General features: G+C 42.0%; 3 protein-coding genes across 7 annotated transcripts; all 3 read left to right on the plus strand.

Moving 5' to 3' along the window:
* The first annotated feature begins 5,388 nt into the window (after window positions 1–5,388).
* On the plus strand, window positions 5,389–76,258 carry clip2 (CAP-GLY domain containing linker protein 2). 3 transcript variants are annotated; one of them, XM_067257118.1, is made up of 18 exons: window positions 5,389–5,833; window positions 6,966–7,186; window positions 12,042–12,574; window positions 44,469–44,593; window positions 46,858–47,071; window positions 53,592–53,789; window positions 67,514–67,617; window positions 67,759–67,819; window positions 68,172–68,276; window positions 70,362–70,745; window positions 70,870–71,451; window positions 71,536–71,593; window positions 71,670–71,753; window positions 72,330–72,486; window positions 73,364–73,523; window positions 73,789–73,977; window positions 74,274–74,336; window positions 74,746–76,258. In XM_067257118.1, exons 2-18 carry the CDS (start codon window positions 7,072–7,074, stop codon window positions 74,755–74,757), a joined length of 3,144 nt encoding a protein of 1,047 aa, XP_067113219.1. In that variant the 5' UTR covers window positions 5,389–5,833; window positions 6,966–7,071; the 3' UTR covers window positions 74,758–76,258. The 3 variants fall into 3 exon arrangements, with proteins under 3 accessions (XP_067113219.1, XP_067113220.1, XP_067113221.1); XM_067257119.1 differs by lacking the exon at window positions 68,172–68,276 and adding an exon at window positions 69,509–69,559; XM_067257120.1 differs by lacking the exon at window positions 68,172–68,276.
* An 829-nt stretch (window positions 76,259–77,087) lies between these two features.
* gtf2ird1 (GTF2I repeat domain containing 1) lies at window positions 77,088–98,540 on the plus strand. Of its 2 annotated transcripts, none has more exons than XM_067257361.1 (27): window positions 77,088–77,325; window positions 82,227–82,356; window positions 82,643–82,784; window positions 83,585–83,761; window positions 84,170–84,353; window positions 84,640–84,959; window positions 85,178–85,273; window positions 89,059–89,142; window positions 89,421–89,604; window positions 90,416–90,441; window positions 90,603–90,729; window positions 91,194–91,237; window positions 91,462–91,542; window positions 92,237–92,338; window positions 93,815–93,868; window positions 93,990–94,067; window positions 94,267–94,450; window positions 94,554–94,615; window positions 94,839–94,901; window positions 95,089–95,356; window positions 95,506–95,534; window positions 95,647–95,694; window positions 95,814–95,891; window positions 96,022–96,214; window positions 96,407–96,444; window positions 96,530–96,639; window positions 97,458–98,540. In XM_067257361.1, the coding sequence occupies exons 2-27, from the start codon at window positions 82,231–82,233 to the stop codon at window positions 97,524–97,526; spliced, it is 2,967 nt and encodes a 988-aa protein (XP_067113462.1). In that variant the 5' UTR covers window positions 77,088–77,325; window positions 82,227–82,230; the 3' UTR covers window positions 97,527–98,540. The 2 variants fall into 2 exon arrangements, with proteins under 2 accessions (XP_067113462.1, XP_067113463.1); XM_067257362.1 differs by having other exon boundaries at window positions 77,088–77,184.
* A 311-nt stretch (window positions 98,541–98,851) lies between these two features.
* On the plus strand, window positions 98,852–111,208 carry dtx2 (deltex 2, E3 ubiquitin ligase). Of its 2 annotated transcripts, XM_067257673.1 has the most exons (9): window positions 98,852–99,681; window positions 100,548–101,133; window positions 105,057–105,115; window positions 106,077–106,250; window positions 107,497–107,564; window positions 107,957–108,121; window positions 108,271–108,432; window positions 108,610–108,699; window positions 109,677–111,208. In XM_067257673.1, exons 1-9 carry the CDS (start codon window positions 99,369–99,371, stop codon window positions 109,938–109,940), a joined length of 1,881 nt encoding a protein of 626 aa, XP_067113774.1. In that variant the 5' UTR covers window positions 98,852–99,368; the 3' UTR covers window positions 109,941–111,208. The 2 variants fall into 2 exon arrangements, with proteins under 2 accessions (XP_067113774.1, XP_067113776.1); XM_067257675.1 differs by lacking the exon at window positions 106,077–106,250.
* Window positions 111,209–144,179: the final 32,971 nt, after the last annotated feature.

Raw genomic sequence — 144,179 nt, forward strand, 5'->3', positions numbered from 1 at the left:
AAGGTGTCTAGCAATGTCTTCACTGTGTTTACCTTTCAGTGGTCTTAGCCATACACAGAGTTGGATACTCTGAGTACTATAACGGAACCCTAAATGGACTCTTAATTGCTCCTTTAGGGCCTCCTGTGGAGGGGGGTTTGAGGGTGGAGGGGTATCTGTAAGGTTGGATATTTAAGCATCTGTTGCAAGATGCAATATTAAGGCTAAGAGTGACACTTTCTCTCCAGAAATTGAAGATAAAATAAAGCGATACCTCAGTTATTACATTATTGGGTCAGTTATTACATATTCAAAGTTTTTTTTAAATGCAAGGCCAATAACTTAATACGTTTTTTACGTTATTGGCAAAAAGTTATTACATTATTGGCTCAGGAACTTTATTAAATCTTTGGCAATTTATTACGTTATTGGTTTTATTACATTTAAATTATTACGTTATTGGCCGTTATTACATTATCGGTGGCTACAGACCCGCATCATTCTGACACACAGGGCCACTATGAAGATTAAAGTATGAACAATTGCCTCAATCTATTATTGTCTGTCCACATTCTATTGTCTGGTGTAATGATAGCTGAGTGCTTCAGAGGGAGTCCTGTGTATTGATATATTAGGAATACACAGGACACCTGCTGAAGCGCTCAGTAACCATTGCATTGCACCATAGAATGTTGAAGAAATTGTTTTAACCCTTGTGTTATCTTCGGGTCATTCTGACCCATCAGTCATTGTGACCCACCGTCGTATTGCGACAAATTTACCTCATACAAAAACAAAGTGAAGCATTTTCTTTTAACTGTCGGGCTGTCTCAGACCCCCCACATTGGAATGGTTAATAGAAAATTATTTTTCTTTGTTTTTGTATTGGGTAAAATTGGGTAAACACAACGATGGTTCGTTATGAACCTTTGGGTCATGTGACCCGAAGGCAGCACGAGGGTTAAATTACATGTGTTATTTGCCTGAATTGTGATGCAGTTCACAAATCCCCCAAATATTTCCCTTCTTTCAATAACAAGTAGGCACCTGGGGTAAATCAAAGCTGAACACTTAACTTAAAATTCAAATTTCTCAGCTATGAGGTTGATTTAGTGTGAACATGGATCTCTAAAAGTTTAGTAGCTGAACCATTGAATGTTACACCCAACACTGCTTACAGTAGTCAGACTACTTTTGTTTGGTTACTAACTTACTATAACGCTTTACTTATTTAATTGAATGAATCCGTTACTAGTTCCTTGTTCAAACAAGTAACGTGTTACTTAATTTAGTCTTTTGGTCGCGAGTCATCAGCATGTATAGCCTGGGTGCCAGCCGAACTTAGCCCGCCCACTAAAATATTTGGTCGGGAAGTTGGGTCTGGGGTCGCTCGGTTGGGGAAAAACTATGTCCGAACAAGAGCTGTTCGGACCAATCAAATTGTCAGGGCGGGCTTTATACGACGAAGGACAGATGATCAACAATAACGTAATCAACCACATCACCAAAGGGCGCTTGGGTTGAATTCGTTTTCAACAAAAAACATACTACGTTGCTCTAATTGGTTGTCGGTCTATCCAATTGAGCGAAGAGGCATTTTTTGTCCGGGTTCGGTTGAAACACGCCCCATACTCACAGCCCAACGGAGCGGTATCAGACATATTCTGACTAGAATTATGAGTATGACAACGTCAGGCTACAGCATGTAGCTAAAAGTCTAGGAAAGTTGAGGCTACTTTTCGCTAGGTACCTACGAACAGATATATATAAAGGCTTTATATCCAATCCATAGACGAAAACGTCTTTATCTGCTAGACATGTAGGTTCCCCTTTTGATGAGCAGTCTCACGAGCCCAATTTACCCGGCGTCATGGAGCCGACCAACTAAATAATTATTTAAGACTTACAGTAGGCCTACATAATGTCACATGAAATTATTTATTTGAACTCAAGCTTGTGTGATGTGTCATTGTATCGTTGCAGTGGTTTAGGTTTAGGATTATATTACATTAAGTAAAATAGTCAGATTCAGTAGTGAAGTGAACACCATTTTGCTACCATATAGCTTACCTAGCTATAGCTTATCGTTTTGCTCCTAGATTCAAACCTAGCCCTGGCAAATTGTAGAGCTAGCTAACTACTAGACTTCTATGGAGGATTATAGGAGCCAAAACTAAATAAATAAATACTTGGATAAATAAATAATTATATAACACAAAGCTTAAATAAATGACTAATTATATAATGAAATGCCTAATTGACATACAAAATATATAAATTACAAATTAAATGAGACACAAAATATATAAATGTTACATGTATTTGTGTGTATATATATATATATATATATATATTTACGTTCATTTCAAGGGGGGGGGGGGGGGGGGGGGCTATCCGTCCACTGCAAACACGTATCATATTCTCATGTAGGTTAGTGCATGACATGTGCACTAGCAGATACTATTTTAAAAGAAATTCCTGCATTAAAATAATGTATCATGACAGTTTGTATGATTTGGTCATTTAATATCACACTAGCATTTAATTATCACAGCAAACAATTACACTGCACTAAACTGTAAGTCTAAATGTAAAGTGAAAATAACAAAACCAGTCAGTATGATGACTTGAGCGAATATCATTCACGTCTTACTAAAACAGCGGCCACGCGAAAGGGAATGAGGAAACTGTTTCCTCTACTAAAAAATACAATGCGGGTCACGTGAAAAAAGGATCCAAAGACTCGTGGAAAGACCGATTCGGGAAATGAACGAATCGTTCGTTTCCTCTAGCTACCAGTACAGAGCCTATGCAGGTCACGTGAAAAATGATCCAAAGACTCGTAGAAAGACCGAGTCGGGAAATGAACGAATCGTTCGTTTCCTCTAGCTACCACTACAGAGCCTACGCAGGTCACGTGAAAAATGATCCAAAGACTCGTACCCGAAGACCGAGTCGGGAAATGAACAAATCATTTCTGTTTACTTGGACGAGCCTATGCAACAGTCCCGATGCGCGGCCACGAGAAAATGAACGAATCACTCTTTGAGAGGACTCGTTACTCCCGAGTCCTTGTAAGGATTCGTTCAAAATGAACGAATCGTTCACAAACGACACATCACTACTCTGCAGCTGCTAGGGGTGTGCGATACTGCAAAATGTGGTATTGATCCGATACCAAGGAGTAAATACAGGGCCATGCGCCCCTGCCAATACCAATATTTCTGAAAAGCAGTTTATCTACTGTCGTGTCGAGGGCGCAATGCCTCATAATTTATGAAGTGAATGCAACATCAATATGAAAATTAGAATTAAAATTTAACATTTGAATTTTCATGATCATTTAATGATTTTTGCTTTAATTACTTCTTCATGATTATGATCATAATAAAACACAGGACAAAGAGTTTTGTCAAAAATACTGTTAGTGTGTGCCGCTGAGTCGTGTTACGTACACGCCGGCAACAACTCACAGCCTAGCAGGGGAGGGGCAAAGTGAGCTTGAGCGAAGTTAGACGGTGTTTGCACAACCACTATGATGTAAAGGGAATTGTGTACTGAATGAAAACAACAGAAATTTAAACTTGAGTATCGATCTTACGCCAGTATCAATCAATAGGCTACTGATACCAACGTTGGTATCGATACTATCGGTCTTGAGAACGATTCGCCTACCCCTATGCTGTACCATCTCGCCGAGGATCGTGAACACATTTTCATTGATGTCTGTGTCAGTCAGGGCCGATATCATTTCTATAATTTCAGCAAAGCTCTCAATATGATGCAAAAAAAAAACGTGAATTGGCAGTTGCCTCCATCTCTTCAGCTACCGACAAAATTTCGACCACTGTAGCATGCAATATTTCATTCATTGAATCCGCACTAGGTGCTGCCATCTTGAATGAGTCAAAAGCAGTCGACTCAAAAGCAGTCGACTCAAGTTGAACCACCAATCAGAGGCTTTAAACCGCCCCCTGACTTGGTGACGCAGACGACGGATTTATTTTGCTGCAGAAAGTTACACCGTGGATAAATGTAAGGATAAATAAATAAATGGAAGTATAAATAAATAAATGTGAACACATTAAAACGTTAATATATATATACATACACACAAATACATGTAACATTTATATATTTAGTGTCTCATTTAATTTGTAATTTATATATTTTGTATGTCAATAAGGCATTTCATTATATAATTAGTCATTTATTTAAGCTTTGTGTTTGTGTTATATAATTATTTATCCAAGTATTTATTTATTTAGTTTTGGCCCCTATAATCCTCCATAGACTTCTGCCTGGCATTTTACAACATTATTTATTGATTAAAGAGTTTCTTGATTCAAGAACTTCATACATATATTGCTTTTCATTATGGTGGATTATTACCTTGATCCGTCTTGCTGTATAATGAGGATTGATCATGTTATATGCGAGTGACACTGAATATTAATGTAGCCGGTGTGTATCGGTGAAACTCACTCAGGTAGGCCTATGTAACAGGCCACCCGCGTCAACGAATTGCTAGCTTTCGTTGGCGTAGTTGGTAGTGGTGGCGCTTGGGAAGCCAGAGGTGGTAAGTACGAACCCAATGCGGGACGATTTGCCCGATACCTCTGATGGAGCTTGTAAGACCACGTCTGTTACATAAAGGTCAATATGTGCTTTTGTTGAGGTCAACCCATTAAATGTGCCTTCTGGGCATAATAGTGACCATGGTGAATTGTCTTAGAAATAAAAGACTTTTCTTAATGTAACGCAAAAGTTAATTAACGCCTTACTCTCTACAGCAAGTAACTAAGTAACTTAACTAGTTACTGTACAAGGAATGTAACTAGTTACTTTAAAAAGTAACGTTACCCAACACTGCATGTAGCCTAGCCTGTCCGTTTTTTCTTTTAATGCTGTATATGTTCATTTTTACTGCATTTAAACAGATTCACAATCATCTAAACCTATGCCTGCCGTGATATCATTTTAACCCTCGTGCTGCCTTCGGGTCACATAAACCCAAAGGTTCATAACGAACCATCGTTGTGTTTACCCAATTTTACCCAATACAAAAACAAATAAAAATAATTTTCTTTTAACCATTCCAATGTGGGTGGTCTGAGACAGCCCGACAGTTAAAAGAAAATGCTTCACTTTGTTTTTGTATGAGGTAAATTTGTCGCAATACGACGGTGGGTCACAATGACTGATGGGTCAGAATGACCCGAAGATATCACAAGGGTTAAAGTAGTTGTGTTCCATAACGCTAATTCATTTCTTTCCAGTCATTACGCAGATGACACGTCCACTTCCTTGCTCTTTGTTCGGTTGAGCCAGTGTAGGGGGAGGCTGCCACCGGCAGGGAGAAGAAAAGAGGACTGAATATCTTTGCGCCTCAAGTGAATTACTCGAAATCCTACTCACAGAGTTCAATACACCACATGTGTGTACTAGTGAACGTTGTACGTGACTCTAAAACGAATATCTCGATAGTGTGTTGCTGATGCTGGGTCGCATCCAAAAATCCCGGATTTTGGACCTTTTGGTCGGACGGGGACGTGGCAGTACATTGTAGGCTACTAAGGCAGCGAAAAGTGGCAAATATCTTGGTTTCCTAAAGCCACGTTCTCCATAGGCTATGACCTGGTGTCTCAATCGCTGATACTGCGGCTAGCATCTACCACACTCTTCCTTTCAGCCCCTTGCTCAGCATCCATAATTTGCATCCTTGTGTGGCGGTACAGGGAGTGGCAACCTTCTAATATATCAAACAAGCTCTGGACCCTTCTCTTGCAGGGAAATTTAAAGTTGGCCGTCAATAGGATAGGCTACCGCTTACGCTTTTGTTGCACAAAGAAAGGTATGTGCTTCTTTCTTGCATTTTATCCTTCATAACAGATGTGCTGGACAGAAATCGAAAGGTAGACCACGCCGCAGTACAACAATGGAACAAATTCGGGTTGCATGTTCGGTTGCGCATATTGTTTCTCATAAAGCTCCTCCGAATAAAAACATTAGGTGTTTAATCAAAAGATTATTCGGGCTTAACATGCTACATTAAACATTTGATCTGAAAGCCAAGACATGAGAACGAATTGAATTGTGTAATTCAATAGGCTACCGTATATCCCACCCTTTTAAGGAAGCTATTAGGACGTCAAATTGTTGCAATGTAGCTTTCGTCATGTCAAAATAGATGTCAATGTGTCAAATTAGATGCCTGTTATAATTCTATGGACTAGTGCTAGTACCAGTGTAAAAAATATATACACCGAGGATTTCTCAAAATGGCCATTTAATGTCTATGCAGCCTTGGGTACAAGAAGGATGCTGATACTGATATGCATTCTTCTTATTGTACCGGCATAACTGCAACATGTGCTGTACAGTCCATGCCGACGGCTGTCTGGTTGGCCTACATTATAGCTAAGTATAGTGACTGTTGATAATTAGGTATATCCTAGTTCAATTAATTCATCCATGGCATATATTACAGCATGTGTCAGGATGAGGTAAGATCTATATTTGTGTTCATGTGTTTGGAAATGTACTATTTTATATTTGTTCCAAACATGTTGATATGATTTTGAAATTCATAATTATACATGCAGTTCTTAAATAATACATTAAGTGCAAGAAACACACAATAAGGTTGTAGATGTTAGTTTGGTCCTCAGAACTACTACCCCGGAGGGGTGTGCAATCTTTGCAATACAGTGTGATTTAAACAGATGTTTACATTTACATTGAAACTTAACAGACGTTTGATTGATCATGTGTACTCAAATGCACTACAGTACATTTTTTAAGTGAAATTACTCTTATTTGAGGGTCAGCTTACATTACTAGCATGAAGTTTGAGTGAAATCATATATCCCAGCACAAAATGGTCTCCACTGAGTTTTGAACATACCAGCAACCTTGATAAAACAGTCAACAAAAGCTTGTCACTAATACTATGACTAATTCCCTTTCCTCTCCACTCCTGAAAGCTAAAATGGAGAGAGACGGTCGCCATCTCCACATCTAGTGCCTCACCATCCAGCCTTTGACAGCTGAGGACGTTCTCAGCTCCTTTCACATCACCTAGTGTACACCATGAACATGCTGAAGTCGAGTGGACTTAAAATCCCTGGCAGAGGGCCTAAACACTCCAGCCCAGTGGGTCGAACTTCGTCTGGGTCGACCTCCAGCACCGTTGGCCCCAAAGACAGTAAGTCTCATTACTTTCCTAGACCCCTTAAGAAAGGGAGATAGATCTCCTGGCGTAAATGATCTAATCTCATCAATGTATATATATATTTTTTAAATCTTTAGTTCATGTGTTGGATGAAACTAAGTAGGTTGAAAGCAGGGTTGGACTGGCTGTCAGGAGAGTCGGGAGATTTCCCGAACGGCCGGTCAAACGGCTGCGGCATAATGCAAAAAAAGAGATTATAATAATAGACGGCCGTGGGCCGGTCTGCGTTTCAAAGTCCTGGGCCGTTTTTCAGTCCCAGTCCAAACCTGGTTGAAAGCATATGGATCTAAAGTTAGCCAAGTTTGACTACCTTACTACCAGTTATGCAACATGTAGGTTATGTGCCTTGACAAATTGTTCAGTAAATGCAGGAGACATGGGGAATACATAAACAAAGTGAGATTAGGACACACACACAGAAACATACATGCATGGAAAGTTACATTGTCTTAAATATATTTATTTCAAAACATGTGGCACCATGGACCCCAAGGCCTCAGTTACAGTCAAATTACAGCCAGACTATCAGCTGCACCAAGCTGATATGAGCTTCCTGTGGAGACAAGGCATAGTTTGGGTGCTGAGCCAGGCTAGCCCTTTTGAGGCAGTTTGAACGGGAGAGTGGCGTCAGAGGCAGCTGAATCCCTGTCATGGTTCAAGTTGACTGTGGAATGCTGTGAAGGGAGGGAAAAGAACAACAGGAAGTTAAGTCGTGGGTTAGTGTGAGTCAGGCAGGCACCACAGTAATGCCGTTAGCTGTGCATATGGCTACTATTTAGGAGGGCTTCACTCTAGAGGACTATTATGTTGTTCTGCTGGAGAACTACATTGTATATACTTGCAATTATGCATGTTGAATTCAGTTTTATAGTGGGGGACATATTGTGGAATCCACCTTTCCAAATCTCTATCCCTTCTTAGTGTCAGTGTAAGATCTTAGATTGTAAAATCTTAGGCAGATGTCAAAAATATGTGTTCCTAGTTCACTACCTTTTCTTAAAGATGCTGTAAACCAAACTCCATGATTTTCTTCTCGGTACATTATATACGTGTAAAATGATTTGCTGAAAGCATGTGCAAAGCTCTAAAACTTTGTCGCACTGAAATGTGGAGTTAGACCGTTGAACAGTTTCTCACCCAATTTCAGCTCAGGTTTTGTATAGGCGGGGCAAAACCCAACCTATCTACGTCACAGCCACCTATCTACGTCAGATCACAGACGGTTTATATAACCTGCATTCTGTTACTCAGCTGGTACGATGCAAAGACAAAGTAATTAACACATAAAACACTCAGAGACTGCAGGTAGGTCTGTTCTGATATCTTCTACAATTGATTTAGCTAGTTGTTGCTGTTGTTGCTAAATACAATAGATTCGAAGGTGCAGAGCTTCAGCTCCTTCAGGCGACACGCCCCCCCCCAGTATCAGGCAGAGAAGACTGCTGATTTTCTCACGATTTCAAAGCCTAATTTAACATACTTGTCTGTGTTTTTTTTTCATTCGAATTTGGATGAGTAGTTAACAACACATTCTTCTGTGGTGTGATGAACTTAAAACTAATTTTCAGTTCTGCTTTACAGCATCTTTAAGAGCTGTGCTGTAACTAGCATTAAACCATGAATATATGTAAGAAATGCAATATTATTTAAATAGCAATATCCATGTGAACATGTTGGATATTTGCACAAACATTAAAGCCCAGCCTATGTATGGAAGACCCATGCAAGAGTGCTGATCCCTTTAATTGTTTGTCAGCAGTTTGCACATCAGTTTTCATCAACTTGCTACACAAAGAATCAGGTTAGAGTTTGGGTCATTGACTATGTAGCTGTCAACTCAGTAGCTTTACTTTAACTTTACTAGATAACTAACAGTTACAGTCTGATTCTATCCATGGATTGTTAAGTAGAATGTATCTTGAAGGCGTTTGTTTTTGATTGATCTCTGTCAACTTGACATAATCAGGAAATTCCATTGATTTGATAATTAGCTATAGGCTAAGGTGTTTTTTTTGTTCTACTATTCATATTGTGATTTCCATGAGGCATTATATAAGTTACTCTGTTATATTCTGCATGCCAATTAACAAAGGAAAGGGATGATTAATCTCACCCCCCAAAAAAAAAATCATGGTTCCTTGGTCTTCTGAAATTCTTGCATTTTGTTTTAGCCCCTTCTCTCACATGGACTCATCTGAGGTCATATCCTCACAGAATTTCAAAACAAAGCATTGTTACTGAGAGAAGTGTGTTTAGGTGGGAGTCCCTCCTTAAGGCTCAGTCTTCCAGTCCCTCTGCTGCTGTTGCCACTGTCACGGAAATTCCAAGTGACAGGTCCATGGCAGTGTTAGCTGGCTGTGCAGAACCTCAAAACAATTTCTCTTGAATCTGCTAGTTCATTAGTTCCATGAGAAATCCTCTCCTTCAAAAAAGATTGAGACAAAGAGCAAGCCAGTAGATACATGTATTTTGTAATAGAGATTGTCTTTCTCTTCAAGGATAGAAAAGAACCTTTCCAAGAGAGGTTGGAAAGCAACAAAAAGAAGAACAGAGGGAGAAGAATACTGAAGGCAAGTGAGAGAGATAGACAGAAAAAGAGAAGGGGAGGGAGAGTGGTATGTGTGTGTGAGAGAGAGTCATTGTGTGTGACTGGTGAATAGTGGAATTCAGATGGTTCTGGGAGGTGGCCAGGCACAATAGTGAAGTGAGGCTTGTGTTCTCTCTCTCTTCCTCCTGCCCCTGCTCATTTTCCCCTCAATCCTCCGTTGCCCTGGCAACCCCGGGACTTGGGCTAGCACTGCGCCATTCTTTTGGTGTACGCGCGGCCTGACTGGCCAGGGAGGTTTCACTGGCTCAAAGCCATGGTGTCACAGGTTCACAATAGTAATTCTCATTCACAGTGCCACCGCACACATGCTTGCATGACCTCACACTTTATGTGACATTATGCCTGCTACCATGTACCTGCACTTGACTGCACGCACGCACGCACACATCCTGTTACCTCCAATTATGTATGTTAGATGTTTACCTCACACAGAACTTCTTACACAGAAACAGTTTTTGACAAGATACACATGTTCTGGCTATCTTCAGTATGACAATAGTTAATTATTCATGAGACAGATGCGCAAAGCTTTGTTTAGTAGATATCCGACTCATTAAAGAACACACTTTCACAATTTCTCTAAATCTCTTCGTGATTTTGGATTATGACATTTTAACAACTCCAAAGACCGTCAGTTTCAGTATATTTTCTAAAGCGGATAGAGATATTCTGGACTCTTCAACTATGGACTTTTTCTATAGCCTTTACAAACCCACATTAGTCATGGCCTGTGGTAATGTTTGTGTTGGGGTTAGAAAGGGGTTTCCTCCAGGATTCAGGACTGGTGGCCAACACTCAATGAAAGTTTATCTAATGTAATTGCAGCATTCACTGCTTACAGCAGTGTACAGTATTTTACGGAAAATAAGCCGCGTCGTGTATAAGCCACACCCCCCCAGAATGAGGACTTTGAGTTTGTAAATCGGAGTATAAACCGCACTGTAATATAAACTGCACTTTCACTTTCATTACAAATCATTCCTCTTTCAAGTAATAAGCCCCTGTTCAAGTGTTGAGAATTAAATTAGCTGCACGGTCTGTAGAGATCTTGAGACAAATCCACTTTTTTGTTATAAAACCGGACTATAAGCCGCTTCGAAATATAAGCTGCACAAGAAAACTGTAAAAGGAGTACAAGCTGCGGCTTATTTTCCGTAAATTACGGTATGTTTTTACAATATACCTGCTCAAGCCCTGATGCCATTTTAAAGTGTAAGCGTGTATAGGCATTTTTTCTGTCTCTGTGAAATGTTCAGATCCATACACAGCTCAAACAGACATGTTGCCTATTAACTGGATAACCTGGCAAAGGAAGTGCATGTTCCCTTTGTGCTGCATGTCACATATCCTTTGGAGTAAATACCCAGTGTGTCTTGCAAGCCTAAAGAAAACAATATTTTGTTCTGTGTTGTATCCATTTATATTGGTAGCCACGTCTATCAGTCTCACATCACAACATATGGTGGCCTTGGAGACCCCTCCCCAACTAGAGGGGTCAGGGGGACCATCTTGGCACAGACAGTACACACACACACACACACACACTGAAAACGGTGGAAAACATGCACGCACACACACATGCACACACAGTGTAACAGGCCACATTGTTTTGAGCACATGCTCATTTTGATGTTGCAGGGGAATACAGCTCATCTAAGGCAGTCTGTATCTGAGGGGGTTAATCACCAGCGTATCATCTCTGTGACCCACTTTCAATAGGAACTAGAGTAATGCCTAACCTCGCATAAACTCCACTGTTGTGCTGGATGCAGCACAAGCAGATTCTTTCTCGGTGTTTTGTGACTCTGTGAAATGGGATGAATAGACAGAGTGATTATAGAAGACTGACTATGAGAGTGACCGCAGCAGGTTGGGCATAAACATGATATTTATAAATGTTCTGAGGATTCATGTGTTTGAAAATGTGACGTTTGTTCATTGACAAAGATTTGTCTCAATGCTAGTGCTAGTTTTTTATGTTGTATGAATTATTTGACTGAAACGTGGACCTGAAGTAACCTGACATATTGATCCATAAAATTTTGAAAACAGAATTTCAAAATGAGCACTTTGCTTGCATACTTAATATATTCACTTTGGTTACAATAACCTTCTGCACTGCAAGTCGTTATAATCAGTGAATAGATAAGATAGATACAATAAATAATGTTAATTCAGCTTGTACAATACAGCTTTGTAAATGTCCCTTTATCTTGTCAGATTCAACACACAAGCCGACCACGCCAACTCCTAGCAGCAACGCCTCTGACAAGTCCAGCTCCAAGACATCGGAAGTAGGAGACGACGTCCTGGGAGACTATGTGGTGGGCGAACGTGTATGGGTCAACGGGGTCAAACCGGGAGTCATTGCCTACTTGGGAGAAACCCAGTTCGCCCCAGGACAATGGGCGGGCGTGGTCCTGAATGACCTTGTGGGCAAAAATGACGGTTCAGTGGGCGGTGTGCGCTACTTCGAGTGCCAGGCCCTTCAGGGCATCTTCACGCGCCCCTCTAAGCTTGCCCGGCAACCAGATGGGAGCGACACTCTTTCTACCGATTTGCTGACAGCTCAGAACCTGACACTCCATGGGGGGAGTGCTGCTCCTAGTGGCCAGCGAGTGGTGATACCCCTTCGGGAGGGCATCCTCAACAGCTCGGTGAAGACGGGAAATGAGTCGGGTTCCAATATGTCTGACAGTGGCTCTGTTAAGAAAGGAGGGGATAAGGATCTACGATTGGGAGACCGCGTTCTGGTGAGTTCCATGCCCACATGCTTAACTGTTAGTTAACAGTCAGGTTCAGACACAGTGGTGGGGGTTCCAAGTCTGAATCTCACATCAGCATTACAAGTGTAATTGATTTTAATTGTTTTACTGAAAAACACTAGAACTGACTGATATTTTACTAAATGTTTGCTGAGGCGTCTGGATATATTTTCTGTTTTCTTCTCATACTAGGATAAAAACTAAAAATACAATGGGCCGCTGTCAGTTCTTTATGGGCCGGCCCGACCCAAAAAAACAAACAAAAAAACAACATACATTTACATTTAGCAGACGCTCTTATCCAGAGCGACTTACAGTAAGTACAGGGACATTCTCCCCGAGGCAAGTAGGGTGAAGTGCCTTGCCCAAGGACACAACGTCATTTGGCAAGGCCGGGAATCGAACTGGCAACCTTCAGATTACTAGCCCGCTTCCCTCACCGCTCAGCCACCTGACGCCCCTGACATACATTATATCGGCGAGTTGGCCCAAAAGTGCGTCGGCCCACCGGGCAATTGCCCTGTATGCCAGATGGCCAGTCCAGCCCTGCTTCTCATGGGACTGGTGCAATTCGATAAGATGGAAAAATGTCAGAGCAAGATTGGGTTGATCCTGACACCTTCCCATTAGTGGTGCATCTTTAGAGGTTGAATGTGAATGTGAATGAGAGTTTACATGTGTGTCCGCATCAAATCTTCTCTGTTGCAGAATTACACAACAGTAAATATCCTCACTAGCCTTCACGCACATCCTTGGCTATAGTAATGTGTCACCTTGGTGCTGAATTTCGCAAGCAGTGAAATTACTGCCAAAGATATCAGTGCCTAATGCTCTGGGCTGCGTTTCCCGAAAGCGTCGTAAGCATAAGTTGTTCGTAGAATCCATCTTACGACGAATCTTAGTTTTACAGGCCGTTCCCAAAGACATCGTAGCTAAAGTGTCTCTTGAAAATTCGTAGCTCTTGAAAGCGCATAGATTAGCCTACTCCTTACGAGCATGTTTGGGAAACGCACGTAAGAAATATCGTTTTTTGCTCGATCGTTGCTACGATCCATCGTTATCGGGAAACGCAGCCCTGGTGAAGCCCTTGTACGGTGTTCATTTTAGGACATCCTCAGATCTCAGACTCAAGTGTCAGACTCAAACGAAAAGGCGTCAAGTCTCATACCAAAAGTGGTCACTCAGGCGAAACGGCTTCAGTCTCAGAAAAACCTCTGTCATTCTCAGACAAAACGCTCTCAAACCAAACGCCATCATTCTCAGACAAAACGCTCTCAAACTAAACCGCGTCATTCTCAGACAAAACGCTCTCAAACCAAACGCCATCATTCTCAGACAAAACGCTCTCAAACTAAACCGCGTCATTCTCAGACAAAACGCTCTCAAACTAAACAGCGTCATTCTCAGACAAAACGCTCTCAAACTAAACAGCGTCATTCTCAGACAAAACGCTCTCAAACTAAACAGCGTCATTCTCAGACATAACGCTCTCAAACCAAACGACATAATTCTCAGACAAAACGCTCTCAAACTAAACGGCGTCATTCTCAGACAAAACGCTCTCAAACCAAACAACATCATTCTCAGACATAATGCCCTCAAGCTAAACTTTGTCAAAGAATTTTTTGTCAAAGCTAGCTAGATGAGGGAGCTGTTGACTAGCTTTCTGAATTAGCTAAAGTACAGTAGCAATCAAAGAACTTAATAACAGAGCCCATAGGTTTATTTGTAGTATCCATGGCAACCAGAGGACTACACATGGGTTTACCAGAGAATGTCTAATATAGATATATTAAACAGGCTCTGGGTTTACTTTACACGAGTGAACTAGCTTGCAGAAATATGTCTATGCCAGAGTTTAATTGATATTGATTGTACTGGCAGAACAGTTGTTCAGATCTTCGCGTCACGTGTTGATGACGTTTATGATTCTTTAGCAAAGTTTGTTTGTAGTATCCATGGCAACCAGAGGACTACACATGGGTTTACTTTACACGAGTGAACTAGCTTGCAGAAAACAACTATTTCGTATTATATCAAAAGTAAGTTTTGCTGTACCAGTTAACAGAAACAATACCATGGTATTCACTTTAAAAGCTGCTACTTTAGCTAATTCAGAAAGCTAGTCAACAGCTCCCTCATCTAGCTAGCTTTGACAAAAAAAAATCTGACAAAGTTTAGTTTGAGGGCGTTTTGTCTGAGAATGATGTCGTTTGGTTTGAGTGTTTTGTCTGAGAATGACGCCGTTTAGTTTGAGAGCGTTTTGTCTGAGAATGATGGCGTTGGTTCAACAATCAGCGACATGATGGCGACAATTAAGTCACATTTTCAGCACGAGGGTCACGACACGTGTATATACATAGACCTACCACTCAGCGACACAAAGAACAATGTAGCTAGCAGGAGAGAGAGAGAGATGCGCATTTTCGAGTTGGAAATACAATCACTATTTTGAGTATTTGTCAGCTAAAGATGGAAATATCAAGGTCCGTTGTACACACAACGTCAAATTTGAAGAAACATTTGGGGTCGCAGCACTGCACAGTCAAACTTATAGAGCCGGTTGTCAATAGGTGTGTTCGACTTCATGCAGCCGGCTGCCTTGAAGTTGAGAATGCCATTGGCTGCTTCAAGTCAGCCGTGCTGCAGGCGGCTGAAGTCGAACGCACTTATTTTTATGTTGAGGCGGCGGGGGTGTTGTCGGCAGCTGCTGAATGTAACTAATAAAGTAACTTGTAATCTAACTTAGTTACTTTTAAAATCAAGTAACTTGTAAAGTAACTAAGTTACTTTTAAAATCAAGTAATCTGTAACGTAACTAAGTTACTTTTTCAAAGTTACTGTGGCAACACTGCTCATTTCATAGGACTATGTATCCCTTACCCCTCAGTTTCGAGACACAAGGGCTAGGGGTAAACTAAGGGCTAGGGGTAAGGGGTAGGGGTAAGACAGTATTGGGATTCGGCCTTTAGTCTATCGCACAAACTAGCTTTCTTTTTTTACCTGGCTTTTTCAGTACCTCCTGGCATCTTTTTCCCCTCCATTTTCCATTTGAGAAAGAGAGCATGTGCCACAAAGAACTTACACTGTAAAAAAAAAAAAAAAGATTAAATTACAGTACTTTTTCAGTAAATTATACGTGTTTTTTATCTGTATTTCTGAATGACAGGAAATACCGATAGAAAGACAATGGCAAAATGTAAATGTATATATTTACATTAAAATTACAGTAAAATATTGTTACTTACAAATACACTAACATTTCTGTTTTTTTTACAAATATTAAAACACAGTTTCACTTTATCAAAACTAACTATTTTAACAGTTATTTTGCAGATATTTACTTTCATCCCACAGACAAATAACTTCTTTATAACTTCTTTGGTTTAGACATAGGAACCTTGAATTGTGAACTGAGCTCGGGTAGTTGACGTCATGCAATCCCAGCATGCACCAGTCAATTGCAAAGACTACAAAAGCCTGCAAAAGCCTTTTTGGCGCTATCTCGTTGTTTATGACCAATGCACTTTTAGTAAAGCTCTCTCTTGGAAGTCGCTTTGGATAAAAGCGTCTGCTAAATGAATGCATTTAAAGACTCCAGAGTAGGACTAAGGACAGTTGATTAGATAGTTGTGTAGCGGCAACACTCCTGTTACCCAGAATGCCCCGCTGCAAGCTGAAAAGCTACAGAGTTAAAGGTTTAAGCTTAGTTATATAAGCATTGTTTAGAGTTTTGTTGTTGTGTTCGTTCTGTTTTGATATATGTAATGTGATGGTCTGTAGTTTGGATAAATTAAGTGTTCACCCTGAGTGTGAATGTTGTCCAGTTAGATGGCGATCTAACCTGTCTCATAAGACAAATGTCTGGAGAGCAATATTCCTCTCCAATTCGTACAGCTATCCGGCACTACAGTTGTAAATATCTGGATACTGATTACAGCATTTGGATGCTGTATGCTGTGCACACAACTAGTTTTGAATGAAAATGTTAAATCGTGATATCTTGTTTTGGCTTTATTGAATATGCTGTATTTTTACATTGAGGTTTAATTAATAAAAGTAGTATTTACCGGTAAAGAACAGCCTGTAATGTAATATCACAGATATGTCTTGTAAATTTTGTACTGGAAAGTGTCATAACATGGGTTTATAATGTGAACGTACACAACGTACATATGTTTGTACAATTACAAATCGTTTCTCCCCCGCAAATCTGGTTTATTCAAGATAATAGTACACATTTAAAATTAGAAATGCTGTTTTTAAGTTCAATTAATAAAAGTCATATTTACCGACAAAGAACAGCCTGTAATGTAATATCACAGATATATCTTGTAAATTTGGTACAGGAAAATTAAAATGATTTTACGGTTAATTAATGTTAATAATTATTTTATTTTTTTTACAGTTTTTTACAGTAATTTAATGGGTTTCATCTGGCGTCCCAGCTGCCAGATTGTTCCTGTTTTTTTTACAGTGTAGTTCATTTATACTCTTTGTACAACTGAAAACGGCACTTTTTAAGTCTGATCATGCGCTTATTTGAAATTTAAACCTAGTGTAGCCTATTAGCTTATCAGCAGGGTCGTCTCCAAGGGGCATTCCATTTGGGGACGCCCCCCCAAATGGAATGCTGTGCCCCCTCAAAAAATAATTTTGTCAAAGTATAAATAAGAAATAATGGCATTGGCTATAAATGAAATATCAAGATTGCTACACTTTCCTGCAGAATATGCAGGTGTGCTCTTATTTTGACTCTCATATATGCTTTGTAAATGCGTGCCCCCCTTGTGAAAACAAATGAGCCCCCATTTAATTTGTTCTGGAGCCGAGTCTGCTTATCAGTAACACTGTAGCCTAACTTAACAAACTTACATATCGGTGTGTGAAAAAACAAAGAGAAAGCAGGCGATCTGCCGGCCCAATTTATGAGCGGGCAGAGCTCATAAATTCTCCCGATGGCCACTCCGGTCCTGCCCACATATGAACTCAATTTCATTGTCCTTTGCCTTGCAGGGTTTAGAGTAAAATATTTTCTTACATGCTTGTTTAGCTGGGTGATGTCATCATTTTGAACCCCTCAGGATTGCATCCATGATGACATAATATGCAGTGCTTCCCTTATCATTGTTTTGGAGGGGCAGCCTGCCCCGCCAAAACTACCTCCTGCCCCCCTGAAAGAATGACAAAATACTAGTTCACAGTGCCCGTAATGCAGTCGGTGATTAAGAGGTCAGTGAAACAAAGTACAGATTCCTTGAACTATATATAGTGCATAGTGCCTGTGACAAAATTGGTGACACACACACACAGATTCCTGGAATTATAGATGTGATGCAGCTGGTGATGACAGTTCTTCTCAGTGGTTTTGGTACATATATTTCTCAGATTACAATTTAAATTCTGTCATTACATTCACAATGGTTGAGCCAGTTGTCATAATTGTAGGCCCTAATTCACCCTACAGTGCTTGTACATTTGCAATGTGCTGGCAGTTTTGACCTCAGTAAACACTAGGGATGGGGATTGATACCCGGTTTTGTAAGGACCCGGTTCCAAATTTCTCAAAACCCGAAGATCAATAAGGTCCGAGCTTATCGATACCGCTATCAAGACAAGGTAGGCTAATATAATGTAACTTAAGTCTCGAGAGATAAGTCATATCATTTAAATCACTGGTGCACAAATGTAACGGGGGTGTAAGACGTGGTCTTGCTCCGCCAGGGCCGTCGTTCGCTGCCATTGGGAGTCGAACCTGCCACCTCTGGACTGCCAAGCGCAACCACTACCAACTATGCCAAAGAAAAGCTAACTGTTGACGCGGGTGGCCTCTTACATACCTGAGGAGTGAGTTTCACCGATTACACAAACATACATACATCTAATAAAATTACTAAATTCAATTGAATGGCCTGCCAACCGCCTTTAAGAAGAATTTAATTGGCTCACGCCCTACTTCGCTTAACTTCTCATTTTGTTGCTAGCTACGATTGGCTGAACGTACTAAGCGGTCAAAGGCTTGGCTACGTTTTAATAAAACCAGGGGCGGTGCGTCCCATTGGGCAAGTCGGGCAGTTGCCCAGGGCCTCGGCCACCAGGGGGGCCTCGTCGTATTTACAATTTTTCATTATTTTTTTATAATTAAAATAAATCACTTGTCATTACAAACGAATGACAATTCAAATTACCCATGCAAACACAATTCTTTAATTCTATTCTTTATAGCTACATTTGATTTTAAATCCATCATGGAACATATGATTCAGGTCATGACGTTTCTGTCAGGAGAATTTGTTGTGTGGTGGAGTGTGTATGATCACGGAAACATGAAACTTTTTCAAAGTGGCAGTGAAGAAAAAAATAAGAAAATGGAGAAGTTAAAGAAGAAATTACCTAAACGACACTACTCACACTGCTGGGCCAAGTTTAGCTATTGCTAGCAGCAGCTAAACAGCCACTTCGACACCAACTACCGTATTTTACGGAAAATAAGCCTCGGCTTGTACTCCAATTTTACAGTTTTGTGCTTGTGCGGCTTATTAGCCTGGGTGCCAGGCGAATTTAGCCCCGCCCACAAAAACATCTGGTCGGGAAGTTGGGTCTGGGGTCGCTCGGTTGGGGAAAAACAGGGCGGGCTTTATACGATGATGGACAGATGATCAACAGTAACGTAATCAACCACGTCACCAAAGAGCGCTTGGGTTGAATTCGTTTTCAACAAACAACATACTACGTTGCTCTGACTGGTTGTATGTCTATCCAATTGAGCGAAGAGGCATTTTTTTTCTGGGTTCGGTTGAAACACGCCCCATACTCACAGGCCAACGGAGCGGTATCAGACATTCTGACTAGAATTATGAGTATGACAGCGTCAGGCTAAGGTCCAGCTACAAACATCGGACAAGTAAGTAAACTAACGCTATATCATGTTGTTGCTTTACTGTAGCTATATGGTTCCTAGCTTACTACCCTTAGAATGTGGCTGTAACATTAGCTCTGCAGCTAAAAGCTGAGTTACTGTCGCTAATGTAAAGGTAGATAGCATCAAAGTATGTGTGTGAATACACATGCTGTAACGTGAGTGTTGTACACTTTGTTATTTGGATAATCGTTCGTGTTATGGCGTGCGCGATATCCGCCTTTCCCCTAATTGAAATGATTATGAGTGTTCACCTCTGCAAACCAGGGTGATCAGATGAGAACGGGCAAATTCGAGCCATCTTACAGCAACGGGGCTACGAGCCATTGCAATACATCCATTGTAAACATTAGCGCATGGTGCCGCCTCTCTCCTCCTCATTAGCATTTAAAATTACACACACAGAAACAGCTCGTTCGGAGGAAAGCTCATTGTGGGACTGCTCGTAGTGGCTGTAATTCTGCACCAAGGCTACATTTCGGGAAAGAGTCTTCAGATACAATATTAAGGGGCCACTAAGGCCTGTATACAAGCATCCAAACACAGCATGTCATGTGACCTTTAAACACAAGACTGCATCTTAAATGAATGACTGAGTTGATGCTTGAATAAGATCGCATTTAACCCGGAGGGGATCGGCTAAGTAAACTTACCTGCCTACTGTCTAATGAAGTTTTCATTAGATTTGAGAGTTATAATACACGTGAATCAGAATTGAGTTTAATCGTGCTTTCACACCTATTAGTCCGTTTGCTTGGTCCGAATCAGTAAATTAGTTGCTACTTTGTTTACATTTACATTTAGTCATTTAGCAGACGCTCTTATCCAGAGCGACTTACAGTAAGTACAGGGACATTCCCCCCGAGGCAAGTAGGGTGAAGTGCCTTGCCCAAGGACACAACGTCAGTTTGCATGACCGGGAATCGAACTGGCAACCTTCGGATTACTAGCCCGATTCCCTCACCACTCAGCCACCTGACTCCACTTTGTTGCATGGGGAAAATTACTTCCTTGTCACTAACAACAATGGAGCAACAGCAGCGTATTGCGATTGCAATACTATCTTTAATTGTTATGATTTGGCGTAGCACGCCACGGTTTTTGGGTTGCTCAGGATTATATCCAGGTTATCAAACCATGGGAAAAAAAAAAAATTTCGTCCGACTTTTCCATAGAACATCACGCACTTTTAGTTAGTTTTTAAACTTTCAACCAACATGTGCAATGATGACGCTTTATTTCAGTATATCACTAAATAATTGAAATACCTCGCTACTCTTATGTGTCTCCAATAGGGATGGGAAGATTCACCGGTTAGCATCGATGCATCGGCATAAAAGCTCACGATGCGATGGCCCTGATCAAAAAAGTGTGCACCGGATACAATGTGGGATGAATCGTGATGCGTTTCTAACATTTTTGCATCGGTATAATCCGATGTATTTATATAGAATCGTGTGTAGGCGAACACCATTTAGTATTTTGAAATGTGACCAATGATTTGTGACCAATAATTTTAAATTTAGATGGATTCCTCCTCTCGTGCTCTCATCTCCACTGCTGTCAGTGGCCGATTCTCGTCAAGTCTCTCGGCCAAGGTTCGGGCGAGTGTTATCATGGCGAATTACACGTTCCTACGAATTGCAATAAATCCAAGGTTTGGCAACACTTCGGATTTTACAAGAAAGATGGGCAATTTGACAAGACCCATGCAATTGGCAAGATATGTCGTGCTGCTATAAAGTACACAGGGAGCACGGCTAATTTAGGTAGTCACCTGAAGAGGCTACATGGTATTTGTGTGGAGACGTCTGCCTCCCCCTCGGATTCAACTATGGCTACAGTCAGTGGCTAGCTCCACCGGTACCCCTGGCAAGAATAGGAAGCTATTCTCCGAGAAACAAATCCCTGTTGTGTACAACAAAGACGAGAGATAGCTGAGTCATTGAGAAAAACCTTAAAGTAGGACGTATGAGTTCAATTTAGTGTGTGGTGTTATGACTGTTTACAGCAGCTTGTGACTGCCAGTAATAGTTGACCCTTTTTTACATTCAGAGAACACAACAGGAAAGAAGGACTGGTTTAAGGCAAGGTCTAGGCCTGATGTTATTTTATCTTTTGTCAGAGACTGTTTAATATGTGAAGTAAACCTTTCACTTGTTCAGTTAATTGATGATTTGCTGTCTGACAAATAAATCATTATGTACCATATTAAATTGCATAGCATCATATTCTTTTGCATCGCATGTCATTGAATCGCATCGTACTGCATCGCAATAGGGGTGAATCGTATCGCATTAGTAGTTGCTTTTATGTATCTTTAATGTATCGGATCATTGGCAGTGCATCGATGTGTATCACATCGTCCTCAGTGATGGAGATGCACATCCCTCGTCTCCAAGTATCTCTGCAATATCATCAGCCCATATTTGCCGAAGAGCCTTCACTTCATCATTCCCCCACGTTTTCCCTCAACTAATTTAGCTGCTAATGAGTGGCACGGCTGTCTCCGACAAGTGTCAATTCCTTTTCAAAATGCACTAAATTTTGGTTTGCTTCCTGGAATAGGTCAATATTAAGTCAGATTACGTTCAGACCTAAAGCGAACCGAACCATGGTTCACTTGGAACCGGACCGAGTCTCGTCTTTTTAGGAGGACCATGGTTCGGTTGTTTGGTCCGCACCAGAGTTCAAATGAGTGTTCTCACTTCTCCAAACAAACCAGACTTTCAGAGAAAATGAACCATGGTCCGATTGAAACGGACCAAACATGTCAGGTGTGAAAGCACCCTAAGTGGTCCCAAACAATGAATTTACTTTGGTGGGCAGGTGCAAACAGTGAACATTTAAACATAATGAGCAAAGAAAATGTAGAGAATGTACAACAAAATAAACAACTGGCAGAGCTATACAATGTAATATAACATTTAAATACAATATAATATAAAATAAAGATACAATATATATAAAATAAAAAATAGAATATATAATACAAATAATACTGAATATGAATATCTTAAAGTGACAAAGTGTATAAGGTAAGTGACAGTGTCAGTTTGGGGCCTTGTTAAAAAGGCTAGCAGCGGAAGGAAAGAAACTGTTCTTGTGGCGTGAGGTTTTGGTCCTGATGGACTGCAGGCTTCTGCCGGAGGGGAGTGGTTGAAACAGATGACCTTAACTAAATCCCCAGGAACATTAGGAACGCCGGGTTATTAAAGTAACAAGCTTATAAGTGTTGGCTGAACCTGAACTTAAATTTATCAATCCTAACTTCCCCATACACTCAAACTGTGAGGTTTCTCAGTTTTCCTCATGGACCTGTAGCACAATGCCTTGACCACGACTTCCCCTGTGTCCTGATCTTTATTAGAAACTCAAGAGAGACAGAAATATAAATGATAATACATAAAAACGGACAGTTTGCGTTTAAAATGAAGAAAAACAAGCTTCTATACTGCACTAAAAATGTCGCTAACTAGCTTAACCGCTAGCCGGCTGGTGTTATGTCCCTAATGGTTTCCAGACTAACTGGTTTGCGTATGTGACGGGTCTGTAAGAGCCGTAGCCACGCTCCGTCTGACAAAGTAGTTCGCCACTCACGGGATTTGAATGCTCGGCCTCCAACTTGCCAAGCGCAACCACTACCAACTACGCCAAAGAAAAGCTAGCTCTTCTTTGACGCGGGTGGCCTCTTACATACCTGAGGAGCGAGTTTCACGGTTCTCACTCCGTTATTGTGTTTACCTAACAGCGACAGTTGTTGCCTGCCTCTTTCACCAGATTCGTCACACAATCACAAACATATTACTGGCGATTTTCAAATTGTTTTCCAGATCTCCTGCAGAGAAAATGTTTGTCCAAGTAAGCACCACATCACAGCCACCTACAACAACAAACAAATTCTGAAAACAATATAAATCATACAAGTTCGGGTCGAGCTGGTTTCGATCTCGAGGCAAAATTATAATGGATAACACACAAGTCCACAGCTCTACGCAGTGAGCTATGGAAGTTCTACAATTTTTCTCTTCCAGTTACGTATTTAGAAACTACGTCAGCATCCAGGTAACATTTTGTCTTGAGCTGATCTGAACCAACTGGTTACCTTGGCGTTTAGGAAATCACCGATGATAGTTATCACGTTTCTTTCCTCGCATCTACGGCCAAATTGACTACTACTTTATCACAGCCACCTACTAAGCTACACATTGTGACTGATAAATGTTTGTTTTTTTTACAGTAACGATAACTCGTAGTCAAATATTGTATAAATACACAATTGCAACCACAGAGTCACAGAAAAGTGGTAATACACGACCCAGTTTGAATGCATGGTCTTAATGATTTACAGTCATCGTCTCTCCTTTTGTGTAGCCTATATGGTATGGGATATATCCATATATCCCTCTGATGGTATGGGATATATCCCTATATCCCTCTGAATTTGCTAAAGGCTTGTAATACAGTGTTACTTGAGTTTAGCTCCGAATTAACCAAGCATTGTGTCTTCAATCAAATCATTCCATCCAAACTGATGTAGAGTTCTGAAATCAAACTCACACACAGCAAAGTAGCTATTGATATTCTTTAACCCTTGTGCTGCCTGTTCACAACGAACCATCGTTGTGTTGCGACAACTTTACCCAATACAAAAACAAATAATTTTCTTTTAACCTTTGCAATGTGGGGGGTCTGAGACAGCCCAACGGTTAAAAGAAAATGCTTCACTTTGTTTTTGTATGCTCAAAAGTTGTCGCAATACGACGGTGGGTCACAATGACTGATGGGTCAGAATGACCCGAAGATAACACAAGGGTTAATGAGCTTATTCATCTTTAGTGATATGAGTTTCTCTCTGGGTTTAACCAAGTACGCCCCATGTGGACAAAATAAAACACTAGCACATTACAACATGAAACATCACATGTGTAGCCTTAAACACTACAAGCCACTTCCAAAAATGCAGTAATATTGAATCAGTACAATTGCAAGAAAGGCAAAAAAGAAAGTTTATCTGTATAAGCCTTAATCGCTTCACAGTGATTGCTAACATCAAAGCAACATTTTGTTTGGGTTGATCTGAAACAATTATAGGCCTATATAATTTCCTCGCTATGTTTAGCCTGTGTTCTGCACCTCTCTTTCACTGACCGTCTCTGGAGGAGGGGATCCCTCACTGAATTGCTTCTCCCAAGGTTTCTTCAAGTTTTTCTAGGAGTTTTTCCTTGTCTTCCTTGATGGTTAAGTTTACATTTACATTTAGTCATTTAGCAGACGCTCTTATCCAGAGCAACTTACAGTAAGTACAGGGACATTCCCCCAGGTTGGTTGAGGGGCAGTTCTATGGGCATATGAGAAGCCCTCTGTGACATTGCTTGTAAAAAGGGCTATACAAATCTGATTTGATCAACCCATACAAGATGTTTTTATAGAGTAGATGCTGGACAAAAGTAGTTGTGGTTCAAAGTTGGTCTCCCAACACACACCCAATGGAACCACAAACTGCATGTTGTGCACTGGATTTGAGGAGAAGCATGGAAGTAGATTATTATCACATTACATTTGTAAATATACTGAGTTTTGAAGATGCTTAGCCAGTCTTCATGACCATCATTATTTCCTCCTGGACTTTGGCATGCATTGCCACATGCTCTGCACTTTCAGCTTTAATTTCAGGGTATTTACATCCAAATCAGGTGAACGGTGTAGGAATTACAACACATTTTATATGTGGCCCCCCCCTTTTTAAGGGACCAAAAATAATTGGACAAACTAACATAATCATAAATCCAATTGTCACTTTTAATACTTGGTTGCAAATCCTTTGCAATCAATGAAGTCTGTTCCTGAAGTCTGGAACCCATAGACATCACCAGACGCTGGGTTTCGTCCCTGGTGATGCTCTGCCAGGCCTCTACTGCAACTGTCTTCAGTTCCTGCTTGTTCTTGGGGCATTTTCCCTTCAGTTTTGTCTTTAGCAAGGTGAAATGCATGCTCAATTGGATTTAGGTCAGGTGATTGACTTGGCCATTGCAGAACATTCCACTTCTTTGCCTTAAAAAACTCTTTGGTTGCTTTCGCAGTATGCTTCGGGTCATTGTCCATCTGCACTGTGAAGCGCCGTCCTATGAGGTCTGAAGCATTTGGCTGAATCTGAGCAGATAATATTGCCCGAAACACTTCAGAATTCATCCTACTGATTTTGTCAGCAGTCACATCATCGATAAATACAAGGGAACCAGTTCCATTGGCAGCCATACATGCCCACGCCATAACACTACCTCCAACATGCTTCACTGATGAGGTGGTATGCTTTGGATCATGAGCAGTTCCTTCCCTTCTCCATACTCTTCTCTTCCCATCATTCTGGTACAAGTTGATCTTGGTCTCATCTGTCCATAGGATGTTGTTCCAGAACTGTACAGGCTCTTTTAGATGTTTTTTGGCAAACTCTAATCTAGTCTTCCTGTTTTTGAGACTCACCAATGGTTTACATCTTGTGGTGAACCCTCTGTATTTACTCTGGTGAAGTCTTCTCTTAATTGTTGACTTTGACACAGATACGCCTACCTCCTGGAGAGTGTTCTTGATCTGGCCAACTGTTGTGAAGGGGTTTTTCTTCACCAGGGAAAGAATTCTTCTGTCATCCACCACAGTTGTTTTCCGTGGTCTTCCGGGTCTTTTGGTGTTGCTGAGCTCACCAGTGCGTTCTTTCTTTTTAACCCCAAATTTACCGCATACAAAAACAAAGTGAAGCATTTTCTTTTAACCGTTGGGCTGTCTCAGACCCCCCACATTGCAAAGGTGAAAAGAAAAAAAAATATTTTTGTTTTTGTATTGGGTAAAATTGGGTAAACACAACGATGGTTCGTTATGAACCTTTGGGTCATGTGACCCGAAGGCAGCACAAGGGTTAAGAATGTACCAAACAGTTGATTTGGCCACACCTAATGTTTTTGCTATCTCTCTGATAGGTTTGTTTTGATTTTTCAGCTTAACGATGGCTTGCTTCACTGATGGTGACAGCTCTTTGGACTTCATATTGAGAGTTGACAGCAACAGATTCCAAACACAAATACCATACTTGAAATGAACTCTAGACCTTTTATCTGCTCCTTGTCAATGAAATAACGAACTCCCTTTATGAGGGAATAACATACACCTGGCCATGGAACAGCTGAGCAGCCAATTGTCCAATTACTTTTGGTCCCTTAAAAAGGGGGGGGCCACATATAAAATGTATTGTAATTCCTACACCGTTCACCTGATTTGGATGTAAATACCCTTAAATTAAAGCTGAAAGTCTGCACTTAAAGCACATCTTGATTGTTTCATTTCAAATCCATTGTGGTGGTATACAGAGCCAAAATGAGAAATTGTGTCAATGTCCAAATACTTATGGACCTAACTGTACCTTGCAGACTAATGCCCCACAGGACCTTAAGTCCTGCTGACATGGATGGTTTATTTGATCACAAGTCCTTATAAGTTAAGTTATAGTGTATGTACATTCTCACCACAAGTGTCCAGTGATGTTTGTCACAAACTGGTCCTATTAAAACATCGTAGGCCATTGGGTCGATCTGAAAACATACACAAAATGAACATACACAGAATTTGAAAGTAGTTGCATTCTTTAATCCCCTGAATGATCCTTGCCACATCGCTGTCATCACAAATAAGTCGACAAGAAAGAACTTTCTTACAGTTCTTTCTTGCAACTTTAAAATGATGGCATGGATGAATGCATTCATAACCTTAAGTGACAATGGTGTGGAGTTACATATTGGTCTTTTAAAATGTATTTAAGCATGTATATGAAAGTACTTAATGAATGCATTTACCTCACTCTCTGCCTGTCTTCCAGGGGCCAGATTCTGCAGGTCTCTGGAAAACAATTTATAGGGTCCTATCTTGCACCACAGCACCCCTTGCTGTTTTCCAGACCATATTTCTGTTATTACTGAGAATGAGAAGACAGTTACAGTGTTTCCCCTAGGTTTACAGCTATACATATATGCACGCACGCACGCACGCACACATACATACATATTTTTAAATTCTATTTAAAAAAAAGAAAATAATTTAAGAATGTAATTATTAACTTGACTTTCCAGGGGGGGGGCGGGGGGTGCCGTTGGGGGGGCGGGGCGCCCCCCCTTATATAATGGTAGGGGAAACACTGAGTTATTTACCAACGACTAATTTGTAATTGAATTCAGCATCAATTTCCAAAAGGTCACCCAAGTCCTGACTCAAATGACAGAGTTCTGCATGTATGCAGATGGATTTCAGTATGTTGTTGCTCAAAGTCATTTGCAATGAAACTTATACTTACGTTCCTCTGGGGTGAGTGAATTTGAAGGTTGAGGAGACTGGAGACTTGTGGACAAGGTACACGATTGTGGACTCAGTGGTAGAATGGGGGATTGGGGAACCCTGGGACACTTCAAGGGGCTGGGCTGCAGTGCTGGAGGAGGCGTGGAGGCAGCAATCCATTTTGCTGGTATTCTGGGCTGGGGTTCCACATATTTTTTGAGGTGGTCGATGTTTATTTTCTCGAATACTTTTCCTTCTGTTTGAAGGTCAGCAATTTCCCCATCAATGTGAACAATTGTGTATGGACCCAATAAATCAGGTTCCAATTCCCCCCCTTTCGTTGTTCCTGGCAAATGTTTTTCCTTAACACCAGGTCCCCAACCACAAAGCAATCATCCTGGCCCAATGAATGCTTTCTCTTCCGCACCCTCTCTTGTCCTGCCAATATATTGGCCTCCACTTTGGGGTAGACATTTGTAAGATTGGTAGTCAATGATATCTCCTGGTTTCCAGCCAGTGCATTGACTTCCTCGTCAGTTATCTGTCAAATTGGTGGAGATAATTGAACACCAGTACAGATTATAGCAGATACCATTATTGCCAAAGTAGTTCTATACTGCAGGAAAATGCCTTTATACCTGCCACTTGTCTGGGTAACGGGCCTCCCTTCCATACATGAGGTAATATGGTATTTTGTTGTTTGTTTCTTGGTGCGACCAAATACGGTGGCCTTTAAATGTTCCTCCCAGTCGCTTGGGTGACCCTGCACAATTTTTTTCAAAGCTCTGATATTGTAAAATGAATACAATTATTCACCATAATTACACACAAAGTTATATCATATATAGAAATATGTAAAAAAAATATGCTCACCCTTGAATGGTGCCATTGAGCCTTTCCACCAATTCCATCTTGCAGTGGATATGAACATGAATGTGATACATTTTATGCCCCAGTGATGTGATGTACAAGAATACAGTGATATCAAATGTCTCAGAACTTGACTTACTTTGTTAACAAATTCTTTGCCCTGGTCAGTAAGAATACGTTTGGCTGCACCATATTTATAAAAGAAGTCCATAATGCACTCTGAAACTTCTTCAGCCCTCTTGGTTTTCGGTTGATATACCTCCATCCATTTTGTAAAATAGTCCACCATGACACACATGTACATGTGTCCTTTGTTGGAGCATTTTAACTTGCCAACGAGGTCCATTCCAACCAGTTCAAATGTCTCAGAAACCTTTAATGCAAACCAAAGAGTAACATTAATAAGACTTCCATGTTAAACGAAATGTTAAATGTAATAAGGTCAGATTCACCTCTATAGGTTTCTAGTGTGTCTTTTCCTTTATAGAGACCCTCTGACAGTCATCACACTGTGCAATCTAACAAAGTAAAAACAATTGTGACATATGAAGCCTTAATATTTTCATAAGATTTACAGATATTTTATGTATTAATAATAATGCACTCACCCATTTAGTGATGTCTGCTTTCACCCAGGCCAGTAATAACGTTGCAGGATAGCATGCATGCTTTTCTCTACTCCACAGTGAGCCCCAATGGCACTGGCATGAAACTCAACAAATGTCGTTGGCTTCCTGTGTAGTTAACCCTTGTGCTGCCTTCGGATCACATGACCCAAAGGTTCATAACGAACCATCGTTGTGTTTACCCAATTCAAAAACAAATATATATATTCTTATTTTAACCTTCGCAATGTGGGGGGGTCTGAGACAGCCCAACGTCTCAGACCCCCAAAGAAAAGAAAATGCTTCACTTTGTTTTTGTATGCGGTAAAGTTGTCGCAAGACAACGGTGGGTCACAATGACTGATGGGTCAGAATGACCCGAAGATAACACAAGGGTTAAAACCACTTTTGCCAGGTGATGCCTTTGTTCATCCCGCGTCCTTTGGCACTGGTAATATAACTCCCCGTCTAGGGATTACATTGCATAAATATTGAAATGTCGACGTTTTATAATTCAGTAACACAATTGAAACAATGCTGTTGTCTGATTTGCCTTACTTACTTATGAGTTGGTAACTCTCTGCCCTTCGTTTAATAACATACCGCTGCGATTTAGTGGTGTTAGAAGGGTATGTCTGTCTCTCCTTGAAATCCAAAATGTATTTGACTTGCAGAGCATCCATCACTGCTTGTTTGCTAGGATACAGAGCATCACCTGCCATTGTCCTTATATAGGCCTAAAGTTGTTCTCCTGACAGATGTTGGTGACTTGATTGATTTATGAGAAGCCTTTGTTTAGCAAATTCAGAAGGATATATTACTATATCCCATACCATATAGGCTAAACAAAAGGAGAGACAATGACTGTAAATCATTAAGACCATACATTCAAACTGGGTCGTGTATTACCACTTTTCTGTGACTCGGTGGTTGCAATTGTGTATTTAGACAATATTTGCAGTTACTAGGGCTGCAACAACGAATCGATAAAAATAGATTATTAAAAGAGTTAAAAATGTGTTAATTGACCGAGGTGAAGTTAGTTTCATATTTGACATATCTCACATTCGGAAGACACTACTTTGCAGCGTCGCGTTAAGGACCAGGTGAAAATTACCCATACAAGTTTGAAAAATGATGACTTTTATAATATTTTTATGAATAGAAAACCTCAAACGGACACCAGAGTATTCTAACAATGTCTGGTATACTTCCACAGTCTTTACCTTTTCAATGAAGTTTCAAATAAAATGATAGAAAATCACTAATCTTTGAAAATAGCTTAATGATCGCAAATCTTAACTTTTTCAAAATGGTGTCAAAAAATCTCAAATATACACCAGATTATTCTAATAATGTCTGGCCTACTTCCACACCCTTTACATTTTCAATTAAGTTTCGAACAAAATGATAAGAACTCTGAAAAATGCATGAAATCCTCGCTAATTTGAACAACTTTTTCATAATTGTACTGAAAATCTCACATCAACACCAGGTTATTCTAATAAAGTCTTTGGCTTACTTCCACAACCTTTCAATTTTCATTTTTTTTTTTACAAAACTCAAATAAATTGCTCATCTCTGAAAATAGCATTAAATCCACGCTAATCTTAATAGCCTTTTCAAAATTGTGTGCTTGTTTGTGCATATTCTGAAGATTTTTGCACTGTGAATTTGCACTGTCAGTTCTGTTTTTGAATAAAGGGTTGGAAATGAATGCTTTTTAGTTTTTTTATCCGATTCATCGATTAATCGAAAAAAGAATCGACAGATTAATCGATTACTAAAATAATCGTTAGTTGCAGCCCTACTCGTTACTGTTAAAAAACATTTATCAGTCACAATGTGTAGCTTAGTAGGTAGTTGTGATGAAGTAGTAATCAATTTGTCCGTAGATGCGAGGAAATTAACGTGATAACTATCATCAGTGATTTCCTAAACGCCAAGGTAACCAGTTGGTTCAGATCAGCGCAAGACAAAATGTTACCTGGATGCTGACTTTAGGACTGAACGATTAATTGCATTTGCGATTAATATCGCGATGGGACAGAACGCGATTTTGTAATTGCAAAGGCTGCGATTTTACTTTGGTCACGTGACACGCGACAGTAACGCAGTTTGCAGACCAAGGATCAACTTTGCACGCTACACTGTACCTTGACCTGTACGATCATGGCCTCAGGCTCGTCAGAACCTGAGACTACAGTCACTTTGCCAATTGTGCCTTTAAAAAAAAGATGCTGCGCAGTGTCAAGTATTGTGCAAAACCTGCCTGGCTAACGTTGCTACCTCACGGGGCAACACCACCAACCTAATTCGGCCCTAAAAAAACACCACAAACCATGTACTATGCATAGCTAAAATTCTGAACACCAGTGTGTCAAATAAGCCAAATAACACCCGACAAGATCACTGATCGAAATGTTTCAAAGCCTAACTCAATGTGGCCTACTACAAAATTACTCAAGCAGTAAGCGTTCATCACAAAATATATGATACCCCTCGGTGATACACATACAGTAGGATCACTATGGCTGACGGCGCCATACTGTTTCTGTTAGGCTACTGACTGGATCAGAAATGTTCAGACAGTGTCTCTTTTTCTTTTAACCTTTTAAGGAGTGAGTTATTTTTCCAAAACGGAAGCTAGCTAGTTTTAGTTAGCTTCCGTTACCTAGCAACCTAGCATAATACTCGTAGCAATGCTACTACCTGCTAGTGTTACTTGTTAGCCTCCTAATTGTAAATTTTGAAGCCATACTATAGCGTTTGTCATATAGTTTTTGTCTATCGGAAAATAGTCGGTTGGAATGTTCAGAATCACATATGTGTGACGCTACTCCTTAACTTAAAGGGGTGATTGACTGGGTTTTATGGGTATTTCACACTGTTCCTTAAGGTCTCCGAATAGGGTATGTAACATTGGTTGGGTTGAAAATGGCCCGGGTGCTGTTCTATGCCCCCTGATAGATCCTCTGAAATGTTCCCGGGAAAAAACACTAGCTTTTCTCCTTTCATGGTTTTTTGGTTGGTTTTCAACGAGTGAAGCTGGGGAGCAATAACGCAACACGGCCAACAGCACTCACTGAAACACCGAAGGTGGAGACTTGAAATAAAAACGCGCAAATAAATCTATTGTGTCTACACAACACTGTTTTCAACAGATTGACTAGATATCATTTGAAATGATAACGTTAGTTGTTTTCCACTTCTGTTGTCGAAGCAAACTGGATTGACTTAGGTGGGTAGAACGTTACAGCTTATAGCAACCAAACTACTGTATATCGTGATTCAACTCAGCTTCAGTTAGCTAGCTCTAGACATCTTGCTGAAAACTAACCTGACAAAGATCTGGAAAAACATGCATCGTGAATTGTAGATTTACATAACAACACAGGTTATTTATTTGAATGACACAGTCAGGAACATGAAACAACGTTAGCCCATTGCCAATAAACTAGGCTAAATCATCACAGATTCTACCTATGCTCTTGCGTTAGCAAGCTAAACTAGTTTACATGCCTACAGTCTAGGTTTTTTCGCTATTTACTGTTCTTGCATTCCTTGCAAATCAGCGTTAATTAAAAGCAGATGAGCTAGAGTCTAGCTAACATTGACTAGACGGGCATGGCTGATGTTTGTCTATACCGTAGCGTAGAAGATCCCTGTGCAGTTCGACCCTCGACACATTTGCGCGAATCATTTCACCAAGGACGGTTTTGAAAACCTGGGACAATGTAGCTAAAACAGGATTTGCTATGAAGCTGATGCCGAAAAGAGGTGCGTTCCGACCTTACGTTCATCACAACCGCAAGCTGTAGTATGATTTTGTCGGTAACAGTTATTAGCAATGCTAACGTATCCTGTATCTAGCACCTGCCTTTCTCCAGTTCTTTCAAATAGATAATCTAGACAGGAGTTAGCAATAGGCCAGACTGCTATTTGTTTTCTGGCTATTCTTTCGGAAGCTTCCCTTCTAATGCCGACTACAGCTAGTCTAACTAGAGTCATTTGCTAAGCAAAGTATTTTGATGTGTTTAGAAACGTATTTAGTATTCTACCTATGCTAGATACAGGAGACGTTAGCATTGCTAATAACTGTTACCGACAAAATCATACTGTAGCCTACTTACAGCTTGCGGTTGCGATGAGTCACGGTCGGAACAGCACATCTTTTCAGGTTCAGCTTCATAGCAAATCCTGCTTGAAATTGTCCAAGGTTGTCAAAACCGTCTTGGGTGAAATGTTCAGAGCAAATGTAGCATTCCCGGCTGAACAGATGCGATTCACTCTCAATAACTGATGTTAAAGAAGAATGTATTTTCAAAAAAAAACACCTTCCAAAACACCGTAAGAGCTGAATAAAGCAAACAAAGAATAAACATTAGACATGTGACTGCAAATTGTATACAAATGTCCATAAATGTATAAACTGCAAATGTATATATAAATGGCTACACTGTGGTATGAATGTGACAGTAACAATTAATCACACGCTCTATATAACATATCACTGATTTACCATCTGCATATATGGTGCATTTTAGCATTTAAGAGCGTCTACTAAATGACTAAATGTAAATATATGCTAGCGACCCACTAACAGCTTAGAGGAGATCGATACAATAAACACAGTCTCTCAAAGATTAGAAAACAATAAAATAATTGTTATACTTCAAAACGTTATTCTTTGTAATTGCTTAGAAGTAGCCTACACACAGCAGCGCGCAGCTAAACTAGCATCGGAGATCTACTCTACCTCGGACTGGGCAAGAACACCAGTGAGTGGGCTGGTCTGGATGTAAATTTTGGGGCGTGACAAAGATACAGACCAGAGCCAAAAAAGGCGGTCCCCGGACTGACGTCAGTCCGGTGGCTTTGTTGAAAAGCTAGCGTTTTACAGCCAAATTTTGTCATTTGGAGATTTGCATAGGAAAGAGGTGTCAATGGACTTTGAGGTTCACTGTATGTTCATTTTACCCACCGAACTGTCGTTATTCAACTATAACAAGGTAAAATCGGTTTTGTAATCAATCACCCCTTTAAGATTTAACCTTTAGATGCGTGAGTTCTAAATATTTCCGAGTTATTTTTACGACCTTTACAAGTGAAACGGAAGGTTTCACTTGGACCTTCTGTATCCAGATATTTACAACTCTATCAACTTTCATTCGTCCTACTCAGGAGAGTCTTTGAAAGCCTACAAAAGCCTGGAGGGATATAAATGGACACAATCAGATGGATTAGTGATGAATATTCAGCTTTGAAGTCTACCGGCTACAAATTGCTATGTGTAGCTAACGTTAATGCAGTCAGTTTTATAACTTGTATAGCTAGCTAGCGTTAGGAACGTTCGTCAACGGTTAGCTACTAACGTTGGCTAACGTATATTATATCAGTGCACTTTTCATCACAAAAATGCCATTACATATTTATTACAGATAAGTCATTCCAAGAGACTGAATGATCCTCAGTTGAAGCCATGGGTAGTTGTCAGGAAATATGGGGTTCTTCTCTCTGGATCTTAGGAATCCTATAAAATGCTCTCCCTTTATCTTTTCCCCGATGGTTCAGGCATCCCGGCGCACAGCAGCTATCCACCATGTTGAATCAACTTTTATTGAAATAGGCAGCAAATTGAACTATGTATAATATGTATGTAAGTATAAATGTATGTACACTCTGGTGCTCCACTTGGCTCTGACCGGTGCATGCTGGGATTGCGTGACGTCAACTCCCGGAGCTCTATTAGCCATAGATATCAGCCGATTTTTTAAGAGACCATCGAGTGCTCCCACTCCCACAGATGCCTGCAAAAGGCCTCAAGTACAGAGTAAGATCAATTCAAGTTTTTAAACGTTGTTTTGGTTCGCACAACATTGCATTAAGACAGGGACAAACGCCAGCCTACTATTAATAATGTGCTTTCAAATACGATGATGCAGGTACAAGCCAACCTTCCCGGTTCCATCTAAATAGGCCCAATGAGACGTAATAATAAAGAATAAAATTCATAGTTTACCCACCTCTAATTTTACCACTTCACCATTGATTGTGTCGGATTAAAGAAACTTTAAACTTGAATATCTGGCTCCGTCGTTGTTCTAGCTCGGCAAAGCGAGCTAAATAAATTAAGCCTATACCTATGTTACTATTATAATGATGATAAGTATTACTATTACTAGCTTACAGTTATTGTTAATGCCATCGTTGTGGTGTTAACTGACATGAAGTTATAACAATATAACGACCATAACAATATTGTTGTTATCAGACATGATTTATTCATCTTCGTCTTTGCTCCAAAAAAACATGTCCATCCATCCATCATCTGCCGCTTTTCCGGGGGTCGGGTCGCGGGGGCAGCAACCTAAGCAGGGAGGCCCAGACTTCCCTCTCCCCGGCCACTTCCACCAACTCTTCCTGGGGGACCCCGAGTCGTTCCCAGGCCAGCCGAGAGACATAATCCCTCCAGCGTGTCCTGGGTCTTCCCCGGGGCCTCTTCCCAGTGGGACGTGCCCAAAAACACCTCACCAGGGAGGCGTCCAGGAGTAGGGATGGGTATCGAGAACCGCTTCTTGTTTAGAACCGGTTCCCAGTGAATCGATTCCTTGGAATCGTTAGCAAAATCCCTTAACGATTCTGTTAACGATTCTCTGTGCCGTTAAACAATTCAAATGCTAAGTTTAATAATGGATTAAAAATCGATACGCTCAGTTTAATAATGGGACACGCGAACGTCTGTCTTAATAAACTATAAAAGTTCGCGCATAGACAGACTGCAGCAAACATAGCAACTAGGAAGAAGCGTTCTAAAGTTTGGTTGTATTTCACACGACAAAATGACCACAACGCCACTTGTAACGCGTGTAAAAAGTCTATTTCGTCGAAGGGAGGAAATACTACAAATATGAAGAAGCATTTGAACACACAGCATGGAATGAAGTTACTGGAACGTCATGTGTTCGATGCATGCAGCAGCGCAGCTAACGTTCGCGCTTCATCTCTAACTATCTAAGCTAGAGCTAAACTGCTCAAAAGTGATCACAACCACTTGTTACTGTGTGAAGCAATTTGCCTTTATTGTGTGTAGTCGATCTAGTTATCTTCTGTCCTGTCGTTTGAAGCATACATTAAAGCTCCGGCATTTGTCTCCCATTAGTATTGATCTTATTGATCATTTCACGTTATCGGGGCAGCGCACATTCGCGTGTCGCATTATTAAACTGAGCATATCGATTTTTAATCCATTATTAAACTTAGCATTTTAATTGTTTAACCTTTCAATAGTCCTGTTAAATGTGCCTGAAAACGCCTAAACAACATACCCAAAGTACATTGAAAGCTGTTGTTGAACCATTTGGAGTACATGCATGTAAATGGTCTCTTTTGAAAGGTGACACTGAAGTTATTTCCCCTGTTGTTAGGACCCCTGTAAGTCCTACTGGTGTTGAGTAATAGAAGCTTGAACACAAGGAAACTGAAAGTTTTTATCTCCGACTAGATTTAGTTTTGAAAACAGAGGCCTGAAGAGGCCTAGAGGTGGTAGGTATTAGCTCATTTCAGAGCCAGTCAAAGCCAGTTTGAGAAATTTGTTTAGAATGAGTGTGTGTGAGGGGGGGTGCAGGACGCACAGAACTATGGCTGTAGAGGGGAACATCGATATGAGAATCGATAAGGAATCGAATCGATAAGCAGGAATTGATAAGGAGTCGGAATCGTTAAAATCTTATCAATACGCATCCCTATCCAGGAGGCATCCTTATCAGAAGCCCGAGCCACCTCAACTGGTCCCTCTCGACGCGGAGGAGCAGCGGTTCTACTCTGAGCCCCTCCCGGATGACCGAGCTTCTCACCCTATCTCTAAGGGAGAGCCCGGACACACTGCGGTGAAGATTTTGGCCGCTTGTATTCGCGATCTCGTTCTTTCGGTCACTACCCACAGTTCGTGACCATAGGTGAGGGTAGGAACGTAGATCGACTGGTAAATAGAGAGCTTCGCCTTTCGACTCAGCTTCTTCTTCACCACGACGGACCGATGCAGAGCCCGCATCACTGCGGACGCCGCACCAATCCGCCTGTCGATCTCACGCTCCATTCTTCCTTCACTAGTGAACAAGACCCCGAGATACTTGAACTCCGCTTGGGTCAAAATCTCCTCCCCGACCCGGAGATTGTACTCCACCCTTTTCCGGTCGATAACCATGGCCTCAGATTTGGAGGTGCTGATTCCCATCCCAGCCGCTTCGCATTCGGTTGCAAAAAAACATGTCAACAATCTATAATGACACCGTAACATGCCACAATATTATAACTAATTATATTACGCTATAATTGCGTTTGTCATGCCATGAGCATAATAACGTTCATTACCAAATGGTTAAATCTGCTTTAAAATAACGGAAATAAACTTTTCAAACAACCGTAATGTATGTGTGCAACCATTTGTAAAACTTGCTACAATAAAGGCAGGCAACTGTAGATTATCAAGCCCTTTCTCCTTGTTCTCATTCAGCTCAGGTAAATCAGCGATTTGCTAATGTTCCCTTTTGTGCTCGTCCCCTGTTCGTATCAGGAGTCAGGTAGCTGAGCGGTTAGAGAATCGGGCTTGTAATCAGAAGGTAGCTGGTTCGATTCCCGGCCATGCAAAAATGACGTTGTGCCCTTGGGCAAGGCACTTCACCCTACTTGCCTTGGGGGAATGTCCCTGTACTTACTGTAAGTCGCTCTGGATAAGAGCGTCTGCTAAATTACTAAATTGTATTTTATTTAATCCGCAAGCACGTTTCCAGGCAACTTTTCTTGACGTAAGCAAATAAATGGGGTGCTAGTTTACCCATTTCGGATTGGTTTCAAACTTATTAACAAATTGTTCTATGAAAAAGCTAGTAGTATGAGCCAGGTTTGAGAATCGAACAAAAATTATTTGGGGAGATAGTTTTAGATATGTTGACTGGAGTTAATAGACTAAAAACGACCAGACGAGTCGGGTAGCAAATCGGAAATGCAATACCACCTACATCCACCGGGGCCGTTGCCTCAAGCCGAGGGGCGAGGGTCTGGGTCATGCACAGGCATAACTGTTTTAGGGAGACCATGCTGGGCCGCTCACCCTAGAAGCTTCCAAGATGGCGGTGGTCTTCTTGACCATCCGTCACCCTCAGAACCTGCTCAGTGCCTCGCTGTCTGTCTGATCACACCAGCATAGCCATAGCTGACCTCGTTTCAGACTCACAAATGTAGGCCATATCAGCTTTTCCAGTCATGCACGATGACACTTTTGGCAGTGAAATGTTGTCGCCTCTGTGCCTCTACACATCCACCCCACTCCCATTTGCAACACCGGGATTCCTGTCTGATTGTACCCTTTAATGGGACTTCCTTTCCCGTCACTTCTGGAGGTATGCTCAACAACAACAATAAAATTGCCCAAAAGGACAATATTGCCTTTGGAACTACTGTAGTGTTTTTCAGAGGACAACCCTGAAATGGAAGGAGTTTAGAAGGAAGGATTTTAAAGGGGTCATTGACTGCAAAACCGAATTTACCTTGTCAAAGTTGAATAACAACAGTTCAGTGGGTAAAATGGACATACAGTGAACCTGCGTGCTGCTCTGTGTATTTCCACGGAATGACAAAGAAGAAAGTTTTTCAAGGATATAGAAAATGCACTATGGTCGTAAATGCAGTGTTCCAGGCTATACAGGGAATGCTGACACTTCAGTCTTCCCAAGGAACCAAACACTCGACGGGCTGTGATGTTTGTCTATGAAGATCCTATGAAAACCTTGGACAATGTAAAGCAGGATTTGCTATGAAGCTGGGGGGTGTTCCATCAACGTCGCTAACGCAAGTCACGCTAACACGAATAAGTCTCACTTGGGTAAACGTCAACTTAGACTTAAGCCTCAAGCCGTTCCACTAACGTTCCGTTCCACTAACAGGCAACGCTAATTCAAGCTAGACCTCAATAAGCTTAGACTGTGCAGCCCAGATCAGGCGATCGTCGAAAAAAGGAGTTATGTCGCAAAAAGTATAGCGTAAAGCAGCAGAGGTGTGTTGTTTCAGCAGCGTAAATTGATTGTTTGAGTTTTTTTGTTCCCCAAAAGGGCAATGTTGCGGCAATTAACATGGCAAGGGAGACAACTAGCCTATGGTCGATATTCTCAACAGGAGATTGAGAATAATAGTCCAAAAAAGAACGTGGCAGCAATTGAAAATTGTAGGATAACATTCAAAACACTGAAGAAGGCCATCGTTAATTGCACTTGATTTGGGCTAATAATGTTTTTGTCTTCACATCTTGAACAAAATAAAAAATTACTTCAAAATAACTTTGCCACACACATTTATTAACTGATAGGCTAAATGCTGAGCTTTAAGATAAAAGGGAAAGATAACCATGACTTAAATGGGGATTCACTGAAATGACTAGTATTGCACAGATCCAGCACTGACTTTTTAGATCAGAAGGTGACCCAAACTGCACACTTTGTTTGGCAGAACAGTCATTTAAAATTGCTCAGCATGACTATCATTATTATATTACGAGTATTTCCAATTAACATAGTCTGCCTCCACAGATCCAGAGGGGGCTTGGACAGTGACAGACTGTGGCTGTACCAAGTGTTGTCACAGCCTCACTTTGGGAAAGCATGCCCTACTGGGAACATTAGGGGAGACTGTTGGGCACAGAATCTAATTGTCTTCTTTGTAAAGGGCAACATTTGGGACACTGTCATGTAGGGGCAGCATAAAGGGCACTTCATAACAGCACCTTTTTCCATTGGAAGTAAGGGCATGGGAACAGTCCAATTTAGGCCATTGTAAGGGCACCTTATAGGGTACTGCATCACATTTTCTATACTATAAAGGAACTCGTTTTACAATTATAGAGGGCACACTGTCATTTATTGCATGGGGCATCCTGTGCACTCAAGCATATTTCACAATGTGATTGGCAGACAGTAGGGCACTTGGTCTAATTTTTGCCACTCTGGGCATTTTAGAAATTTTAGGGAGTCAGGTGGCTGAGCGGTGAGGGAATTGGGCTAGTAATCCGAAGGTTGTCAGTTCGATTCCCGGCCGTGCCAACTGACGTTGTGTCCTTGGGCAAGGCACTTCACCCTACTTGCCTCGGGGGAATGTCCCTGTACTTACTGTAAGTCGCTCTGGATAAGAGCGTCTGCTAAATGACTAAATGTAATGTAAATGTAGAAACACTTTCAACCATGGGGGCACCAGGCAGTCACCCCCTGAGTCTTCCAATGGGCCTGGATACACCCATGGGGACAGTATATTGCACCTATAATATTGGGGAAGCCAGAGGAGAGGTAATATACAGGCTTGTGAACATATAGGCTACTTTAAACAATGAAAATACTTTATACAATTGAATAAAAAGTCCTCCTTGATTCTTTGTGTTTCAAGATTACCTGAAAAACTGATGATAATATTCAGGTACTGCTTTGGAGCAAGGTATACCCTTCATATTTCCTGGCATAGTTGCCCGTTCAAGAATGTCCCACATGCAAAGACATAGACAGATGCAGACAGACTGAACAGTGTCAAGGCTTGGCTACAGTGGGTTTGCTTCCTTGTGTGTGATTCCAGCAGACTACATAGTCTAGGCCTACCTACATAGACTGCAGTCTACTACCCTCCTTTTTACTATTATAGTCTACTCTCCTTTCTATTACTTTTTACAAAGGATGGTAGGCTGCTCTCATGTGTTCATTGCCATCCTTAAGAGTTGCTAAAGTGTTATTTCATATATATATATTTATGTATTTTTTTATTTAAGAATGACAATTACATTTATCTAGATAAACTATGCTGGGCCTGCTGAACCTATACTTCTTCCTCATATACTGGTCAGGGAAACATTACTTCTGTCTCTGAATACCCTTGGGGCTGGTGGGATAAACGCTCTTTGTATAATCTGAGCACCTTCATCCACCACAGGGTTGTCAAAGAACGGATACGCCATAATTGATTGTAACTTGTCTAGACGCTCTGCTTAGTTTCTAAGTCCTTATTTTATGTCAATTAACCAATGGCTTTTGAAAACAAAAGTGACATTATTTCTTAACTTGTTTATTTAAATTAATATATTTTTGGGAGATGAAGTAAACATGTAGCTAAATCATTAATGTCTGCACTTCAAAAAGTCTGACTTTACGTTTCCGAACACGGACTAAAGTGGTTTGCGCGCAGGAATTTACTCGACGGAACTGTCTTTTGAGATTCTGTTTCCGCCTGTTTGAAATTATTTGCAACACATTTTAGTTTAGTTTGACTTTTAGCCTGACACGGATCAGGCTAGTTCCGAAGTATAAGTTACCTTGGTTACGTAGCTAGAACTAAAATAAGCCACCTTAATGGAACGGAACTCTCGCTAAAGTAAGTGAGACTTGGCGAGATAAGTCTAGCTTTTCCTTAATCGACGTTGATGGAACACCCCCCTGTTCCGGTTCCGACCTCATGTTCATCACAACCGCAAGCTGTTGTATGATGTTGTCGCTAACAGTTATTAGCCATGCTAACGTATCCTGCCTGCATCTAGCATGCATAGGTAGAATGTGTGATAATTTAGTTGATTGGCAATGGGGCTAACGTTATTTCATGTTCCTGACTGTTTCATTCAAATAAATTACCTGTGTTGTCATGTAAATCTACAAGTCACGATGCATGTTTGTCCAGATCTATTTTTCAGCAAGATAGCTAGAGCTAACTGAATCACGATAGTGTGGTTGCTAAGCTGTAGCCTAACATTACCCACCTAAATCAATCCTGTTTGCTTCGACAACAGAAGTGGAAACAACTAACGTTATCATTGGGTGTGCTTTGCCTTCGGCAAGGGCACAACCTTTGTTCTCTCACATATATATTATTATTTCTTTTTTTCTTTTTGCCCCCCTAAAACTCAGTCAATATTTGGCCTACATAGACAACGTAGGTGTCAAAAGTTTCGTCTTGGTAGCGATTGAGTTGCTTCTATTGGAATTTACGTTCCGTTGCATGGTTTAGGCTTAAGTTAAGTTTTTTTGGCGAAAAGTGAAGCTAACGGTGGCTAATTTGCTAGCCACAGTCACTGACGTTACTAACGTCACTGCGTCACTAACGTCACGAAAACACGCGTGACTACCTTTGGCAGAACATTCGTTTCGCATCTGTTAACTTGGGGGATAGCTAGGCTAACTATAGCTTTACTGCAAGGCAGCTGCAGAAACGCCACAAGAAAAGAGGCCAGGGTGATAACTATTTACTCATTTTACTTTGTGATATGACACACAATTGTGATGTGTAATGTACAGTATAAGCTGATATTATTAAGGAAGTACATCTACTTTCGGAAACAGTAGTCTACTATTTCACTGAAGTATTAGCATCATGACATTAGCCTGTGTTGCCCGGGCAACACATACTACAGTGGTCTATGATGTAGCGTTATCTGTTTTCAATCGTTAAAATAAACATTCCTCACATATACATTTTCGTTGTAGGATTTATTCTGACATTAGTAAACGATTTGTTGGTGAAATTACCATTACCTGTGGTTTCAAACCAGTGTAGCTCACTGCAATGCTGTAGCTTACGCGAGACACTACAAAAACATCTACACTACACAGCTGTTTAGGAAGTCAAACGGCGACAGAACATGTTCGGCACTCCCCTTACTTAAATCAAAAGTCTATCTAACTACTAACCTGAACTTCATTGCCACAGCCTAAACGTTGTCAATCTGTTCATGAAAATAATTGATTTCAACTTAAACCATACAACGGAACGTTAAATCCAATTCAACCAACGCAATCGCTACCAAGACGAACACAGCAGTAGTCTAGTACCATCTGCTAACTGAAAATATGCCCCCCAAAACGTAAATAAGCTTGACATTTATTTAGTGGAAAATCGCTCATTCATAAAAAGCTCACTGGTAGCGATCATTGTCAGTAACAACGCAAAATGCGATATAGCCCTGTGTGGAGAAGCTGCCCCGGTAAATTGTACAATTTACGATTTTCCACTAAATAAATGTCAAGCTCTGGATAAGAGCGTCTGCTAAATGACTAAAATGACTACATTTACGTTTTGGGGGGCATATTTTCAGTTAGCAGATGGTACTGTTTGAATCGCGATTCCATCTTCTACTACCGGGTAACGTCGTAGAATAATCTTCAAAGGGGGTTCTTTATTAATGAATGAATGCAATGAGTAGGCTAAATGCCTGAAAATATCATGAGAAGGGAAAAACTTAAAATGACGTTTAAGTCATAGAGATTAGGTCAATTTTTACACCGGTCTGCCAAACTTATTCGTTTTGATTCAACGATGAGGCTGCCTCTTGCAGGGGAAATGAGAAGGCATCTATTTCATTCTACACTTCACTCGTATTTTCAGTTGTAAATGAGCAGCAAAAAAAAATGCTTTTAAATCTATGTAATCTTTATAAATAATAAGTATGCATTTTTATATAAAATATACAGAAATATCAGTTGTAAAAATGTCATTCAAAAACGGACCCCTGTGCAACCGACACAAGCAAGCACACCCTACAATTTCCCCAGAAATTGTACCCTCTCTAGTTTCAAATGATATCTAGTCAATCTGTTGAAAACAGTGTTGTGTAGACACAATAGATTTATTTGTACGTTTTTATTTCAAGTCTCCACCATCGATGTTTCAGTGAGTGCTGTTGGCCGTGTTGCGTCTTTGCTTTGCAGCTTCACCTGTTGTAAACCAACCAATCAGCGTGCAGCTCATCTATATATTCATGAGCAAGAGAGAAAACCTCTCGCTTTATTCCAGGGCTATTTCACAGGGTGCATTAGGGCGCATAGAACAGCACTTGGGCCATTTTCAGCCCAACCAGCTACATACCCTATTCGGAGACCTTAAGGAGCAGTGTGAAATACCCTATAAAGCCATGCAAAAATGGCGTTGTTTCCTTGGGCAAGGCACTTCACCCTACTTGTCTAGGGGGAATGTCGCTGTACTTACTCTAAGTCGCTCTGGATAAAAGCGTCTACTAAATGACTAAATGTAAATGTACTATACTATGTATAATTGTATAGATATTTTCATACAATACTGTAACTTTTGACATGATTGTTGACATAATTACTGCTATTCTGTAGTTGTTAATTATGCTCTTTTGTCTTGTCAGGTGGGGGGCACTAAGACGGGGGTGGTGCGCTATGTGGGGGAGACTGACTTTGCCAAGGGCGAGTGGTGCGGTGTGGAGCTGGACGAACCGCTGGGGAAGAATGATGGAGCAGTAGCTGGAACCAGGTACACACACCATCTGTCATTCTGCTTGTCTGGCTGGCTGTCTTACTCTCACCCTCTTATCTTTTTGTCCCCCCCACACACCAGGCACACAGCTTTCTCTTTCTCTCTTTTTGCAATTTTTTGTTTTGTCTCAGAAATTGATCATGTGTGGTTTTGTGTCAGTCCAAATAGGATCATTATATCAGGGCAGCTTTTCCACAGCCAGTGGAATGTTTATTTTAGATCAAAATCACCCCTTCACTCTTTGATAAGCCAGACCCACTGTTTTACGCATTCAGTAGAATCTTTTTTCAACATAGATGGAAAACAAATGGCTTGGTGGACCGCACATACCTTTGTCCACCTCACTAAAAACCAGAGTAGAGATATAGTCCACGTCTACATTTCTTCATAAAACAATAGTGGCCCTTCGCACTAACCAGAATGCAACCTCCACTGTGCTCAAAACAATCATATTTTATTTATCAAAGTATGACTTGAGAGATTCGTTTTTGCATGGAAAATACTCAAGATGCAACTGCAAACCACTCAGCCAGTAGCTTTCACTTTCTCGACGTGGATGTTTGACAGCAATATAGCAAGGAACATATCCTTGACACAAATCACATGTGCCTCACATGACAGTTTAATGAATAGCATATTACATATTAACACTGCATGTAAACATGTTTCTGCTTGCATTGGTTTCCTGAGAGGCTTTTACAAAGCATTCAGTAGGAAGTGCTAAGTGATCTGACTTATGAGGTCTGTGTGAAATGCCTAATGGGCAAGCAACATCAATTTTGATACGGTTTTGTAACCAAGATGCTAGGCATCTCTAGGATTTGTTTGTTCGGCTAGGACATATGAAATACTCATGTAGCAGAGAGTTAAAGGCGTGGAAAAAATTTAAGTGTTTGACCAGTCCAAGTAGCTGTATCTTAATGAGCACATATCACTTTGTCACTTTGTAGGGAGTCAAATGGCTGAGTGGTTAGGGAAGCAGGCCAGTAATCAGAAGGTTGCTAGTTCGATTCCCGGCTATGCCAACCAAATGACGTTGTGTCCTTGGGCAAGGCACTTCACTCTACTTGCCTCGGGGAGAATGTCCCTGTACTTACTGTAAGTCGCTCTGAATAAGAGCGTCTGCTAAATGACTAAATATGTCCCCTCCTCACCTTACCTTGAACTCAGATGCCAAGAGGATTTCATCAAAAATCAATAATCATGAACATTAAAGGTCCCATGACATGAAAACGTCACTTTAGGAGGTTATTTAACATTAATATGAGTTCCCCTAGCCTGCCTTTGGTCCCCCAGTGGCTAGACATTTTTGATAGGTGTAAACCAAGCCCTGGGTATTTGTATTGTGATGTCACAATAGGGAAGGTTACCTGCCCTTTCTCTGCTTTGCCCGCACAGAGAATTTGGCCCACCAATGAAAAAATGAGCTACGACCGTGCGAGCGCGACATTGGTTTTTCTTCGAGACATCATGGCTTGCAAACGACCGAAGCATGGCAGGTAGCCCCACCTCTCTTTTCCTCATAGCATTTAAAGCTACAGACACAGAAACGGCACGTCCTGAGGAAAGCTCATTGTCGGACTGCTCGTCCATCCATCCATCTGCCGCTTTTCCGGGGGTCGGGTCACGGGGGCAGCAACCTAAGCAGGGTGGCCCAGACTTTCCTCTCCCCGGCCACTTCCACCAGCTCTTCCTGGGGGACCCGAGGCGTTCCCAGGCCAGCCGAGAGACATAGTCCCTCCAGCGTGTCCTGGGTCTTCCCCGGGGCCTCTTCCCAGTGGGACGTGCCCAGAACACCTCACCAGGGAGGCGTCCAGGAGGCATCCTTATCAGATGCCCGAGCCACCTCAACTGGCCCCTCTCGACGCAGAGGAGCAGCGGTTCTACTCTGAGCCCCTCCCGGATGACCGAGCTTCTCACCCTATCTCTAAGGGAGAGCCCGGACACCCTGCGGAGAAAAACTCATTTCGGCCGCTTGTATTCGCGATCCGCAGATTGCTCGTAGTGGCTGTAATTCTGCACCAAGGCTGAACTTCGGGAAAGAGACTTCAGATACAGTATTAGGGGACCACTGAGGCCTATATAAAAGCATCCAAAAACAGCATGTCATGGGATCTTTTAGTCCTTGTTGAAGTCTGTGATGAATATTTACCCCCTCCCAGTCCTTGAACTTTAAGAAAAAAGAAAAGGAGACAAGGACAAGGAGCCGTTCTAGCCTTGACATGACATCCTCAAACCTCTCTCAATCTCCACTCCACCAGGTATTTCCAGTGCCCGCTGAAGTTTGGTCTTTTCGCACCCATCCACAAGGTTATCCGTATAGGCTTTCCCTCCACCAGCCCGGCCAAGGCCAAGAAGAGTAAGCGCATGGCCATGGGCGTGTCCTCGCTGGCCCATAGCCCCAGCTCCTCCTCTATCAGCTCCGTCAGCTCTGTGGCCTCCTCTGTGGGTGGCCGACCCAGCCGCACTGGACTGGTGAGACACACACAAACGCACATACAAACTTTTACAGAAACAGACACATCTGTCACACTTTATATCCAGGTGCTTGTAATAAGCCTTAATACATTTTATATATGTGTTACACATATTAATATATAATAAGCATCTTATCAGGGTCTTATTACCTACTAATGATTATCTCATCTTACAATATCACTAACCCTAGCCCTAACCCTTACTAATATTATTAACACTTCTCCAGGGTTTTTCCTGCATAGAGAAAATGTGGGTGCGCGCCTACCCATTTTCCTGAGCTCCTATGACAAATCCCGAGTGCCTAAGGAAAAAAAAAGAAAAACCTGTGTTCATCACGCGTGCAATGCATGTCAGCGAATGTTCTCAATAGTATGTTTCAAGCTGAGCCATAGAAAAAGAGAGTTGCGACACTTCCATAGACTCCCATTGTTATCGAGGAATGCGGAAGTAAAGCGTGTCACATGCGACCTGTAGTTCCAAACATTGCATTTTCCACCGTTCAACCCCATTCATTTTCAGTGTCTCCGAAGCAAGTTAGCTGGTAAATTGATGAAAATCCTTAATTTTTTCATATTTTTACCACCACATATCAATTGTTATTAGTAGTATTTCATATAGCTAGCTTTAGATAAAGTTTATCGTAAGATTATAGCTTGTTTGATTCGAAACGCAGTTAGAGCTAGACGGTCTAGCTAGTATCTAACATAAGCAACACTTTTACTGAAGCTAGCTAGAGAGCACGTGTATCATAACCAGATGTCAGTTGGCTTATAGTCTGTCAAATTAGTTCTAATTATTGGTGTTCGTTGGCATACAAAGTAAGTCTTCTCTATATAGCTCTTATTAGCCTAGTTAGTAGAGCTAGCAACAATGAATTGCAAATTAAGTGGTCCGAAGCAAGTTAGCTGGTAAATTCACGAAAATCCTGAATTTTTTCATATTTCGACCACCACATATCAATTGTTATTAGTAGTATTTTATATAGCCAGCTTTAGTTAAAGTTTATCGTAAGCTTGTTAGATTCTAAATGCAGTTGGAGCTAGACTGTAGGTCTACGTAAGCAACACTTTTACTCTAGCTAGCTGTACATGTATCATAGCCAGAAGATCACCGGATCACTACAAACAAAAGGAGTGGAAGAACACATGACCTATTGTACAATAAAAAATTGTATTGAATGTAGTTGGTTGCCTTGTTTATTCTGTTCTATTTACCAAACTCCTTTCTTGTCTTAAATTGATCAAGTACTACAAATATAAGTGTTGTTAATGTAGTAGGCTAAATTGTAAGTGGGCTGATGAATAAAAAAACTTTAACAAGACCCATTTACTTCAACCGTCTAAGGTTAAACGTTAAGTGGAACAATATAGTCCTCATTAGGCTACTGTTTGGTATGTACAGTATGGTACAGTACCGTTTGTACAGTATGGTAGCTAGCATAGCCATTTCTAGCTCTGCTTCACAATATTGCGTTATGTATAAGTTCATGTAATACATACATGTTAATAAAGTATCAGACATACATGATACAACACACCAGTAACAAATTGACATTATGTGTTAATATACCGAAAATGTCCGTGAATCGAGATGGTGCTGCTGTCTGTCCCGCCGAAAACCATTCAAACAGGGGGGTATTCGTCGTAGCTCGCTAAGCGGTTTAGCGAGCTAATTTTCAGGCTAAGATAAAAAACGCCCCTCTTTTTGGTTCGTGGAAGCAACTTTCGATAAATCACCATAGTAACATCAATTAGCACTAACCTGCTCCAGAGCAGGCTAACGTAAGTGTAGCTGGATAAGCTTGCCACACCCCCAGAAAATAACATGGCAGCTCCCTTTTTGAGAGACCCAGTTGACCAAGTAGCTATAATTTAGTTCGATTAGCTTTCCATACCAATAGAGTTCTTCGCGATTGCCAAGATCCTTTATTTCACACGGATGAGTTCTTGTTTGAGCGATATCGATTCAGCCGACATGGACTCATTTATTTGCAAGACCTTCTCGGGCCGTACATTGCAAATATCACACGCCGCAGCAAGCTTTATGCTTTATTATGAGTTTATGCTGCTGTATGTGAATATGTAACGCTATGTTTTACGAAATGTCTTGTCTTATCTGTTGTGCCTGTGCTTTTTATATGTTTCACTGTGGGAGAGTGGGAAACGTCATATCGATTCCTTTTTATGTCTTGACGTGAAGAATTGACAATAAAGCTACTTGAAACTTTAACTGTGCTTCAGACTGCATAGCCTTGAGTTTTTTTTGCGCCAGGTAGGCTATAGGCTACATTTTTATACAGTATAGGCGATGCAGAAAACATTGGCAAAGCCGCAGCATGCGTTGCTGTAAGAAAAGTGTACTTGGCGCTTAACCAGCTGATGAATCAATTCATCATATTCCCTGGCCATGTCCCAGTCAATGACATCAAAGAGGGATTTACACATATGCCTACATGCATATACACATATATAGTACATGATATAAGCGCAGTAGCTTACATATATCCTCATAATTGTCTATGAATTCGTATCAATTAGATACTCTTTGGCCTTGTTTTTATTTAGCCTACTTATTCTGAAAGAGTTGAGATCATTATTTTCGCTAGCAAGATCTCATTCGATTATTAATTTCCATTAAGCCTATACCAGCAGGCACAATTAAAGAAATGTGATCTGATTGATTGGGGTAATGAGGCACTTAAGATGAGCCTATACATTTCCCCAAAACCTTCGCATTTAGCTTATCGGCAATTGTTTCCCAAGCTGCTTGTTTTGCTCTGGCAGCGGTGGCGGTGTTTGACTTAGCCATGATTATATGCTTATTGTCTAGAGACTCATTATAATAGTTTGCTCGGATGGCGAGAATAGCCGATCACCGCTCTCTCTTTTGTCTTTTCCGCCATCATACCGTTAGAAAATCACGGTTTTGGTGATCGACCTTTCCTGCCTTTGGAAGTAGGACGTGCACGTGCAATTTCCCTGATAAGTTTAGCCTGATTGAAATTAACCACATGATTTGAATCAGAATCAGAAAGGGATTTATTCGCCATGAAAGTTTTTTTGGATGCGGATCAGCCGTTGACGAACCGATATTTGCTGTTCTCACTCATCTCGCTAATGTTAACGGGCTAAAGGGACAATTGATTAACTTAGCTTCAACCCTTAGGACTAACGGGGCCCAGGTTGACAGCAGTGGGGGTTTTGTTTAGCTACAGGGAGCTACCGGAACCACGTGACAAAAAAGCTCTAGCTTTTTTCCTGTGTTTCACTGGCAGTGAGTGTTCACAATGTTGTATTTCACTCCATTCTACACCAAAACGTCAGGGAGGACTGCCTTTTGTAGATACGAGTCTGCTGAAGATAGCCAGAATATCAGATTTCTTTAACCAAGCCTGTTTCATTCATCATTTGCCTGAGAAAGCGACTTCCGTTGGCCAGCTTCATTGAAAACCATTCAAACCGGTTGACAGCAGTGGGCTTTTTTGGAACTACAGCGAGCTACATGAACCACGTGATCACGTGTCGGCGAGATCAAAGCGTGTCGCAACTCTCTTTTTCTATGGCTCTGGTTTCAAGTAGGCTACAGCCGAACCCTCATCCTGTTTTGGTCAATAGTAATCGAGTTGATAAGCGTGTCTTCTTGTCTGATCAATACGCAACTGTGAGGTGCGCGAATGGAAAGAGCGGCCAGTAAACTGTTGTTCTGTTGCGAGGGCCAGCAAATGCAAATACAAATGCAAATGAAATTTCCACTCAAAATGCTGACAAAAGAGGCAGCCTCATCGTTGAATCAAAACGAATAAATTTGGCAGACCGGTGTAAAAATTTACCTCATCTCTATGACTTAAACGTCATTTTAAGTTTTTCCCTTCTCATGATATTTTCAGTCATTTAGCCTACTCATTGCATTCATTCATTAATAAAGAACCCCCTTTGAAGATTATTCTACGACGTTACCCGGCAGTAGAAGATGGAATCGCGATTCAAACAGTACCATCTGCTAACTGAAAATATGCCCCACAAAACGTAAATAAGCTTGACATTTATTTAGTGGAAAATCGCTCATTCATAAAAAGCTCACTGGTAGCGATCATTGTCAGTAACAACGCAAAATGCGATATAGCCCTGTGTGAAGAAGCTGCCCCGGTAAATTGTACTACTACAGTACAGTACTAGACTACTGCTGTGTTCGTCTTGGTAGCGATTGCGTTGGTTGAATTAGATTTAACGTTCCGTTGTACGGTTTAGGCTGAAATTAATTATTTTCATGAACAGATTGACAACGTTTAGGCTGTGGCAATGAAGTTCAGGTTAGTAGTTAGATAGACTTGATTTAAGTAAGGGGAGTGCCGAACATGTTCTGTCGCCGTTTGACTTCCTAACGGTGCTTGTCCACTGCAGCGACGCGATGCGAGCGACGCGATGTTTTCCATTCATTTTCAATGGAGCCAGGCGAATCGCTTGCGTGGTGCATTGTGGGTAGCGACGCGATTCAAGCGATTCGAGTTGAGATTTTCTCAACTTGATGCAAATGAGGAGCGATTTTCGCTAGCGATGGCCAATCGGATTGTTTTCCTGTTCCTTGTAACGTAGCAACCATGGTAAACATTTCTAGCTCTCAGTTTCAGAATGGAGGAGAAAATAATTGCTTGTGTAGCTGCTTACCCAGTCCTGTACGATACATAGCTGTATTCGTACAGAGATGTTAATTAAAAAACGATGCATGGCGCAAGGTTGCCGAAATTGTTGGTGCTTGTACTTTCAAATTCAGTCTAGTGACATTACGTAACTTCGTTCTGTAGTAACTAGCTAGCTAGCTAGCCCGGCTGGAACTCACTATCGTATCGACAGATTACAGTAGCAGAGACTGAGGAATATAGTAAAACGTTTTTTTACACATGTCAACGTGTATGTCTATTAAGCAGTTTTGTATTTTGTATACAAGTTGTATTTTGATCGATGTTGCAACTACGTAACCCCAAGTCTGCACACTTGGCCATGAGAACTACAACAGTGATTTTAGAGAACTACATTCTACATACATCTGTTTGAAACGCCCTTGAGCGTGGTGAACTGTGGGAAGGCGAGCGATGGCAAGCGATTCGCGTCGCTGCAGTGGACACGCACTGTAAACAGCTGTGAAGCTGTAAGCTACAGCGTTGCAGTGAGCTACACTGGTTTGAAACCACAGGTAATGGTAATTTCACCAACAAATCGTTTACTAATGTCAGAATAAATCCTACAATGAAAATGTATATGTGAGGAATGTTTATTTTAACGATTGAAAACAGATACATCATAGATAGACCACTGTAGTATGTGTTGCCTGGGCAACACAGGCTAATGTCATTATGCTAATACTTCAGTGAAATAGTAGACTACTGTTTCCGAAAGTAGATGTACTTCCTTAATAATATCAGCTTATATTGTACATTACACATCACATTTGTGTGTCATATCACAAAGTAAAATGAGTAAATAGTTATCACCCTGGCCTCTTTGCTTGTGGCGTTTCTGCAGCTGCCTTGCAGTAAGGCTATAGTTAGCCTAGCTATCCCCCAAGTTAACAGATGCGAAACAAATGTTCTGCCAAAGGTAGTCACGCGTGTTTTCGTGACGTTAGTGACGTAGTGACGTTAGTAACGTCAGTGACTGTGGCTAGCAAATTAGCCATCGTTAGCTTCACTTTTCGCCACAAAAACTTAACTTGAGCCTAAACCATGCAACGGAACGTAAATTCCAATAGAAGCAACTCAATCGCTACCAAGACGAAACTTTTGATACCTACGTTGTCTATGTAGGCCAAATATTGACTGAGTTTTAGGGGGGCAAAAAAATTATTAAAAAAATAAATAAATAATATATATGTGAGAGAACAAAGGTTGTTCCCTTGCCGAAGGCAAAGCACACCCGATAAATACATTGGTTAGAAAATATATATAAAGTTATATGTGTATATGTTATAAAGTTAATTAGCATCTTATAACAGACTGATTACCTGTTAATTAATGCTTATTAGCCTGTTAACTAAGTGTCACCAACAAATCCATTCACACACAGTGAAAAAGACTGACAGATCTTATTGTCATAGCCTACAATATTATACTGTACACATCATCTTATTGACACAAAGATGTGTATACATCATTTTTGTCAAGCTTATTCTATTTATGTCAGCTATTTTATTCTATTTAGCATGCATGTTCTCTGTTTCCAATTCTGCAAGAGATATTGACTCAACTGGAGTAGTATAGAAGAACAATATTCTGCGTAGAATTTTAGATACACAAACCTTGACAGTCATGCTGAGGATAGGAAAGATGAAAATCTCTTCTATTTAATCACTCAAATTCCCTCTCTCCTCCATTCCTTTCCTCATCCTCACCCTCATTCATCCACTCTTCCTCCCAACCCTACTCTGTCTTCACGGTCTCTTACCCCCCCTCATCCTCCTTTTAACTTCTCCCCTTTGTCCTCTGGCCTCTTTCCTTCCTCCACCTCTCCTTTTCCCCCTGTAGTTGACAGAGACGTCGTCGCGCTACGCCCGTAAGATCTCTGGAACCACAGCGCTGCAGGAGGCCCTGAAGGAGAAGCAGCAACACATCGAGCAGCTGCTGGCCGAGAGAGACTTGGAGAGGGCCGAGGTGGCCAAGGCCACCAGCCACATCTGTGAGGTGGAGAAGGAGCTCGGCGCTCTCAAGGCCCAGCACCTGCAGGTACTCAAGAAAGCGAAGGGGAACGGACACACGGAGACGCAGGGAGTCAGGAATTTAGTGCAGAAGGAACGTTCCTCTGGATGTTGAAAGAGTGAAATTACCCTGAGGGTTGAACACTTAGAGGTGGACGACAAGGAAAAGAGGATACATCTGTCAATTTGTGTTAAATCCCGGTCCAACGATATAGAAGTCTGCAAGTACTTTTGTTGGAATGGAATTTGAGACTTTGTGAGTTTGTGCAAGGTTTGGTATTAGTGTTTGTTTGTGCAAGGGTTTTGGAGCATGCTCATAAGGCTCTAGCTTTGTAAACACACACACTTGGATCTACTGGTTACCCAATTTATTTATTCCTGCTTTAAAAAAAATTGACTTATTTCCCACGCTCTATCCCAGTAGTTTTTTTTATTAAATGTAAACCGTAGGTGTGTCACAACAAGTGTTGTTGAACAAAACTCTTTAAAAAGGATAATCAGTCTGCTGATAGTTTCAAGGAACAGCATTGAAAACTCTGCTTTGGGTTGGTTCAGGCAGGAGGACTCAGTAGTGTTGTTACTTGATACTTTATTCCACACGATACAATACATTATTGTAATATGATTTGGCATATGGTTGTGCTCGCAGCGGTTCCCTGCCCAACTTAGACACCGTCTCCTGAGACACGTCTCGACATCCGGGCAGAGAGCAGCAAACGCATTCCCCAACACAAACCACATGCCAGATGAGACAAATGTACTAGACTGCTGCGTGTATGTGGAGCCCATAAAGGTGCTAGGAAATGTGACTGATATGAGTGTTGTGTTGCCATACTTCCCCTAATAGGTGTGCTCAGCAGACGCGTACCAAGCTGTATCTGTGTGTGTGTGAGTGGCGCGAGTGAGTGAGAGTTGCTATGCTAACTGAAGTAAATATGGCTCAGAGCAGACAGTGCCCCTAAGCTTTATCTAGCCATGTTTATCCTACACAAGCGTAGCTCAGAGCAGACAGTGCTCCTAAGCTTTATCTGTTGTGAACGAGCATCGTGTTGCACATGTTTGACCTAATAAAGTGTAGCTCAGAGCAGACAGTGCTCCGAAGCTTTATCTAGTCATGCATAACCTACGCGAGTGTAGCTCAGAGCAGACAGTGCTCCTAAGCTTTATCTAGCCATGGTTACCTAGTGTGACTCAGAGCAGACAGTGCTCCTAAACCTTATCTATCATGAATGAGTGACCGTGAGCTGCATAGAGCTGTGTCCCCGTGCCACCGCACCGCATGGAGGTGCAGTCCTGTATGTGAATAAGTGTCTGCAGCCATGCATAATCTAGATGAGTGTAGCTCGGCGCAGACAGTGCCCCTAAGCTTTATTTATTGGTATGGTACGTGGGACGTGTTTACCACGGAGGCACTGCCTCTACTTTCACGGAGGCACTGCCTCTACTTTCACGGAGGCACTGGCTCTACTTTCACTGAGGCACTGCCTCTACTTTCACTGAGGCCCTGGATTCCAAACTGAGGCACCACCTCTACTTCATTGAGGCACTGCCTCTGCTTCCCAACTGAGGCCCTCGATTCCTAACTGAGGCACTGCCTCGACATCCCAACTGAGGCGTTGCCTCGACAGCCCAACTGAGGCGTTACGCCGATTCACAACTGAGGCGTTACGCCGATTCCCAACTGAGGAGTTACGCCGATTCCCAACTGAGGTGTTTCCTCGACATCCCAACTGAGGCAATGCCTCGACATGCCAACTGAGGCACGGCCTCGACATGCCAACTGAGGCACGGCCTCGACATCCTATGTTGACGGTGACTGAGTCACCTACGATCCACGACGACCTGACGAAACATTAGACCACTTAAGACGCCAACGTTGTTTAGGGTCCGGACCACAGCGCCGGCCAGGATTCCAAGCCTCCTGGTGAACCGTTATGTAATCATGCTTCCCCGGCATCGGTGACGAAGAGGGGCTCGCTCATTGCGGTCGATGAATGGCATGTAGCGGAGGTAGTGCACCATGTAAAAGAGGGGACAGAAAGCGGAATTAATCTGCCATGTAACAAGAGTACCACACCAGCTTTCACACTATTACTATGATTAAGTACCCCTGTGTACATGCGTATGTGGCTATGGTTAAGTCGCCAGGGTGAGATTTGGCAAGGAATGTGCTGACCGACACGTGACGTCAGCTATGTTGTTACTAACCCTAACCCAAAACACTTGCCCGTGATGCACGTCCAGCTTGTACACGTCTCACTACCTGATATCAAATTCCACAGATCAATAATAATCAACCAGGATCTACCCTGGTTGATTATATTCACTGTGCCTCATTATCACAAGACACAATGATCCTCTTCCTGCACCATATTTACCCCACGACAGAGAGCTACAATGATAGGAAACACGTTCACATTCAAGTCTTTATTGTCAATGCACAACCACCACAAGGCCAGCCTATGCCCTGGATTCCCTAGGGCAAGACCACTCAAAGCTACCTGCATAACGTATCAGTACTCTGATAGCTAGATTTAGAATACTTAATACACACTACAGTATACAAACCTCTAATACGCATATTACCTATACTACCTAATACCTATACTACCCTAGACAATGGGGTACAATTAGTGGGATACAGTTCTAACAGTGCTGTGACTTTGCAATTGCCCGCAGAAATTGAGTCCAAGGAGCCACGACTCAATAACACTCATTGCGTCAACCCCCCAACACTATGTACGAAGCCAGGGGCTAGAGTTGCCCCACGCTATTAGAGAAATGACTAACCGTTCCAACGCCCGCGAGCACGCCCCAGACGCAAATCGAGCACGACAAATGATGAAACGCCGGTGCGAGGACGGAAAATCGATCACTAAAATTGTCCGGCAGGTGAAGCACAAATGCAACCCGCACCCGTCCGCCTGACACACAGGACTTGGACAAAATGCGAAATGCGAGCCCGCTACGAAACCAAAGCCAAAGAGCAAGAAAACATTTGCGACTGCCTAGCGACACGTCGGCCTCCTGAGAGCACATAGCCGTTAGCACACACGAGTGACGCTGAGCAGACATTTTGACCCAGCCATAATCCTTTATATATAGCCTACACATTTCATTCAGCAGACGCTTTTACCCAAGCGACTTCCAAGAGAGAGCTTAAGTGCATGGTCAATAACCATCACCAACGAGACCGCCCCAAAACAAATGAAGCATACACCGCGAAAGCAAATAGTGCCAATGGGAAGAACCAGAAGAGCACGCCGTTAACAAGGTGCAATAGAACAACATGAACCTCAAAGTGCAAGAGTGTACCTGTAGAAAGCAAGAAACAATAACAAGTCACACGCATCCATTGAGGTAGATCACAAAACATCGTTCGGGATGCCAGCGCGGGGGTTTAGAGAGACGACCACGGCAAAGGCGTTGAAAGGACGTTTAACATTCACGTTATAAAGACCTCGGATGATGCGAGCAGCACCGACTGCAAAAGTGACTTAATTTACAATCAGGAACGTGCATTCACGTATGCTTACCCCTCAGCGAAATACATACACAGACGACAGCAGTGTATGTGTATTTATTTGTTTATTTCAAGACAGGGGACAGTGCACAATAAAACATTAATCTTGTACAACAAGAGAATATGCATTGTGCCAGGTTCTAGCAGATTACTATTTTCCACCTGTAGTCCCTGGGCAGGTTGATGGAATGGTACATAGAACAATTTGTATAGAAAAATCAAATTATTAATCAATCAATTATTAAGTCGAATAACAGAACAAGGCCAATAATGATAAAGAGACAATGTATAAAATAGATAAATAAAAACATGGAAGCAGATTCAACAAGACAGGTCAAGCTGCCCCCAACACACACACACACACAAACACTTCTTGTCTTGACAGTAGCCAATACTTTGCAAGATGTGAGAAGGCATGGCGAGTTCTACATGAAATAATGTCTGTTGGCAGAGTATTCCATTGAGTCATGGCAGTGCAAGAAAATGATGACTTCCCAAATGCAGTTTTGCGTTGGGGTATACTACATTCACCCCTTGTAACATATCTTGTTGTTCTTGATGACTTCTCAGAGCAGAGTACAACATATTCTTTCAAGGGGGGAGCTGCAGCATTGTGAATATTTAAGTAAGCAGACATGTGAGTGCTTTATCAGATTCTCAAAGTTTAAAATTTAATATTTATTGAGTATATGACAATGATGATAGCGCCGTGGCTTTTTATCATGGATTTTGAGGGCACTTTTGTATAATGATTCAAGTGGTTTTAGAACTGTTTTGTTTGACTGGGACCAGCTTGTAATACAATATAAAAAATGTGGTATAATCATAGCATTCAGATACATACTGGAAGCCTCAACTGTTAGTGAATTCCTTATGTATCTGAAGTTAGCCAAGTAAAATTTCAGTGTGTTTTTCAGTTTTTTAACATGGTATTTAAAGCTAAGAGTTCGGTCAAGGGTAACGCCCAAGTACTTGAATTTATCCACATTGTTGAGTGTTTGTCCATTTACTGAGACGTCGGGGCATTCTTTCAGTGTGAGCCTGTTGGTGAAAAACATGGTTACAGTTTTTTCTAAGTTTAGGGTAAGGCAAGAGTTGTATAGCCAGAAAGCAACCTTTTGCATTGCCTTTGTTAATGTCTTGGCAACCTCTATAGTGCTCTTACCATGAGTGTATATGACAGTGTCGTCTGCATACATTATTACACTGACTTCATCACACGTGGAAGGCAGGTCATTTATATAGATGCTAAAAAGTAATGGCCCCAAGATTGATCCTTGCGGTACACCCAGTGTGCAGGCTTTAAGTGGAGAGAGTGTATTGCTTACACACACACACTGGTGACGGTCACTCAGGTATTATTTGATCCAGTTTTGAGTGTGTGATGAAAGATTTATAATTACCAAGTTTGTGCAACAGTTTGTTATGATTGACAGTATCAAAGGCCTTGCGCAGGTCTAGAAAGACAGCACCAACCACTCCTCCTTGGTATAAGTTGGTTTTAATTTCCTCAAGGAAGTAGCAGCAGGCTGTGTCAGTGGAGTGTTTTTTCTTGAATCCAAACTGCAGAGGGTGTAAAAGTGCCTTGGATTAAAGGTGGGCAATGAGTTGTTCTGCCACTACCATTTCCAAGACCTTTGAGGCTGCTGGGAGTATACTAATGGGGCGGTAGTTACTGACCTCCTGATTGTCACCAGATTTATGAACTGGAGTTATTATAGCTGTTTTAAAAGTACTGGGAAAGATGCCCTCATTTATAGATTTGTTTATTATTGTCGTAAGTGATGAAGAGACAGACTCTTTATGTAGCTTTAAAGGTGACATGACATGAAAACTTCACTTTAGGAGGTTATTTAACATTAATATGAGTTCCCCTAGCCTGCCTTTGGTCCCCCAGTGCCTAGAATTTTCGATAGGTGTAAACCATGCCCTGGGTGTTCTTTTCCGCCTTCGAGAAAATGAAGGCTCAATTGCTCTGTTTGAAAATCTCCTCCATGTGACGTCACAAGGAGGAAGGTTACCTCCCCTCTCTCTGCTTTGCCCGCCCAGAGAATCTGGCCCGCCCATACTGAGCTAGACCATGCAAGTGTTTTTATCCTTGAGAGACATCATAGCTTGCAAACGAACAAAGCATTACATTTCCTCAGTTTGGATGTACAAAGGAAAACAAAAATCTTTTTACAGTTCCTTCATCCGAGCCTCTGAAGAACCAGTGTCTTAATTTTATTTTCTCTTGAAATGCGCCTACACAACTTCTGTTGTAGGCGCATTTGTTTTGTATGTCTGCGCCAAACACTTCAGCCACGACTGTTTCCTCAACTTGAGCTAATACAAAACTGGCCTTGCTGAAATTAAATTCTGGATCAGTACTAACTCTCCTTCGTCCAGCTACTAACCTCGGACAAGTAAGTTAACTAACGCTATATCATTTTGTAGCTTTACTGTATATGGTTACCTAGCTTGCTACCCTTAGAATGTGGCTGTAACATTAGCTCTGCAGCTAACAGCTGAGTTACTGTCGCTAATGTAAAGGTAGCATCAAGTATGTGTGTGAAAACACATGCTGTAACGTGAGTGTTGTGCACTTCTTTGTTATTTGGATAACTGTTCTGCTGTTGGTGTTATGGCGCGCGCGATATCCGCCTTTCCCCTCATTGAAATGACTGAGTGTGTACCTCTGCAAACCAGGTTTATCAGATGAGAATGGGCAAATTCGAGGCATCTTACAGCAACGGGCTACAGCCGTTGCGATACATCCATTGTAAACATTAGAGCATGGTGCCGCCCCTCCGCTCCTCATTAGCATTTAAAGCTACAGACACTAAAACAGCGCGTTCTGAGGAAAGTTGTTTGTGGGACTGCTAGTAGTGGCTGTAATTATTTTGGTGGCTCCTCATGCCCTGTAGAGTGTGCCATAAAAAGCTTTTGATACTAGTTGCATAAATGTAAAAGTTAAAAGGGGAGTAGGATTTTGGCAACACTGTTTTTCATACGTGCCGAAATCCCCCCCCCCCCCCCCCCCCCCAATACTTTTTTCACTACTAGACACATTTATAATGAAGCATTGGTATTTCTTTGTATAAATAGTAATGTTATTATAGGTGACAGTGACAGTTTTTGCCATTCCTAATGTTTGATCATTCATTATCATTCCACAAATTAATGTTAATGTCTATCCAAAATCTCAGGTTGGCTGAGACAGCTGCCTCAGAAGGTTCCATCACTGTTGTGCTAAAATCCAACTGAGAGGAATATGTCTGTGCTGCCTGCCGTAAACATCCCTGACCTGTTTTCATGATCAAGCCTCAAACTTGTTAAAACTCTTATTTAAATTATCACTTTCTCTTTTTCTACCTTTTGTTAAATATATCATTATAGTTTTTTTTAAATAAATGTCATGGAACCAATCAAAATGTCATCATTTATTAGATGTTTTTCACTAGCCATTCACAAAGGGAAGGTCCAGGCTTGGCTTATCAGGTATTAAAACCAAGCACTGTACATTGCAAGTTAGAAGACACAAACTAGGCTGTAGGTGAGAAACTAAGATAGGGTGTATGTGCAGCTGGTTGGTGCGTTTTGTTCGCTCCCAGTGTGTCTGTCAGAACATAACTCTTCAAACGGCTTTCCTTTTGCTGATTTATTGCTAGCGGAGTTTCTTACATGACAGTGAAATGAGAGTGGTGCTGAAACAACACAGAACGTAAAACAATTACCACCATGCTCCCGACACAGCATATGACAGAATATAAAGACTAATACGTTACCTATTATTATTAAACAAATATTATAGTCTATTGACATTATATCAATGAATTCCGATCGCTGTTGAAAACGAAACTAAACATTCCACATACAATGATCCGATTTACCGAGACTATTTATAAACTATACAGATTAAAATATGTTTAAACAATCAGAGGACAACAAACAAACAACAAAAGAAACAACTTACTTTCATCATGAATGCACTCTACCGAACCAAAGATTATAAACTACGAGTGCAAGAAATAAACCCAACCCAACCGTCATTCTCTGATTCTAACTGTTTCTAACTGATACATTTACTAAGACGGTCTCTTATTGGCTGATACCCGCCAGCCTTTCTTACATAGGCTGTAGGAAGCAGGATCTATAAAATGGATATGATTTACATTTACATTTATTCATTTAGCAGAAGCTTTTATCCAAAGCGACTTCCAAGAGAGAGCTTTACAAAGTGCATAGGTCACTGTTCATAACAACAAGATAGCCAAAAAACATCGCGAGCAGCCAAAATATGAAGCACACATTGTGAACAACCAAAGTAAGTGCCAAAGGGAAGAACCATAAGAGCATGTAGTTAAACAAGTGATTGTAAACACAACAGTTGTGTGGCAAGTAGTTTACTGAGAGGGAAATAGAAGTTGAATTCTGGTAGGAGGGACCTGTGAGCAGGGGCGTTTTTATATACATTTGTAAAATAATGTAGCTATACTCATGTACCAGACGATTATATTACAATTGGCATATAGTGCATTTAGTAAGTAGCCTATAACAGCAGGTACAACGTAATTAAGAATCAGAAGTGAATTCTACTAAAAGTGATTAGTACAAATGAATACCAAGGATGCTCGCTTTTACCAGACAGTGACATAACAGCAACTACAACATAATTCACATATTACCCTCATTCCGATAATAGCACAGTGTAGCACAACATCGACATCAACATCGTTTTTCAAGTGCAGCTCCAAAGTACGTCTATTTTCTTGAGACTATCATTCGGATTTTACCAGTAGCACAACATACAAATCGTATAGGCTCTCAAGTGCAGCACACCATAACTTATATTTTGATGAAACATGAATTAAATAGCCTACTGAAAGTTTCCTCAAAGCCTAAGACGAGGGAACCTAGGCTTGTTAAAAATCGCCTCGGTTCGTCAAACTACAACTAGCAATACGCTAGGAAGGCAGTGCGCGTTCACGCGTAGGGGAGTGGGATTCTGCGGGGGAGTGAGAATTCGGTCCAACACCGGGATTTAGATGGACATCTCCTCATAGCAAGAGAATCGCGCAAAGAACAATCAAGATGCTCCGTTTTGTCGATGACAGATGTTTTACACCCACTCTTGCTCTGTTCACGTTGTAATCGCTGAACTCGCACTCGCCCGTCATCCAAAACTTTGGAGTAGATGATGTATTGACTCCATGAATCGAGCGGTAGGCTGACAGCGCGGTTTCCTGGAGAGTAGGCCAGTGTAGACGAGCGTTTACAAGCGGCAAACTTCGCTTGTAGACGAGCGTTTACAAGCGGCAAACTTCGCTTGTAAACGCTTACAAACTTCTCTTTGGGATTGCGTCCGAAGCACGTGTACTCCCCGTCGCCCTGTCTGCTCCCGTAGTGGACCCGTAGTAGACACCAGCGTTGACGAGCGATGCTCCAAGACACCTGGGGCCTCATGTATAAAGGATTGCGCAGCTTTCATACCAGAAGATGGCGTACGGCCAAAACTCGAAAAGTACCTACGCACAGAAATATTCACATGTATAAAACGTGAGATTGACCGCACGTGAACGAGCCACTGACCCCGCCTTGCCTCCTCCCATAAATGAATATGCAGATAGCCTATAAATGCGCTCCTGAGTTCATTTCTTTGTCTGAATTAAAATGTCTAAACACAAAATAACAATTTCACAGACTGTGAGATCGAGATTCTAACAATAGAGGTGGAGGCGAGAAAATGTGTCCTGTTTGTCGGTCTGTCATCAGGCATTAGCAACATAAACTGTCAGGCTTCTTTTTTTTACCTGTAGCACTTTTAGCTAAATATAAAGTGCATTACAAATACGCTCTGGATAAGAGCGTATGCTAAATGACTAAATGTAAATGCTGTGGGTTTGGAGAACCGTACCATGGCAGAAATTAAGAAGAAATGGTCCGATGTAAAACTCGAAATTAAGAAACGAGTGGTGGCGCATCGTAACAGCATGATTTCCTGAGTGAATTTGTTGTTCGTTTGACACCCTCAAATTTGACAGAAGTTATTAAGTGGTGGCGGATTAAACAGTAGCCTATATACAGCTAGCATTTCCCGTTTGGGTTTTGGCATTTTGATGTGATCATCCACATTAATGGGAAAAAAACAAACAAAAAAAGCAAATGTGATTTGAATAGTCAACGTCATAGACGTATGACAGTAAGTGGAACCTTTATTTTGTTATGTTTGGTGAGTTTCGGCACTTTTCAGTTAGAATTCGCCATTTTACAGAGCCAGACAAGACTTTGCGGACGGTCCGCACATTCTCACGTCTGTTCAAAAGTTTCCGTGACGGCCCGCACATTCTCACGACAAGTACATCTTTATACATTGCACCGTGTGCGTGAAAACCACCGTACGCAAGCTTTTTGTGCGTACGCAACGTTTACACGAGGCCCCAGGGGTCTCATTTATAAAACTGCTAGGATTCTTACTAAAAGTGTACATACGCCCAAAAGCCTAAAATGGCGTACGCGATTTATAAAACCGTGCGTACGCACATCTCACAGATTACGTGAATCAGCATTTTACCCCGCCCTGAACACGCCCCTTTTTAACCATAAATGGTCAATGCAAAGCACCCAATGAATGCTAATCCAGTATATTAATGGCCATGGCATGCTATTGTACTTACGTTACGTTCAATCATGGCGTCTGGAGGGAAAAGAACAACTTCTCAGACACTGACATTGACATACATAGGCGAGGTAATACATAAATAAAAAAACAATGCGAGGTAACTATTTGAAAACAAAAGCGTATCCGTAAACACACGTCTCTTCATGCCGGTTTTGTTATGAATAGTATTAAAGTTTGGACTGATAACGAGGACGTAGTGTAGCAATTGCACGGGAGCTTGACGGCTGTATTTCCAGTTTTTGACGTATGATGATATTCACAATATTAAATACATTTAGTTAAAGGCTACACTGTGTTTTTGCATGTAAAGGTAGGATATGTGATGTTATCCTGTATTCCATGCAGTCGGGGCTTCTCCCCTCCTGCACTCCCGTAGTGGACAATCCAGTGTGCGAAATACAGGGGGGTCCGGGGGGGCTCGACCCCCCCGATTAACCCATGAGCCCCCCTGAAAGCCTCAAAAGCAACATTTGAAGGGGGTCTCAATTTTTTTTCCAAATAAATAAATAAATATTGTCACTAATGGTCACAAAATTTTTTTAAAGCTCACCATGTCCAGTATTCAGAAATCAAAACATTTATTCACCATTTTTTTTCCCAAGCGGAGCCAGCCAGTCCTGTGCGCCAAACAGAAACGTTGAGAAGTCAATGGCTAGCAAGCGAAAGCTAACCAGAGTGTATCATTCACACACTTTGGGTTCACAAACCCAAAAAGGTGTCACTCAGAGATGAAGAGGCACCGAATGACAATGCTGTTGCAGCTAGCACAGTGGGCCCACTCACTACCAGAACAGAGGATCCTCTCCCACCCAGTGATTCCCCAGAAGAAACGAGGCCGAGTGCTCCGAAGACGCAGCAGGTGCTGAGGTAACGTTAGCTGCTACTGCTGCTAGCACAAGTGACTTGCCGGCTGGTTGGTTGGTCAATGAAGCAGGTGGGCGCATGGAAAGAACTCAACTGTCTCCGATAGGCTATACCTGGCATTTATTCAGTTAATTGCTCTTGTAAGTGCGCCAGATTGGTGCCAATCATTGTCATGTCTGCATTGTAATGCACAACTTTGCCTCCTTGTTATGAAACAACGTGCATTCAAACAACTTTAGCCAATGCAACCTCTTATGTCAGTGTTGCTTTACGAATACTAGCCTACCATATAGAATAATAGTAGAATACTGAAATAATAGCATATTGGATTATCAAAAATGGTTAAGTGTGTGCGTGTGTGTGTTGTCATGTAGGCTATAGACTGATTGTCTTGGCTTGCATCCATAAAATAGTTACTGTAATGTTATACCTACTGCCAGTAGCGGACTGACCATCGGTAGTGCCATGTTTATTTTACATAAAGCTCCAAAATCAATTATTCGCTCAAATCAGCCAAAATATTTTGCTTGCGCACCATGCGCGCTCGCATTAACTGTAGAACTCCCTACTAGCATCACATCAAACCCAGAATGTGCATGCAATAGCAGGGCACTTTGGTGGCGTATACGGGGCCAGTTCTGGTGGGCCGGTCTGGATCAAAGTCCAAGGCCTATTTTTACTTCCAGTCCGTCCCTGCCTACTGCATATTGATCAAATTAAGATCGGTATTGCGCAACAAATCTGAAATCTGATGGTGAGACAGCGCTGAATTTTGATGTTAAATTTTTGTTGGATTGTACAAGGTGTTTATGGAACAATTATCACTCAGTACAAGCGCAAATAACACTGCTGGATGTAATCTTCATGATAATGATGAAATGGAGTGGAAAAAGTGTGTGAGGAAAACAAAATATAACTATTACGAGTAATCGATCTTCCCACATTTACTTTCTGCAGTCTGACTACAGTAGGGTCATCTGCGTCGCCAATTCCCACTGTCTCCAAAATGTGCGTAGGTCTACGGATGGGTCAGAGTTTGCGTGGAGGACCGCACATTCTCCCATAAAGTTTGTTTTTTATAAATCTCAACCTTGGGAAGTGGCGTACGCACATTTTCATCCCTGTTTTGTTTGTACGTAACGTTTATAAATGAGACCCCAGACAAGTTGCATATCGTGCGGAGGCAGTGGCGCGGGAAGGGGGGTGCTGAGGGTGCTGCACCACCCCCTAGCTGCAGGAAGGAGAAAATAAATAAAGGTGTTAGTATTTTTTTAAATTAAATATATATATATATATATATTAAAACGATATAATAAATAATTTTGCTTTGGGGAAGAAAATAGACGTGGGAAAAATGTGTTTGCTAGTTTTTAAGCTATCACAGGCATGCATCTTGCTACATGGGGTTCACGGAAGTTGTTACTTGCTAATAGTTAAAGAAGAACGTGAACGAACATGGGCCAATTAGAACTTTTTGTGTGTGAGCGAGCGTTAGTGAGCGAGAGACCGAGAGTGTTCATGTTCATGTCCGAGTTTTTTTTCTTCCATATGCAACAAGTAGCATATGCTTATTTTTTCCCAATGCAAATACTGTAGCCTAGATTATAGACAGTACCTCAGCACCCCCACTCAAAATACCTTCCTGCGCGTCTGTGCGGAAGGCCACCCACTTGAAGACACAGGTTGAGGCACAGCCTAGTAGGAAGGGAGAAACAACCGCAGCAGAACACGCCAACGCACTCCAACACGGACCAGCCCAGATGTCGATGACCAGATGCAGAAGCTTCAATCGAGTAAAATTAAAAACCCTTGAAAACGTCTACATGCAGCAATACCGTTGATATTATCGTGCACAAGTATTTATAATCGTTAATATGTAATTGAATACCGTAATTCCCCAGAATACTACATAACGTATTCAGGAAACGATCAAATGGGTGTCCTTCCTAGCTACATACAGCAGCTTCTGCGGAAACGCTGTGCTACCCGCAGACAAACATATCCCATGTTGCCCCGCCGAATCACAACCACATTCCCACACTCGACCAAGCGTTTCTCCAAAGATTCAGCCCACACAGCAGAATCCACCAAGTAGGCCAACCTCTTTACTTGACACATTATGATCACGCCACCTAGGAACCAGATCGATCGTACAGTGTTTGACTCGAGAACCCGCAAGAAGACTGAGAGCGTCTGTGTCGCACTAGCAATGCAAGTGCCGGGATCCCTGCTATATACCCCGCCCTATTAGGAAGGTGTGCTTTGACACGTGATGACGATGTATCGCGTCCCCTGCATGAACCAGCTCTGCTTGTTTGTACTTTATTATGGATGGAATAATTTGTGAAAGTGCTGTCAGAGGAAAGGCTTTGATGACAATATCATTTTTAACACTCCATGGAAAGCATATTTCAGGCAATATGTACGACTTGGCAAGGGACATGGCTCAGTGTGACAAGTCAGTTGTATTGAAATAGCAGCCAATAGGGTCTGGTGACTGTTGGCCAGGAAGACATCAAACTATTATTAATTCTTATGTAAACCTGTACAGCATTAGATACTAAAAATATTTTAGATGACTCAGCCAGATATAGGGAACCTTATCTTGATGGAGTTTTAGGTTGTGCTTTTTTCTCCTCCCATCTTGAGCATTTAGGTTTGTTGCAAACTGTATGTTAATGGGCCTTTGTGCCTTTTTTTGCAGTACATTACAGAGACTGAAGGCAACCTTCAGCAAGTGCGAACTGCACTGGCCAGCACTCAGAAAGACAAAGTAGAGCTGGCAAATCAACTTGAAGAAGAGAAAAGGTATGCTACATGTGTATTTCCGACTATTTCAATTTGAATATTGTAATTTATTGTTTAAGAATTTTCTTGTCGTTGTTCCTGGCTCATAAAACATTTTGTAGCATTTTACTGACACCAAGTGGCCAAAATGTTTCCCTACAGGAAAGTTGAGGATCTTCAGTTCAGAGTGGAAGAAGAATCCATCACCAAAGGAGACCTTGAGGTACATATCTACCTTCAACATTTGGGGAAGAAATCTGAAGTTAGAAATTGTATAAATCTTTTCAGTGATCAGCTCTTTTCCAAGGCTTGTTAGTAACTTGTAATGACAAAGGGATATATAGATACATTATAAATGTAACAATCTGTTTATCTAGCCAGATATGAAGATATGATATTTTCTTAATATTTAATATACTGTCTGTAAAATGTTTGTCCTCAACTTCTCTTTTGCAATCTATGTGAACTTTACACTTCTCTTCAATCTTGCCCAGGTTGTTTCTGTCCTTCTTTCTGTCTTGTATTCTATTTATCCTTCTCTACCTCGTCTCTCTTCTTTATTTCTCTCTTTGTAGACTCAGACGAAAATGGAGCATGCCCGTATTCGGCAGCTCGAGCAAAGTCTGTACCTCGAAAAATCGAGAGCAGAAAAACTTCTGAAAGAATTAGAGGAGAAGAGGGTAACCATGATGTAGACTCCACCCCTTATAGAAGACTCCCTTGCTGCCCTTTTCCTTTGCGCTTCTTTTTATAATTTTATGTCCAGATTGCACACCATTCTCCAAGGTCTCCAAGCTCATGACCACTAATAGACAGAGCACAATGATTATGTGAACGTATGGCATCCATTGGGACTGACAAATCAGTGGCGTAAGACCTCTTTGGATCTGATTGTGAATTTTTTCCGCCTACAATTGCGTACCCAAATACCGAAATTCTTGTAGTTTAGGACTTGAAGTACGGAAATTAATAGGGTTGGTACTGTTTGAAAGGAAAAACTTTGTTGAGATGTTAAAACAAGTGTAGGAAATTATAACAATTAATCAGACAAAATATGAAACAGGCATAATTGTATTTCTCTCTCTCTCTCTCGCCAGTAGACCAGATGTGGTTCATCAGTGGTTTATAAATTGTTACTGTGGTAAATCTCACAAATGTTGACTTGTGACCACTAGGTCAATGGTAAAAAAAAAATTGTGAAATGTGCAGAGTGGAAGAGGTTTAAGATGTACATGTCAATCCCATTACAGTAATGTAATGGGATTGAAATATATTTAAATATTTAAATATATTCTCTAATGAATATGGCATACAACCATGTATCTATCTCTGCTGTCATAGCCTGAGTCACAGCTGGGCTGTAACTAGTCCAGCACTAGAGATTCCTTGGAACAATTAACTCCTATTATGCACATAGGAAGCACTCTGTTTGTTCTGGCTCTCAGCCCATCTTTCTCTTTCTATTCTTCATTCTGTGTCTTTTGGACTGAGTGTCAGAGCCTTGGAGATGCCGGCTGCTTTTGCAGTAGATCAATTCTGCTCATGGCTGCAGCCAGTCGGTGTTGAGTCTGTTGCCTCTTATTCGTCTCACCCTTTCCTCTTCATTTTGCAGATGTTTCACAAATCATATCAAGGATGGTAAAGACCAGCAATCAGCATACATTAGTATAAACATCCTAATATTCATAGAGCATTCTTCAGTAGTTTAACCTGAGGATATACATTTCATCAGCACCATTATCATCTCACCTCATGTGGTGGTGAAATGATTTTGGTACACAGTATGTGGTTGGGCTTGTTACACAAAATAGTTTAATTTAGCAACAAACTGAAATATGTCCTTGGTAAATTTTTAAGGATAACCTGTATCTCAGAGCTTCAAAAATAGAGTGAGGTCTGCTTTCACCCACAGGGCAGACGCAGACTTGATGCAGTACCCTTGAGGTTGGGTAAGAGAAACCAGGTGAAAACATATCGAGTAGCTTTTGGTTTGCTCCACTGTCAAACGACCAAATCGAAACAGTGTTATTTAAATAAATCTAAAATGTTGCTGTTGAGAAACTCAACCCTGCATACCCAATATTTTCTCTTTGTGTGTTGCATTCTTACCTGAATTTTCTCAAATCTTCTAGTACATACATAGTGCTTTCAAAATACAGAATTTAGAATAAGGTTTGTCTTCATGTTGTTCAAATTAACATCTTTGCACTGCCTTAGTCAAGTTTGTTCTGTCAGTCATGAAATCCTACCGTTTTGACTGGGTGTCTAAACTATCAACTTCACTGTCTCTCCATAAATACCTTAGTTATGTCCAATGTTTGCTGTGGGCTTTTTTGTATTTGCCTGGCTGCTTCTAAAAGGACAATCAGAGAATGGCTTGCTCTCCTTTCGTTCTCCAACACACCCCATTTATCTCATAGGTCCCCCTGCACCTGTTAAGAGATCAGCACCCATTCACCTGCAAAGGAGATTACTTCCACAACACTTAAAGAATTTTGTCATTCTTTATAGCATGCAGGCCCAGCTTCTATGCTTGTTTTAGTCTCCTTGCCTGTTTTTCCCTCTGGGCCTGTATGAGTAGTAAACACCACAATGTATGGTGCTTGGGCGATGTCACCCCTTTTTAATAAGGGAAGTCAGCCTGTTGGAGGATGCCTCATCCTGTAACAGGAATTCTCATTAATTCAGAGGGTTGACATCACCCTTCAGATACAGGAATTAATATTTGTTTCTCTCTGTCTCTACCTGTCTCTCTCTCTCTGCAGCAAACCACGGTTGAGGAGAAGAGCCGTGTTGCACAGTTGGAGGACGAGCTGGCCCTGCGACAGGCTGAGATTGTTGACCTCCAGGGGCGGCTCAGTGGTCCTGGCTCAGGGTCCCCCCGGCCTTCCGAGGATGGGGAAGCCAAGCCCCCCGGCTCACACCCGGACACCCTGCTCCTGAGGGAGCAGCTGCTGACGGCAGGCCGCGAGCACCACAAGGAGAGCAGCGAGCTGAGGGAGAAGTTCGAAGCGGCCCTGGAGGCCGGCCGGCAAGAGGCGGACAGGCTGAGGGCCACGGTGGAGAAGCAGAGCCAGGAGATTAGTGATCTGAAGCAGAGGGTCCAGCAGGCCACCAAGGAGAACATGGAGATGATGGACAACTGGAAGGTAAGACAGGTGTCTTAAAAGAAACAATTGAAAACATGTTAATTATTGGATGTGAAAGGGGTCCAATACAATATGTACTGTGTTTGTTTTTTAATGATGTGTCATAATTATCTCCTTTTGGCAGGTGAAGCTGGACACCCTAGTTAATGACCACCAGCGTTCCCTGGTCGACTTGAAGGCCTCCATGGCTAGCAACCACAGCACAGCTGAGGGCCAGCAGCAGGACCCCCAGGAGCTGCGCACCGCCCTGGAGAGCCTGAAGATGGAGCATCAGCTGGAAGTGGAGAACCTGAAGGCCAAACACGAGATTGAGGCGGCGGTGGCGGCCAAAGAGCGTGAGGAGCTCCGAGCTCGTTTGCAGGAAGTCAAGAACCAGCTGTGTGAAAGCAGCCGGAACTGGAAGAGCCAGGAGGAGTCCACCGGCAACCAGCACGCTCTGGAGCTGAGGGGGGCCTTTGAGAAGCTGCAGAAGGCAGAAAACAGACGGGGGGAGCTTGAGAGGCTGCAGGCAGAGCAGGAGGGAGCCAGGGACAAGCTAGGGGAGAAGCTGGAGCTGGCCCAGAAGAAGATGCATGACTATGAAGCCCTGCAGAAGGCAGAGGCTCAAAGCCGAGCCGAGGTTCACAGCCTTGAGGAGAAGATAAGGGTGACAGAGAACAGGCTGCAGGCCATGCAGTCTGACTACCACACCTCCCAGGATGCTAACGTAAGAAAATAGGATGTGGATGCCATGTTGTGTTGGTCTTAGTGACATAGATGACTTATCCTGCAAATGTCTTCCTCTACACAGGTGATTGAAGACAATGAGATCTCTGAAGAAAAGATGAAACTAAAACAAAACATTGAAGGTAATATATTTTTGTGTGGGATTTATGAGACATAGTTTAATGACCCTGACAAAATGTTATCTTACTTTTCTTTCAGAAACAATGGAGAAACTGATAAAAAGAGAAAAAGAGGTCTCCACTCTCACGTCACAGGTTGATGCCCTCAAATCACAGATTACTGGTAAACAGAACACTGTTTTATACTGTAGCTGACATTTTTATAGCATGTTCGCACCTGCTGGGTTTCAGTAGTTTAATGCATAAATGTGGGCCACTGACAATAGATTTGCACAATTAAGTGTCTCTGTGGGGAGTCCGGGGTGGGGATATGACATTATACCATTTACAACCACAACTGGCGGGTCTGTGTCCAGCGCCTACCATGGCTGCAGGTCCAGATGCTGCTTGTCTACCCCCCCCACTCCCCGTTGCAAGTCACGTGTTTTTGTAAATGTTGTTGTGCTTATGTGCTGAGGTTTTTGTCTGTTCCCACACTGTACTCCTCTAGGAGCATTGTCTGGGTGTTGCCTTTTTCTCTCCTCCTCTCTCCTCATGTTATGCTGTAACTTTCTAGTGGGCGCCGAAAATGGCTGCCTAGGTAGGCTCTCCTGCCAAAGTAAATTCCTTGTCTGTGCAAACTTTCATGGCGAATAAAAACCCATTCTGATTCTGAAACCAAAAGCACAGCAATAAAAGAAAAGTTTCAAAAGCATAGCATCGAAAGCAAGCAAAAATCTCATCTTCACTCTCTTACCAGCCTTGGAGGGTAAAGTTCGCTCAGGGGAGAAGAAGGCAGATTCCCTGGTCAAGGAAAAGATGCGCCTGGAGGCGGACCTTGATTCCATGACCAAGAAGTCCCATGATGCCTCAGGACAACTGGTCATCATTAGCCAGGAGCTGCTGAAGAAGGAAAGGTAAATCTGCATTCCCCCCTCACATACGACAGGCTGACACAGCCACCTCATTCACAGCACTCCTCAAGACACACCTAATCCTTACTGCCTATAACCTCTAGCCTTTTCTATCTTTCCCAGAATTTTTGTTTGATCTGTCCCCAGATTGTTTTTACCTCCACAGTTTTTAAACTATATGGGCTCATTATCTGTAAGATGTCCTTGAGTGTTCTGAAAGGCAAACACCAAATAAAATGTGTTATTATTATAAATCAGGAAGACACTGCTATGGATTATTTCTGTCTCAGATCATCGTATTTCCATCTCAAATATGGATTAAAATATATATATATATATTGCATTCTTTGTACCTACTGTCCAGTCGTGTCATCCACAGACATATAGGATGTTTATTCAGTGACAAGATTGAAAGAGCTTTAAAAACAAACCTCCTCTAATGTTAAACAGTCACCATTAACTGATGTTTATCTTGCTTTATTGGGATCAATCCACTTAGGTTAAAAGCAGGAACAGCATTGACAGCAATTAGCCTAATTGAACTAAGGGCCAAAACACCAATTCCAAGTCACATCTACAAATGCTGCGTAACTGGAAAAAAACATTATTCTTTGGGAAAGGAGTATACCTGCTACACAAGTATTGTCAGCAAAAAATTGAGGATGGGAGATAAATATATTTAATACGACAGTAGTATTTCATTTCTAATCTAGAGACATTGAAAACAGCCTCGTAAAGCATTGTCTACATTTGTTTTAAATTGACTTGCTGAGATGTATATAACAGAAATGGCCTGACTCTTTTACAAGAACCTGAACAATATTCAGCACTTCATCAACAATCAAATTCTTAACCTTTTGTACCTTTTGTGCCTGTTCAGGAGTCTGAATGAACTTCGAGTGCTCCTGCTCGACTCCCCCCGCCATTCCCCTGGCCTGGACCGGGATCTGGGCCGAGAGGTGCACAAGGCCGAGTGGAGGGTGAAGGAACAGAAGCTCCAAGACGACATCAAAACCCTTCGGGAGAAACTGCTCTTGCTGGTGAGACGAGGGGGCTACTGGGATACGTCAGTCACAGAGTTCTACATGTCTCATCTAATCGACATGTCATATGTCAATTATTTGATCACTATATTAGAAGCAAGCATGGAATTTTAAGCCTGTTTAGTGTTACAGTGTTAGTGTTACACCAGTGTTACACCAATTTGATACACAATATAATCTGACCGAAAGTTTCTACACTTGTTTCTACACAATGTTAAAGAAATGGTTTGTTGTGTGTGTGCGTGTGTGAACTGTGTCTCAGGGCCGGGATAGGGCATCCCCTGACCACCGTCGTTACTCCATGCTGGACCCGTCTGCCCTGGATTCTGAGGTGAGTCGTCTGCGCCGGAGGCTCTTAAGCACCGAGGAGGCCCTGAGGAACGCCCTGGAACACAACCAGGAAGTGGACCAGCTGGTGCAGGCCATGCGCACACACCCAGACAAGAGCCCGGTAAAATAACGCGTCCGAGAGATTGTTGTTTCGATTACTTTCCCTTAGCCTGGGAAACAGACCAGTCTGCAAGCTCATGATTAGTTTGCTCTGGCAGATGGGTCTGGCTACCCTCCCATTCAAAGAGATTTCTCTCCGGCATGAAAAGTTCCCAGCCAATCACAATCGTTTATCTGATAAGGGGCGGGATTAATACGAAAAATCTTATTTGTGTATTGGTCTGGTGATGCCAGGCTAACTTTCCATTGCTCATCTCCTTGCTTGAGTACTTATTTGCTGCTTCCTTTGTCTCTTAGGTACATGGTGGGGCAAACTCATCCAATGGGATTCATCAACAGGATTCCCCCTTTGCTCAAGATGTATGTCTTTATCCATCCTATCTTTACAGCGTTTGTTGTATTTGTCACTTACATTAAGTAAGTAATTTGCAGGCAAATTAAACCTTTTTTCGGGACACGGTAAAGGTGAGGACATCTCTTCATGCTCAGGTCTATGATCTCTTTCCTTATCCTGAGGTAAATAATAATAGCAATAGTTAAATAATAAATGCCGATATTGACATTCATGATAATATACATATTATATAAACAGACATGTCTGTTTATATAATATACTGAATACAAAATGTCAACTGTTATGTAACTCGGTACAGGCCAAGGGTAGGGTAGGCCTTGATTGCCACTGGAAAAAATACATATTTACATATAACAGATAAAACATTTCATACAGTCTTAAACATTTTTTTTTTCTATTTTATGGTTTCTCCAGGAACAACACTGATCAAGGAGAAAAGAAGACTGGGGACAAGACTTTGGGACAAGCAGAGGTCAAATTTAAAGAAGATGCCAGTAATGCCGTTAAGACTCAGGACTGACGCTTCACTGGACTGCTCTTGATGAACTTTTCTGTTTACAGTTACTACCAAAACAATGACTCTCTATCTCAACAAGTAAAATCAATGTGTTGCAAAAAAAAGTCTTCTTAATCTTAAAAACAGCTCAAGGTACTCTATAATGGTGGATGTGAACAATTACATTGGACAATTGATACTTACTCTGCATACTACCTCCAATAATGGCATTGGACATGAGAGAGAATGGTAGTTTATCAGAGATTGATTGCGTCCTTGAGGAATTCTTATAAGATGAATTAATTTTAAACCAGAGGATTTTAAGAAAGTAAGGATTTGGCCTTAGTAAACACTTTTTGGTTTTATTTATTCCCCATGCCACTTTTAATCCTCCTTTTAGATTAGTAGATTTGGCCAGTGTCATTCAGAACAACTCGCTATGCTACTCAACATTGATAAACTATTGCTTCTTTACTAGCGAACATGTGACTGCTACACTCACTTCAGACTGAAATTGTGTGTATATGAATAGAACTGTGTTATTATGGACCTGTGCAAACTGTATGTAAAAGTGTATTCGGAAATCAGTCACACTGGTGCCAGTCCACCTAAAGTTAATGAGAGACTAATTTGGCCCAGGTTTTCCATTGATACCACCAAGGCATTATTAAAACATGTTTAAAGCATCATTTCCAGTGTTTTTTATGTGCATTGGATAAATGCCAGTAATAAATTACAATCGGAGTTGAGTTATACTGTACCAAAAAACATATGACTTAATGTTTTAGCTTGGCCTTTAGTTCATGTTAGGAACTTGAGGGCTTTCAGCAAAACCCAAACAATTACTATGTTCCTTCTCTTTCCCTTCCTCTGTTGGACAACATCTGGAAATCCCTGACACATCCTTAATATACACAGAATTTACATGTTCAGTCTTCCAAATTATATATTATCCATTGAAAAGACAATATACAGGTCACAATTGCAGCCCATTACTGTATTCAATGGGCTATTGATGATATTTGGTCTGTGGGAGAAACATTATGTGTGAGTAATGTGGAATGTAAGTCTTGGGAATGACATTTAATGGGACAAAAGTAGGGCTGGCCCCCAGTCAACAAAGCTATAGCTACATAGTTGTCATTGGATACTGTATATTGCCCTTTTCAGATTTACATTTAGTCATTTAGCAGACGCGCTTATCCAGAGCGACTTACAGTAAGTACAGGGACATTCCCCAGAGGCAAGTAGGGTGAAGTGCCTTGCCCAAGGACACAACGTCAGTTGGCATGACCGGGAATCGAACTGGCAACCTTCGGATTACTAGCCCGATTCCCTCACCGCTCAGCCACCTAACTCCCATAGATAGAGAACACTTCTTACCCCTGATTGCTGTAATGATTTCTGAGATGTAGTCATTAAATATTAACAACACAGGAGAATTGTCCTTTCTTTCATTAGAAAATGTAATTTCTGTGATGCTGTGATTATCCTGTGCCATTTTACATATTCATAGGTCACAACACAGGCTTATTCACCTGGATTGTGCATGCAAAATTGCGTATACAGGTACTAGGAAAGAAGGGTAATAAAACAGTTGCTTGAACTGTATTTCTGTTAACGGCAGCAGATTGTAAAATACTGATCTCCAACACTAGGGGCCCCTGATTTACGCTCTTCATTGTCACCAAGTATAAAACAGGTTACCAGGATCACATGCAAAAAGACATGTCATTACAGTTATGACTCAGGCTCAAGTGGTTGACTAAAATTAGTTTACAATTGAAGTCAACTTAATATTATAGAGGTCATCCATTGTAAACATAGACCAATATGTGTTCATTTTCCATAATCCTACGTGAATCTGTTTCCAGAGTAGGAGGATTGAGCTACAGCTGAATAAGAACCAAAACATTGCAAATGAGCCTATTTCAATTAACAAACATTAATTTTGAACGTTAATTCAAACACATATCTTTGTAGGCTACTTCAGTGAGTATATATTTCAGTGCCATATGATATATTGTCAGCAATGTACTCTCACTGAGGTATGTTTGTTTAAATGACAGGTTTATCTGAATATTATTAAATATCCTGTTTGTTTTGTCGCATCACGTCCTCTGGGCAAATTTTCACCATCGTTTTCCCAGAGGTTCCTTAATCCTATATGTAAATTACAGCCAATAGATGCTGTTGTTGAGTTGGGCTGGGATTAGCGGAGGCGAATGAGTTTCAATTTTACTGGATTACAGAACAAAGAGAGGGGAAAGGGGACACACTCCAGTGTTAAGGAAAAGAGAAAGAAACGAGGAAAATATACAAATAATCTCGGCAATAACCTTTTGCAAGCGACATTGGTAAAGTAATGTTCCAGATTACAATGTTTCGGGTTGACGATATCATATTATGTTAGATGGGAATTCTGTTGCAATTGGATTAAACGGGGAATAAACCTATTCCGGGATTGGCATAAGAAAGAAATCGTAACGTTTATTTTGGTAAGGACAACCATATGCTGTTGTTGTATTTAAGAACATCGGTATAGAAAAATTTGTTTTTTGAGAACACGTGACTTTTTATGGTCGTACAAATGTGAAATTACAGATTATAATTCTGGGGGAGGAGATGATCCCGTTGCTAGCTAACGTCGCTAGCTTTTTAGCTAGTTAGGATAGCTGTTCTTAGCTAACGTTATAAAAATACATTATTTTCATATGAATTGTCGTACTATTATATTGCCCTTTTGTTGTTGTGACATACGACCTTGCAATACTTTTGAATGCAATCATTGGTAGGTTCGAGCTAGATAGCTAGTGATAGCTAGTAATATGTTTAGCTCCGTATTTTTTTACCAGCCAACTAACACAACGTTAGCAAGCTATGTAATGTTAGCTAGCGCCCTGGGGCCAGGGACACTTATTAGAGACTAGCGAGTGTCTTGTGTCAAACGTTAGACTAACTGTCTAGGCTAGACTACAATTAAATTGAAAATGTCTAGCTGCTATGCTACTAATATAGGTAGCTAATGTTACTGAAGTAGCCATATACGGTTTGCTAACTAGTAGCACGACAGAAGCCTAATTTTGAAGGTTAGCTAGCCAACGCTGGGGAGACCGAAACGTCTAGGAGTTGGTCAATGTTAGCGAATGATTGCCCTAGCTAGCTACTAACAGGTAACAATTATATTTCCTGACCCTGACCCAGATGTCTCGAAATTGTGAAAAATGCTAGTTTGGACTGTTCTAAATTAGCGAACAAACATAAGTAGCTAGTCGCATTCAACAGCTGTTGAACATTCGGAAGGTTAGGTAACCAGCTATCACAATAACATTAGACGGTGTCTCGAGTCATCTGTGATTTTTATATTTTGTCTGTGAGACAACTGGCATATAAAATATTATGCCCATGATGCTGGATTTCTCAAACCTGAAGTATAGATCCTTGTATTTGAAACGAATTAGGATGTAGGTTAGTGACTGTGTTTAAAGGTGCCTGTGCAATATAAAGCACAAATAGTTAGTCAGACCTCTGCATTTGGATTCATGATTTAAGACTTAACTAACTGTATCCATCTAGATGCGAGTTTAAATGACCATTGATTATTTACTGATGGAGCATTCTGAACAGACATGTTTCTTTGAGCATACAAACATGTTTTGCTCAACTACTCACTCAAACTTTCCAGTATCTTTCATTGCCATTACCTCCACAAATATATTTCACCATGCTGCTTTTGCTGCCTTAGTTTATGTCAAATTGCGTGGTGTGTGATCATATCCAGTCTACTTCCAAAATGCAGGCCTGGTGGTGTACCGCTGAAGTACTGCATATCAAGGTTTATAAGCAATTATAAGTCTAATGATTTAGATACAGTTGTGTTCTTCAAAAGAACTCTGACCGGAATCACTCTTTAAAGAGTATTAGCAACGTATTGTGTATCAATGACCCTGAGAGCCTCAAGCCTCTTAGTGACAAATCAGCTCAGAAATCCATGATAACCCCTTTGGGAACATTGTAATATATCTAAATACCACTTGGGCAATCTTTCAACAAGTTCAGATCAGCATTGGTCTCTAGCCTGGCAAACGTTTGTGTAGCATGCAGGCAAATCTAAGCGTTTCCTTGGGGAAACTCAAATGGGTGAGGATGCCATTAGTTTGAGCATATCAGCCAGAGGAACTTTTTATCATTCAAGATCAGGGTGCACTCACATTCCAGGAAGTGTAGTTTCTGATTGTTTGCTAATTATCATCATTACGGTCAGCACAGAGGAAGTATGCGATATTAAGGCCTCCTGGTCTTTGCTATTAAGATGAGAAGGAATCCATTCATGGTCTGCTTGAGATCATTTTCTTTTGAAGAGAAAAACAGTCAACCCTTGTTAAATAGCAGAACCTGCCCACATGACAGCAAGCCTTTTATGACTGATAACTGAAGGCCTACATCTTTATACATCTGCTTTCTCAGAAATGGTCCAAAACCATGACCCAGACTAAATCTTCTAAATCTAAATTTTCAGTTTTTTTACTGAAAATGTGGAAATACTCCCTAAACTACTCCATATACTGATGAAATCAAAAGCTGAAGCTTTTCCAAGTGTAAGTTGTAGTTTGTAATTTGATAGGACTGCTGTAACAAAAGTCTCACAATATAGACCATAGTCCCAAGTTTAAAGATGCTGTAAAGCAAAACTGAAAATGAGTTTGAAGTACATCACACCACAGAAGAATGTGTTGTTAACTACCCATCCAAATTTGAATGAAAAAAAACCACAGACAAGAATGTTAAATTAGGCTTTGGAATCGTGAGAAAATCAGCAGTCTTCCCTGCTTGATACTGGGGGGGGGGGGGGGGGGGGTCGCCTGAAGGAGCTGAAGCTCTGCCCCCTCGAATCTATTGAATTTAGCAACAACAGCAACAACTAGCTAAATCTATTGCAGATATCAGAACAGACCTACCTGCAGTCTCTGAGTGTTTTATGTGTTAACTACTTTGTCTTTGCATCGTACCAGCTGAGTAACAGAATGCAGGTCAGGGTTACCCGCAGCACTTTGCAGCTAAGGTGGCCGCCTAAGCAACATCTTTTTCGATATATATATATTTTTATAGCGATATCCGCCATGTTACTCTGTCCTGTCTTCTCCCTTTCATTCCAAAACGGGACCAACGCCAGTCTCCCTTCTCTGCAGAACGCAGGAAACCCTGAGATAGGTTGGGGTTTTACCCCGCCTATACAAAACCTGTGAGAAACTGTTCAACGATCTAACTCCACATTTCAGTGCGACAAAGTTTTCGCGCTTTGCACATGCTTTCAGCAACTCATTTCACATCATGGACTTTGCTTTACAGCATCTTTAAAGTTACTTTGACACATCATATTTTCTATTTTCCATGAATGTGAAGTTGTAGTGTTGACAATAAAGGCCTTTGTTTAGCCTAGGCCTAGATTACACCAGAATTCTTGCTTACATAGATGTTCACTGTCTAGTCTCTGTGTCATGACATTTGAGTTTATGACAGTGTAATACACTTAAGCCTAAACCACCACTCCCACAAAGGTCTTTTGTGTTTGGCCAGGGCTGTCTTTAGCAGGAAACATAATGACACTGCCCTGCTTGTCTTCATTTTTCCTGCTGCTCTTTGCCTTAAAGATATGAGAGAAAGAGGCCATCTATTTCAAGGCTATAATAGTTTTGGAGGGGGGCTTATGTTTGCTGTGGACTCCAGGGAGGCATATTCAGACAGGCAATTGGTCCTCTCTCTCTCTCTCTCTCTCTCTCTCTCTCTCTCTCTCTCTCTCTCTCTCTCTCTCTCTCTCTCTCTCTCTCTCTCTCCTCTCTCTCTCTCTCTCTCTCTCTCTCTCTCTCTCTCCCTCTCTCTCTCTCTCTCTCTCTCTCTCTCTCTCCTCTCTCTCTCTCTCTCTCTCTCCTCTCTCTCTCCTCTCTCTCTCTCTCTCTCTCTCTCTCTCTCCTCTCCTCTCCTCTCTCTCTCTCTCTCTCTCTCTCTCTCTCTCTCTCTCTCTCTCTCTCTCTCTCCTCTCTCTCTCTCCTCTCTCTCTCTCTCTCTCTCTCTCTCTCTCTCTCTCTCTCTCTCTCTCTCTCTCTCTCTCTCTCTCTCTCTCTCTCTCTCTCTCTCTCCTCTCTCTCTCTCTCTCTCTCTCTCTCTCTCTCTACCTCTCTCTCTCTCTCTCTCTCTCTCTCTCTCTCTCTCTCTGTCTGTCTGTCTGTCTGTCTGTCTGTCTGTCTGTCTGTCTGTCTGTCTGTCTGTGTTGAGTCAGTGGTTTGGGCTGCCCTAAGGCTAGGATAATGGCTCCCAGTGTCTGGAGAGATTAAAGGCCAGAACTGCATTGTTCAAATGCCTCGAGATTAGTTTCCAAGGAGACGAATTGCAGTTGCCATGAGAACACAGGTTTGGAATTAGGATTGCGATTTTTTATGCCCCCTTTCTTTTTCCACTCCCCTCTTGTTTATCCTTGCTATCTCTCTTTCTCTGTCAGGCTAAACCAAATACTGCTCTGTTCATTCTTCCTGGTTCACATGTCTGTCATGTCAATGTTATCTTTCATATAAATTGAAGTAAACTTTCACATGGCTGTTTTTGTGCAAATTACATTAACTTGAATGGTGGATCCGGGGAGCGAAATAGGATTTGAGGCCATTTTGAAGGCCAATTTTCTCCACATGTACTTTCGTGGGCGACCTCTACAGGCCAATGCCCTGCACACCTTTTAAGGAGAGCAAATGAAGGATGAAGGGATTCAAAGAATATAATCTGAGCCAGCTTTAATTGGCTGACAAAGGCTTATCGTAATGAGCTACTTTCACATGTGTGTGACGGATTTGGGTATTAGCATATAACATGGAGGGTATTACTGGCACCCTTAAAGCCTCTTAATGAGAAGAAACCTCCCCGTCTGTCCCTCTTCACCCCTCCTGCGCCATTCTGTTGTATCCGCTTTTTAAAAAGTTAGCCTAACCCCTCCTCAAAGTCAAACTTACTTGCCTACCTATTGGCTTCTTTCCTATCAAGTGACATTATCTCATTTGTTTATTCTCGGCAAAATCCATTGAACGATCATTTTGGTCTTCTGGCGGTTAGAGATATGCCAATGTTTAAGTGCTGTGGAACATTGAAAGGATTTGTTACCTTTATCCACCCCCTGATTATCAAACCCATTTTTAAGAATAGGACTAAATCCTTTGTCCTTTGAACTTATTGGCTCATAATAACTTTGATCATGTATCCACAGCTTCACAGGGGGAATTGTACCTAATAATGTTTGATTTATCAAGGAATGATATCCCAGTGCAACCATCAATGTAGTGAAGCATTACTACTATTTCTACTACTACTACTACTGCTTTTTTATTATTTCATAAGTCATTCTGGTGTTTTGTAGATCCATGGCCCAGATGAGGAAGTCAGGAGGGGATGGGATCAGGTCCAACTCTCGGACAGAGCTGCGGGTCCCGCAGGTGTCTGCCAGGCAGGAGATCCTAACCAGTCTGGTTTCTGCCCTGGACTCTGTGGTATGTCCCAATTAATTCATTAGACTGTTTATCTTTTGGGAACATATTATCAAACAGATGTTGTACAACAGATGTTCTCCCAGAACCTGTGTTGGAACAATCAATCTCTTTAAAAGGCATTTTTTGTTAATCGCATGCATTCTGGCAAATGCAAATATCTTGGACAACCAACTTAGAGGATTTTGCTAGCAATCTTGTAGTAATTTGCTAGTAATCTTACTCCAATTTGGGTCCTCTTTATGCACCTGTAAGATAGCCTGTCATAGTGTGTCTTTGTGTTTTTCAGTGCACAGCCATGTCAAAGCTCAACGCTGAGGTAGCGTGCGTTACTGTGCACGAGGACAGCGTTATCGCCGTGGGAACTGAGAAGGGAAGGGTCTTCCTTAATTCGCGGCGGGAAATACAAACAGATTTCCACAAGTTTTGCCGTGAGTAAACTCTCCCCTGTGTGTGGTGCAGAATTGTCTGTTGCCTATAGTTTAACAACTTATACTTTCCCCACACCACATGATAAGACTCTTGACATGAATCTGCCAGGAATAGACTCCTCCTTTCCTGTTAGACTAGACATGCTTTACTTAATTGAGTTATGGGTTACACAAAATAATTTAAGAGCCCCATAATTCTTATAAGACTAAATAGCCTGTAGTGATGGGCATTCCGGCTCTTTTTCGTGAGCCGGCTCGTTTGGCTCAGCTCACTGATAAGAGCCGGCTCTTTTGGCTCCCGAACGGCTCTTTAAAAAATAAATGTTTTAACTATGAATTTGACTATGATAGGTGTGAAAACAATTTGAATTCAATTATTAAATGAAATCATACTCTACCTTAACCACAATGTCTTTAAAAATGCATTGATTTGTTATGGCTTTTCTCCGAGTTTCGACTATTCGTCTAACTGAGTTTGTGTGAGTTGGCTCGGCCCTCCCTCATGCAGTATAATTGGTTGACACCGCATGTATGATTGACAGAAACAGAATGTGAGGATGATCGTGTGCAAGTACAAGTATTATTTTGTTCTTTGAATTAGTCAATTATTTTAAATACAATTAAAATTCATTATTTCATAATCATAACACATAGTCTATATTCATCTATTAAAAATAGAGTCGGCTCTTCAGATATGCGAGCCAGCTCCCAACGTTCACCTACAAGAGCCGGCTCTTAGAGCCGGCTCCGTCGCGAACAACCCCTCACTAATAGCCAGTGTGCTTGCTCAACTTTTTCAGGGGTGCCGTGTCTACAAACACTGACCTCAGTCAATTCCCATGCCAAAGTCCAGGAGGGTGAAAGCAGCAAGATTGCCAAGGAGGCCAGCCATGGGAAGCAGAGAGCCTCTACAGACAGCCACTCCAACATCTTCGTCCTGAGAAAGATGGTGGAGGAAGTCTTTAGTGTGCTTTACAGTAAGGGCTTTTACAGAAGACAGTAGCTCACCAAAAAAAAAACTCTGTCCATCTCACCTCCAGGCTTTTCCTAATGGGTTTCAAAACTGTGTGAATGAAAGGCAGGCATGGTTTTCATTCACACATAAAAAGCAGACTTGGCAGGTAGCCAGCTAGTGTTAGTGTAGTTCTCTAGCTTGCTGTGGCTTTGAGCAACGGTGAAAGATAACATGTTAAACAAACACTGCTTGGTAAACGTATATCATTATGATAGTTTGGTACTGCTTTGGAAACACTGTTGGATTTTTTTTTATTCACACATTCTCTTCAGAAGCCCATTATCCTTAGGGTACTTAATAGAACATTAAAACTTAGTAAAAAATCCTCCTCAAGTCCATATTTAGTCAGCCATTTTTGGTTGAATTTCAGGTGAGGCTGTAGGGAAGAGCAGCCTGGTTCCTGTGCCTTATGACTGGATCCTGAAGGAGCCCTGCCCTGTAATCATCCATGGCTTGCCTGAGGGGATCGCCCTGAGGAAACCATCTGAGTACGACATTAAGACATTAATGAAGATTCTGGAACAGAGCAACCGCATCCACTTCACCATCAAAAGGTGACTCCATGGTCTGAGTAGAGTGTTCGGACTTAATACAAAACAAACATTTAATCTGTGTACATTCTTGTGAAAACAAGAAGTGTGATTTGAGTTTGGCCTTGCTATTTATATGTTCTTCTTTTTACAGCTGTAAAAGCATGAGGGTTATGGAGAGAGTTTAGTAGAGTGGGAAGCTAACGGCACAAATTATATTCTTTCATTAAGTTAACTAGATGGCTTGCTTCTGCAATTAGTCAGAGTTAGTGTGCATTAATCTTATTTTCTTTTCCAACACTTTTCACAGATCAATGGAGGAGCCCTCCCGTGAGTCCAAGTTAAGTGCTGACGTAAACCTCAACCCCTCCTCTGGCACCAAGAGCCTACCCAACCATGCCCCCGCCAAGGCCGCCACTGTCTCCTCCGCCCAAGAAGTGACATCATCGGCTTCCAGCAGCTCCATGCTGTCCAGCTTCCTGTATGGGATGCCCATGTCTTCCCAGCCGCATCCAGATGGGAAGCTGGACCTCAAGCCCATGTCTCTCCTCAACCTGGGAAAAGGGGGCCTGGGGGCCTGGGTGGCGGGGGCTGAGAAAGCAGCATCCTCCAAGGACGGCGCTGACAACAGTAAGAGATAGCACGTTGATCTAAGGAGAGCTTGGGGTTTTCATATAATGTGCACAAATGCATTTTCATGTCTTAATGTGGAAGTAAAATATGTTTGCAGTAGAATGCACATGAGTAAGGCATCACCATAAAAAACAAGACAAACAGTACATACTATTACTGTTGCATGTCACATATCTACCACTGTTCATGTTCCATGTCCGGTATTGTGTTCCCAGGTGAGAGGATAGGACTGGCAGGGGAGTTGGGCCAGAGCCCCCCCAGTATCCATGTCTCCAAGAGGCTCCTGTTCTCCATTGTGCATGAGAAATCAGGTAAGGTAGCCCCCCAGCACATAACCTAGACCAGTGTTTTTCAACCTTTTTTGAGCCACGGCACATTGGAAAAATGACAATTTTTTTTACAAAATGACACTAGCCTAATACAGTATATATAACTGGGTGTACTCACCGAAAGCTTGAGCACACCCAATTATATATACTGTATTAGGCTAGTGTCATTTTGTAAAAAAAAAAGACATTTTTCCAACCATTCCTCTCATATAAATTTATTATAATTTATTTTCCCACCCCTAAAAAAATGTGGTCCCGATTGAGTTGCTTGTATTCGCGCTAATGTTCCGTTTGACGGTTTAGGCTTGAATTAAGTTTTTGTGGCAAAAAGTGCCTTGTGTGCACAAAGGGAACTCAGTGCTAACGTCACAACGTCAAAACACGTTGACGGTGCACGAGTACTACTCACCCGGCGTCATCGAGCCGACCAGCTAAATACTTATTAAGCACTAGCGTTGCCACCTGCATATACCTACAGCTGGCATCTGTATTCCGTTTAGTTCCTAGATTCAGACCTAGCCCCGGTAAATAGTAGAGCTAGCTCACTACTACACTTAGTGATGTGTCGTTCGTGAACGATTCGTTCATTTTGAACGAATCCTTACAAGGACTCGGGAGTAACGAGTCCTCTGAAAGAGTGATTCGTTCATTTTCTCGTGGCCGCGCATCGGGACTGTTGCATAGTCTCGTCCAAGTAAACATAAATGATTCGTTCATTTCCCGACTCGGTCTTCGGGGACTAGTATTTGGATCATTTTTCACGTGACCTGCATAGTCTCTGTAGTGGTAGCTAGAGGAAACGAACGATTCGTTCATTTCCCGACTCGGTCTTTCTACGAGTCTTTGGATCATTTTTCACGTGACCTGCATAGGCTCTGTAGTGGTAGCTAGAGGAAACGAACGATCCGTTCATTTCCTGACTCGGTCTTTCTACAAGTCTTTGGATCATTTTTCACGTGACCTGCATAGGCTCTGTACTGGAGGAAACGAACGATTCGTTCAATTCCCGACTCGGTGGATCCTTTTTTCACGTGACCCGCATTGTATTTTTTTGTAGAGGAAACAGTTTCCTCATTCCCTTTCGCGTGGCCGCTGTTTTAGTAAGACGTGAATGATATTCGCTCCAGTCATCATACTGACTGGTTTTACATTTAGTCATTTAGCAGACACTCTTATCCAGAGCGACTTACAGTAAGTACAGGGACATTCCCCCTGAGGCAAGTAGGGTGAAGAACGTGAGTGAACAACGTCATTTTGCACGGCCGGGAATCGAACTGGCAACCTTCAGATTACTAGTCCAATTCCCTAACCGCTCAGCCACCTGACTCCCTGTTTTGTTATTTTCTCTTTACATTTACACTTATAGTTTAGTGCAGTGTAATTGTTTGCCGTGATAATTAAATGCTAGTGTGATAATAAATGACCAAATCATACAAACTGTCATGATACATTATTTTTATGCAGGAATTTCTTTTAAAATAGTATCTGCTGTTGCACATGTCATGCACTAACCTACATGAGAATATGATACGTGTTTGCAGTGGACGGATAGCCCCCCCCCCCCCCCCCCCCCATTGAAATGAACGAATGACTCGAAAAAAGATTCGTTCATTTTACAGAACGAGATTCAAAGAACCGAATCAGTAAAATGATCCGAACTTCCCATCACTAACTACACTTCTTCTGTGTGGGAATCGCAGGAGCTAACCAGTCGAAGGGCGTACAAAAATGCAGGAGCACACCCCACAGTTTTCTCTAAGAAGGAACAGGCAATTAGCTACCTGCTGCCACCCGGATAAATATTACATTACTCTGCCAGTCACTATATTACACATAGACAAGAGTAGGCGCCGCATCGACCGCTACTATTGGCGCTGACGAGCCGTGGGGCCGCCATCTTGGAATGGGCAACCGCTCCACTCAGTGTAATCTGTTTGGCTGGGGCAATGAGCTGTCAGCGCATTTAATTAATCATACCGAACTGAATAACGAACTGATTTTCACGCGGTTTGCTTTGCTGCAAAGGTCATACATGTAGCTATGATACAGGACGTGGTTATTATTTTCACAAAATACAACCAATAGTATGGTAATGTTAAATCTTACTTGTGAAAAGTAATCCCCTGAGCCCTGTTTGCGATTGTCTCCAAATTTGAGCAGGAATATGCAGCACAGTGCTGGCATCTTGTTTATTCTAATGCTACGCAACTAGGAATTTGCACTGTCCAAGATGGCGGCCACATTTCTCGCGCCCAGCAGCCAGTGCGGCGTCTACTCTTTATTAGGGTTCCTCCGGTAGGTCGACAGTTGGTGTGTAGCAGAGAGGATAGAGAGACTGACTTGTAACATTATGCTCATGAGTTCAAATCCCCATTCAGCCTATTGTTGTTGGCCAAACATGAAGTAGTTTTGCTCCCTTGTTGTCCAACTCTCGATCTTTTACAGTGTACATGTTTATAATATTTTGCTGTTTTGCGGGGAACCCGCATCGCTGCTTGCAGCTATATTTATGTCTATGATTACAGACACTCGACAATAGAATATTATTTGCAGATAATAATTAATAAATGTTTTTTATTATATTTTTTAAGACTAATTAAGTGAAATTGGATAATTTCTCACGGCACACCTGACAATCTCTCACGGCACACTAGTGTGCTGCGGCACAGTGGTTGGGAATTGCTGACCTAGACCATAGGGGTGAAGGGCATGATCTCTAGGGTTTTATATACAGATAGCCTCTGGCTGTTTCTATGGCATCTAATGGGCAGGTTTAATATTTACGTTTCTTTACATTATGTAAATGTAAAGAGCCCAACGAAGTACAGCTGAAGCGAGCAGAGGAGGCAACACAGACATGTAATGCCTATTGCGGTTTATGTAATATTAATAACAATGGCTTTCACATTTACATTTAGTCATTTAGCAGACGCTCTTATCCAGAGCGACTTACAGTAAGTACAGGGACATTCCCCCAGAGGCAAGTAGGGTGAAGTGCCTTGCCCAAAGACACAACGTCATTTGGCACGGCCGAGAATCGAACTAGCAACCTTCGGATTACTAGCCCGATTCCCTAACCGCTCAGCCACCTGACTCCACCTGAATATATAATATATAGATCCTAGGGACAACATAGGATACTTTTATGTAGGGAAGGAAAATGGGGAGTAGCAATATATTAATGTATGTTAACTGACCAGTGGAGTTTCAATCCAAATCATACTTCGGAATAGAGAAAAGTAACAATTCATCCTATTTTCTTATATTTCCCTTATGACTGCATATGGAAATACATTATTTTTCATTTGTCTACCAACATTTGTCTGTGCTTGAAGGATTTTTGATACATGAATTGATTTCCTAATAAAGGTTAAGATGTCTCGGTAATTAGTGTCCAATTTGGCAGACAGACTGAGTCTGTCAGATGAGGCAATTAGCCAGGACACCTCGGTTTTTCACGTCTGGTCTCTGTGAAAGAACACTGAGATCTTCAAACACTGCTGTGAGTCAAGACCCTATTTAACGAGCATATATCTCCCTTTTCTGGACAACTGACTGGGACTGTGTTGGGTAGTGTTTGGAAATGTCAAATGGTATACAATTTACCAAGCCTCCTATTCATATTATGAGGCACGTACAGCAATGTAAACCAGTTTCCCAGGCCTAAGACCAATAACATCCTACCAAGGCCTTCATTGCAGTAGATTCTAAATTTTAGACCTGGGGTTATTTTGTTTGTCACATGATCACCTTTGTCTTATTGACAGAAAAATGGGACTCCTTCATCCGTGAGACAGAGGATATCAACACACTGAGAGAATGTGTCCAGATTCTGTTTAACAGTCGTTACGGTAAAGATATTCCTAAGAAGTAGTCAAGATATGAGTGAGATGATCAGTAGTAACACTTTACAATAAGCTTAACTAAAGAACATACGGAAAAATATTATTTGTACATATTTATTATATTATCATATACAATAAAGTTTCCATTTAGCAACATATCAGTTTTAATGTAACTACATTGTTGTTATAGGTATTACTAGATTACATAGTGGATGTTAATATTGATGTTGTTATGGTTTGTTGATGTACAGTCTTTAAATTCTTTGGATCCTCTTCTACTCCAGCTGAGGCCCTGGGCTTGGACCACATGGTCCCAGTGCCCTACCGTAAGATCGCCTGCGATCCTGAGGCAGTGGAGATCATTGGGATCCCTGATTTGATCCCCTTCAAGAGGCCCTGCACTTACGGTGTTCCCAAACTCAAACGGATCCTGGAGGAGCGTCATGGAGTCCGCTTTGTTGTCAAAAGGTAAACAGTGGATCAAGTCTTGGATTACACTGAAGGATATATGGCCTTAAGGAGAATTTGCTGTACTGCAGGGGACTAGAGTTGCAGTTGAACAAAACCTTGTTTGCATGTTTTGGATTTGTCTGTGTGACCACATATACTCATAAAATTAAAAGTGCTAGGTGTAGTTTCTAACGAGAAGGTACCACAAAAATTTAAGACTAAAACAGATAGTCTTCCTGGAACCCATGCAGTCTAAGACTTTGGACTTGGTTATTGGAACTGAGCCATTTTTAAACCTGTTTAGCCCGTTTGGTAAATAACTGTATGACGTTATTGAACTACAATTACCAAAACTTCTAAGGATGTGCCTGTGCCATGTCCTTGATGAGAAGTTATTTCTGATATACCAAGGTAAGGTTGGTAACAACCCACACCATCTGCCAGTCAAACGCCCTGCCCTCCTCCAACAGACTGTGTGTCCCGCTGACTGGTAACCGCTGCCACACACACCCCAGCATGTACCCCCCCACACTCTGGCTCATTGTGCCAGCGTCTTGCTGCTTTTCAAAGTATTTAGTTTTGCATCAAATTTTTGATTAGGCAGTGTGCCTCACTCAATCATCTCTAAATGCTAACACAATTAGAGAGGATTGAAAATTGTATTTATGTGAAGGTGAATTAAACTCCCCTTGACCTCGAAGACGGCCCATGCTCGAACCCTGCAGAGTTGTCTGTTGTCTCCTATCTGATCTGCTCAGAACTGCTATTCACATTATCAGTGGGTCTTTGGTGCTGTTGATTAACTTTCTTTTGCTCTTCCTCTTCCCAGAATGTTTGATGAAAGGATTTTCACAGGTAAGAATGAGTTTTTCTACTGTTACCTCAAAACTACTGATGTTCCCATTTAGCATGTTAGCACGTCCCTGTGTGAAGTGTCATGTTATAAGATATTTTGCTGTGGGATCCCGTAGCCCGGTGTGTTTTCATAACCTGCGTGGATGTTTTCTTTTGTGAAGCTGCTGGCAAAGTGGCCAAGGAGGAGGGCAAGCATGATATGGGCTCCGCCTGTGAGGACGGTTTCCTTGACAACCTCCGAGTCCTGCCCACTGCTCTGGAGCTGGTTAGCAATCCTCATAGCAGCAGGTTAGAATGCAGCACCTATGCCCTTATGCCAAGTGAGCAGTGACATTAGGTTTACATTTACATTTTTACATTTAGTCCTTTAGCAGACGCTCTTATCCAGAGCGACTTACAGTAAGTACAGGGACATTCCCCCAAGGCAAGTAGGGTGAAGTGCCTTGCCCAAGGATACAACGTCAGTTGGCATGACCAGGAATCGAACTGGCAACCTTCGGATTACTAGCCCGATTCCCTCACCGCTCAGCCACCTGACTCCCTACTCCCTAGTCCCTAGTCAGGTTTGATGTGAAAAAGAATTAGAGGAATGTTCTTGTGAAAACAAGTGTTTTAAATAGGTTAGGTTAAGAATTGTACTGAATTTGCATGTGTAATTTATACAATGTACATAACTATAGGCTTATCTGCTATAACTTTAGTTTTCTCATCTCCTTGGTTGTGTATTGAAATATTTTGTATCTGTATTTCAGATCCACAAGTGCTTGTGTTAGCCCCTTGGCTGATTGTGAAGCTGGTAAGAGCAAAGCAGCATTTTTTCCTCAAAAAATAGACTGCCTCTCAAAATAGATCCCCCACCTCACATCCATCATTTGCCTATCACTGGAAAAGGTTAAAAAAAAAAGAGAGAGAAGTCAGCCACTTCCACCAACCACTCGAAATATTAAACACTATAAAATTCAATGTCACGCTCAGCTAGAATAATTTACAAAATGCACTGTCTATTTTGCTCCTTTAAAGGCCCCTCGGGAGATTGTATTCCTTTGAAAAAGATTAAAACGGAGCCTCCAGATGGGGAAATCATTCAGGTGACAGTACCAGGTAAGTGGCCAAGCCCAGCCATTACTTTTAAAATAGTCTGGCTGTTAAACCAGATAGAATCTCCTCAGACTCTGGTTTCACTACAGCAGGGGCCCTAAATAAATGTATTAAAGTTATCTTGGAATCATTTTATAAACAATTTAAAAGAAGCCATGGATACGCTAACTCATGGTTAATAGTCTGAGTTTTACGGCACCAACGAGGACTTTTGAATGTCAGAGCCGTACGAGCCATGACTTGTAGGAGTTTGACTGATATCCTCGTATTTACTTCCTTTATTCTCTACTGTTCCTCTGGAGATTATATGCTCTCCTGAACCCATAGACGTTGAGCTTTCAGCCTCTTGGCCCTCACAAAAATGCTATTGCTATTGCTTGCTATTTTCATATTTCCTCATTTCGGCTTATTCTAGCATGATCTACAGTGACCCCTCTACAAATCCACCCTGTAGCCATACTCAGACAGAGCTCTTCAAACTTACTTTTGTGCTGTCAGTCCCTCCTTTCACTGACTCAGTCCTAAATCCCATAACTAAATACAACATTACATGATTGTGGACAAAAAAATCTGTAGTCTTTAGCACAACTCTTTACTATAGTACCTCCTTCCCTTGTTTCCCTCTCTATTGTCAACACCCAGAACCTTACATACAGTCTCTAACCTTTCACTCTCGCTGTCCTTTCTTACAAACCAGATGCCAATGTGTCTGCAGAGGAGCCTAGCGACTCTCTGGCTGACCCAGCTGCAGCTACTGCCCCACCCTCTACTCCTCGTCGCCTCCCTGAGCCTCATGCAGGTAACTGCAGCCTCCTTCCACTCTTCCACCTGCTCACTGCAGCACCAGGACTGGCCAGATACAGCTGCATCCACAGCACCACCGCTGGCCAACAACTGCAACATGCTCTCCGCCTCTGTTAGGGAGCTAGCTTACCAGCTACACGTATGAACACACTTTTCACAGATACTTCTACTCCCCCCGTCTTACCCCTGTAGTCACTAGTGCCCGATATTACCACCTTGTCGTTCCACTTCTACTCCTTGACATTTCTCCCACCTACCTCCTCTCAGTTCTCACTCGCACTGAAAAAGGCACTGTTTCCATCGGTTTCCAAAGAATTACCAATTTTGTTCTCTTTTCCTTCTATATTTTGCAGCATTTGGGGTTCCAGACGACCCCTAGTTACCTCTTGCGTTGCATCATCCCTGAATTTTGATAATTTTCTCACTGATTTGAAACTTTTGGAATCTGATGAACGGTGCACAACTTCAGTTTACGAGTACGGGAGTTGAAGTTAAACCCCAAGTCCCTTATTCTTCCCTTGGTCTTGTTATCCTGATGTAGTGTCCCTTTAAGACTCCTCTACCCCAAACTTCAGATTCAGGGAGGTCCCCTCTTTTCCCATTAGACATCTGTGCTGTAGATTCTATACCTATACCTAAACCTAATCTTCTTCTATGGTTTAATTGCGTAAGGTAACCAAGAACACTTGAGTATTCTCAAGGTTTCCCGCAGAAAATTGATTAGTTAAGGTGGTAGGGTGGGGTTTGCCGTCAAACCGGGGGGGGGGGGGGGGGGGGGGGGCGTGTGTTGCTTAGGCGGCCGCCTTAACTGAAAAGTGCTGCGGGAAACCCTGATTCTCCTAGAACACATCCTCTGGTTACGCTTGATTTGCTGTTCATAACCCACTTAATATGAGGTAGATAGCTATACTGTATATAGCAATAGTTATATGTTAGATTCAGGGTAGATGTAGAAAATAAGAGATGCGCTCAAGTGTTCGCAGTAACCTTCATATCATTCCTTTTTTTTCTGTTGAGTTGAAATTATGTTGAAGTTTTCTTTTTTTTCACAAATAATCACTGAAGGAATAAGATACTGGTAAGTGCAGTAAATATAACATTCAATATTTACTGGAATGACTACCTTTTTCTATGCATAACCTAACTGATGTTTATTGTTCTCTAGGCAATGTAAAATCAGCAAAGGCACATCATTGCCTTGCACGTATTGTACATTCATAAACAACACTCTATGTGCCAAGACTTGGGAGAACAAGAAAGAGATAAAAAATAAAAAAATAACATTGTAATAGATCCCCAAAAATCTCTACACTTCTTAGGTAATATTTTAGCAAAGGCCAATACCTGGATACTCAGCAGTTGGGAATGTCATACTAGATGTTAAACTTCAGAATTGGCCTGCTGTGCAAGCAGAAAACTTATCTGGCACTTGATTAAAAACATTGTTGGTACTCTGCTCATTTGTCATCAGCTGAAGCGCTGTCACCAAAATCTGCCTCCCAAGGCGCCCAAAAACCTTCTGAAGGTAAGCACCGTATATCCCATAGACTTGACCATGTGCGGTAAAAATCACATGCTTACGGTCGAAGTGTTTTTTGCACATGCCATCGAGTTGCATTTGCTATTTCTCTCTTCTGGTTTTACAGGAAGCCTGACTGAAGATATAGGCGAAATGATTCTGCAGCTTCGGAGACAGGTTGACAGCCTGTTCAGCACCAAGTATGGTGAGTTAACCCAGTATACCTTGACACCAACCAGGACATGTCAGACTCTGAACAGTTATCCTATCCTATGTAGGCAAACAGAAACATTCTCCATGAAATAAATTGTACTAATACCCTCACCCCCCTCTCTCTTTTCCTTTGTCTGCCTATTTATCTTAATTTCTTTCCCACCCAAAAACCCTCACCTTTTTGCATGCAGCTGAAGCACTTGGCCTACCAGAGCCAGCGAAGGTTCCCTACTCCAAGTTCCAGATGTACCCAGATGACCTGATAGTCACCGGGCTACCCGAAGGTATTTCTCTCCGAAGGCCCAACTGCTTTGGTGCAGCGAAACTACGGAAGATCCTGGCTATCAGCAGTCAAATTCAGTTTGTTATTAAAAGGTGAGAGGTGTGCAATATGCCATCTGCTATCAAACTTCGATCACCCTCTAGGGTAATATAGACAAGGATTTTTAGCCTATAAGTAAAGATATGTATTTTCAAGGCCAGAGCTGTTGACTGACCAAGTGAAGCAAGAGATGCCTCCTGTACCAGACTGCAATTCAGGTAACTGCAGCTTAATACAAAATGCACACACACAACCATAATATACAAGCCAGACTTTCCATTTGATACGTTTTCTTTTGGAGTGGGCTTCAATAAACGCTGTTATAGTGTAATCTTACTAGCACATGAATCGCTTACTGTCATTTTACAATCAGCAATGTCTTAGGCATGTAGAAGTTCAAATCTAATCTGTAAAATTAATTCAGTGTCAATTTCTCCACAGACCTTGACTCCAAAGACACTTTGGCAGAAGATGCTGCTGCATCAAAGAGACCTGGATTCTCAGGTAAATAATGAAATGTAAAAAAAAAGTCTCATAATCACAGTATCAATATATTAATTAATGGTTGTGTAAGATGTAGGGGACCCAGATCTTGCCACAGATCACTTCCATTTCAAACCACCTGTGAACATGTTGGCCTTAACAATTACTCCCTACTCTTAAAAATGCTGACACGCCACTATGTCCACAGACTGCTTGGAAGCCAAGCTCTCCAGGATTGACCTGGCCAACACCTTAAGAGAGCAGGTCCAGGATCTCTTCAACAGGAAGTATGGCGAGGCGCTGGGCATCAAGTATCCTGTCCAGGTGCCTTACAAGAGGATCAAGAGCAACCCAGGCTCAGTCATCATTGAGGGCTTACCTCCTGGCATCCCTTTCAGGAAACCATGTACATTTGGCTCTCAAAACTTGGAGAGGATTCTTGCTGTGGCAGATAAGATCTGCTTCACCATTACCAGGTGAGTGCTAGTGTATAAAATGAGAAAAGTGAGACTGTTAATTGACATGGTATATACAGTACTGTTGGGTTGTTAAGACCCTCAAGCCATAGATGTTGGTAGTTTTTAAATGACTGACTTTGCTTTCTTCTTCTTCTTTTTATGTACAGACCTTTTCAAGGACTTATTCCTAAACCAGGTAACACTCAATATTATTTTGCTTATATACTTCACTTGATTGGATCAGATGCTATTGTGAATGTTCTTGCTTTTGGAAAATGCTACGTAACCATACATTGTCTTTTCCTCAGCTCCTCGACGAATCACCCTGTTGAAGAAAGCCTACGCCTCTATAAGTGGTATTAGTGACTCACATCACAGATTTTCAGTTCACTACACTATGTATGGACACACTGTATTTTACATAGTTATCATATTGGAATTGATATCGATTGCGTTGCTTCTCTTGAATCGACAGATGACGAGGACGTCAACCGCATGGGGGAGAAAGTGATTCTCCGCGAGCAAGTGAAAGAACTTTTCAACAAGAAATATGGTAGTATGGCAATTATATCAACTTTATCTATAGAGTTATATACAGTGTAATCATATACTGCACTACACTCCTTGCCATGCCTCAATATCAAGACCCAAAAACAGGGTTAAAGGAACACCTTCCTCTTCAGGTGATGCCCTGGGGCTGGACAGGTCGGTGGTCGTCCCATACAAGCTGATCCGTGCCAGTCCAGATTCTATTGAAGTCAGTGGCCTTCCGGATGATATCCCCTTCCGAAATCCCAACACCTATGACATTGTCCGCTTGGAGAAAATCCTTCAAGCCAGGGATGAAATCACTATCAACGTTAAGAGCCAGCTACAGTAAGTTTTCCTTGTGTCGTTAAACACAAAGATTGTGATTGAAAGGTTGTTTTTGTTATTGACGATGAGCCCCTGCTCTATAATAACCTTCCTACTCATTCTGTGAGATTAATTATTTGATTTTAAAAGGATTATGTTACAAGCAGATAACTTCTAGTGCCAGCACCTAAGTTCTCAAATTTGTCTACACAGGCCTTTTGCAGAAATATGCACCCAAACTTGTAACACAGGTAATGGCGTTTTTTTTGTTGTAAATCTTTTTTTTTTACAGTTAGTTTTATGTATTGGGGTTTTAAATGGTTGTGTTTTTTAAAGAAGGGAAAGATGTCTCAACCAATCGAAGGAAACGCAAGAGAGTCCTTGAGAGCAGCCGAAGCTCCCTGCCCTCTGAATCAGGGTTGTCGTCCAATCAGATTCCTGTAATGGTAAGTGTGCCAAACCTATGACACGTACAGAACGTATGCTGTTCTGTACGTATCTTCGTTCCAAAAGGGACTTCCGCCCTCTGTTTCGGGAAGACCCTAACACACAGTGCAACTGTAACTCAATAAACTCTGATACTGTCATGAACTGATACATTTACATTTATTCATTTAGCAGACGCTTTTATCCAAAGCGACTTCCAAGAGAGAGCTTTACAAAGTGCATAGGTCACTGATCATAACAACAAGATAGCCAAAAAACATCGCGAGTAGCCAAAACATGAAGCACACATTGTGAACAACCAAAGTAAGTGCCAACGGGAAGAACCATAAGAGCATGTAGTTAAACAAGTTACAATTAAACAACCTGAACCGCTATAAGTGCAAGTGTACCTGTGGAAAAAAGCAAGCAACAGTAATAAAACAATATATCACAGCGAGAACAAAAATTTAAAACAGTTACCACTAACCACAAGAGCAACAAGTCTCTAAGCAAGAGTCATTGTGATCCTTGAGGAAACTAACATCGGGTCAAGCGAACCATTCCTAAGTACCGTTGTACTCCCGGAACAAGTGCGTCTTGAGCCTTTTCTTGAAGGTGGAGAGACAGTCAGTATCTCTGATGGAGGTGGGGAGTTGATTCCACCACTGATACTAAACATATAGTTATTATTATAGCCCTGTGCAAATTCAAAAAACAAAAGCATACATTAACCATTTGCTCAGTAAGACATTCATTTATAAGAGGCCCCTAAAGTATTGTATGTGTCATAATTACGTCACAAGTATCTCAGCAGATCTTTTTTCACTTCTGTTTGTAGCAGTGGCCCATGTACATGGTGGACTACAGTGGAGTGAATGTGCAAGTTCCTGGGAAAGTGAAATACTAATGGAAGAAACAGAGAAACCTGATACTGCTAAATGGAGGGGCTGAAAGGAGATGAGTTTATTAGACAATGGTTATAATCATATCTCCAAGTTGCAGCTTTTGCCTGAGTGCTGTTGCTAAAACTCTACTGACTGAACATATAAGCCTGCAGGTTTGAATACTTTGAATGGTGAATTGAGTGAGAAGGAACACTAGAATAAGTCTGTACATCCTTTGTTGCAGGGTGATAAGTGCTTTGATTGTTATGTGTCTCATATGTTTTTCTCACTAGCCCAAACAGTGTTTAAAGCAACTCTTTGAATGGTAGCCTGCAAAACAAGGCTAAGATAACTCATCTTGGTCATATTAGTTCACTAAGCTTTTGGAATTTAAAAGTTCTTCAAATAATGTATTTCAACTTCAACTTTATTTATCCTTAAAAAGTAAATTAGTGTGCAACAGGGGTCAGAAAACATGGACACAGAACAGCACCGCCAAATGCCAACAATTTGCCCTTACATTGCCTGTGTACACCTTTTGAAGTTACATTATGGGGTCCGATAAATATAGTTTGGTTATGGTGTTGGCTACACAAAAGCAAAATGGTTCCACAATATAAAAAAATTGTATGATTATTTATTTTATTTATTTAAGAAAAATAACATCATGTGCAGGGATGTAAACTAAATGGTTCAGGAATACTCAAGGTCTGAACCACATTTCAAACACGAATTACTACTGTATGTAGCTCGAGAAGTATATGAATGGATTTAAGTTTGCCTTCAGTTGTGCATACCGTTATTCTCAATGGTGGGGTAGCCCAAGGTGAGAACACCATTGCCATTTTGTACAACCCTTCATGCGTTTATGTTTGTAGCACATTAACGCAAAGTAAACTGTCTCAAACTGAATGTAACGTGTGTAAAAGAAAGAATGATATGTGTTCTTCTGTAACAACTGTTTCTGGATTTACCAGTATTTATATGCTGTACCTTAATGCCATTTAGGCCTTTGAAATAAAATGTGTTGCCTTGCACTTTTATTTACTCTAACAAGTTCGTTTTATTGAAGTTGTTGATTTATGTTGCTAAAACATTTTGATGAATCAATAGCAGGTACTTCGTCCAAAAATATTTGCATAGGGATAACATGCTAATATTTATATACACAATACACAAATTGGCCCACAGAGAATGCAATGTATTTGCCCATAGTAGTAACCTATTTAGTCAGTGCCTGTAGCTTTCAGTTCTTGGGGCAAGTAGATCCTATTTAAGTACGTTTTATTTTCTATTTTTTTGCGTGTTGCGTGCGCCATGTCGTCATTTGCCAAGCAACGACTGATGTTTTGAGATGTGACCAGTTATGTCGGAAGAGCTAGCAGCACCTATCAAAACACACTAGCCAATTGATATGGCCAACTGGGATTCCTCTATTTGGCTAAATGGATTCGGGTACTTTGTTTGATTGTCTGACTCCTTAACGTAAATATAGGTGGTTTAGAAATATTTTAGTATGGGGCATTATAACAAGCCAAGCTAGTTAAGCTAGCTAGCAAGCTAGTGTCAGGAAGCTCCCAACCCAAGATCGAAAATGCAAGCTACCAGCTAGCCAGACGACGTGTTTATCTACACAAGACTGGGGCGGAGGGGTTTTATCAACTAGCTTAAGCAAGCGTTGTGGCCTGGAACATTTGAACTATTCCTTCGGGTTGGATGTAACAGAACCGGGGAAAGGTCGGGCGTATAGTTTAAGCTAGCCCTAAAGCAAAAGTGAGCTAACGTTAAACTGTTTAGCTTGCTAGCTCGCTAGCTAATCTACATTAGCTGGCTATCTGGATTTGACGCACTGCTAGCCGGCTGATATGGCCACAGCCACTGGGTCTTGTGTAGGGATAAACGGGTCCATAAATGGTCCCTCTGTCTCCACCACAACCTCGGGGGCACCTGGACAGTCACAGCCTATGGTCGTGGTATGGGAATGGCAAGATGATCTTGGGTATTGGAGACCGTATAGTGGCCAGGTGAGCGGCTACATCGAACAATACTTCTCCTCTCCGCGGGGACACAGAGGTGGGGGACCTGGTTCCACCAGCATCTGCCTCGGACAATCAGACCCCAGCTTGTCGCCTTATCTCATAGATATACCCAGCCTAAAACAGTTCCGCCAGGATACAGGTATGTTTACCCACATATCATACTACCGGAGCTGTATTTTGCAACTCATTTCACTTGGTGTCAGGATATGACGGGCTTTTGTTGTAGCCAGTTAACGTTAGCACACTGTTGTTTTCAACAACTGTGAGCTATCTTGCTATGCTAGCATATATTATAGAGCTAGGCTGCCTGCTTTAAATCAGACAAATTAGCTAGATTTTGTTACACATTAACTTCAAGGTACCACTTAAAAGCAATCTACCAGTCTTGTCAACTATGTGTCCCATACAAAAAATGCAGATTCGTTAATTATACTTTCTTGCTGACACTGACAGCCATTGCTAGCAAACCAGCTACCCAACTTGGGTATTATTATTTGCTCGTGTGGAGAGGTGAGTCAGGAATTAAACGAGCAGGTTGGAAACCGTGTACTGTACCCCACTTGTCTTAGGTTAGTATAGGTCTTGTCTTAGGTTAGTATAGGTCTATAAGGTTAGTATAGGTCTATAAGGTTAGTATAGGTCATTGTGTATTGAGGTCTAGTATATTGTATATTGCATACTATTTACATTTAGTCATTTAGCAGATTTTAATATTAGGAGGTTATTATTATTAATATAAATATTAATTTTATTTTAGCATATATTCAGTGCCCAGTCTGACCTTGTGTTGTTCTGTGCACCTGACAAAAAAAACAACAAACTTGAACTACTTTGTAGCTAACAGGCCTTTGTGCCCATGGTTCAATGGAATGACACCTGCTCAGAAAGTGGGCAGGGAAAAAAGCTGACAATGTTACCTTTCACTGTGACATTGAGTAAGTAGGTCTTGTAACGAAGAATAGGGTGTCTTTCACTTAACCTACTCAATGCTCTCCCTTTTTTTAGGAAAGACGCGGTCTGTACGTCGTACACTATTTGCCCAGTCCTCTGGCCTTGGCAGTGGTGTCTTCTGGGAGTGGGCCAATGACGAAGGAGGCTGGACCCCGTACGAGACTCGAACCTCGATCCTATTAGAGCATAGCTACCAGGCCCGGCAGGCCACTGCCGACCTGGCTTCTCATGGCTATAACTACATAGTGGACCTCACAGCTCTGGCCCAGGTCAACAAGGGCACAGGTTTTAGACGGCAGGTGCGTCGGCAGGGGAACCTCCCATACCCACTAGCCTTGGCCACCTCGGTCATTCACTCTGGCCCTGCCTGCTCCTGTCATCAGTGTCTGAGCCACAGCAGCACAGGCCCAATGCCCAGTCGCTCGCGCCACTCCTTCTCCTCCGGGCAGCTCAGCAGGCCCAGCCTCCAGGGCCAGGGTAGGGCTACTGGAGCCCACCCCACCTCTGTGTACTCACCGTATCCCAGAAGGCCCCTGTCTGTCGGGGGAATGGCTTGGGGAGGTCCCTGGCCCCCGACACCCTCTGGTCATCTACATGGAATGCCCCTGTCCTACCCGAGCAGTAGTGCCAATGGCTTGAGGTAAGTTCCTGTCATGTAGATCACTGTAGTTAGGTTACATCTAGGTTACTGTAAGACTGATATAGTTGAGATATTCTGGCAGTTGCCAGAACATATTTAGTTGTGGGCCATACAGATCCCATTTGACTGTTTCCATATATAACTAAAATGTATTGTATAAATAGGTTGGAAATATTACCTTGAAGTGTAATATTACCTTGAAGTGCTCGCATAAGCGCACACATTGTAAGGTATGGTCCTTTGTGTTGTTTGTGGATTGCCCCCCCCCCCCCCCCCCCCGGTCAGTAGGTCAGCTAAAAGGTGACATTACGTCAGCAAGTACGTCTCACACACTTCCTGCTATTGTAACACCATGTGCCCCCTGCTAGCTGTATGGTGTTAACGCATGGGAGGACCAGGGGAAATGAAATCCTGTGTCATAACCATGATAGATTTTATAACACTTAGATCCTCAAAACAGGCCTTTGTGTCAGCATCAGCCTTAATTTATTTTTGGTTATCTGGTTCACATTCTTCAAATAATGCTAGTTTGTTTTATTGTATCAAAGAAAACATCATTGATGAGATGTACAAGACCATAACAGAATGGAAACATTCATATTGGCACTAAAGCAATGATGTTGTAAAAAGAAACATCATCTTTGTGAGACGTGACAGAACATGGAGGGGAGGGTGTTCTCCTGAATGTCTTTGTCCTTCATGCTTGCGTCTCTTGGGTGCTGTTGAACAAAGATGTGTCAGCAGAATAATATGACACTACAGGAAACCAGGAAGAGAGAGCCAGCACAGAGGGTTGAGGTCATGTTCTGATGTAGACCAGGAAGGCTGTATATAGACTCCCATTGTTCATAAGGTGAAAGTAAAAACAGACTCTTTAATTATTTTTATTTTTTTATGCAAGGCTACAGTGCATTTGGAAAGTATTCAGTGCGTTTCACTTTTTCTACATGCTGTATGTTACAGCCTATTCCAAAATTGGAAAAAACATATTTAAACTATTAAAATCAAATTCACATTATTCACAGCCTTTGCCATGACACTCAAAATTGAGCTCAGGTGCATCCTGTTTCCACTGATCATCCTTGAGATGTTTCTACAACTTGATTGGAGTCCACCTGTGGTAAATTCAGTTGATTGGACATGATTTGGAAATGCACAAACCTCTTTATATAAGGTCCCACAGTTGACAGTGCATGTCAGAGCAATGAAGTTTGTAGACCTCTGTAGACCTCAGAGACAGGATTGTATCGAGGCAGAAATCTGGGTCCCAATGAGCACAGTGGCCACCATGTCTTAGGTTAGTATAGGTCTGTTCTAGGTTAGTATAGGTCTATAAGGTTAGTATAGGTCATTATGTGGTCTAGTACATTGTGTATTGCATACTTTTCTGTATATTAGGATGTTTTTATGGTTCCTCCGGTAGGAGGGAACCTATTGTATTTGTTAGTTTTATTATTATTATTATTAATCTTCTCCTTGCACCACAATAACTCAACATGTTATTGGTCACAAATTTTCTAATTTGGCACATTGATACTACATCCGAGTGGGTACCCCCACACCAAATATGGGACACCTTCGACTGTAGGGGGTGCCACAGGCCACGCCCTAAAGTCCGATTTTCAAAGTGATTTCCACCCCATAGCTCAAATTCTTCATAAGGTCTGCCATGATGGATTTTCCTGTACAGTGATAATTTGGGAAAACCTTCTAAATCGATCTCCTCTTAAACAAAAGGTCAAATTGACTTGAAATTTTTTACAGATTACGTTCCTTAAGACAGTTGAATCAAATACAAAATGGCTGAAAGGGGTGTATTTATGTAACTGTCCACATTGCCTCAATATGTTTGTGTCACTAAATCAAAGACCTGCAAAGTCTAAGGTTGTAGGTTCAAATCCAGCCATAGTCTTTGAGCCTGTCTTAAATTTGAATATCTGTTTAGTTAAACAGGATGACATCGTTCTGAAGTACCATGCACAATTTCACCTTGATATGTCAAAAGATCATTGAATTACAGCTGTTTAAACTTTGGCCGACTCGAACAATGCGTGCTACAGGAGAAACGGCTTCTTTTTTATATACAGTAACTGACCACATATTCTCAGCTTTGACGGTAGCTCAGTGGGTTGAAACAGTGTCCTGCAAGGTCACAGGTTCCAATCCAGCCACTGCCTTTGGGCATGTCATAATTTTGATTGTCCGTTTAGTTAAACAGGATGACATCATTCTGAAATACAATTTCATGCAATTTTACCTTGACATGTCAACCGTTTCTTAACCTTTGTCCCAAAGCTGACCAAAGCTAATACTCATATCACGCAGTCAGAGCACAGATAGATAACCAAAATAGTTTGGTTACAACAGCCGTGCGAGGGATTTCAGTTGTTGTGTTCGTTCAGTTAGATGTTTGTAATGTTATTGTTTATTAGTTAATATAATCTTGTTGGTCACCCTGATTGTGCATGTTGTGTAGTTTAATGGGACCAGAGTCAGCTGCTGGACTATCATAAGCTATTCTCGCAAGCAGATGACCCTAACCCTAGCAACATGAGCTCTGCTTAGCCCCGTTGCCCACATCACTATTGTTAATTGTGCATTGACTGAGATTCTGGAAAGAGATCAACTCGAAGAGTTTCAATATCCTATAAAAAGCTAATACTCTACCCTTTCTATTCATAAAATCTCAACAGTTGGTGTGTAGCAGAGAGGATAGAGAGACTGACTTGTAACCTTATGCTCATAAGTTCAAATCCCCATTGTTTTATTTTATGCTAGGTGGCTTGCGTTGTCTTGTCCCAAGAATTTCAGTCCCCAGTTTGACCTTGTGTTGTTCTGTGCACCTGACAATAAAAACTTGAAACTTGAATCTTCCATAAATGAAAGAAGTTTGGAACCACCAGGACTCTTCCTAGAGTTGGCTGCCCGGCCAAACTGAGCGATCAGGGAGAAGGGCCTTAGTCAGGGAGGTGACCAAGCATCTGATGGTCACTCTGACAGAGCTCCAGCTCTGTGAAGAGGGGACAACCATCTCTGCAGCACTCCACCAATCAGGCCTGTATGGTAGTGGCCAGATGGAAGCCACTCCTCAGTAAAAGACACATGACAGCCTGCCTGGAGTTTGGCAAAATGCACCTGAAGGACTCTAAGACCATAAGAAACATAATTCTCTGGTCTGATGAAACAAAGCTTGAACTCTTTGGCCTGAATGCCAAGCGTCATGTCTGGAGGGAACCAGGCACCGCTCATCACCTGGTCTATACCATCCCTACAGTGAAGCATGGTGGTGGCAGCATCATGCTGTGGGGATGTTTTTCAGTGGCAGTAACTGGGAGACTATTCAGGATTGAGGGAAAGATGAATGCAGCAATGTACAGACACATCCTTGATGAAAACCTGCTCCAGATCGCTCTGGACCTCAGATTGGGTCCAAAGCTCATCGATTCAAGGTTCATCTTCCAACAGGACAATGACCCTAAGCACACAGCCAAGATAACAGAGGAATGGCTTCGGGACAACTGAGAATGTCCATGAGTGGCCCAGCCAGAGCCCGGACTTGAACCCGAAAGTGAAATGCTGTGAATACTTTCCGGATGCACTGTATGCTCTTAAATGACTGTATGTCATTTGCTCATTTGCTCAGTAGAAGTATCTTGGATGGTATTATGAGATTTGTCAACATTGGAATATGTCTGAAATTTGCAGCCTCTGTAAACACTGAATCAGTATTTGAGGACAGTTTAAACCGAGCCAGGTCTCATTACACACATACACTAAGATCAAATAGTGTATCTGCTATTCAGCCAATATAATAGGCGACTCCTTTCATGCAAACCCTGTGGCATCCTCAGAGATTCTAATGCCTACCTTTTGCGTGTCACTCGCCTCCATTAATCTCCTGTTTCCTGTATGTCCTCCCACAGTGTCCCTGCCATCCCAGTGCAGCTGAATGGATCCACCAGTGTGAGCTCAGCCTTAGCAGGTAAAGAGGTTTCTGAAGAACTCATTCAGAACATGCTATGTCTCGGAAGTCTCTGTATCCTAATTTCGCATCTCTGTATCTCATCACGTACGTGATTTCATAGCATGTCTTTGTTTTTGTCGTTTTACTCTGTAGTGGATGGAAAAAGAAAGCATAGTGTTTTAAGAAGATGGCAAGTTGTCTTGTGAGTGTCAGTGTGAATCGAGAGCAACGTATTGTAAAATACTTAAACACATTCATCAAATTGAATAATTTCAGTCAACATTCTATCAGCGTTTTTATTTATTTATCTTTGCTTAAGTACCTCAGCTTTCCTTGAACATACAGTGGGCTAGTCACCTTGGAACCATAGACGTGACAGACTGATTTCAGTCATAAACGCTTTTGTCTACCAGGGATATAAAGCTCCTTTGTAAAGTCAATGGCAATAGCCTTGTCACTGTCTAAGGAACAAGCCTCTTTGTACATCTGTGGACAGCTGGCTTATCCCTTCCTGTATCTGGAATATATGCAGACTGATGCTGTATCAGTCATGGAAAGCCACACAAAGTTTCAGTTTCCAATTCACAGGCTTGATTGGAGAAGCCTTGTTAAGGGTTAATTCCTCTATTGTCGTCATGGCGTCAGAATGTTATGTGTATGCGTGTCTGACCAGCATTAAATATATTCTCTCTCTTTAGGCTGGCCCATATTTTGACAAAAGGTGCTTTGTTATAACGGCATATGCTCATATTTATCAATGCCTTTTAATTAGTATCCTTATCGCATAACTCTTATGTAACCTACCAGGTTATCTGTTAGGGATGAATTCACGCTTCTTCCCAGATGCAAGCCCCAGCCCAGCCTAGTACCTGGCACTCTCTCCGTCACTGCTGTCTCCTGCATATCTCATCCCTTTGGTTCCCCCCCCCCCCCCCCCCCCCCTCCCTGCTGCATGTCTCCACCAACCCCACCACTCTAGGCATGGCCTCCATTTTGATGTCAGCAGTGGGGCTCGGAGTTCGCTTCACCAGTGCCCCCCTCCCCCAGCAACAGCAAGCTCCTCCTCCTCCTCTCTTCCCCCACACCAACAGCACCAGCAGCAAAAACCCCAGCAACAGCTCCGTTAGGAGGGGAAAGAGGCAGCACAGGACAGGTAGCTACGCCACCCTCCTCTGGTCATCCCCCCCTTCCATCTGCTGCTTCAGCCCAGCCTCCACTGCCCCCTAACTTGTGCTTCTCACCGTGTTTCTCTCCCTTTTTGATTCATGGCCAGCCTGTTTGAGAAAAAGTTTCTCTTGTTTACATGCCTGGCTCACTTCTTTGGAGACTTCAATGACAGGAGAAAGAAAAAAAAAAGAAAAGAAAAAATATCCTCAATAATGGAATGGCATTTAATGTAAGATTCATAAATTTGTGTCTACTTTTACTACAGTAGGTCCAAACTCTTTGAAAACTCTAAATTTCTATCTAGCCTACATGGAATCTGCCACTTCCCCAGACATGATTGGCAGTTTGAAGCAAAAATATTTGCCTCCTTAAAGTTTCTCCTCATCCAAAGAGACTTAAAAGGCAGTGTGTTTGTATTTCTCTCTGTGGGCTACAAAAGCTTTTCTTTTTGCCAAATTTCTTACTGCATTCAATTGCTTTGTTGTTGTCTGTCAACTGCTTGCCATAATCCATCGATGAGCCTTAATTCATATTCACACTACATCAGTTTGCATTCCTTCTTCTGCAGTATTGACATACATTTTCCTCAAATGAGCCAAACAGTTTATCGACTAAACCAGTTTTCAGGTAATGACACAAGGTATTATGGAGAAATACTGACTGCTTAGGCCTACTGCTTGTCCGTTATCTTGTTCTAGAACAAACTGGTACTCACAAAACAAACTCCGGTTGTAAGAGTGAGGAACTGTGTGTGTGCATGATTTTTTAGGGTTAGAGGATTGGTGGATTAGTCAGTTTCTAACCCCTCTTTCTTTTTCCTTCCAACCTTGACTGTCAAGCTGTTAAACTGCAAGGTGCTTTGTCCTGTCAGCTCACATTAGATCTCACATCTGAAAGTGCCCTAGCACCATACAGATTTTCCCTAGTAGGGAAGTAGCTGCTTGTACAGTAGTAGTATGTGATGAAGGTGTGTCAAGTACTTAGAACATCCATTGTTTGCTTCCTTTTGTATTTTATTTTTTATTGTTAATAATAAAACACAACCGTTTCACTCCTATCAGGAAAACAAGGGAGTTGACAAGGTCCCCCTATATGTTTTCCTCCCCTCATCTGGTTTAGTCATCGGCCTGATCGTTGTAGTCGCATCCAATTCTGAATGTGGTCTGTGTCTCGATTTGTGTGTGTGTGCCTGGCAGTTTTCCAACAGTGTTCATTGTATCTTGTTCCCCCAGCCATGGCTCAGAAACCAGAGGAGGTTATTCACCGCTACATGGAGGAAGTAGCCTCGGCCCAGGACGAGGTGCGCATCTCAATACCCCCTCCTCCCCCTGCTCCTCAACACTGTTCTCAATATCCCTTCCTGTTCCTCAACACTGTTCTCGATATCCCTTCTTCCTCCTTCCCCTACTCCTCAGCACTGTTCTCAATATTCCCTCCTCCTCTTCATCCCTGCTCCTCAACACTGTTCTCAATATCCCCTCCTCCCCCCTGCTCCTCAACACTATTCTGAATATCCCTCCTCAGCACTATCAGCTGTACATTGATTCTCTGTTCTGTTACATTCAAAGACAAACAAGCAATGTTTATAATCTAACCTCTGTGGAGAATTTAACGTCTGGATTTAGACAGAATCCCCCCACCACCGCCAAAGTCAACCTATTGCTCATAATCTCATTCCGGTGCCTTGTCCAGGACTGCAGCATCTGTATGGACCGCCTGTCCTGTCCCTCAGGCTATGACACCGCCTCCGAAGGCGGGGGCCCGTCCATCCCCCCCGCCGCCGTGGGGAAGTTCACCAAGTGCGGACACACCTTCCACATGCTCTGCATGCTGGCCATGTACAACAACGGAACCAAGGTAGTCCACCAGACTTCCACAATGATTTTATTTAATCTGCTCATATATAAAACATATAAAGAAACTGATGCAATAATGCTGGTGCACTGCTGTGGTTACGTGGAGAGGGAAAAACTGAGCATCATAGGGTTGGTTCACTGTGTCTTAAGGACGGTAGCCTCCAGTGCCCTTCGTGCAAGACAATCTACGGGGAGAAGACAGGGACTCAGCCCAAGGGGAAGATGGAGATCTACAGCCTGTCCCAGTCCCTCCCCGGCCACCCAGACCACGGCATCATCCAGATCATATACAGCATACCCCCTGGAACACAGGTCAGAACCCGATCTTGTTCTAGCCTGGCCCCTGTCTTACCACCATGTCGCTCTCTGGCTCTGGCCTGGTCCCCTGTCCTACCTCCGTGTCCCACTCCAGCTCTGACTTGGCGTCCTACATCCATGTCCATTTTCAGCTCTGGGTCTCACTTCCCCTCCCCTCTTTTGTCCATCCAGGGTCCAGAGCACCCTAACCCAGGTCAGCCCTACACTTGCAGAGGCTTTCCACGCTTCTGTTTCCTTCCAGACAACGACAAGGGTAGAAAGGTAAGCACACACTCAAGATGTCATTCAACTCCCACACAACCCCTGAAAGTGTCATAACACTCCTAAATAACCCCATAACACATCAAGTCCGAATGTGTATAAACTGAACAAAATGTATAACTTGAATCATTCAAAAGGTGCAGAAATATTGCCACCTTCCCTCCACCCAAATGTAATGCGTGTTCAAAATGTCAGTGTTTTATGTACCACCGCAGTGACAAATTAAGTACACAGAATATGTCTGTGTTCTAAACACTTTACTCCAGTTGCTAATTGAATTCTGTGAATGTGTTAAGAGCAGCTGTTGAAGGCCTCTCAATGTTGGCAGATTTTCTGCCAGGCTTAATAATAATAATAAGACTTTATTTATATAGCACATTTCAGACAAGAATTGCAGCTCAAGGTGCTTTACATAAAATCAATAAAAACAATAATATAAGTAATAAAACCCTTCTGAACACAGGCCGCAGTCTTTGCGGTAATCCAGAACACGCAAGCCGGGTTGTGTTCCACTTGTTGAAAGCTGCATCTGACAGATGTAAGAACGGTTCTGCAATGTTTAATTCCCAATGGGAATCAGTGAATGTAGAAACAGCACATTTCTGAACAAGTCAGCTAATATCTGAATGAATAGCACTTAGAGATGCAGTAATGGTTGATATGGAAGATGAAAGAAATGATGAAATAAGCATCAAGTCAATTTTGACGTTGGCTTCTATTGAGGGGACAACTTGTACTCACACAGGCTTGTTTGAGCCCAACACCTGCTCATCCTCCTTCCTCCTCCCACCCCCTTCCTCTTCCTGTTTCTTTTCTCTCTCTCCTCCTCAACCTCCTCTCTCCCTCCTGCTTCCTTTCCTTTCCTCTTGCTCCCTTTCTCTCCCCCTCTTCCTTCTCCCTTTCTCTCTCCCTGCTGCTCCCGTTCTCTCATCTTTCTCTCTCCTTTCTACTCCCTTCTCCTCCTTGTACTTCCTCAGGTACTGGAGCTGCTGAAGGTGGCGTGGACCCGCCGCCTCATCTTCACCGTGGGAACCTCTAGCACCACAGGCGAACGTGACACAGTGGTGTGGAACGAGATCCACCACAAGACGGAGATGATGTCCAACGTGTCGGGCCATGGCTACCCGGACCCCAATTACCTGGACAATGTACTGTCAGAACTGGCCTCTCAAGGGGTGACCGAGGACTGTCTCACCAAACAACCAGGATCCAACCAAGCAGCACCAGGCTCCGGATTCTAAAAAAACACATATTCATATACATTCTGCATATATGAATCATGTATGTTCATACATGGTATGACTTGATAAGGGATAAACGAACTAGTCACATTCCCCACCTACTGATGTGGTTTAGTTGCATTGTATTGTACCGGTTCAATTTCGGTTGCATGCCGAATGCGATCTTAAAGTCTTATAGATCCAGGGATGTTAGTGGGGGAACTCAAAAAACGTGTTTTAAAGACGGGCTCTGGTGAAAACACAAATTGAAAGACTATGCAGACTTTCCAAAATACAGTTCTGGCACGTCTACTGAATTCAGTCCTTCGAAATAAAGGTACCCACACTTTGTTTACTGTACCTTTACCCGGTCTTGGTTTAGTTATGTAAATCCTTAGAAAAGGAGCGTGCTTTCTTTGGAAGAAGCCTGCTGACTTGTATGCCTTTTGGCCAATGCCATGAAAATGTCAGCGCTCATCGGGAACATACAAATGTCTGTAGCACTTTAGTTTTTACAGTGCATCAAATTGAGTAATAGAATTACCAAGTTAATATCTGTGGGTAATTGTTCTGGAAATTGGTAACTTATGCAAATTCTAAAAGCGTAATATTTCTGATTTAGAAGTAATGTAGCTACAAGGCCACAGTAAAAAATATATATAAATGAAAATGTAGTCCATGTTTGATTAAGCCTGAAGAAGGAGAGACCTCAATGTCTTGTTGATTTCATCTAAAAAGTATTGAACGGCTCTGTAAAAACAACAAAGAATATGACCATAAATGCCAGTCAATATTAAGGTTGTTTTTAAAAATGAACTTCATCTTCTGCCATCATCACTTATACATAACTATTGAAACAATAAATCAGAATGGCATATTATTCAACTATTTTTTACCTGATTGTCACTTGGAGTTATTTTTAGTTGTTAAAAACAAAAACAAAAAAGCTTTCAATGAAGTCTGGCAGCAAAAGGAACTCAAGACTAAGTAGCTGCTTCAATTCTTACATTCATTTTTTTGTTTCTTTCCATTGTAAAAGTGATTTGTGGACTACTTTGCTATCTTCCCCAGGTTGCTGAAAACCCTTAAAGACAGGCACATCACCACAGGTAGAATAACAGTGAAAAATGGGATAACAAATTCTGGTCCTTTTGTCAATGCTCAACACCTGGACGTTCACATCTCTGCCACCTCTAATACCATCATTGTACCTTCATGTTATCCTGTTCAGTATTCAGGTGTATGCAAGCATATTGAAATGATCTCTGCAATAAAGAAATGTTGATTAAGACCCTCCTTCCTCTTTGTCTCCCTCTCCCTTCCTGTTATAGTTCACCGGAGATCATTTAAGGTATTCCATTAAGGAACACCATCTAGACCTGAACACTTTCCAAATGTAGTTTTAAAAGAATGTTCAACTCCTAACAACAACAGTCTTGGTAGAGTAACACCCATCTTGATGGAATGTATCCGTTTGTGCCAGAATGTGGATCTTCCTGATTATGGTGAAGTACTACTAATGCTCTCTAGAGGGCAGCATTGTGCTGTGAAACATGTTACACCAGAAGTGAGGCTTTCACTGTAAAATCATAAAAGACTCCTACCAGGAACACCATCCATCATGTTAAGATAATTACATACCAATCTATATTTTTATGTAAATCTCTAGCTACTTGACCCCGTTTAAGAGACTGTTGTGTCTTGATTGGCTCTGCTCTAAAGGATAACTGATAACTCTGTCTCTCCAGCCACCCTCAAGCACTGCGCTGACCAGCTGTCTCCGGTGTTTACCTACATCTTTAACACCTCCCTTGAGACATGCCATGTGCCAGCCTGTCTCAAGTCCTCCACCATCATCCCTGTGCCCCAAAAGCCAAGGCCAACAGGACATAATGACTACAGACCCGTCGCCCTGACCTCTGTGGTAATGAAGTCTTTTGAGCGCCTGGTGCTGGCACACCTTAAATCCATCACTGACCCTCTACTGGACCCCCTGCAGTTTGCCTACAGAGCCAACAGGTCTGTGGACGATGCAGTTAACATGGCCCTCCACTTCACCCTACAGCACCTGGACTCCGAAGCATCCTATGCCAGGATCCTGTTTGTGGACTTCAGCTCTGCCTTCAATACCATCATCCCCGCCCTGCTTCAGGACAAGCTCTCCCAGCTGAACGTGCCTGATTCCACCTGCAGGTGGATCACAGACTTCCTGTCTGACAGGAAGCAGTGCGTTAAGCTGGGAACACAAGTCTCTGACTCCCGGTCCATCAGCACCGGATCACCTCAGGGCTGCGTCCTTTCTCCTCTGCTCTTCTCCCTGTACACCAACAGCTGCACCTCCAGTCATCCGTCCGTCAAACTCCTGAAGTTTGCGGACGACACCACCCTTATTGGGCTCATCTCTGGTGGAGACGAGTCTGATTATAGGTGGGAAGCGGCCGACCTGGTGCAGCCAGAACAACTTAGAGCTCAATGCTCTTAAGACAGTGGAGATGGTTGTGGACTTCAGGAGGAACACAGCCCCACTCACCCCCATCACCCTGTGTGACTCCCCAGTCAACACTGTGGAGTCCTTCCGCTTCCTGGGCACTATCCTCTCCCAGGACCTCAAGTGGGAACTGAACATCAGCTCCCTCATCAAGAAAGCACAACAGAGGATGTACTTCCTTCGGCAGCTGAAGAAGTTCAACCTGCCAAAGACAATGATGGTGCACTTCTACTCAGCCATCATTGAGTCCATCCTCACCTCCTCCATCACCGTCTGGTACACTGCTGCCACTGCCAAGGACAAGAGCAGACTGCAGCGTATCATCCGTACTGCTGAGAAGGTGATTGGCTGCAATCTGCCTACCCTCGAGGACCTGCACACCTCGAGGACCCTGAGGCGAGCGAGGAAGATTGTGGCCGACTCCTCCCACCCTGGACACTCCCTGTTTCAGTCACGCCCCTCCAGCAGAAGGCTGCGGTCCATCAGGACCAATACCTCACGCCACAAAAACAGTTTCTTCCCTTCCGCTGTTGGCCTCTTCAACAAGGCCAAGGGACCACACTGACTCTAATGACTTCCTGCTTAAAACACACTGCTTTTTGCATTGCATTACAAAATTGTATCTTGTACATTTGTATTTTTTGTAATATTTGTATTTTTGTATTTTTATATTGTAATTTACGGCAACTTATATTTTATTTTATTGTATATTTAATTCTATTCTAATCCCACTTAGTACTGCTAGTTTATGTACCCTTAGTATACATAGTCCACATATTTAAATTTTAGGTCCCTATATGTTTATTGTATGCACCTTCCTGCCAAAGCAAATTCCTTGTCTGTGCAAACTTTCATGGCGAATAAATCCCATTCTGATTCTGATTCCAGCCACTCCCCTCCGGCAGGACGCTGTGGTCCATAAGGACCAAAACCTCACCCCATAAGAACAGTCTGCAGCTGGCCTCATCAACACGGCTAAGGACTCCTTCTGTCATTCACACATTTATTTATAAAGTCCATCACTTATTGCACAAAATTTTATTTTATATCTTATTTTAAATTGTATATTTTACATTGTATAGTATTGTTTAGAATTATTTAGACTGTTGTACATGATCTACTTTTTATATATAAGATTAGTATAGGCTATGTTTATCGTATGCACCTTCCTTCAACAGTAAAATCCTTGTTTGTGTGAACTTACGAATTAAGCTCATTCTGATTCTGATGCAGATAAAAAAACATTCACTTTTGTGCATCAATGACTGTTAATTAATTAATTACAAATACTTCTCCCATCCTATGACAAATATACTGACTGTTGCGTATTTCATTCGAGACGTCTCAAATCTTGTTTATTATGCTTATTAATCGAGAGCCCTCCTTGCCCCGCCATCTCTCTTAGCATTTTGTTTATACTGTTGAAAACAGTTGCTGATTGGTTTTCTTTGCATGCATGAGGAGGAAGTGATGTTCAACAGGCACAGCAGGACAGTGTACACTAGCATCATGCCTCTCTGAGCACCCTTAAACTCGTGATTCATGTCATTACCAGACTCCTCTGGCAACCGTCAAAACGTCATTACTTATTTAGAATATTAAAGGTGAACTCCCTCGACATGATACCAAGAGGTCTAGCAGTTTGACTTCCTTCTTACTGAAATGGTTTGTCAGTGTGCATGAGATGCGTTCAGTTGTGAGAGATAATTTCATAATTCTCTGAGTCTAACTAGATGTTTGGGTACTTTGCATTGAAAATAAATGGGTGTTGCTTATTGGGTTTACAAAGGAGACAGGTTTACATTGACTGTTTCAATTTGAGGACACCATTTGAAACAGGATAGTTCACAAGAACATTTTATGAAATTATTCTTAATTTGTGTTATTTAAGAGCACTTCAATTGCAAGAGGAAGTATTGGTGTTAGGAACCAGAGGTGCTGCCTGTACAGTAGCCTATATACTCTGCATAATTCTAGTTTACCCCACATGTGAGTTAATATGGTTTCTGTAAGAACATGAAGTTCATTTGGAAAAACAGATGAATCAGTCTGCTTATGCTTGCTCTTTGAAAATATGTTTTCTCTTGATCAGCAAAGACAAGTCCAACATGTATATAACAAAATACTTTCCAAGGGATATCCACTCTGATCAATCTTCACAGAGCTGAATTCCATCAGCATTATGTTTCCCAAGGGTGTTTTTCCCACTGCACTGTAGTATTACACTGATGATAACCATCTATTAGTATACCAGATACGAATGTGTATGCCTCTTCTTCGTGGCTTGAAATAGCCTATACTGCTTCCAGAGTATTTGAGAAAAAAGTGAATTAGATGCCTCTCTATCTCCATATTCCTGAAACTGAGACAGGCAACTGCGCTGACGCTAACTTATTAGGAAACATCTATGCTGTTTGTTGTCTGTAATTAGAATGAGGAGAGATATGACCGTAGTAAATTCACATGGCCCTCAGGCGTAGTTCTGCCTAAGATTGAATCTCAGAACTCACTCGAGAAGATCTCCCTCATCCAATTAAAGAACCCTATACCATCCTATCTCTGTCTATCCTGTCTCCTGGTTTCATTTTGGATTATCTTTGCGATATGATATTATGCATATTTTGCTCTTTCCTTCTGGGTCTCCCTAAGAACAAATGCATGAGTACTACAGTATCCTTCACAAGTGTTGTACTCTATCTCTGAGGACATCTTTTTAGCTATCCAAATCATTGTAAAGGTTGTTAATGTATGTCAGTCTTTGGAGATATTTAAATTGCGATGTCATGAAGTACAGAAGTACAGTACATAATGGCTGCCGTCAGTACTGTAATTTTGTCAGGAAGCTGACTGTAGCTCTGTACTCTGTGTGTGGAAAGTCAGGGAGGATACTGATATTGAGACTAAAAGCACCCAGTATGACCTGGCCAGGGAGGATACTGATATTAAGACTAAAAGCACCCAGTATGACCTGGCCAACAAAAGGGAGTCAGGTGGCTGAGTGGTTAGGGAATCGGGATAGTAATCAGGCGGTCGCTGGTTCGATTCCCGGCCAAGTCAAATGACGTTGTGTCCTTGGGCAAGGCACTTCACCCTACTTGCCTCGGGGGGAATGTCCCTGTACTTACTGTCAGTGGCTCTGGATAAGAGTGTCTGCTAAATTTGTTGAAAATTTGAGCAAATTTGTTCTTAAGAACATTTGGTGAATGAGGCCCATTAATTTTATGTTAGTGTCTATACACGTTATAGTGTTTTTGTTTTTGGTTTGTGTATTTGTAAACAAGAGAACAGGTGAGCTGCCCATTGGTCACACTCAGCACATAGCTGTACCTGTGCTAACCCCTTATGCAAGGAACGTGTGCCACCCCCTGTATGTTTTTTTATAGAGAGGCATTTTGGTTGGGTCATTTAGTAGTTTTGTTAATATCTACTTATTTTGATTGGCACCGTTCATAATTATCTTGCTTCCCCTGTATCGTGTCATGCCATAATAAATGTGCACTGTTGCTTTGCCTATAACTCCTTGTTGGTCTACTTTCTGTCCACCCACTCCCCACTGTCGCTCCAGCCAGAACATTTGTTACCTTCCCAACATTTAAGTACCATCATTTCCATCCTGGGTCGTAACACTTGGAAAGAAGATTGTTTTATTCAGTTTGGCCAGCCGATTGTATCAGTGGGGGAAGATTAGTGAGTGAGGACTCATTTATACACGGATAAAAATTGACCACATAGACCACAGACTAGTCAGAACCAGTGAGAGAAGTTAGAAAATAATGACAGCAAAAGCTTCATCCCATTCCAGGATCTGCCTAAAAAATGTCAGTGAAAAGACCTCAAAGTGTCATGTTGCATCTACAATTGTTGACTTGAACTCAGCCAAATGGACAAGCAGTGTTCATAGCTCTCTCAGGCTCACTTTCACGTGTCACAACAGCTTGTCTTGAGCACAAAATAGAATCAATTTGCTCCTCATTTCTACCAACCATCGCCTCATTACTGGAGCCAGACTCTGCTCCCAACAGTCTCGGCAGGCTGAGCGCATTCAATTTGTCAGAGAGTGGCATATATAAATGTGACTGTCCATAGTCTTTGATTGAATTTGTTTGCGAATATCAAAGATTTCCTTATAGGTATACAGTATACCTATAGAGCTACTTAACATACTTGCTTCTAGATGTGAACACTAGCGAGGTATCCTATCCTTTTAAAACCACCTAGGACTGCAATGGGTAAGTTCTAAAATTTTTCCTCTGCTTAATAAGTATTTGGACACTAGTGAGCCATTACTGAGCATTAAGTGAAAGAGCGAAAGACCTCTTGTCTGTCTAGTAGATGATGATAGTAGAGAATGCCTGACTCCAAAGCCGTATAAACCTTTGGCCCTCATTATAGTTAATTACCCCAGAGCACAGGCATAAACTTGGGCAGGCCATTAGCAAACACAGTCTCTGTGAGCTCTGCTTCAGGCATACTAACCAGGTGGAAAATTCACATAGGAGTGGAGTCGATCTCGGACCTTGCCATGCGTTATAATGAAGTAAGCAAATAGGTAAATGTTTTCTTAATTATAACTTTTTTTTAGTTTACTATTTCTTTGTGTTCTCAGACATTTCCACAAGCAAAAGGTATCTCAAGAGTTATGGCTTGTGTCTTTCTTTTCAGCAACATTTTAAAACCATTAGCAATGGCTAAGGTTCAATTTGCAGATACAAAGGCTCCTCACTGGAATGAGGGAGGGGCCCCTTCAGAGTAATAAGCTGGAGCTTCCTGTGTTTCGAGCAATCCATCAAATCAGCTATCGATCGCTGGCATCTTTAAATTGTACAGAAACCCTCCATGCCCAGACAGCCTTGGCAAAGGCATTAACTTGTTTTAATGGGCAAGATGGGAAACAGGATCATGCCCTTTTGAAGGGTGGGCAGGGAGGTGAAACATTGTGATAAATGGGTCTGCCATTCTGTGATGAAAGCTGTGCAAAATGATGGTTTAATCAAAATGGCACATTTACGACGGTATAACTGTTACAGCTAAGACTCTACATGTAGCCGTGTTGCTTTTAAGAGTTTTTTATTTGAACACCGATTCATTACTGTGCCCATCAGTGACATTAGTCACTAAAAAGTCAGTGAGAAAGTTCTGTTTTGAATTCCAAATAACCTTCATGCTGGTGCTTCACCTTTTCTGTCTGGAGGACAGGATGGAGTTTCAGTCAAAAACATCTCTTGTAGAATCTCATCACTTTGAAAATATGAAATGGAATAGATCAGGGGTGGCGAACCTGCGACTCGCGAGCCGCATGCGGCTTGTTAGCAACCCCTTGGTGGAAGCACGAGGAGGCATAAGGTTCTCACTGATGTCTTTATTAGCTATCGCCATTCGACGTTGATTTCTTGTTGTACTATGCATCAACATTAGGGGTGGAACGGTACATGTATTCGTACCGAACCGTACGGTACGGGCGTCACGGTTCGGTGCATGAAATTACACGGAGAATACACGGTATAAAAATAAATAAAACTCGCGTGCAAATTAATTAATGTAATGCGGAACTACTGTTAGATACTCGTGTTCTTTCGGGACATCTAATCTGTAGCTCTGAAGCTCTGATTGGCGCCACCGTGAGTCAGAGATAGCTAGCTAGCAGCACTAAGGGCGAGTATGGCGAGTGGTGGCGACCCACGAGAGATAGAGGACCCGCCGGCCTTTTTAAGATTGCAAGTTTGGGAAAACTTCGGTTTCCCATTCAGTTACAGTAGTACAGGCGAGAGAGTGGTGGATAAGACGAGCACTGTGTAGGCGTTGTTCAGCTGTTCTGGGCAGTGACGTGGTCTGGGTGGGCAAGGTATAGGCACTGCCTACCCTGCCAAAACTCAAACGTAAACTTTTTTATTAAATAATTGTATTTAAGAAACTTGTATTTGTATTTTTACTGTTTATTCTTGTGATTTATATATGCAATATGTGTGTTATTGCAATTGTTTAGACGTTACGATGACTAATGTAGCAGTTACGCATAATCAAATACAAAAAAAATGGTAGAATAAGCAGTGCTTTTACTGTCCGTTCACTGCGGACGACAAGCGAAAAACTCACTTGCGCACTTCGATCCTGTATTCTTCAACATGTAGGCTACAGTACCAGTCAAAGGTTTGGACACATTTTCCCATTTAAGTGCCTAGCCTCTTACTGACATCACTGCATGTCACTGGTTGTGGGGTATGTGACTGGAAATACATCTAACATGCTAACGCATATAACGCATATAACGCATATGGCGTGTGCTAAATGACAAAAAATATCCGACGCCATCACCCAGGTGTGCCAATCACTGGAACGAGACAAAAACAAAAAGTTCAACTTCTCCCTACAGTGCTTAGACAGCCATTAGATACACACATAGAAATAGGGCCAAAAATTACTGACGCAATCGGAATTTACATGTCATCTTCAATGCGCCGTATTCACTCGTAGAGGAACCTAGTTTGTTTTGCTTTTCCCTCGTTGTACCGAACTCGTACCGAACCGTGATGTCTGAACCGCGGTATGAACCGAACCGTGACTTCAGTGTACCGTTCCACCCCTAATCAACATACATCGTACACGTAGACTTCTAGCCACCGTAAAACTATTCAAAAGAATACACAAATACAACAATGTAAATACACACAGGTTATAGCACAAAGGAAATCATGTCTCGAACATGTGCTACTAGCAATTACATCAATTGCACGTGCGGAGGTAAAATATTACGAAGAAATAAGACAAGTTTAACACATATACATATTACCTCGCTCCGCTTTCCAAAGGGAAACCAAATGTAGAACTATTATGTTCACCAAACACGACCATACATAAACGAAATGCTGCTCCTTTTCACAACATCTGCATTTAACTTATTTCCATTCAAGTAATTTAGCACGTTCCAGCTGCACGCACCTTACGTGATGACGTAAACAGTCCACAAGTATCAAACAAAAAAGCCGGTCATTACACGGCTCTTTGCCTGCTCCTGTGAAGCTCTTACTGAGCGGCTGGGGGAATAAAAGGAATACAAAAATATATACTGTATATATATATATGGACCCTTTCGCATTTCGTATCCCGTATCACATCATTGTTTAAGACTTAAACAAACCACACAGAGCCAAGGACGTAACCATGGTTTAGACATTGGGTGGGTCCAAATGAATACCCTTCCCCATATTTGGGTGTGCTTTGCCTTCGGCAAGGGCACAACCTTTGTTCTCTCACATATATATTATTGGGTGTGCTTTGCCTTCGGCAAGGGCACAACCTTTGTTCTCTCACATATATATTATTATTATTCTTTTTGCCCCCCTAAAACTCAGTCAATATTTGGCCTACATAGACAACGTAGGTGTCAAAAGTTTCATCTTGGTAGCGATTGAGTTGCTTCTATTGGAATTTACGTTCCGTTGCATGGTTTGGGCTTAAGTTAAGTTTTTGTGGCGAAAAGTGAAGCTAACGGTGCCTAATTTGCTAGCCACAGTCACTGACGTTACTAACGTCACTACGTCACTAACGTCACGAAAACACGCGTGACTACCTTTGGCAGAACATTCGTTTCGCATCTGTTAACTTGAGGGATAGCTAGGCTAACTATAGCTTTACTGCAAGGCAGCTGCAGAAACGCCACAAGCAAAGAGGCCAGGGTGATAAATATTTACTCATTTTACTTTGTGATATGACACACAATTGTCATGTGTAATGTACAGTATAAGCTGATATTATTAAGGAAGTACATCTACTTTCGGAAACAGTTGTCTACTATTTCACTGAAATATTAGCATCATGACATTAGCCTGTGTTGCCCGGGCAACACATACTACAGTGGTCTATGATGTATCCGTTTTCAATCGTTAAAATAAACATTCCTCACATATACATTTTCGTTGTAGGATTTATTCTGACATTAGTAAACGATTTGTTGGTGAAATTACCATTACCTGTGGTTTCAAACCAGTGTAGCTCACTGCAACACTGTAGCTTACGCGAGACACACTACAAAAACATCTAGCTACAGTACACAGCTGTTTAGGAAGACAAACGGCGACAGAAGATGTTCGGCACTCCCCTTACTTAAATCAAAAGTCTATCTAACTACTAACCTGAACTTCATTGCCACAGCCTAAACGTTGTCAATCTGTTCATGAAAATAATTAATTTCAGCCTAAACCGTACAACGGAACATTTAATCGAATTCAACCAACGCAATTGCTACCAATACGAACACAGCAGTAGTCTTGTACTGTACTGTAGTAGTAGAATTTACCGGGGCAGCTTCTCCACACAGGGCTATATCGCATTTTGCGTTGTTACTGACAATGATCGCTACCAGTGAGCTTTTTATGAATGAGCGATTTTCCACTAAATAAATGTCAAGCTTATTTACGTTTTTGGGGGCATATTTTCAGTTAGCAGATGGTACTGTTTGAATCGCGATTCTATCTTCTGCCGGTAACGTCGTAGAATAATCTTCAAAGGGGGTTCTTTATTAATGAATGAATGCAATATGAGTAGGCTAAATGTCTGAAAATATCACGAGAAGGGAAAACTTAAAAGGACGTTTAAGTCATAGAGATTAGGTCAATTTTTACACCGGTCTGCCAAATTTATTCGTTGATTCAGCTATGAGGCTGCCTCTTGCAGGGGAAATAAGAAGACGTAATATTTCATTCTACACTTAACTCGTATTTTGAGTTGTAAATGAGCAGCAAAAAAAAGATGCTTTTAAATCTATGTAATCTTTATAAATAATAAGTAGGCCCTATGCATTTTTATATAAAATATACAGAAATATTAGTTGTAAAAATTTCATTAAAAAACGGACCCCTGTGCAACCGACGCAAGCAAGCACACCCTACAATTTCCCCAGAAATTGTACCCTAGTTGGGTGTGCTTTGCCTTCGGCAAGGGCACAACCTTTGTTCTCTCACATATATATTATTGGGTGTGCTTTGCCTTCGGCAAGGGCCCAACCTTTGTTCTCTCACATATATATATATATTTTTTTATTATTATTTATTTTCGCCCCCCTAAGGATCAGTCAATATTTGGACTACATGCACAACGGCGGTGTCAAAAGGTTCGTCTTGTTAGCGATTGCGTTGGTTGTATTTTTATTTACGTTCCGTTGCATGGTTTAAGTAGAAATTGCGTTTTTGTGGTGAAAAGTGAAGCTAACGGTGGCTAATTTGCTAGCCACAGTCACTGACGTTACTAACGTCACTACGTCACGAAAACACGCGTGACTACCTGTAGCAGAACATTCGTTTCGCATATGTTAACTTGGGGGATAGCTAGGCTAACTATAGCTTTACTGCAAGGCAGCTGCAGAAACGCCACAAGCAAAGAGGCCAGGGTGATAACTATTTACTCATTTTACTTTGTGATGTGAAACACAATTATGAAATGTAATGTACAATATTAGCTGATATTATTAAGGAAGTAGGCCCACATCTACTTTCGGAAACGGTAGTCTACTATTTCACTGAAGCATTAGCATGACATTAGCCTCTGTTGCCCGGGCAACACATACCACAGTGGTCTATGATGCATCTGTTTTCAATCGTTAAAATAAACATTCCTCACAAATACATTTGTTTTCTTTGTAGGATTTACTATGACATTACATTACAAGTAAACGATTTGTTGGTGAAATTACCATTACCTGTGGTTTCAAACCAGTGTAGCTCACTGCAACGCTGTAGCTTACGCGAGACACTACAAAAACATCTACACTACACAGCTGTTTAGGAAGTCAAACGGCGACAGAACATGTTCGGCACTCCCCTTACTTAAATCAAAAGTCTATCTAACTACTAACCTGAACTTCATTGCCACAGCCTAAACGTTGTCAATCTGTTCATGAAAATAATTAATTTCAGCCTAAACCGTACAACGGAACGTTTAATCGAATTCAACCAACGCAATCGCTACCAAGACGAACACAGCAGTAGTCTAGTACTGTACTGTAGTAGTAGAATTTACCGGGGCAGCTTCTCCACACAGGGATATATCGCATTTTGCGTTGTTACTGACAATGATCGCTACCAGTGAGCTTTTTATGAATGAGCGATTTTCCACTAAATAAATGTCAAAGCTTATTTACGTTTTTGGGGGCATATTTTCAGTTAGCAGATGGTACTGTTTGAATCGCGATTCTATGTTCTGCCGGTAACGTCGTAGAATAATCTTCAAAGGGGGTTCTTTATTAATTAATGAATGCAATATGAGTAGGCTAAATGCCTGAAAATATCACGAGAAGGGAAAACTTAAAAGGACGTTTAAGTCATAGAGATTCGTCCATTTTTACACCGGTCTGCCAAATGTATTCATTTTGATTCAGCTATGAGGCTGCCTCTTGCAGGAGAAATGAGAAGACATCATATTTCATTTTACACTTCACTCGTATTTTGAGTTGTAAATGAGCAGCAAAAAAAAGATGCTTTTAAATCTATGTAATATTTATGCATAATAAGTAGGCCCTATGCATTTTTATATAAAATATACAGGAATATCAGTTGTAAAAATGGCATTAAAATCCCTGTACAACCGACGCAAGCAAGCACACCCTACAATTTCCCCAGAAATTATACCCTCTCTAGTTATTATTATTATTATTATTTTTTGCCCCCCTAAAACTCAGTCAATATTTGGCCTACATAGACAACGTAGGTGTCAAAAGTTTCGTCTTGGTAGCGATTGAGTTGCTTCTATTGGAATTTACGTTCCGTTGCATGGTTTAGGCTCAAGTTAAGTTTTTGTGGCGAAAAGTGAAGCTAACGGTGGCTAATTTGCTAGCCACAGTCACTGACGTTACTAACGTCACGAAAACACGCGTGACTACCTTTGGCAGAACATTCGTTTCGCATCTGTTAACTTGGGGGATAGCTAGGCTAACTATAGCTTTACTGCAAGGCAGCTGCAGAAACGCCACAAGCAAAGAGGCCAGGGTGATAACTATTTACTCATTTTACTTTGTGATATGACACACAATTGTGATGTGTAATGTACAGTATAAGCTGATATTATTAAGGAAGTACATCTACTTTCGGAAACAGTAGTCTACTATTTCACTGAAGTATTAGCATCATGACATTAGCCTGTGTTGCCCGGGCAACACATACTACAGTGGTCTATGATGTAGCGTTATCTGTTTTCAATCGTTAAAATAAACATTCCTCACATATACATTTTCGTTGTAGGATTTATTCTGACATTAGTAAACGATTTGTTGGTGAAATTACCATTACCTGTGGTTTCAAACCAGTGTAGCTCACTGCAACGCTGTAGCTTACGCGAGACACACTACAAAAACATCTACACTACACAGCTGTTTAGGAAGTCAAACGGCGACAGAACATGTTCGGCACTCCCCTTACTTAAATCAAAAGTCTATCTAACTACTAACCTGAACTTCATTGCCACAGCCTAAACGTTGTCAATCTGTTCATGAAAATAATTAATTTCAGCTTAAACCGTACAACGGAACGTTAAATCCAATTCAACCAACGCAATCGCTACCAAGACGAACAGTAGTCTAGTACTTTACCGTAGTACAGGGCTATTCAATTACAAATTCATTTGGGCCACATTTTAAAACCACAGACTTGAGCCGGGCCACACATTTTCAGCGACCAGAAAGCAGGAGGTAATTATTCAAACCAACACAAAAGCAATGTTTATTATTTGATGGACCTTTCAACTTGGCAACAATGAATAATGTCACTTCAACAATAAAATAGTTATAACCAACCAATTGAGGTAGCCTAGTAGCAATACTTTTTTTTACACTTTTTAAATAACAAACCGAAGAAAAAAAATACCCTGGTACATGGGTATCTGGTAAGTGCATAAAAACAGAGCCTACAAGAGGCCTAACATTTGCTTCCCCTTTGAAACCAAAATAATAATACTCAAAGCAAGTAAAAGTTATCTGCTGCGCATGAATGAGAAGGTTATCCACCCATTGCTAACTGTTTTAAATCATTAATTTTCATTAGCATATTATGCTGATAGGCCTAGCAGCAGTTATGCCTACCCTGCTGATTTTTTAGTGGGAGAAGTGACATCTTTTTGTCTGAATGAGTTCAGTGATTTTTGGCTCATAAGACGTCATTGCAATCCGAAGGCACTGGTGAAGGTTACTGTCAGTCAGGGAGCAACGATAATTGCTTTTGATTGCGTTCATGTGTGAAAAGTTTGATTCGCATGTGTATGTTGATCCAAACATACTGAGCACAAAGATTGCTACTTTCTTAACGTTGGGGAACTGGTGCATGTTAACATCACTCCAGAACTTTGCTGGACCTTTAGTACTAAGCTCTTGAGCCATGGTCAGGGATGACTGCAAGTCAACAACTTCTAGAATGAATTTCCCCTCATCAATGGAAGGGACGGCTTCCTTTGCTCTGGCAGATAAGTCTCCGTCTGTTGCAGCAATGAAGGGATCTCTGACAAAGCCCATCACCTCTGTGGGCAGAACAAGTCCATCCAGTCGACCTGCAAAGTTCTCTTTCAGCCTCGCAATGAAATCGGTCATCACATCTGTGATTTGTGCTGGGGATGATATGCAATTGCGGAGCGTCGGGAAATGCAGTAATCGGCCTGTTGTCAAGTCCGTTGCGAAAAGGTCCAGTTTGAGGTGGAATGCGTGCATTTTTTCCACGAGATCAATGACAGTCTTGTCTCTGCCTTGCAGTCCCACATTTAAGCAATTCAGGTGTTTGAATATGTCGCTCAGAAAGCACACATCAGCCATGAAGGTGTCGTCTAGTATGCGATCCAGGTGTGCCTCCGCTTTTTTGTGCCTGCTGCTGCGGAGAAAAGTTGCGATTTCCTCTCGGAGATCACTGATGCGCTCCAGTGCCCTGCCTTTTGACAGCCACCTGACATCGTTGTGTAAAAGCAGGTCGTGGTGCTCTGCAGACATATCTGACAGCAGCTGGCGAAATAAGCGATGTTGCAGGCTTGATGTGGAGCGAATAAAATTGATTGTGGCCATCACATTATCCATAGTAATTTTAAGCTGCCCGCTTAGTTTTGCGCACAACACCGTCTGATGCACAATGCAGTGTAAATGCATTAACTGAGGAGCAATAGCAGACCAACGTGCTACCAAACCACTTATGTTACCGGCCATGGATGGAGCACCGTCTGTCACAAGCATGCACACACGTTTCATGTCCAGACCATTTTTTTCAAAAAATGCGGAAATATTCCCAAAGACTACCTCGCCAGTTGTGTGTCCTTTCAATGGCAGTAGGCCGAGCAACTCCTCTCGGAAGCGTTTGCCATCATAAAAACGGACATAGATACACAATTGTGCAATGTCTGTTTTGTCTGTAGACTCGTCTACAGCTATAGACATGACATCAACCTTTTTAAGTTCTCCCAACAGTGTTTCGAATACGTCTGTGGCAAGAATATCAACCCTACGAATGTTTGTAGTGTCTGACAGGGGAACGTCTTTAATAGCAGATGTCACACTTGCTTAAACTTTAGCGTCAACTAACACTTCATCCACCACGGCCAACATACAGTCTTTCATGGTTTCGGAGTCAGTGAATGGCCTCTTCTTTTTGGCCAATATCCATGCAACGCGAAGTGAAGCTGCTGTAGCCCTCTCTTGTGCAGTGCATGACCGCACCATGGTAGCACAGCTCCGGTTGTAGGATGCAATCAAACTCTGTGCTTTTACAGCCCTCTCCGAAGAGCCCTCGGGGAAATTTGTGCGGAATGCCGCGTGTTTTTCAATGTGGTGTCTAGGGACATTATATTCTTTATGAACGGTAATGCACTCAATGCAAATCAAACACATTGGCTTTGCGTTTGCAGCGGATGGCAAAATAAAAAGGTACCTGTCCGTCCACGTTGGGTTGAATCGACGGTTTTCATCTGTAATTTTACGTTTTGGGGTTGAAAGAGACATTTTATTTTAAGCGCAAACTGCAAACACCAACTCAGAACTCTGCTCTGCTCTGAACTATGCGCATCATTATGGGTCGTTGCCAAGCGACGCGCAGAGTTTTGAGGCTTTCCCAAAATAGCTACTTGGCCCTCCCTTATTAATTTTCCCTCGCTTTTGCCCATAGCCAGAATGCATGAATCCAGTGGAAGTGAGTAGGGCTAGATCGAAGTAACTAGCTTCGGAAATGGCTCTCGCGTGTCCGTAGGACTTTCAGTGCGTAGCGAAGCCTATATCTGATTGTGAGCGGTGTTTTCCTTTTCTGTCTGGACCATTGGCCGGGCCACTCGGAGGCTGCGTCTGGGCCGCATGCGGCCCGCGGGCCGCTAATTGAATAGGCCTGCTGTAGTAGTACAATTTACCGGGGCAGCTTCTCCACACAGGTCTATATCGCATTTTGCGTTGTTACTGACAATGATCGCTACCAGTGAGCTTTTTATGAATGAGCGATTTTCCACTAAATAAATGTCAAGCTTATTTACGTTTTGGGGGGCATATTTTCAGTTAGCAGATGGTACTGTTTGAATCGCGATTCCATCTTCTACTGCCGGGTAACGTCGTAGAATAATCTTCAAAGGGGTTCTTTATTAATGAATGAATGCAATGAGTAGGCTAAATGCCTGAAAATATCATGAGAAGGGAAAAACTTAAGATGACGTTTAAGTCATAGAGATTAGGTCAATTTTTACACCGGTCTGCCAAATTTATTCGTTTTGATTCAACGTTGAGGCTGCCTCTTGCAGGGGAAATGAGAAGACATCTATTTCATTCTACACTTCACTCGTATTTTCAGTTGTAAATGAGCAGCAAAAAAAATGCTTTTAAATCTATGTAATCTTTATAAATAATAAGTATTCATTTTTATATAAAATATACAGAAATATCAGTTGTAAAAATGTCATTCAAAAACGGACCCCTGTGCAACCGAGGCAAGCAAGCACACCCTACAATTTCCCCAGAAATTGTACCCTCTCTAGTTTTTGTTGTTGTTAAGTGCATTGCCTACAATTCTATATTTAGCCTATATATGAAAATTCCCACATTAAGAACATAGTTTCGAGGACTACATTGACCATTTGAATTCATATCTAAAGGAATAGTGTAATTTCTCAGAGACCTTGTGACCACATTTTATCAGAAAAACAGCGACATGCTTGGCTGCTGGTCCAGTTTTCTCCGCTTTTTAGGTAACCTCAAATCATCCAATACTCTCTCCCTCTCCAACAAGTTAACTAACGTTACATTCTTTGCGCTCAACTGACTGACGATGTGTTAGGTAACCATGACAACTGAACTACGCAAGGTGGATTCAAACGAAATCACACAACTGTACAATTAGGAGGGGGGATTCACACACTTATGTTTTTCTTAACAAACGGAAATAAATAGAAAATAAATAAGACATAACAAGAGACCGATCCATTGACAAGGGTTCATAAAAGGAGAAAATATATTTTACATATTTTCTGCTGTATATTGGGGGGGGACAGATTGGTATTTTCTAAATATTGGGGGGGACACGACCCCCCAAAGAATGCGTGGTTACGCCCTTGCACAGAGCTGTCGCAGGGGGGGTGCGAGGCCCTGCTTATCGACATACAAGTGATGCACACGCAAGAATCACTTTCAACCCGCACGGAGACTGTCCATAATTCCGACAGCCACACCATTTCTGCAAGACGTGCTGACAAATGTATCCAGAGATCCTCAAATCGACTTGTGAAATTCTTGCTTCTTTTTAGTTTTATTCCTTTTCTCAACACCCGACTCTTTTTTTAAAAATCGGTCTTGCTCTCTTGTAGGTGACGTTTGTTTCTCCCGGCCTTCTCCTTCCTCCTCGCACTCTCACAGGGCGTGCACTAACGCCCTGTGGTGTAACGTAAATCATGAACGAAAAAATATGAGATTTTTTGACAAACGGGAATTTCATTTTAGAGCACATTGAGTCAAGAACAGGAATAAAAAAATACTGAAAGGAGAAAAAAAAATACGTGATTGCAAATCCGGCAGGCGCGAGGCCCCCGGTGGCGCAAGGCCCTGTGCGGTCGTATAAAAATTGCTATGCTTTGTATTATGACTGTCATTAGATCTGTAAGCCGCTGTTGTAGTGTGGGCGTGCATGTGTGGCTTTTTGCTATGGTGCGTTTTTTTTTTTGGCTCTTTATGCTGGACTGGTTAGCCACCCCTGGAATAGATGGATAGAAACAGATGAATGGATGGATGGACGTATGTAGAAATGATAAAGATGACGATGCTGCGATAATGGATGGCTCATTAAAGTGTGAAGCTGGAGCCTGCAGATGCAGATTTCCCTAGTAGAGGATACATTAAAAATATGATTAAGTATGTCATCAAACATGACAGAGTAACAGATCACATCAAAACGGGGTGGTTAACCTGCGAAAAATCTCTACCGCGGATTTCACCAATATGTTCCACCATAACATTTGACTTAAGAACTCATTGCTTATGGCAGAAACTCATTTGACTGAGGCTCCTGCTATCATGTAATGAAAATCTCTCACAAAAAAAGTGCATTGCACCATATGCAAATATAGTGTGAAAATGCAAATACAGGAAGCTTTAGGGTTTGTGCTCATTAAAAATAGGCATGTGCATCAGTGAGTCAAACTCAGGTCAAGTTAACTGCCATCAAAACAGACTTCTCTTCTCTCAGAATGTGCTGAACTGAAGTTGTTGGCAAGCAAAGAAAAGTACTGTAAGATTCATATGCGTAATATTGAATATGAAATTCACAATTAGTTGTATTGGAACTCAGGAATAAGTTAGATCTTTGATATTGACAGTGATAGTTACAGAGAGATGTCTTCCACGATCATAACGGTCTCTACTTTTGTCTTTTCCACTTTTTCTTTCCACTTCCAGTCTTTTTCAACTTTTTCAACAAAAAATTGTTTCATATGAAGCAAATACTGATTCATTAAGATACTAATCTAGAATAGATTAATAAAGGACAACAGAGGCATGTTTGCATGAAAGACAGAAGTAAAGTGAATTGTTTAGGTCAGAAGTTGACCTCTGGGAGTCAAGCGCTATAATCCTTTCATCGACTTTACAGATTTACTGTAAACTCTTGCCCACGGGGCCCTCAGAGAAAAGTCAGTGCTTCATCATTTATGGATAATACAGAACAAGTTCAAACATGAAGCTGGAGGCTATGGTTAAACTGTAGCACGATGGCTGGGTCACTAATGGGATCAAGCCAATGACCCTGTTGATTGAATTTATGTTTCAATGTCTGGCCAATAACCCAATACTTCACACTATACTGTCACTGAAAAGCATGTATCTCATTAAAACTAAACTATTTGTCCTATATTTTATACCCTTACTTTTCTCTGCTGTGATGCAGCTGTGACCTTTTCTGCAGATGCCATCTTGCACCTCTCTCAACACAATCAAAAGAGAAGAGACATATTCAGACTCCCTGCCAATAGCCAGTGCTGCTGCCAAGAAACAGCAAATCAACGATGGACAGTGGGCAGGGGCGTCTTCCGACAAACAACTGGGAATTTAGTTCCAGCTTGGACACACACAGGGTCACAGCAGGACACAGCTGACATCGCAGACAAGCTCCATCTAGGGACCCGTAATAAAAACAATGCCCCTCCTTTTGGCCTGTTTGGAGTCTTGGAAGCCATAGAGACGTATCTCTATTTGAGCAAAAGAACATAGTATTAATAAAATATCAGTCATTAATGAAACATGCCATGCTCTCCTCTGAGATCCCTTGTGGTTGTCAGGGTACCAGAGCAGTGCAGTGCTAATTCACATTTCACTTTGTTCTTTTTTGGAATTAGCAAGCTTTCTGGATTCAAACATAGTAATTGACTTCTGTTCCCCGAGCCCCCTTAACATTTTCAATAATTGACAACATGGACCTCATCCATGTATTTGAAAATGCAAGTACTAACTAAATATTGTAGTAAACCTATCCCATATCATGCCTCGACACGTCCCGCCACGAGGAGTGTTGCACCTCTGAAGGTGATCGTAGACAGTGGTTGTGTTTGGTGGAGAGTTGGAGCCCAACGCTACATTAATGTTACAGTGGTGCAGGAGCAAAGCATTGATGGACACCAGTCTCTCTGGGTGGGAAACGATGAAGCCTGAAGATGTGCTTGTCATAGGTGAAACAGCATGTTTCTGCCTCTATCTGCTCCTCCAGTCAGGCTCTCCCTGCTGGTGGTACTGTGGTCAGTTACCCTGGCCTACGATTGACCCGCAAACCAAACACTTCTAAACCACTTTATATTAAGGTTTTATTAAAAGCAGGATAAGTACATTTTGCAAACTCAGCAATTTGGACTTGAGTTTGAAAGGATTCAAACCAAAATATCCCACCCCCTCCCTTCAAAGACACTCCTTCAAAACACATGAATGCGCTGCCTGACTACTGCCGGGAGGTAGGTAGACAGACTTGTAACCCGTCCAATCATTGCATTCGGTCTGAATGCCTTCCAATCATTAAGTTTGATCCAAAACTAAATGATTGGTCGTGTTTATTACAGTCCTGCGAAGCCGACAGATATCAGATTGATTTACTTTGAACATCAAACCTTTAGTTTTATTGAGAAGGTTCTTTATTCAAATGGCAATGCATTTTTCAAATGGCAATTCAATTCGCAAAGTGACAATGCAATCCACAATTCCAACGGCAAAGAATTTGTCAAATGGACATTTAATGTGCAAATTACATTGCAATCCCCAATTCAGTTAGAATTATTTTGAATAGAATTTTTAATGAAAGCTTATTTCTTATTGCATATCATATTGACAAGATGTTTCGACGCTTTATTCAAATGTCAATTCAATGTGGCCGCGAGACAGCGCTCCCAGTCTATTACATTAACATTTACTTGTCACCACGCTCTTTTTGCAGCAAAATTCAAATGAAAATGCAATCTGTCAGTGACTTAGACATTTAGTCATTTAGCAGACGCTCTTATCCAGAGCGACTTACAGTAAGTACAGGGACATTCCCCCGAGGCAAGCAGGGTGAAGTGCCTTGCCCAAGGACACAACGTCAGTTGGCATGACCGGGAATCGAACTGGCAACCTTCTGATTACTAGCCCGATTCCCTCTCCGCTCAGCCACCTGACTCCCTAGACTTGTCAAGGCGGGTCTTCAGTTAGGACGTCACTTCCTCGTTCAGTCACTGACTTGAAAATAACATAATCAGCTTGGCCGAAGTGAAGTGCCGACTGTTCAATGTTATCCAAGTGACTGAACAAGGAAGTGGAGGCGAGGACCAACTTGCTGCTGCATCTTCTGTAAGAAGCATAACACCTCGGACACAGAACATGATTCAAAAACCCTCCATATTGCAGCATACAGAGTCCATGTTGAAACGGCTCTCGCATTCTGAATAGTGACAACGACTCCAAGATGTAAGACTTCAGATTCCACATCGCACGGGCCAAGCCCACAGAGCAATCTGGTCAGGGTGAGGGTCGAATATATGGCTGCGCGCCTGGAAAAGCAAGTCCCTGCGTAACGGGAGTTGCCAATGCTGGGAGAAAAGGAGTTGAATTCTCTCCGCTAGCCAATGCCTGTTCGGCCAGCGAGGGGCGATGAGAATCATGGACAAGCCATTCTCACTCATTGGCTCGAGTAGCAGAGATTAGGCTGAGAGGGGGCAAATGCATAGAGAATGCATAGATTATGGCCTGCGGGCCAGCCTGTGCAATTGTATGGAGCGTGTTCCGCCCTGGCGGTTGATTTAAGCCACCACGGTTGTATTGTCTGACCAGAACATGACAACCATGAAGGAAAGGCGAAATATTTCTCAGAGGACGAAACACTGAGTAATTCAAGGTAATTTATATGGGCAAAGCGAAGGTTGAGAGACCAAACGCCATTCACCGCTCTTCTCTTGTAGAGAGAAAGTGATCAAGCGCCCCACCATGAGAGTGACACGTCTGTCGTTATCACCTTCCTTAGAACCACCAACGGTGTGCCCGATGTTAGAAAAGTTAAAGATGTAACTGTTATCCTGTATAAGAATGATTCTGTGTTCAGTATTCCTTGTGTGCAGAGAGGCCTACCCCCAAATCTGAACTCTTGAGTAACGCTAGGCTTACGTAAACAAGGGAACCTGGGCTTGATCACTATCTTACTGGAGAGGCCATAAAATAGTTTGTCAAGCTTAGACGGGTCGGAGAGCGCACACACGCACACACTCAAACACATGCGCCAGGTCTATGCAAGGGAGCCAATGAAGAAGAGCCATGGGACATTTGCATGCCTTTGTTTTAACCAATGACTGTCAAGAGCGGGTCTGTTTAAATAGCTAGCTAGCACAACATGCTAGCAGACAAACTTTGTAGCACAATGGCTGTGTGATGCTTTTGTCTCCTTGTGGGCCGGCCGCAAGCATTAAAGCTTTCTTAACTTGTTCACCGACTGACTGTGCAATGCTTGATAGATAAATATTCCCCATACTGAAAAGAGAAGGGGCTCTCCAATGACGGTGTAACCGGTATGCAGGGACATCTTCAAAGTGAATGTTTAGGCTATTTTTTTGTTTAATCAGTAGGACTTTTGGGACCCTGTTAAAGACATTAATGACTTAAGCCTAGCATATACCGGCTATGGTGCATCGTGTCATATCATCATATCAATACAATACATATAAAGTTAATAACACCTCAGCAACATCTGTTAAGCAGGCAAAACTTGATTTTACATCGCCAGTACAGAAAGTATCTGAAGGTGAGCTTAAAAAAATTATTGCAAGCTAGATTGCAGGAAGAGATGCTACCGCTGCGTACTGTAGAATCTTGTGATGTCATGTTTAACTTAAAGTTAAGCTTTTGTGTTATGCACATATTGTTTGGTAACTAAGAGTAAAGAAGGTTACATATGTTACTAAAATGTTAAGTATTAGTAGGCTATGTTTTAAAAAGCTAAGATGTTTTAAAAAGCTAAAAGGCTAAACTATTCCAAGTTTGACTTGTATTTAATTATTGAAAGAGTTTCCTTTCTGTTATCCAGTCAAGGTTTATAGGGATTGTAAGAAGTAATGCATTACATTACTTATTGAGTAATTAAAAGTATTTTAAATACAATATTGATGAAGTAATTAGTAATTAATTACTTTTTTGAAGTAACTTACCCAACACTGGTAGGCATAAAACTGAACTAATAATTAACGGTACAAAACAAACAGGGAGAACATGTACGAAAATCCACAAACACAGAGATCGAACTTGAAACAACAAAGCGGACCACACACACACACACGGTTCTCTGTTCTGACAGCTTTCGCATGATGTCGAAGGGAGCGGCCTTAATAACCAGGAACAGGGTTGTCGTCGTAGAGGGAACAGGTGAGTGGGTAAACGAGGGATGCGGCACGGACCAATCAGGAAACGCCTGTGAGAGAGAACATAGTGGGGGGGGGGGGGGGGGGGCAAAAAGACGGGGAGAAAATATAATACAGAACACACAGACAGCACAATGACAGGGGATCGTATCAGTAATGTTGTATAACTTGCCGGTTGTCCATCCATACAGCAGAACGTAGGCTCTCCAAGACTCAGAGAGCGGGTGGTGAGAAGAATGTTCTGATTTATGGGGAGTCAGGTGGCTGAGCGGTGAGGGAATCGGGCTAGTAATCCGAAGGTTGCCAGTTCGATTCCCGGTCATGCCAACTGATGTTGTTTCCTTGGGCAAGGCACTTCACCCTACTTGCCTCGGTGGAATGTCCCTGTACTTACTGTAAGTCGCTCTGGATAAGAGCGTCTGCTAAATGTAAATTTATGCCACACAGCAGAGTGAAACAGGGTGGAAGAGGAAGAAAGAGGAGCAGGGTGGGGGGGAATCCAATCAAGACTTGTGAGTAGGAAATCAGTCTCTCCTCATTTCTCATCACTACTCCTTTATTTACCTCTGTTCCACCAACCACATAGCACTATTTGGGTTTGAGCAGTTCATTAAGGGGAGCGTACAGTGACAAACGAGTACCACAACATTTTTGCTCATTGGTTGTTAGGATGGTATTGATTTCAGAACCTCTCTGTCCCAGGACACACAACCATGAATCAGCGCTGGCAATAACGTTGAGACATTTATCATTGCAAATCAAACACCTCACCGCATGTGCATTAACCTAACGGTGCATCAACCTGCACTGCCTGCCTGCACCCTAAACGCAGACTGGTAGTTGGGGGTTATTGTAGTGACATTTTATACATTATATACATACTTTTTCTGCATACTCATGGCTTGTCTTGGCCAGAAATAATCTGAGTACACTCTCGTGTGAACAATCTGTCAACCACTGTGATCTTCTCATCACACTACCTTCTGTCTGGTGGAGTGATTGGTTTTCCCAGTGCAAGGGTAAATAGCTTCAGACAATTTTTGGGGTGCAAGGGTAATTTGAGTTCACTTCTCTCAATCAGATAATGACAGTTACCATTCACACTTACAACAATCTCCAAGCCCCAGCGCCAACCTCTTTCCAAACAATTATGTCCACTCAAGCCTAATAAAGAAGTAAACAAATGTATTTAACCATGATGCATTGTCACTTCGCCCACGTTCATTTTAATTATAGAATGACTGAAAACTAGTTGAAACCATCCATATTCACTGACAAACATGCGTCACCATAGTTACATAGAGGGGAAAAGTATTCAGCAATCAATACTTCAATTCAAACTCCAGCATTTTGTTACAACTCCACTTTAATATCATCTGCCATCGTAAATAGGTTTGGGTTAGAATGTCCACAAACACGAGATCAATGATACTGTAAGCCTACACAGCACATGTAGTTCGGAAAAAAAAAATTACATACAATTTACCAAGGACATGTGACAGGGTGAAGTTGCTCGAGTAGAGCAATGAATCAAACCCTGAGAGTAGTCTCCTCATAATGCTCTCAAAAGGTTTCAGTAAAAAAAAACCTTAGGTGTAATGCTCTGGCACAGGTTGTGTGTATCTTTGTGGCCTTAAGAATGTGAAAATGTGTCTACAGAGGTACAGTAAAAGTCAAGAGTAAACATTCACCATGCAGTGTATTGTTCTCATCTTCTCAGTGGTCCCCATGTCCAGATAGCAGGCTCTGGACCAAAGATGGCTGTGGCTGCACATGACAACCTCCTGGAAAGCTGGAAAAAACAACATTGTTCCCTTGTCGACAAGTGCTTTGTGTTCTCTGAATATGATTGGAGTTGATTGCATTGCACATGACCTCTGACAATAGAGCCGGTCCACTGAGGCACTCAAATGAGTTTTTCTGCAGTCCTCTCTCTCTCCTCAAAGCTGTCTTGGGAGTTCTAGCCCACACATGAATTAAATACTGATGGGTTCCATAACTACCTGAACTTGATTCACAAGGTCAGAATCCTCCAAATGCAGAAGCCGGCAATTTAGTGACATACCATCCCTCCTCTGCACTGTGGATGAGTATCCTCCAGATGTAGATTCAGTTAATGAGACGCTATGTTAAAGCATCGAAGACTGCCCTTTGTTGTACAAGCACAAAATATTTTGTTTGAAATTCTAGGCACAGGCTTTAAAGTTCTCTGTCTTTCTGACCAATGCAATATACTTTGAGACATGTTTATGTGCAGGCAGGCAAGTTGAGGGTGCAAAACTGAATAATTGGCAACATAAGCTGCTATGAGAGAGAAATGCCTTAGTGACTCTGACTAATAAAACTGAATTAGAGAGAAGCATCACTTACGGTAATGTTTTAATGTACTTAAAAATGATTATGATTTTAAGATGACTCACTCAACAGTTAAAGTGTATAGGGTGATGGCAATCCATTTGAATAAAAGGCAATGAAGAGGGTGTATTATTGAATGTATTTTACAGGTTTTTGTTTTTTTCCTCTTAAATGGAAACCTTTCAAAAATGTATAAATACTGTAGAATACTGTGGCAAATCTGTCAAGACCTCTGGGTTGTTGTATGATATCGAGTCGTGAAATTTCTAATGTTTTCATGTCTAGTCATTCACACCTGAACATAGGTCAAACTGTCAATGCAGTGTTCACCTGTTAACATGTTCTCGCATTCAGAATCAGAATCAGAATTTGGTTTATTCGCTATGTATGTTATACAAACACGGAATTTACTGTGGCAGGGAGGTGCAAACACTAAACATATACGAATCTTAAATTAAGTAGAGGTACAGAAGTTTAACTATTCTTAAGAACTAAACAATCTAAGAATAAAACAATTTAAATATAAAATAATATATATATAAAAATAAGAATAAGAATGAGCAGCATGAGTGGTCAACATAGTGCAATCAGATACTGGGTTAAATAATGAATGAATGTCAATGGGAGTCCTTGGCCTTGTTGAAGAGGCCAGTAGCAGATGGAAAGAAACTGTTCTTATGGCGTGAGGTTTTGGTCCTGATGGACCGCAGCCTTCTGCCGGAGGGGAGTAGCTGGAACAGGGAGTGGCCAGGGTGGGAGGGGTCGGCCACAATCTTCCTCGCTCGCCTCAGGGTCCTCGAGGTGTGCAGGTCCTCGAGGGTAGGCAGATTGCAGCCGATCACCTTCTCAGCAGTGCGGATGATATGCTGCAGTCTGCTCTTGTCCTTGGCAGTGGCAGCAGCGTACCAGATGGTGATGGAAGAGGTGAGGATGGACTCAATGATGGCTGTGTAGAAGTGCACCATCATTGTCTTTGGCAGGTTGAATTTCTTCAGCTGCCGTAGGAAGTACATTCTCTGTTGTGCTTTCTTGGTGAGGGAGCTGATGTTCAGTTCCCTCTTGAGGTCCTGGGAGAGAATGGTGCCCAGGAAGCGGAAGGACTCCACAGTGTTGACTGGGGAGTCGCACAGGGTGATGGGGGTGAGTGGGGCTGTATTCTTCCTGAAGTCCACAACCATCTCCACTGTCTTAAGAGCATTGAGCTGTAAGTTGTTCTGGCTGCACCAAGTCACCAGGTTGTCAGCTTCCCACCTATAATCAGACTCGTCCCCATCAGAGATGAGCCCAATGAGGATGGTGTCGTCCGCAAACTTCAGAAGTTTGACAGACGGATGACTGGAGGTGCAACTGTTGGTGTACAGGGAGAAGAGCAGAGGGGAAAGGACGCAGCCCTGAGGAGATCCGGTGCTGATGGACCGGGAGTCAGAGACTTGTGTTCCCAGCTTGACGCACTGCTTCCTGTCAGACAGGAAGTCTGTGATCCACCTGTAGGTGGAGTCGGGCACGTTCAGCTGGGAGAGCTTGTCCTGAAGCAGGGCGGGGATGATGGTATTGAATGCAGAGCTGAAATCCACAAACAGGATCCTGGCGTAGGATGCTGGGGAGTCCAGGTGCTGTAGGGTGAAGTGGAGGGCCATGTTAACAGCGTCATCCACCGACCTGTTGGCTCTGTAGGCAAACTGCAGTGGGTCCAGGAAAGGGTCGGTGATGGATTTGAGGTGTGCCAGCACAAGGCGCTCAAAAGACTTCATAACCACAGAGGTCAGGGCGACGGGTCTGTAGTCATTGAGTCCTGTTGGCCTTGGCTTTTTGGGCACAGGGATGATGGTGGAGGACTTGAGACAGGCTGGCACATGGCATGTCTCTAGGGAGGTGTTAAAGATGTTGGTAAACACCGGAGACAGCTGGTCAGCGCAGTGCTTGAGGGTGGCAGGAGAGACAGAGTCCGGCCCAGCTGCTTTGCGGGGGTTCTGCCTCTTGAAAAGTCTGTTAACTTCACTCTCCTGAATGGAGAGAGTCGTCACTGTAGAGGGGGGGAGGCCTCTTGGGTGGGAAGGGGTAGATCAGGACAGTCCAATTGTCTTTCAAATCTACAGTAGAACTCGTTCAGGTCGTTGGCCAGGCGGGAGTCGTTAGTGGAGTGGGGGGCTCTGGGCTTGTAGTTGGTAATCTGCCTGAGCTCTCTCCAGACAGAAGCAAAGTCGTTAGCAGAGAACTGGCGCTTCAGTCTCTCTGAGTACAGTCGTTTAGCCTCTCTCACCGCATTGCTAAACCTGTTCTTCGACTCCTTGAATCTGTCTCTATCCCCACTCCTAAATGGTTCCTCCTTTTCTGACCTCAACCTTCTGAGCTCTGCTGAGAACCAGGGATTGTCGTTGTTGAAGTTCACCCTGGTGCGTGTTGGAATACAGCAGTCCTCACAGAAGCTGATGTATGATGTCACAGCCTCTGTGAGTTAATCCAGACTATTGGTAGCAGTCGTGAACATATCCCAGTCAGTACAGTCCAAGCACGTCCGCAGATCCTCCATATGGTCCACTGTTTTGATGTCCTCACAACAGGTTTACAGAGCTTTAATTTCTGCCTGTATGCAGGAATCAGATGGACCATGGCATGGTCAGAGTGACCCAGTGCTGCACGAGGGACGGCGTGGTACGCTCTACTGACTGTAGTGTAGCAGTGATCCAGAGTGTTCTCTTCTCTGGTTGGGCATTTGATGAATTGCCTGTATTTAGGGAGTTCGTGGCTGAGATTACCTTTGTTAAAGTCGCCAAGTACGATAACAAGGGAATCCGGGTTTGCTCGCTCCACACTCAGAATCTGGTCGGCGAGCATGCGTTGGCCCTCTTTAACCTGTGGACCCGGCGCCATGTAGACTCCGACCAAAATGAGTGACGCAAATTTTAGTCACTCATTACAACAATCGGCACACACATATCAGTGGGAGACAACATCCTTTAACAAAGATTTCTTCCATAGAAGCTGATAGTATCTGATAGATATGGCTTAGGTACGATGTTGCTCAGTGGCCACGTTTTTTGTAGGATATGAAATATTGATTTGCGAGTACTGCATGTGGCCAGACCATTATCAACCACAGCATTCCAAGTGCCTGAAACGGTCCATGTTCAATAAATAAAAGCATGGGAGCTTTTATATCCACTTTATATCGACTATATAGGCTATTAATAAACAACCTATGTTTACAGATTCATACATTTAGAAAGAATCATAAGTGAAATTGACATGTTTCTTTGTCAGTCCTGTCTCCCATGGGAAAAATAAAAAGTTACACCTCTAACATGGAGGTCTTTTTAAGGACATTTTCCATTATCGCACACCAAAAGTTCTCTGTAATAGAAATAGAAGAAGGATATAGAAGCATAAAGCTTCAAAGAGAGTGACATTTTTGATCACACTTTCTGATACAGCAGTCTGATACAGCTTCAGAAGTTTCTCAAAAAGAGAGTCCTGTTTCATATATTTTCATTACTGTCTGAGGTGTGTTGAAGAAAGGCCAGAAATTGGAAACCACGCAGATTCATGTTTGTTAAGTGCTATTAGACAAATCACTGTTACATTTAATAACACAATCAAGTATATTTGTTCAACCCTGATGAAGTGTTTTGTCCGTCTCTTCATAAACGGAGTGACTAAGTTCAGTTGAGTTCTGGATTTTAATAAGTATTATCAATCTGCAGATTGGGAGAGAAAACCAGACCCCTGACAATAAAATGACAACATGACACCAGGCTTAGGTCTCAATCACGTCTCTCTCAGCTCTGAAAGCCGGAGGACCATCTTTTATAGGGCACAAGAATGTAAACATAGATTGTGACTGTCAGGCAGTAATGACGTTTCAACAGTCTCAGAGAAAGAGATTCACTGCTCCCAACACATGACAACTCTCAGACTAGAGAGTTCATAGTTGGAGCTCTCCTTGTAGTCATGACAAGGAACGTTTAGCCAGTACTTTCTCCTGACCCCGAACATCTATTAACCCTGACACATAGACACAATATACTCTTATTAATAGCAAGCTTACATGACAACATATTAACTAGTATCCAATGACTAGTTCTATTGATTAGTGAATAATTTAAGTACTCAGGAAATCCCAATTTCTTCCACAGTCCCCCCTTTTGACGTGTAACGTCAACACAAAAAACATTTATCAACTGTTTATCTGGGGCCTGCTGTAGTGCCTTACATTTCACAAGTTTCATAACATTTCAAAACCTTAACAATCAAACAATACTTTATCTGTTACTACTCAGCACAGCATACATGATTATAGGATTTGAAGAAGTATTAGATAGTACCCAATCAGGTGAAAAAGTACATAGTCAATGAAGTGAATGGCTCCTAGAAATGGCATTATACACTTTGGTGATATTGTGACCTCTGATTCATCCTAGTAACACAGGCACCCCCTAGGACCTTACAAAAGAACTAGCTTATAGCTATTCACTTCATAAGAAAACAGCATAATGACAGTTTATCAATGATACTAGAAACATAGGCATATTTCTCTCCTGGACATAACCAAGGGTCTTGCTCTCATGAGCTCAACACAGCATGGTATAGATCAAACACTGTTCATAAATTCAGATTATTTCAAACAGTATAAAAGTGATAAAGTAACCACTATCTTTAATTATTGTTCACTGATCTGTGGTTAAGGACAGATCTATTCAGATTGCATACAGCATTGTATATCAGTTGGAAAATAGAAGGAGGCAAATGGCCATCTTTATTACATTGGCAAAATAGTCACTTGGTACTTGAGATTACATATTAGACATGTCAATCATTCTCAGGGCAATGCAGTAATCCTCAGTCTTGCTTGTTTTTGTCTGTGGCTTGATTTGGGCTACCATAATCTTACTGGCAGCCTTCCGAGAGCCTACTGCACAGCACTGTACACAGCAGGCAGTACACATCTTCCAAGCACAAACCACAATCAGCACAACAACGATTAACATGCCCAATCCAGTGATTCCCACAGAGGAGGTCAGTCAGCACAATTCCTAGCTTCAGGTTCCCCCAAAGATGAAATTATGTTTTAATGTGAGCAGCCATACTTGTGATATTAGCAGATTCATCATGGATAAAAGTACAACAGTCATGACCTATCATAGCACAGGTTCTTCCCTGAGCTGACAACAGATAATCCAGTGCCATACGGTTCTGTAGCACTACCTGCCTCATGGCCTTCATCTCAGAAGCAACCGCAGTTAAGGCGTCGGCTGTCTCATTACCAATGGACCCCAACCCTACTGCTAAGCTCCTAATATCTGTAAAGGCAGTGATAACACCATACACAGGGAGAATGGCAGCTGAAAACGTGAAAAGTGACTGTGTACTATTGAATCCACGTGATGTGATCCCAGATTCTTAGCATCTGCATTAATAATACTTCTCTTGTGGCGGTGCAACCAATGTTTGGGAAAGGGGTGCAGGGGCAACCCATCTACAGGTCTGAGGGCTCCTACAATAAACCCAAGGTAACATGTTCCTGACCAGTCGGCCGGCAGGAAATAATAAGCACTCTTACCAAATACCCACATGGTGCCATTGTTAGCTGCACGAGGAACCCAAAATGGTGATGCCCTTATACTTACAGGTCCATCTGCAACAGGCAAATCATGCAACAGGCTGTTAGCATACATACCGCAGTGTGGTTACATGTATTTTTCCAAATACCTTCCCATAATTATTAAACATTTAATCAACCATATACTACATCTTCTGTAGTATGCTAAAAGTGTAGGAATAGCATAGTCAGCAACATCAGGAATTTATGTCACCCGCCGAAATGGTATACAGGACAAGTAACATTGAACTCAGATACAATTGAACTTACAAATCATCCAGTAGAGTGTGAGCATACATGGAAACCGTATCCTTGCATGTATTTTTTCACTCTCATTGTACCACTGTGCCATACGCATAACCATGCAGGTGGGGCATATTCAAGAGATGACTGACTCGTTCGACAGAACAGTCACATTTGTTACATCCAACTCTACACAAGGCCACTTCTTGACCTTACACATATCAACCATTGACAGAGGGACAGATATCCCTGGATAACCTCCAGAATGCTTGGGACTCTAACCACAAACCCTGCAAGGTCTGTCCCCTCTGCGTCCAGTCATTTTTCCCGTCCACGGTAAGGTGTTGTTGTACAGATTGTTCTTCATGTGTGCTTTCTGATGAATCTCAATGTTCACATCAGTATAATTGGGAGCGTGCAATAGTGACTCTCAGTGTGGCTCATGTATGCGATGTCTGTGGACTTGTGCGTCCAGTATCAGTAAATGTCTGTCAGGTGTGTGCGTCAGTATGTCTGGATCTCATCTCTCATTGTAGCTCAGGCAGCGGCCTCGGTTTCCTTGAAACAACTGAGGGCCTCCGCCACAGTATCCTCTCGTCCCCGTTCTGGGTGCTGTCATCTGCTTCACGTAGAGGCCGGAGGAAGACTGAAAGTGTCTTCCCCTCTCCAGGCTCCTCTCTCTGGTTTCCCGTCTGGGTGCTGTCATCTGCTTCATGAATCACACATGGGGAAGAGAGGCATGGTAGAAACAGCAGCCCCTCTCTGGCTTTCTCCACATGTGACTCACCTTTTGACGTCTTCAACAACTCCGGGTGGGTGCTCTTTGGGACCTCCTTCTCAGTGCCCCTGGATTGGAGTGCTGGATGGCGGGGTCCTGGTTCTGGCTCAAATCGGTCCGCTGGACTGGAACCTGCTCCCGGATCAGCCGCTGCAAACGGGTCTCCACCCCCCTTGGTGTACTCCTGGAGGAGTAACCCAGTGGGGATGAGACAAATGACAAGTTGGAGCAGGCACCATTTGGAGGTGCACCTGCTCCTCCACCGGCCCCTGGCTCGCCGTTGGGACCCTCCACCGTGTTGTTCGGTGGAGGGGCCATTTTGCACTCCGTTGCATGAATCCATGTCGGACGACCCTCCACTTTTACAGCTGTGTGAGTCACCAAGAGAAACCAGGTATGGACCGGTCCATCTCGGTGAGAGGGCAGTCCTCCGTTTGTGCACTTTCACATAGTCTCCCGGTTGATAGGGATGACATGGCTCCCCAGCGGACAGCTTTCACCTGTGAATGCACAACCCTGGTTGCTCTAGTTAGGGCAAAACAAAAGTTTAACATTGTATCATCCATCTGGTGGATATCCATCTGTTTCAATGATAGTGGGGGAGAGACAGGCAATTTCATTGGTCTCCCTAAAACTTTCTTGTGTGGGGAAAGTCCATTCCTCCTCTGGGGAGTGGACCTCATGGCCATAAGAGCTAGTGGGAGTGCATCAGGCCATTATAGGCCAGTCTCTTCACATATCCTGGTTAGTTTGTTTTTCAAAGTTCCATTTTGCCTCTCCACTTCCCCCGCAGACTGTGGGTGGTAGAGACAGTGGAAATGCTGGTTGATCTGGAGCGCTTTACAAAGTTCCTGAACAATTTGATCTGTGAAATGGGAACCTCTATCACTGGACAGTCTTGTGGGGGTCCCATATCTACAGATCACATCGCTAATGAGAATCTTGGCTACCGTGGTAGCATCAACTTTCTGACATGGGTAGGCTTCTACCCATTTCGAGAACATGTCAACAATTTCAAGTACATATTCAAAATTACAACACTTGTTCATCTGCATAAAATCAAATGAATAAAAGGACTACTTGGTGGCGGGTGGGCTGTGTCGCTTCTCTTTGGTCCCTTTCCGGGATTATGCTGCTGGCAGGTATGACACTGAGCACAATGTTGCTCAGCCTTTGTGGAAAAACCAGGTGCAAACCAATCTGTATTTACTATTGAGACCATACCCCCCTTGCTCGTATGGGCACATCCGTGCGCCATGTGAGCCAACCAAGGGAACAATGCATGTAGAATCTTTCACACAGCCAACATATAACCAACCATCCCTCTCAGTGTTATCAGCAGCGGCTTGAAGGTCCGCCACAACATGAAGAGAGGGAGTGTGTGTTTCCGGTTGCTGAGAAATCAGCTCAAGCATTTCCTCTTGAAACATCATCTGTACTGTTAGTATGAGCCTCACACCT

The sequence above is a fragment of the Osmerus mordax genome, chromosome 19 (genome assembly GCF_038355195.1).
Source record: "Osmerus mordax isolate fOsmMor3 chromosome 19, fOsmMor3.pri, whole genome shotgun sequence".
NCBI lineage: Eukaryota > Metazoa > Chordata > Actinopteri > Osmeriformes > Osmeridae > Osmerus > Osmerus mordax.

What these genes read in the sequence shown, in the direction of transcription:
- clip2 (XM_067257118.1), top strand. Translation starts at nt 7,072, where the DNA reads ATGAACATGCTGAAGTCGAGTGGACTTAAAATCCCTGGCAGAGGGCCT. An exon ending in GACCCAGCCGCACTGGACTG is followed by an intron (nt 47,072 to 53,591) that starts GTGAGACACACA and finishes TTCCCCCTGTAG; the next exon opens with TTGACAGAGACGTCGTCGCG. An exon ending in ACTAAAACAAAACATTGAAG is followed by an intron (nt 71,594 to 71,669) that starts GTAATATATTTT and finishes CTTTTCTTTCAG; the next exon opens with AAACAATGGAGAAACTGATA.
- gtf2ird1 (XM_067257361.1), top strand. Translation starts at nt 82,231, where the DNA reads ATGGCCCAGATGAGGAAGTCAGGAGGGGATGGGATCAGGTCCAACTCT. An exon ending in CCTGTTCAGCACCAAGTATG is followed by an intron (nt 94,068 to 94,266) that starts GTGAGTTAACCC and finishes TTTTGCATGCAG; the next exon opens with CTGAAGCACTTGGCCTACCA. An exon ending in AAAGAGACCTGGATTCTCAG is followed by an intron (nt 94,902 to 95,088) that starts GTAAATAATGAA and finishes CTATGTCCACAG; the next exon opens with ACTGCTTGGAAGCCAAGCTC.
- dtx2 (XM_067257673.1), top strand. Translation starts at nt 99,369, where the DNA reads ATGGCCACAGCCACTGGGTCTTGTGTAGGGATAAACGGGTCCATAAAT. An exon ending in ACAGTTCCGCCAGGATACAG is followed by an intron (nt 99,682 to 100,547) that starts GTATGTTTACCC and finishes CCCTTTTTTTAG; the next exon opens with GAAAGACGCGGTCTGTACGT. An exon ending in AGTAGTGCCAATGGCTTGAG is followed by an intron (nt 101,134 to 105,056) that starts GTAAGTTCCTGT and finishes GTCCTCCCACAG; the next exon opens with TGTCCCTGCCATCCCAGTGC.